General features: G+C 45.1%; 4 protein-coding genes across 7 annotated transcripts; 3 read left to right on the forward strand and 1 right to left on the reverse strand.

Moving 5' to 3' along the window:
• On the forward strand, positions 256–10,818 carry PDCD5 (programmed cell death 5). Its single transcript, XM_018062258.1, has 6 exons — positions 256–429; positions 1,379–1,416; positions 7,196–7,257; positions 9,259–9,350; positions 10,259–10,330; positions 10,628–10,818. Exons 1-6 carry the CDS (start codon positions 364–366, stop codon positions 10,673–10,675), a joined length of 378 nt encoding a protein of 125 aa, XP_017917747.1. The 5' UTR covers positions 256–363; the 3' UTR covers positions 10,676–10,818.
• ANKRD27 (ankyrin repeat domain 27) lies at positions 13,577–73,471 on the reverse strand. Of its 4 annotated transcripts, none has more exons than XM_018062261.1 (29): positions 73,329–73,471; positions 62,457–62,588; positions 54,068–54,178; positions 52,024–52,180; positions 51,154–51,308; positions 50,606–50,665; positions 49,632–49,685; positions 49,465–49,530; positions 49,301–49,377; positions 48,346–48,467; positions 47,195–47,273; positions 46,436–46,565; positions 41,910–42,002; positions 40,365–40,492; positions 39,782–39,864; positions 38,751–38,866; positions 37,327–37,419; positions 35,341–35,538; positions 33,435–33,494; positions 33,231–33,350; positions 32,087–32,131; positions 29,541–29,663; positions 21,286–21,483; positions 20,487–20,606; positions 19,417–19,578; positions 17,804–17,915; positions 16,462–16,540; positions 16,202–16,274; positions 13,577–14,901 (listed from the first exon to the last, which is right to left on the reverse strand). In XM_018062261.1, the coding sequence occupies exons 2-29, from the start codon at positions 62,556–62,558 to the stop codon at positions 14,710–14,712; spliced, it is 3,108 nt and encodes a 1,035-aa protein (XP_017917750.1). In that variant the 5' UTR covers positions 62,559–62,588; positions 73,329–73,471; the 3' UTR covers positions 13,577–14,709. The 4 variants fall into 4 exon arrangements, with proteins under 4 accessions (XP_017917750.1, XP_017917749.1, XP_017917748.1 ...); XM_018062260.1 differs by having other exon boundaries at positions 13,577–14,905; XM_018062259.1 differs by lacking the exon at positions 73,329–73,471 and adding an exon at positions 73,017–73,299 and having other exon boundaries at positions 13,577–14,905.
• On the forward strand, positions 73,714–76,172 carry RGS9BP (regulator of G-protein signaling 9 binding protein). The gene has a single exon (XM_018062262.1). The coding sequence runs from the start codon at positions 74,483–74,485 to the stop codon at positions 75,194–75,196; it is 714 nt and encodes a 237-aa protein (XP_017917751.1). The 5' UTR covers positions 73,714–74,482; the 3' UTR covers positions 75,197–76,172.
• On the forward strand, positions 87,694–99,215 carry NUDT19 (nudix hydrolase 19). The gene is made up of 3 exons (XM_013971291.2): positions 87,694–88,586; positions 93,606–93,813; positions 94,707–99,215. Exons 1-3 carry the CDS (start codon positions 87,873–87,875, stop codon positions 94,928–94,930), a joined length of 1,146 nt encoding a protein of 381 aa, XP_013826745.2. The 5' UTR covers positions 87,694–87,872; the 3' UTR covers positions 94,931–99,215.

The raw sequence follows: 122,179 nt of genomic DNA on the forward strand, positions 1-122,179 counted from the left end.
CTGATAATTGTTGATGGTAGCCTGTTTCTAGGTTATTATCTTTCCCCACACACAGCCGGATCCTAACCCTGCGGGCGCCCACGCCCGCTGAGCACAGGTTTGCACCTGGGAACAAGGACCGAGCTCGGGAAGGCTGGGCGCAGCAGCTCTGCCCTACGTCCCACCGCCTGCAATCGCGGATTCGGGCGTCTCCCCAGGCCCTGAGCTGGGGCGGGCGGCGCGGCTCTAGGCTAGATTGGTGATGCCTGGGCGCTACGGGCGCCTGCGCAGTGCGGAGGGCGGTGCGCGCGCAGAGGGACTGGCGGCGTTCCCTTGGAGTGAGTCGCAGCGTGTTCGCTGCTGCTCGCCCTGGACGGCCGCAGCATGGCGGAGCAGGAGCTAGAGGCGCTGAGGAAGCAGAGGCTGGCCGAGCTACAGGCGAAGCACGGGGTGAGCGAGCCCAACACCCGCCCAGCCCGATCCCTGCTGGGCTCCGCCCTCACCCGAGGTAGAGGGCGCGGCCCCCCGGCGCAGGCTCCAGGCGTCTCTGCCCCGGGGCCGAGGACCCCGCCTCCGCCCGCGGCGGCCGTCTGGTAGCCTCCAAGCCGTCTCAGCTCCTCTGTCAGTCGCGTGGGGGCTCGGGCGGCCAGCGAACCACGTGCTGCCCCGGGCTGGTCGGGCACGGGCCGGTCGGCGGCCGGGGGTCGGTCTCTCACCCGGCCGGCCGTCTTGGGTCCCGAGCGGAATGCTCAACTTCTTCGGTCTCTTGGTGCCCCTAGCTAATGGACCTAGCCTACTTGACTACTGTTCCAGCCGAATGTTGTTTAGAATACAGATGGTTCGACCCGAAGGGTCGACAGATATCTTCTGAGGGGTCTTCCTTGTGCCAGGTGCTGAGGGTACGGCGGGGAACATCGCCTGGCGGAGTTGACAGTCCTGAGGAGAGCCAGGCACTGAACACCAACCCCGTAGATGAAACGCCCAAGTAATGCCTCTGCTGTCAGGAAACCCGGAGTGAAGCGTTAGGGATGGAGCGGGATAGCCTGGAAGGGAGCGTTGTTTGATCATCAGCGTCCCCAACACCGTAGCACATTTTCTTTTCCAGAAATTATTCTTTACACGTTAAATACGGTTTCGTAAGAGGGGGCTCTTCTTCTTAATACCTGTTTGTATTCTAAAACATTCTATGAGATTGAGACTTTAGACGTTCATCAAAACGTTGTAGTAAGTGGAAACTTACCTTTTTACTTCAGTGAGGCCCAGCTTTTAGTTACTTTGTAAGCCCATCTCTACCACTGCAGGAGCCTGTTAGGTACCAGAATCAAAATAAAATAGTTCCTTTTTTTTTTTTTCCCCCCTCCCCTGTGAAATTTCTAAAAGATAAAATTGTTTTTTTCAGGATCCTGGCGATGCAGCACAACAGGAAGCAAAGCACAGGTACCTGCTGGAACTCTGAATGTAAAGGATCCCCCCTTTTTAAATTAAGAAATAATTGACTTAACATTAGTTTCCGTTTACAGCATGCTGATTCCATATTTGTTTATATTGTGAAGTGACCACCACAGTAAGTCTGGTTAACAACCATCACCACACATAATTACAAATTTTTTTTCTTGCGATAAGAACTTTTGAGATTTAACTCTCAGCAACTTTCAATACTATTAACTATATACAATTTAATACTCTTTAAGGATAGTCACCACCCACTCTATACGTTACATATTACATCCCCATGGCTTATTTATAACTGGAAGTTTGTACTTTTGACAGCCTTCACCCATTTTGCCCTCCTCTTGCTCTGTTCTCTATGTCCTTGGGAACTCTGAACTCTTTGAAGGGTGGTTTCACCTTTTTTTTTGTTTTAAGTTTTATTCACAGGTGTGTGAATCGTAAAGTTCTTCCTGGCATAGGGATTTTTCCAGACCCATCGCTATTAGTTTATTAATTAAGTATGTATGGAACCCCACAGTACTTACTACTTTGTATTGTAATTACTGATTCATGTTTCTCTGCTAAACTGTGATTACCTTAAAATAAGCATAATAATAGGACTACCTCATCGGGGTGTTGTGAGGATTGCAGGGGTACAGAGGGCATGCAACCCGCTCCAGGATTCTTGCTTTGAGAATCCCATAGACAGAAGCACCTGGCAGGCTATATAGTCCATAGGGTCACAAAGAGTCGGAGGCCACTGAAGTGACTGAGCACGTACACAAGAAATGTTTTTCCTGTTCTCAGTGTTAGTTTATCTCAGCACGTGGCAGAGCACCTCACACTTGGCAGGCTTATTAGTTACCCCATCATGCTACCTTTTTTTCCCAACTCTGATAAAAAACACAAAAGGTAAAATTAACCTTCTTAACTACTTCTGAGTGTATCATTCAGTTGTATTAACCATATTCTCATTTGCTTTGCAACACACTTCTAGAACTTTTTTATCTTACAAAACTAGAAGTATACCTATTAAACAACTACCTACCCCTCCCTGCCCCCAAGCTACATTTTTATTTTTCGCCTGGCACAGCACACACACAACATGTGGGATTGTAGTTCCCCAGCCAGGGGTGGAACTCATGCCTCCTGCATACTAAGTGCAGAGTCTTAACCACTGGGCTGCTAGGGAAGTCCCCCATGCTGCCTTTTAACTCATTCATTCATCCGTCAAATACTGAGCACCTGCTCTGGGTCAGGCATTGTGCTGTGTCTCTAGAAATATGCAAGATGGAGAAGGTTCCTTCCCTTCTGTACGTAGCTCACATTAGAGGGACAGATAGATAGGTTAGCACCTGGGATAGTGCTAAGAAGAAAATAAATGCACTACGTGAACTTCACTGACTTTGAAGATGGGAATTTTTTTTCACATTTTAACATACCTGAAATTCAGACGTGTCACATAATTGATCACTCTTCTTCTGGATTCTTCCAAAGAGGATTTACCTTTACTTCTGCCATCACTTGGGTCATTTCTAACCTTCAGTTCAGTTGCTCTGTCGTGTCCGACCTGTGACCACATGAATCACAGCACGCCAGGCCTCCCTGTCCATCACCAACTCCCAGAGTTCACTCAGACTCACGTGCATCGAGTCAGTGATGCCATCCAGCCATGTCATCCTCTGTCGTCCCCTTCTTCTCCTGCCCCTAATCCCTCCCAGCATCAGAGTCTTTTCCAATGAGTCAGCTCTTCGCATGAGGTGGCCGATCTCCTTTAGAATGGACTGGTTGGATCTCCTTGCAGTCCAAGGGACTCTCAAGAGTCTTCTCCAACACCACAGTTCAAAAACATCAATTCTTCGGCGCTCAGCCTTCTTCACAGTCCAACTCTCACATCCATACACGACCACAGGAAAAACCATAGCCTTGACTAGACGGACCTTTGTTGGCAAAGTAATATCTCTGCTTTTGAATATGCCATCTAGGTTGGTCATAACTTTCCTTCCAAGCAGTAAGCATCTTTTAATTTCATGGCTGCAATCACCATCTGCAGTGATTTTGGAGTCCCGAAAAGTAAAGTCTGACACTGTTTCCGCTGTTTCCCCATCTGTTTCCCATGAAGTGATAGGACCAGATGCCATGATCTTAGTTCTGAATGTTGAGCGTTAAACGGACTTTTTCACTCTCCTCGTTCACCTTCATCAAGAGGCTTTTTAGTTCCTCTTCATTTTCTGCCATAAGGATGGTGTCATGTGCATATCTGATGTTATTGATATTTCTCCCAGCAATCTTGATTCCAGCTTGTGCTGCTTCTAGCCCAGCGTTTCTCATGATGTACTCTGCATAGAAGTTAAATAAGCAGGGTGACAATATACAGCCTTGACACATTCCTTTTCCTATTTGGAACCAGTCTGTTGTTCCATGTCCATTTCTAACTGTTGCTTCCTGACCTGCATACAGATTTCTCAAGAGGCAGGTCAGGTGGTGTGGTATGCTCATTTCTTTCGGAATTTTTCACAGTTTATTGTGATCCACACAGTCAAAGGCTTTGGCATAGTCATTAAAGCAGAAATAGATGTTTCTCTGGAACTCTCTTTTTTGATGATCCAGTGGATGTTGGCAGTTTGATCTCTGGTTCCTCTGCCTTTTCTAAAACCAGCTTGAACATCTGGAAGTTCACGGTTCACGTATTGCTGAAGCCTGGCTTGGAGAATTTTGAGCATTACTTTACTAGAGTGTGAGATGAGTGCAATTGTGCGGTAGTTTGAGCATTCTTTTGGCATTGCCTTTCTTTGGGACTGGAATGAAAACTGACCTTTTCCAGTCCTGTGGCCACTGCTGAGTTTTCCAGATTTGCTGGCATATCGAGTGCAGCACTTTCACAGCATCATCTTTCAGAATTTGAAATAGCTCAACTGGAATTTCATCACCTCCACTAGCTTTGTTCGTAGTGATGCTTTCTAAGGCCCACTTGACTTCACATTCCAGGATGTCTGGCTCTAGGTGAGTGATTACACCATCTTGGTCGTGAAGATCTTTTTTGTACAGTTCTGTGTATTTTGCCATGTCTTCTTAATATCTTCTGCTTCTGTTAGGTCTGTCCTTTATCGAGCCCATCTTTGCATGAAATGTTCCCTTGGTATCTCTGATTTTCTTGAAGAGATCTCTAGTCTTTCCCATTCTGTTGTTTTCCTCTATTTCTTTGCATTGATCGTTGAGGAAGGCTTTCTTATCTCTCTTTGCTATTCTTTGGAACTCTGCATTCAGATACTTATATCTTTCCTTTTCTCCTTTGCTTTTCGCTTCTCTTCTTTTCACAGCTATTTGTAAGGCCTCCTCAGACAGCCATTTTGCTTTTTGGCATTTCTTTTCCATGGGGATGGTTTTCGAGAAGGAAATGGCAACCACTTCAGGTTTCTTGCCTGGAGAATCTCATGGACAGAGAAGCCTGGTAGGCTACAGTCCATGGGGTTGCAAAGAGTCGGACACGACTGATCCCTGTCTCCTGTACAGTGTTACGAACCTCCGTCCATAGTTCATCAGGCACTCTATCTATCAGATCTAGTCCCTTAAATCTACTTCTCATCTCCACTGTATAATCATAAGGGATTTGATTTAGGTCATACCTAAATGGTCTAGTGGTTTTCCCTGTTTTGATCAATTTAAGTCTGAATTTGGCAATAAGGAGTTCATGATTTGGGCCACAGTCAGCTCCTGGTCTTGTTTTTGCTGACTGTATAAAACTTCTTCATCTTTGGCTGCAAACAGTATAATCAATCTGATTTTGGTATTGACCATCTGGTGATGTCCATGTGTAGAGTCTTCTTTTGTATTGTTGGAAGAGGGTATTTGCTATGACCAGTGCATTCTCTTGGCAAAACTCTATTAGCCTTTGCCCTGCTTCATTCTGTATCCCAAGGCCAAATTTGCCTGTTACTCCAGGTGTTTCTTGAGTTCCTACTTTTGCATTCCAGTCCCCTATAATGAAAAGGACATCTTTTTGGGGTGTTAGTTCTAAAAGGTCTTGTAGGTCTTCATAGAACCGTTCAACTTCAGCTTCTTCAGCATTACTGGTTGGGGCATAGACTTGGATTACTGTGATATTGAATGGTTTGCCTTGGAGACGTACAGAGATCATTCTGTCATTTTTGAGATTGCATCCAAATACTGCATTTCAGACTCTTTTGTTGACCATGATGGCTACTCCATTTCTTCTGAGGGATTCCTGCCTGCAGTAGTATATATAATGGTCATCTGAGTTAAATTCACCCATTCCAGTCCATTTTAGTTTGCTGATTCCTAGAATGTTGACATTCACTCTTGCCATCTCCTGTTTGACCACTTCCAGTTTGCCTTGATTCATGGACCTAACACTCCAGGTTCCTATGCAATATTGCTCTTTACAGCATCAGACCTTGCTTCTATCACCAGCCACATCCACAACTGGGTATTGTTTTTGCTTTGGCTCCATCCCTTCATTCTTTCTGGAGTTATTTGTCCACAGATCTCCAGTAGCATATTGAGCACCTACTGACCTGGGCAGTTCCTCTTTCAGTATCCTATCATTTTCATACTGTTCATGAGGTTCTCAAAGCAAGAATACTGAAGTGGTTTGCTATTCCCTTCTTCAGTGGACCACATTCTGTCAGACCTCTCCACCATGACCCGCCCGTCTTGGGTGGCCCCACATGGCATGGCTTAGTTTCATTGAGTTAGACAAGGCTGTGGCCTGTGTGATCAGATTGACTAGTTTTCTGTGAGTATGGTTTCTCTGATGCCCTCTGGCAACACCTGCCGTCTTACTTGGGTTCCTCTTACCTTGGACGTGGGGTATCTCTTCACGCCTGCCCCAGCAAAGCGCAGCCGCTGCTCCTTACCTTGGATGAGGGGTATCTCCTCACTGCCGCCCCTCCTGACCTTGAACGTGGAGTAGCTCCTCTCAGCCCTGCTGCACCCACACAGCCACTGCTTCTTGGACGGTGACCTCCTTTCTAACCTTAGACCTCTTAAAATTCTCTGCTTGATGTTCTTTCCCTGCCTCCACCCTGCTACCAGAAGGAATTCAGACAGCAAACCTACAAGGCTAAAGCTTGAAGTTAAGAGACACTTTTTTTCTTTCTCCACTCAGGGCTGAAATTGATGAATGCACACTTTCCTTTCTGCATAGTGGTTTATTTCTTGTTTCCTTTGTACAGCAGATTCAGCCTTCTAATTCAGCCAAAGAATCTGTTTTTTTCTGTGTTAAGTTCATATTAAGTTTCTTGAAGGGCTTCATTTGGAAAACAATTTCTGCTTTAAAAAAATTTGAAATCACTGTCCTGTGAATGTGAAATAGTTCCTGCCTGGATAGGTGGGAAGATGCAAGGGTAGAAACGGGTATAATTGTAACTCCCCTCCCAACCCAAAACTAAGACTGAGAATCTTAAAACGTGGAATCTGGTCATACCTTGGCCACAGTTACCTGTGTCTTCTTAACATGGTCTCCATGAACCTCAGCTTCTTTATCTCTAAAAAAATTACACGGATTAATCATTCGTCAGTGTATTTGCCTGAAATCTCACTACAAATTTCTAGCCCTTCTCACACACTGGGTAGTTAATAAATGTTTATAATGGTGATTGAACTGAAACTCTCTTCTGAATTGGGAAACTGTGAAGTTTTACCTTTCAGACTCACAAAATAGAAAACTGGCTTTTGAGTAAGAATGGACTTGTTACATTTTTCTGTGTGCAGTAGGAATGCTGGCAGCTTAGTTCTGATTTTGCTTGACCTGTTTTTCTTGTAGGGAAGCAGAAATGAGAAACAGTATCTTAGCCCAAGTTCTGGATCAGTCAGCCCGGGCCCGGTGTAAGCATCTTCACTTTTCTTTATAAAACTGGTTTGAGTTATTTGAATAGGGAGATGTATATGAAATAATTGCTGTTTCTAGATTAAATACTTGTTTAACCTAAAAGCATGTGAGATGCAGATTAAAAAGTGTTAGCTTTATAAACCTAAAGAAACATACTTAAGTTGTTATTAAAAGTTCCAGCTCCATTCTCTCCTGCTATTGAAATGATCTCCAAGTGCGTGTAGTGAGCCCTTCATTTTTATAGAGTCAGAACCCACAGATACAGAGGGCTGACGGTAGTACACCATTTTATATGAGGGACCTGAGCATCTTCAGATTTTGGCATCTGCAGGGAATCCTAGAACCAGTCCTTTCAGATACCAAGGGACAACTGTATTAGGTAGAATTTATTGGCAATAACTTTTCAGTCAAGTCAGTCACAAAATGCTGCTAGCAGTTGACCTGGGTGATGGGGCTCTAGTTTATTGTCCAGGCAGATCTCGGAGATATTTTGGCTTTGGTTGCAGACCACCACGGTAAGCAAGTCATACAAATTTTTTGGCTTTCCAGTGCATATAAAAGTTTTATAGTCTGTTAAATGCAATAGTATTATGTCTTTAAAAAAAAAAGTATACATCCCTTAATTTAAAAATACCTTATTGCTAAAAATGGAGAAGGCAATGGCACCCCACTCCAATACTCTTGCCTGGAAAATCCCATGGACAGAGGAGCCTGGTAGGCTACAGTCCATGGGGTCGCTAAGAGTCGAACACGACTGAGCGACTTCACTTTCACTTTTCACTTTCATGCATTGGAGAAGGAAATGGCAACCCACTCCAGTGTTCTTGCCTGGAGAATCCCAGGGACAGCAGAGCCTGGTGGGCTGCCGTCTATGGGGTCGCACAGAGTTGGACACGACTGAAGCGACTTAGCAGTAGTAATAGTAGTGCTAAAAAATGCTAATCATCACCTGAGTCTTCAACAAGTCATGATTTTTGTTTTTCAATAATAACATCAAAGATCATTGATTACAGATCACCATAATATATATAAGAATAACAATAGAAAATTTGAAATGTGAAAATTACCAAAATGTGACATAAAGACATGAAGTAATTACACACTGTCAGGAAATCCATGCCAGCAGACTTGCTCAAAGCAGGGGTGTAGGATGCCACAGACCTCCATTTGTGGAAACTGCTGTATCTGTGAAGCTCAGTAAAATGAGGTAGACCTGTATTCTCCATTTGTGTTGTGTTTTTCATCACAAAAAATAAAAAGAAAACCATAAAAAAAATTAAATGAGCCAATCAGAATGAAACATTATCTTCTGTATTATAACTTGAAGCCCAGCTTAGAAGATGCAGCCCTGAATGGATCACGATGATTGTATATGCATAGTAATACAGAAATTCGCAAGGATGGGTTGCTTTTTGAGGGCTTCCCTGGTGGCTCAAGCGGTAAAGAATCCGCCTGCAATGCAGGAGCCACAGGAAATGCAGGCTCGATCCCTGGGTCAGGAAAATCCCCTGGAGGAGGAAATGGCAGCCCACTTCAATACTCTTGTCTGGAGAATCCCATGGATAGGGGAGCCTGGTGAGCTACAGTCCATGGGGTCGCAGAGCTGGACATGACTGAAGCGACTTAGCATGCATGCATGTAATATAGAAATTGCTCTTCATGGAACAGTCATGCTTTTGCTTTGTTTTTAAAGGATGGAGCTTAGAATATAAGCCCCCAAGTTTAATCTTGGTTCACCACTACCTCTCTGTGGTCTTGACTGAGGTTGACAAAGCTGAACTATAGTTTCCTCATTTTTAAGAGGAGTAACAATAGCATCTGCCTTATCTACCTTGCTGGTCTCAAGACATAAATAAGTCAAGTGCTTTAGAAATGTTAGTACTTAGTTTCAAGGAATAAGTGCATTTAGTCAAGTGATTTAGTTCTGACTTCTTTTTGTGCATGTTTGTCTGTGTGTGTTTATATATATATATTTTTTTTTTTTCCTTCCTTTTTAGTAAGTAACTTAGCACTTGTAAAGCCTGAGAAAACTAAAGCAGTAGAGAATTACCTTATACAGATGGCACGGTATGGACAACTAAGTGGGAAGGTAAGCTGGACCTGCCTTGAGGCAGTTTTAATGTCTTGTTACCTACTTTACCAAAATGTATCCTCAGAAGGTCAATTTCATCTCTTTCTGGTTACAGAATTATTGAAGCAGTTTTTAAAGGAGAGAATAGTTGTGTCTACCGTAAATCCTAAAAGATAACTCTCTTCTAAAATCCTCTGCTGCTTTCCTTTTATGACATTGCTCTGGAACCAGTGACTGTTAGGGTCAGATAGCCTAAATTGCTTCTACAATGGAAACAAGGTTTGTCAGCAATACTAATTAAAATTGGGAAAGTTATGCTTGTTTTGCAAATGAAGAAGAGCTAAATTTCCTGGTTATTCTGTGCATTGCTATACTGCCATGAAGGATATGTTCTGGCAACCCTGATTTTCCTTCAAGATCCAGACGAGCCCCACCGGCACTGGGGAGCCCTCTGCCGCCACCACAGGCCTGCAGAGATCAACCTGCCCTGAACCCTTTACACTGAGAACGTGTGTGGAGGGGTGACAGTGGCTTCATCTTTTTTGAGTGACTCGTCTCCTGCTTTTAAGCTTCTCAAGGTCTTGGTGCAGAGGTGGAATATCTCTGTCCATTTCACTTAACACAGTGGTGTAGGTGGTTGTCATTGTCTGCTAGTGGTGATGAAGGGGTGCTTAAATACCTGTTAACCTTGGATTTTTCGAGGAAGCTAACTGATGGATACTTTTCCTCCCTCAAATGAAGACCAGCAGAGCAGATTTTAAGTGCAACTTAAACCAAGAGTTATAGCCAGTGGTTTCAGCCAGCTGTCCCATTCTCCTTCCTTCTTGACCTCTACTTCCACACCCTGGAAGGATTGAAACAATTCGGTCGGCTAAGGTCAATTCTTTGTTTTAAAAAAGCACTGTTTTTCTCTTTGATTATCCTAGGTATCAGAACAAGGTTTAATAGAAATCCTCGAAAAAGTAAGCCAGCAAACAGAAAAGAAAACAACAGTTAAAGTAAGTTTCCCCCAAAGCACACGACAAAAGAAAGATTGATATTTTAAATAAGTGTTACATCTGCATGTAGTGTGTCAAACATTTTAGCCCATAGACAGTTTTGTTTTACAACACTTCGAAGTTTGTGGAGAAAGTTGCATTGAGGGTCTAATTTTCAAGGCTCTTCTGTTGGTCTGAAACACTTAAGTTATATTAAACCAGACAGAAATGTCTTTCTGTAGTAGGTAGGAATTTGTTTTCTCAGAAAATCTGAGTTATGTTTTATGAAACATGATACTCGTTTAATTTTCCCCCCAGTTCAACAGAAGAAAAGTAATGGACTCTGATGAAGATGACGATTATTGAATTTGTCTAGAGACTGGAACTGAACGAAGTTCCAGTATTATCTAGGACAGATAATACTTGGCAGAAGTTAAGATCTGGTGGTGTGTTTACTTTGTTTATTGTCTATATACCTTTTAAAAATAAACTTGTTATGCAAAATAGAACAATTTGGACAAAGTTGTTTTTCTACCATAGAGAAATGAGCAGAAGATCTGCATTTTCAAATTTTTGTCCTTTCCTGTCAGAAGCTTCTGAACATGTGTAGCAGCACGAATATATCCTTCATACTTGTGACATTAGTGTTAAATGGGGACATGACCTTAGCAGAAATAGGAGCTGCTCCAGCATCTTAAGTGAGAAGAAAATAGCAGCGTCTATAACATCATAGGTGTTGAGATTCATGGATTAAGCTGAGTCAGTTTTAGTATTTCCAAGACATAGGTTCTGAAAGCAGATAAGACCTTTTTCTTCCTGGAGATAGTCCTTACATTTAATGTAGGAAAATTCCTAACTTTGGTTTCATTTATAATCTGCTTTTCAAAGCATTAACTCATCTAACAAATAATTACCTGTACCACCTCTGTAACTGGAGGATACGTCAATTAGAAAAAAATTGGCAAAATAACTGAGACATACTGGTAATAATATTTAAACACTAGTAAACATGTTTTTAAGAGAAATGATTTCTAATGATTCAAGTCCAGTTGAGACAGTTTAGCAGTTCACCATTGTGGTAGAAATGTTCTGGGTCTTCACTGATAGGGTTGCAGGTAACTTAAAGCGAGTGTCATCTTTTGTCCTTTATTCCCACCAGGTTATGAAAAACTGTGCTCGAAACTTTGAATCATAAGCTTAACTCTCAAGTGAGCTGTTTGGTGTAACTTTTGTCTTAGTCCTGGGGGACCCAGCTCCAGAGGAAGTGCATAACATTTAATGAGCTCAGTAGGATTAATAGCAGGAAAGGTGATGGAAAATGTGATTTATCATTCCAGTCTCTAGCTAGAGATATATACACTGCTGATATATTTCTAAATTATACTTGAGATTTTACTCTATTTCAGACTTAAAATTTAGTGACGTTGAGTGTTAGAATACATGTCTAGTATTCCTGAGTAAACAAATAAATGAGTAGAGCCATTAAGGACATCAAGAAGAGTTCAGAGGAACAGTAAATCACCAAAATAAAATTGATCAAGGATTTTGAAAAAATAATCCCAGTTAACAGGTAAATCTTACATAGAGACACTGGAAGGAGACTAGACAGCTCTGAGCAAGTTTGCTACACGCTTTGTCTTACAAAATAACCACTGTTACGGCAGCTGTTGAGGTGAATGTGTTGAGGGACCAAACTTCCCCTAATTCAGAGACACTCGAGAATGGAAAGTGACTGAGGACAGAAATTCTTCATGACGTTGGCGGCGGTGGGGGGGGTGGAATGTGTTTCCATCTAGGGGGTGGGGGCTGGTTATTCTCACCTGTCTGATTTAACTGACGATACTCTGAATTCAAAACATTCTCATACAAAATAGGAATTTTGGCATTACCAATTTCTAAATTGTCAAATTTAGTTTTGAGAAAGTACTTAGAAACACACGTGTTTTTTAAAATACTTGAGGTAATCACTTCAGATTGCTCACCCTGCTGATTACCAGAATAGCTCAAGAGGAAACTTCTCCCCCAGGATTGAGAGTCCCATTCATGGTATTTCTATCTCCAGGTGAAGGGTGCACCCAGCTGGAAGCAGGTGACACGGCCTTGACCCCAGCTCTGACCGTGCAAGCAAATTGGCCCCCTTATTTCCGTAAACCTCCTCACTTGACATTCCTACCAGCCAGGGCAGTTGTTAGAATTAGGGAGGGTATACGTGAAAGTGTGGCTTTTTCAATATTTCTTTTGTTTGTTTTTAATCACAGTATGGTTGCTTTACAGTGTTGTGTTAGTTTCTGCTATACAACACAGTGGATCAGCTGCATGTAGACACACACCTCTTCCCCATGAGGCGCTCTCGAGGCCATCGCAGAGCACTGCGCTGAGCTCTGTGTGCTACCGCAGCTCCCCACTCGACGCGGACATTTTACACACGGCGGTGCGTATGCCAGCACTGCTCAGTTAGTGCCACCCTGGCCTTTTGGCTAAGATCAAGTGGTGGCTCAGACGGAAAGCGTCTGTCTGCAATGTGCGAGACCTGGGTTCGATCCCTGGGCCGGGAAGTTCCCTGGAGAAGGAAACAGCAACCCACTCCAGTACTCTTGCCTAGAAAGTCCCATGGACGGAGGAGCCTGGTGTCCATGGGGTCGCAAAGAGTTGGACATGACTGAGCAACTTCACTTCTCACTGCCCCATGTCAGGTACACGAGTCCATTCTTTTACACCTGCGTCCCTATTCCTGCCCTGCAGATAGGTTCATGGTAGGTTTTCAAAACTGTTGTACCACCCCCAAAATTAGGTGTTTCCAATGTATGTGCTTGCATCTTGGACAGGACTGTGCTAATAAACTGCAGAGTGTCAGTCTTTTATCGGGATGCTAGAAAATCACAGGAGCTTAGCCCAATAGGGTGGTTTTGTTTAAAAGTGGGGGAGAGGAGGAAAAATAGAACAAACTTCCAAAGCAGCTGTGCTTATTTGCTGTTTGGGCTACGTAGCTGTATTATATTCAGTTTGTTCTGATGCTAAAAGAAATGAAAATACCTTTGCGGGGGCACTAGGCACTGTGCTTACTGGACTAGGTCAGCAGCCCTGGATAATCTGCTCCAAATGAGCCAGTTCACACGTTTCAGTCACACTTCTGTCTCTAGCTGAAAAATAACATGTGTATCCAGTGGGAGAAGATGATTTCCACACACCAAGCACATGTTGATAGCAGAAAGGCTGAGAAACATATCACCACAGGAGAACAAACTGAAAAAAGTGTACTACGACACATTCAAGAATCATAAAGTTTACTGTTTCTTTCCCATCATTTGGCACATATCCAAGGCACATTAGAAAATTAAAAATCATAAATTACTTCATAGAAAAATAATCAGCCCCTCCCTTCTGTACATACACAAGTATTTCCAAGAACGTGCACAAAACCATTTCCCTATTACAAAGTTATTTGAAAATGTACTCAGGACAAACCCGTGTTTGCAGCTTTAGACTAATTAGTAACATAAAAAAATAAGAAGTATAATCTATAGAAATTTATAAAAAGGAATAAATGGCAATAAATCCTAACGTAAAGTTACTTTGACCTGGTTTGTGCTGTAAGTTTTGAATCGGAATCAAAAGACTAAGAGAAGATGTGCCAAGTCTACTCTCTTCAGTACCCATCCACCCGGTGGGACGTTCAGGGGGCTCTTAACAGGAAGGGATGTCTCTAGAGACGCTGCTATCGGTGTATAAGTGCAGTGCTCAATCATCTGTACTTTGTTGGAAGAAAAAAGGATACCCAGCTTTCCCCATATACATAGTGTAGAACATGTCATATGTGTCCTTTAAACTAAAATGAGCAATCAAAATGGCATTTAGGCATCTTTGGGTTCAAGTGTTGCTTAAAAGGGACATTTTTCAGCTCTGTTTTCTTTATTCAAATGCCATATTTCTGCCCAGCCTCCACAGTACAGTGAAACCTAAATTGCTTTTCTTCGGCTTATCCCAGAGGGAGGAGTTCTTTTAGACTGTGGTTTGCTAGTTCATACACATCACAGAGGTTTAGCACCTTTCAGTAGAAGGAGGTCAGAATCTGGTGATGAAACCTCTCACTGTAACCCAGGAACCCAAATACTTAGGAAGTGTCTTAAAGATCTGGACACCACTGGAATTTTGTCCATCCCTTTTCAAGTGTATCCATTACCTCTGAAGAGGAAAGAGCTAGTGATGACCTTCTGTTGTATTCTTTCTGTCAGCCACAGAAAAGCTTTCAGGACCTTTCTGCTTTTCTCTCAAGCCAAACAAATTTAGTGCGAAGCTGTATTCATGCGCAGCATCTTCTTGTTGAGGACTTGCTTCTTGGCAGTAGATAATTCCTCCTTATTACTGTTAAGACTGGGAAATGCTAGCCTCTTGGGGAGTGGTCAGGTTGCCAGCAGTCTCTGGGCCCTTGGGTACAACTGTATCGTCGACTGTGTGTCTACGGAGCATCCTCCTGTTTCTGGGAGCAGTTTGCCTTGGTCCAGGCCTCTCCAGCTGATCGTTTCCTTTGTCAGCAGCCTCAGACCTGCCCTGGTCTGGCAGGTTATTGTGCTTCCGTGTGACTCTTTGTCTCCCTGGCTAAAGAAAAGATATGATTCAAACACTTCACATTTGCACTGTACTTGAAAACAACTGCCAGAGTAACAGCTACCCTCGAGCGCTTCTTGAGGTGTCATCAATGTGCTAAGTACTTTGCAGGCATAATTTCAACTCTTAACATCCCTGCAGTGAAAGTGTGACCTGTGCGTACTCCACATGTCGGGCACAGTGTAAACACGTTCACGTGTTTTCACATTTAGTCTTGGCAACTCTAACTAATGTGTACTGTGGTCATCCCCACTGCGCATACAGCTGAGGAAATAGGATCGGCAAAGGTAGGCGATCTGCCTGAAGTCCCCCAGCTAGCAAGGGAAAGCTAGCACTTGAACCCAGGCATATCTCAAAGTCTGCAGGTTTTCCACCCAGAAGCAGGCCTATTAACAAAGCCAGGGAAGATTAACTATGAAATCAAGATCAGGCATATTAACAAAAATCACTTTAATTTGCTAAAAGATTTAGAATGGTAGTATATTTGTTCCAGCAAGCCTATGCCAGACATACTATAAATTCTATTTCTCAAATAAGGCACGTATGATATTGATGAGCACCAATAAGGAAAGCCATGTTTCAGTAATGCCCTACTGTATAGCACAGGGAAATATATTCAGTATCCTGTAATAAACTACAATGGAAAAGAATCTGAAAAAGAATATATAGATATTATATGTATATATGAAAAACTGAATCACTTTGCTGTATACTAGAAACTAACACAACAATGTAAATCAATTATAATTTAATAAGAAAAGAAAAGCCATGTTTTCTGAGAAGAGCCACCTAATAGCACCACAGAAAGGAAAGCAGGCTTCTTTTATAATGAGTATTAAATAGTGCTGTAGGAAGATGGCCACAAACAAAACTGACTATATCAGCAACATTATACCATACTCGCAAGGTTTTTAACTATCTATATACAGATGTGTTTTCTTCCTTCCATTAGTGATTAACATGTTAGTGAATTAGCTCACACAGTAAAATCTCAGATAGTTCACCTAGTATGCATGTTATGAACTGCGGGATCTTTTCCATGTGTCTCAACCGTCTGCCACTTTTCCCTCACTTTCCTTTCTCAGCTCAGAAATGCATTATTAAAAATAACAATATTTAATCTTGCCACCAAACTCATTTTGTTTGTAACTCTTTACCAGTGACAGGACTACTGAAATAAGAGATGTGTTTTCCAAGGATTAGTTTTGAAAAATCTAGGATTTAAAAAATAATGGTATAAGCCAGGATTTAAAAATTAATGGTATAAGCCAGTGTCTAATAACTCACCTCATGCAAAGTATCTTTAGTAAGATTAGGGACACTTCTGTCTCGTGCCATAATCTCCTTTGGAGTCCTTGCCCTGAAACCCAAAACAAACTAAAGTAAGTGTTTGGGATAGTGGTGCAAAATATTCTGGTTGGCCACGAGGTGGCAGCATTTGATGGGTGAAGATTTATTTATATTCATTAAAGCTGCAAATAACGTGCTTGAGTTGAAAGTAAAATTAAGGTCAAAAGCACAGAAATCAACTTGAATTTTATACTCACTTAAATGGACCAACTGAGTGGACAAAGTAAAACTGTCTTGTAAAAGGTTCATCTGGTAGATCATACATTTTTGAATTCCCTGTAGATAAAAGGATAACATCTGAAAACTTTCAAGGGTAGTTTAACAATTGTTTAACAATTGTATAGCACAGACGCAAACTTTCAACATTTCCTTAAGTTTAACAACATTTAGGAAATTAAGGATTTAATTTGCTTACAGAAACATGTTAGTAGATACCTATGTATTACTGTGTGACCCCGCATGAAACAAAAATAAACCCTTAATACACTGATACTCCCCAGGCACAACCAATTACGGTGAGACAGCCTCAGGATTATCCAGATATGTGAATAGATTTATTCACATTATTATACTTCAAACTACAACAATACGTTTTTAAAAAGTTGAACAAGGACCCCATCTATAACAACTTTTTTATTAAAATAAGAAAATACTTCAGCCCCACCCTTGTTTGGCAGCTGTTGTTCTAATTACTATTAACCTCTATACACCTGCAAATTAAAAAAGAAATCTTTTCTTAACATTTAAACTTTTTATTTTATATTTGTGTGTAGCCGATTAACAGCGTTGTGGTAGTTTCAGGTGAACAGCCAAGGGACTCAGCTATGTATATAGATGTATCCATTCTCCCCCAAACTCCCCTCCCACCCAAGCTGCTGTGTAACACTGAGCAGAGTTCTCTATGCTATACCGTAGGTCCTTGTTGGTTATCCATTTTAAACACACCAGTGTGAACCTGTCCATCCCTTCCTCCCATCCGTCCCCTCTGCCAGCAACCGTAAGTTCCTTCTCTGAGTCTCTTTCTGTTTTGCAAGTTCATTTGTATCCTTTCTGTTTAGATTCCGCATATAAGGGATGTCATACGACATTTCTCCTGACTCAGGATGACAATCTCTAGGTCTATCCATGTTGCTGCAAATAGCACTACTTCATTTTTTTAAAAAATATTTAAAGGTAACATTTATCCCAGATGTCCAGGAAATGCTTAGAAAAAGGCTTTGATTTAGACCTTGAAATATGAACGGACCTACCAGAGGCAGGGCCTCCTCCAAAGCTGGCAAGGAGGGGCCTGACCTTCAGGGTAAGGCATACAGGCATCTTCCTCACCTCCTTAGGAAGCGCTGCCATTGACCAGAAAGCCAGTATCCAAAAAAGTCGATGAAACAGGCTATAACATACATTTCTTTGGTGTCTATAATCCCACCCCTAGTCATGATTATAATTACGTTTTACATTTATAGTTAGGTGAAAATTGGCAACCACTCATGAATTTCCAAATAAACCCAAGCTGAGAATTCCAGAAAGAATGTGAGTTCTTACATTTTTTCCTGATCTTAACAGTGATGTAGTCGCTGTGGTCTGTTTCACCAGTGTCGTCTAATGAGGCCACACAGCTAGGTACAACTTGAAGCAGTTCCATTATTTTTGAATTCTATAAGTTGAAAAGGAAAAGGTAACAGTGACGGGTTTTTAAAAAATTCTTTCTTAGGAGGTTATTGCCTGTTTTTAATCTAAGTGTCAATGCTGGCGTGGCTGGGCAGAAAAGCTAAGAAAGAAGCCACTACAGATGAAACTTGGAGGCCACAAAGTGGTGGAGAACAGCCCTGCATCTGGAGGCTGGCTCTGCCCGTGTTTCACTGCTCTGTGCAGCTGGGTTGATGAGAACAGGATCTATTACTGGAGAGTTACTGTGAGGTTACTGAGCGCCCAACACATGGAAGTACTCAATGAGAGATACTCCTCATCATTTGAGGAAGTGCTAAACTGAATGTTTAAAACATGTCAATTCTGTTATGAAATACAACTGAAAATTAGAAATGAATATACTGCAGACTACACTGAATATACTAAATACATATACTCAGCCTATACTTTAGCAACGTGATGCACAGACAACTCATGGAAAAGACCCTGATGCTGGGAAAGGCTGAATGCAAAGAGGGCAGCAGAGGATGAGATGGTTCGATGGCATCACCGATTCAAAGGACATGGACTTGGGTGAATTCTGGGAGATGGTGAGTTGACGCTGGGACTGCAGCAGGCCCGGCATGCTGTAGTCCGTGGGGTCGCAGAGAGTCGGACACGACTTAGCGAATGAACAACAACATGAGTAGGTTGGGTTATGGTGACTTAAAAGTGTCAGTGGTGCAGTTCAATAGCCTACCGGTTGTCTACCTGAGTAGGAAACTGTATAAGGATTCAACGTGAACAGAGGAGCAGTGAGGAGGTGCCCCTTCCCCAGGAGGAGCAGACTGTTCCCTCACCATTTCCCACAGTGCACGTCCGCCCCTCACAGAACTCAAGGTGTGCTCACGGACTGCACACACTTTCTCCCTTGCCCTGCTAAGACCGTGATGGGTTCCCGGGGCAGGAAGGGCGAGACCAGCACACTCATCCTGTCTCATCCTGCTTCTTCCCCGCAAGCACCTGAAAGCTGGACTAAGGGCCAGGCCAGGGCACCAAGGCCTGCAGTGGGTGAGAGGCACCTCTACTCGGACCTTTGAAAACTACCCCTGGGGACTTCCCTGGCTGTCCAGTGGTTAAGACTTTATGCTTCCAAGCAGGAGGCATGGGGTTGATCCCTGGTTGAGGAACCCCTGAGGAGTTCCCTGGCTGTCCAGTGGTTAAGACTTTGTGCTTCCAATGCAAGAGGCATGGGGTTGATCCCTAGTTGAGGAACTGAGATCCCACATGTGGCATGCAGCATGGCAAAAAAAAAAAACTACCGCTGGCTCCGCAGCAGGCCACCTCTGACCAGATGACCAAAGGACCAGGGGTGTAGCCACACTGGCAGACTCTGGTATGCTAACTCAGCCCAGCTCGGTGAGTCAGAGGTCTGGCTACTGTTCTCTCAGATCTGGCTTCAAAGTGGGGGATCCACGAGAGCTGTAAGGGAGCTTGGGATGCCCTCAGCAAGGAAGTGCTCCACCTACCTGTTCAGCACAGTCGATCGCTGTGCACTGCCTCTTATTCAGGACCTGAACCGATGCTCCGTGAAGCAGTAGCAGCTCCACCACGAAGACGTGCCTTTCTATCACAGCCTCATGCAGCGCTGTGTTGCCCTTGTTGTTGGAAGCGTTGATGGAGGCTCCATGCTAGAAAGAAAAACAGTACAGTCGAGAGCAATGCTAAAAATGACACATGCTGAATTGATGTGGTAGCCATATGCATGTACACTATAACCTTCCTTCAACTTTTCTCTATGTCTGAGATTTGTCTTAAAATGTTAGGGGTAAAAGTAATACTGAGGAAAAAAGATTTATGTACAAAGATGCTCATGACAGCATTTATCACTCAATAGCAGGTGAAAAAATAGAAGTCATCTAAATGTATTAAGCAGAAAGAGTTTAAAAAAAACTACAGTACATCCATAATTATGCAACCATTAAAAAAATTCAGATTTTTAATAAACGATTTTCTATGTTAAACAAGATAGAGGACCTCCCTGGTAGTCCAGGGATTAAGACTGTGCTTCTGCTGCAGGGGCTCAGGTTTGATCCCTGGTCCAGGAAGTTCCACATGTCACACAGTGCAATAAAAAAAAAACCAAGATAGAAAACAGTACTGATCTAAACTATGCACATTTTCAAAAAGTCACCCAAAATAGTTACCCTTGAGTAACAGGGTTATGGAAAAGCTGGGTTTTCCCCTACTTTTAAAAATTCTTCCTTCTACAGTCAACACATACAACCTTCATCAAGAGAGGGAAAAAAAGCAGCAGTGAAAAAAAGGACATTCAGCTCACATTTCAGGTAATGATTCAACTGACCTGGTAAGTGAGGCAAGACCCCAACCTCCAGGAAAAGCAGTGTCTCAGTCCTTAACCCTGCATCTCTGATGCAGCACTGACTCCAAAGCCCCTGATTCCAGAGCTCCTCTCCCAGGGCCTGCTTACATCATGAGCCCTGCCGCCTCCCCAGGGTGCTGCCAGGGGCTCCCTGCATGCCGACCCATGTCAGCAGCTCCTGGGCCGGGGTGGGGGCAGGGGTGGCGGGTGCCTTACCTGCAGCAGCAGTGCCGCGACTTCATGGTGGCCTCTGGAACAGGCATGAATGAGGGGTGTGTTTCCACTTATGTCCTTTTTATTGGGTTTTGCATTCGACTCTAATAGACACTTCACCACCTAGCCCAGAGAAGAAAAATTTAACATTTGCAGGGAGAGATCCTCTAACTTGATATTCTTTTGGCTTTTCTGTAGGTTCATCCAGGGAGCTCTTTAGACACATGTCTGACCCTCAGGAGAAAGCAGACCAGCTCAAGCACGAAGGGGTTAACCTGGGCTGAGGGTCTCCTGCAGGCCAGGCATGTGCCAGGCACCAGTGCTTGTCGCTGATTCACTGTATGTCCTCTGGAGAGCTGCAATAACTACTCTAGTTTTACATGTTAGGAAGCTGATGCTAGGCATTACCTGAAACATGATCCCTGTCTTTAATAAGCTTACAGTAGAACTAATAAGGGAAGATGAAAAATATAGATATTAAACTGTCTGGCACAAGACAGGAGCTGTGGGAACACAGAGGTAGTCAGACACACTTCAGCCCTCGACCAAAGCCCAACAATAAGAGAGAGGCAGTTCCCAGCGGGGGTGAGAATCAGGACCGGCTCTGGTTGGCTCCACCCCCAAAAGCACCAGGGCTGTGTGTTCTGTTACTGAGCGGCCCTGCCCTGTGCGTCTCAGAATCTCAGGGCTGGGAGGAAGGACACAGGCCCGTCCTTTCAAACAGCCACCTTCCCCCTCTGCTGTATCTTCATGAGGTGAGGTTCTAACCCTGTCCACGCTGCCCGAGAGTCAGCACCGATACCTGGAAGTGGCCCTGCTGGCAGGCCAGGTGGAGTGGGACAGCCTGGCTGGCGTCTCGGGCCCCCACGCTGGCACCGTGCTTCACAAGGAGGAGGATGAGGTCCGCCCGACCGTGCAGGGCAGCAACGTGCAGTGGGGAGGAGCCGTCCTGGTTGGTCACATTCACACCAAGCCCACTGGCAGGAATCTTTGCCAGCTTCTAGTTAAGTGCAGAGGTGGAAACAACTGTCGTTAGTTTTTAAGAAAACTGGCTAAAGGAATTGAAGCCACCTGTCCCAGCAGCCCCTCTGTAAAATCTGGAATCACAGCAGGATCTGGAATCGGGTTGCCTGTAAGTGAATTAATACTTTAGAAAGGTCTGACATATCAAAGTGTAACTTCCATTTTCAAGAAAGCAAGCCCCCTACAATGATACCATATTATGCCATGGCAGTTCAATGGGGAAAGCAAATCCTGTCTTGACAGATGGTGCTGGAACAAGTGGATATCCATATAGGCAGAAACTGCCCATCAACCCTAACCTCACACGCAACACACACACTAAAGTACATCTCAGACCTAAATGTAAAAGCTACAGCTATTAAACTTGAAGTGAACACAAAGGAAAATCTCTGCTACACTGGGATGGGCAAAGAATAGCTAAGACATAAAAAGCAAAAGAAAAGTTTGATAAACTGGACGATAAAAATATTTAATACTTGCTGTTTGCATAAGGCAAGTAAGAAAATGAAAAGGCAGGTCACAGACGGGGAAAAAATGTTTGCAATATGTATATCTGACAAAGGACTTGTACCAACCAGAAATTCAAAACAGAACAAGCTTGCTTACAACTCAGCAAGAGTACTGGAGTGAGGTGCCACTGCCTTCTCCTCAGTAAGACAATCCAGCTTTAAAAAAAAATAAGTACAAGATTTACAAAAGGCTTCACAAAAGACAGTTGAGCTTGGTCTGGGAGCACCTAAGGGGCTCCCCTGCTGGTCCAGTAGCTGGGACTCCATGCTCCCGATGCAGCGGACCCAGGTTCGGTACCTGGTAGGGGAACGAGATCCCACATGCCCCAACTAAGAGGTCACACGCCGCAACTAAGACCCAGCACAGCCAAATAAATAGTAAAAAATGAGCACATAAAAGAACATCTTTAGTTATCAGGGAAATGCAAATCAAACCAGGAATCACAAAACTAAAGGGTCACAAAACACATGAGTGACAGGAGAGGGAACATGTGATCCAGCCAACTTCAAAGGGGCAGGAGGGAATATCTGGGGTGATAGAGACAGTCTATCATCTTGCCTGTGCTGGTGGTTAAGCATTCGTTTGTCAAACCTCAGAAAGCTGTTGGCTATTTATCTCTCAAGCTGAAGCTCCCCTTCATGTCTATCATGGAACTTCTTTATTATTCACAATAGTTTTAAAACCAATCATGCAGATACAAGGAAAATCAATCACTAAATTAATAGGGCAAACAAAACAAACCAATAGAACTAAAAACAAACATTAAATTGTGATGCTGAATCAAGTATTTGATGGTGGAATGAATATGTCAATGGTTTCTGTGACTGATCACGGATTAAAACTTGGGTTATCTAGTTCACTTCTTGATGATGAAAAATATTATCTCTTTAAAAAACTATGCTGTACTTAAAGGGTGAATTTTACCGTATGTAAGTTATACTTCAAAAATCACAAACAAACAAGTGAAGAAGTAGAATGGGAAAAACATGATGAAACACCACTGCACACTTATCAGAAGCGCAAAGTTAAAAACTCAAAATACCAAGTGTTGACCAGGATTTAGGTCAACTAGAACTCTCACACCTACTGGTGGGGAATGAAAACTGCTATAATCACTCTGGAAAACTGGCCATTTCTTGTGAAATTAACATATACCTCCTGTGTCAGCTCAGTACAGTCGCTCAGTCGTGTCCGACTCTTTGCGACCCCATCAATCGCAGCACGCCAGGGCCCGCTGTCCATCACCAACTCCCGGAGTCCACCCAAACCCATGTCCATTGAGTCGGAGATGCCATCCAACCATCTCATCCTGTCATCCCCTTCTCCTCCTGCCTTCAGTCTTTCCCAGCATCAGAGTCTTTTCAAATGAGTCAGCTCTCCACATCATGTGGCCAGAGTATTGGAGTTTGAGCTTCAACATCAGTCCCTCCAGTGAACACCCAGGACTGATCTCCTTTAGGATGGACTGGTTGGATCTCCTTGCAAGAGTCTTCTCCACAGTGTGCTTTTCACCACAGTTCAAAAGCATCAATTCTTCTGTGCTCAGCTTTCTTTATAGTCCAACTCTCACATCCATACATGACTACTGGAAACACCATAGCCTTGACTTGACTGACCTTTGTTGACTAAGTAATTTCTCTGCTTTTTAATGTGCTGTCTAGGTTGGTCATAATTTTCCTTCGAAGGAGCAAGTGTCTTTTAATTTTCTGGTTGCAATCACCATCCGCAGTGATTTTGGAGCCCAGAAAAATAAAGTCTGACACTGTTTCAACATCTATTTGCCATGAAGTGATGGGACCAGATGCCATGATCTTTGTTTTCTGAATGTTAAGCTTTAAGCCAACTTTTTCACGCTCTTTTACTTTCATCAAGAGGCTTTTTAGTTCCTCTTCACTTTCTGCCATAAGGGTGGTGTCATCTGCATATCTGAGGTTATTGATATTTCTCCCAGCAATCTTGATTCCAGCTTGTGCTTCTTCCAGCCCAGTGTTTCTCATGATGTACTCTGCATAGACGTTAAATAAGCAGGGTGACAATATACAGCCTTGATGTACTCCTTTTCCTATTTGGAACCAGTCTGTTCCATGTCCAGTTCTAACGGTTGCTTCCTGACCTGTATACAGGTTTCTCAAGAGGCAGGTCAGGTGGTCTGGTATTCTCATTCTTTCAGAATTTTCCAGTTTATTGTGATCCACACAGTCAAAAGCTTTGGCCTAGTCAATAAAGCAGAAATAGATGTTTTTCTGGAACGCTCTTGCTTTTTCCATGATCCAGCGGATGTTGGCAATTTGATCTCTGGTTCCTCTGCCTTTTCTAAAACCAGTTTGAACGTCTGGAAATTCACAGTTCATATATTGCTGAAGCCTGGCTTGGAGAATTTTAAGCATTACTTTACTATCATGTGAAATGAGTGCAACCGTGTGGTAGTTTGAGCATTCTTTGGCATTACCTTTCTTTGGGATTGGAATGAAAACTGACCTTTTCCAGTCCTGTGTAACACATCAATTATACTCATGGGTAATTACGCAAGTAGACATATGTTTACACAAAGACCTGTACACACAAATGTTCTCCGTTGGTTTATTCACAAAGCCCAAAGCAGGAGACAACTAAATGCCCTGATCCCAGGTTTCGAGTAATCAACAGTTTATTCTCTACCACGGAGCAGGCCCCTGATGCACTTCGTTTAGCCAGTTAATCTATTAAAGGACACATGGGTTGTTTCTGGTTTGGGGATATGGCAAATAAAGTTGCTGATGAACCTATTAGCAGAAATAAAGACACAGACGTAGAGAACAAAGGTATGGAACACCAAGAGGGCAAGGCGAGGGACGAATTGGGAGACTGGGATTGACATATATGCAGGATTGAGACTATGGATAACACCGATAACTAGTGAGAAACGGCTGTGTAGCACGGGGAACTGGACTCAGTGGTGACCTAAATGGGAAGGAAATGCAGAAGAGGGGGTACAGTATACATAGAGCTGACTCACTTTGTACAGGAGAAAGTAACACAACATTGTAAGGCAGCTATACTCCAATAAAAAAGTTTTTTTAAGTTGCTATGTACATTTGTTTACAGGTTTTTGTGAGAACATGTTCCCACTCGACTAAGATCAATTGCCATTAGTGGATCTTCCATTCCACTAAGATCAATAAGGAAAGCAACTGCTGAATCATATTGTAATTACAGGGTAATTCTATGGTTAGTTTTATGCGGAACAACAAGACACATGCTTTTCCAAAGTGGCTTTTACATTCCCAGCAGCAATGGATGAGTAAACCAATTTCCCCTGCATCCTCACCGACATTTGGTGTTGTCACTTTTCACTAATTTTTATTTTAGCCATTCTGATAGGTGTGTAGCGCTATCTCATGGTGGTTATAATTTGCATTTCCCTGAAGGGTGAGGACCTTTAACATCCTTTCACATGCTTATTTGCCATCTTTAAAGGTTCTTCGGTAAAATGTACGTTCATTTTCTATGCCCATTTTCTTACTGGATTGTTTTTACTACTGAGTTTTGGAAGTTCTTTATGTAGTCTAGATTCTGGCCCTTTGTCAGATACGTGGTTTGCAGACATTTTCTTTTAAGTCAGTAATTTGCCTGTAGATTCTTTGCATGGGTTTCCACAGGGCAAGTTTCTAAATGAGAAGTCCAACTATACTACAAAGCCACAGTCATCAAGACAGTATGGTACTGGCACAAAGACAGAAATATAGATCAATGGAACAAAATAGAAAGCCCAGAGATAAATCCACGCACCTATGGACACCTTATCTTTGACAAAGGAGGCAAGAATATACAATGGAGAAAAGATAATCTCTTTAACAAGTGGTACTGGGAAAACTGGTCAACCACTTGTAAAAGAATGAAACTAGAACACTTTCTAACACCATACACAAAAATAAACTCAAAATGGATTAAAGATCTAAATGTAAGACCAGAAACTATAAAACACCTAGAGGAAAGCATAGGCAAAACACTCTCTGACGTAAATCACAGCAGGATCTGCTATGACCCACCTCCCAGAGTAATGGAAATAAAGCAAAAATAAAGAAATGGAACCTAATTAAACTTTGCACAATGAAGGAAACTATAAGCAAGGTGAAAAGACAGCCTTCAGAATGGGAGAAAATAATAGCAAATGAAGCAACTGACAATTAATCTAAAAAATATACAAGCAGCTCCTGCAGCTCAATTCCAGAAAAATAAATGACCCAATCAAAAAATGGGCCAAAGAACTAAACAAACATTTCTCCAAAGAAGACATATAGATGGTTGCTGCTGCTGCTGCTAAGTCGCTTTGCTCGTGTCCGACTCTGTGCGACCCCATAGATGGCAGCCCACCAGGCTTCCCTGTCCCTGGCTAACAAACACATGAAAAGATGCTCAACATCACTCATTACCAGAGAAATGCAAATCAAAACCACAATGAGGTACCATCTCACGCTGGTCAGAATGGCTGCGATCCAAAAGTCTACAAACAATAAATGCTGGAGAGGGTGTGGAGAAAAGGGAACCCTCTTACACTGTTGGTGGGAATGCAAACTAGTACAGCTGCTATGAAGAACAGTGTGGAGATTCCTTAAAAAACTGGAAATAGAACTGCCATATGACCCAGCAATCCCATTGCTGGGCATACACACCAAGGAAACCAGAATTGAAAGAGACACATGTACCCCAATGTTCATCACAGCACTATTTATAATAGCCAGGACATGGAAGCAACCTAAATGTCCATCAGCAGACGAATGGATAAGAAAGCTTTGGTATATATACACAATGGAGTATTACTCAGCCATTAAAAAGAATACATTTGAATCAGTTCTAATGAGGTGGATGAAACTGGAGCCTGTTATACAGAGTGAAGTAAGTCAGAAAGAAAAACACCAATACAGTATATTAATGCATATATATGGCATTTAGAAAGATAGTAATGATGACCCTATATGCGAGACAGCAAAAGAGACACAGAAGTAAAGAACAGTCTTCTGGACTCTGTGGGAGAAGGCGAGGGTGGGATGATTTGAGAGAATTGCATTGAAACATGTATATTATCATATGTGAAATAGATCACCAGTCCAGGTTCGATGCATGAGACAGGGTGCTCAGGGCTGGTGCACTGGGATGACCCTGAGGGATGGGGTGGGGAGGGAGGTAGGAGGGGGGTTCAAGATGGGGAACACATGTGCACCCATGGCTGATTCATGTCAATGTATGGCAAAAACCACTACAATATTGTAACTAGCCTCCAATTAAATAAATTAATTTAAAAAATAAATGAGAAGTCCAATTTATCCATTTGTCCTTTATGGATCATGCTGTGGGTGTCCAGTCTAAGAACTCTCTACTTAAATGCTGGATTCCAAAGATTTCCTCCTGTTTTTTTTTTTTTTTTTCTAAAAGTTTTATAATTTTCATTTTACGGTTAAGTCTGTGATCCACTTTGCATCAGTTTTTGTACAGGGTGTGAGTTTAGGTTGAGATTCTTTTTTTCTTTCTGAACACATCCATTTGCTCCAGCACCGTTTGTTGAAGAGGCTGTCCTGTCCCCACCAACTTCCTGTTGGACCTCCGCAGCTCTATGTGTGTGGGTCTGTTTCTGAGCGCTTTGATCTGTCTGATCTGTGCGTCTGTCCCTCAGCAGGGCCACACTGTTTTGATTACTGTATCTACACAGTCAGCCTTAATATTGGGTAGAGTGATCCTAATTTCTTCTTCTTTGCCAGGATTGTTGTTAAGTATTCTGGGACCTGCACCTTTCCATATAAATTTTAAAATTAGCTTGTCTATGTCTACAAAAGCTTTGTTAGGATTTTGATAGGAACTGCATTAAAACTGTAGATCAATCTGGGGAGAAATAACTTCTTTCCTATGCTGAGGCTTCATGAGTCTGTTTATCTCTCTAAGTATTTAGGCATTCTTTGATTGATTTTTTTCATCAACATTTTGTGATTTCCAGCATACAGAACCTATCCATGTCCTGTTAAATGTTTACCTAAGTAGTTCATTGTTTTTGAGCAGCTGTAAATGATGCTGTATATATAGTATGTGCTCACGTGCTAGCTGTCTAACGCAAGGTCCCATGTTAAGAAAATTAATTTGACTTTACAAAACAGATACAGAACAAGATAATACTACCTTATTAAAAAAAAAAGCTTCACCATGGGTGTCTCTAACCTAAGAAACTTTGCAGGAGGGTGCACACTGGGATGTGTGACTTTTATTCTATCCCCATGCTGCTGGATATTCAAGTCCAAAAAACTGAAAACTGACCTCTCCTACGTGGGCTGCTTAAAAATCAAAGGGATTAAAAACGGCAGGTGCTGTTTCAAAGGATGTAAAGTAGCACCTGGGGCCCAGCCGACGACTGTGTGGCTGGAGGCAGTCACCATATCTTTGCTGTTCTTCTTGTCGTTTACTCTGTTTTTTCCACCTCACAGTTCATTAATTGTAAAAAGGAACTGAACTACACATCACAGTGTCTGCTGAATTTGTCAGATAAACTTACGTTCCTGCTCACTTAAAACCTACTATCTTTTTCTCCTTTGTAATTTCTCAAAAAGACACAAAAGGAAATTGCTTCATGCTGTGATTAAATTAACCCCTCACCCTCTTCCAGCCCAGTGGTGTGTTACAGCTTGCTCAGTAATAAAGAACAAAGTGCTGATGACACGCAACAACCTGGAATTAGGCTGAGTGAGCAAAGCTAGTCCCCAAAGGTTCCATGCTGTATTGATGACATTTATATAACATTTTTGAAATGACAAAAATATTAGAACTGGGGAACAGATTAGTGGTGACCAGGGGCCAGGGATGGTGGGGTTGGGTGAGGAGGTGTGGTTATTAGAGGCAACATGAGTGATTTTTCTTGTGATGTGAAAACTGATTTGCACTGTGACTGTGGTGGTGGCTGCACAAACCTTCACGTGTGATACAATGAGGCAGAACTAAATATATATACATGCACGCAAGCACAAGTAGAACTGGGGAGATCTAAGACGGATGGATTGTATCCATGGCGATACCCCGGTCAGGATATGTACTGTGCTTCTGCAAGCTGTTACCACTGGGGGAAGTGGGGGGTGGAGAGGGAACAGGGGTCTCTCTGTGCTAGGAGGGGGCCCTCCCACAGAGGGTGCACCAACATGAGCAAAGGCAGAGGGCAGCGGATGTTGCCTGCAGCCTCCCCAGGGGACCACGGCCACACGGACACAGCCCCTTGGTGTGTGTCTGTTCATAAGCTCCTGCCTTGTGACTCAGGGGCCCTGAGAACCCCTGGAACACTAAACCCTCGTGCGTGGCCCTGTGCCCTGACCTGCGCATTCAGAAAGCAGGCAGCCCAAGCTGATCCTGCACGCATGTCCACTTTCCTCTACCTTGAGCTGGGTCTCAAGGGACACCTGCAGCCAGCCGCTCGGCCGTTAGCTGGCTGGGAAGGGGACGACTTTCCTAAAGGGAAAAGGAGGAACTGGCCGCCTACACCCACCCCACCTTCCAACAGAAGTGACACCAAACCTTTTGAGCTGGAGCACATTTGGGGCACTGGCACAAGGGGTGGCAGAACTCAAGATCCACCACCCCAGCAGCATCCTCTGCTTCCTCCAGGTCCTCCTCCGTCCACTCCAACAGATAACGCACCTGGTGTCAGGCAGTGAGGAGAAGCGCAGACTTAGAACCCATCCTCAGCTCCTGTTAGACTTAGAACCCATCCTCAGCTCCTGTACAAGCTATGGTGTGCTATGTGCACAGACACACACATTAGTGTCACACACACACACACACACACACACACACACACACACACACACACACACACACACACACACACAGTTCCCATTTCAGGACCTACGTCTCCACCACCACCAAAGTAACTTACACATGATGGTGCTCTTTCCTGAGGACTCCAGGGTCTCCTATGCTCAGGCCTTCCTAAATCCTTTTAGTGGTGACAGACAGATGGAGCTACCATTTCTGCAGCTTACATTAGACTCTTCTCTTCTGTCTTAGAAAGGGGCAGCGTGGTGCTGCTTCAGGGTGACAGCTTTAAAGCCCTGGTCCTAGAGCATCTCGCGAGCACCTCCTCTCATGTTATCTAATTGTCCTCCTTTGACAAGCAGTCTGTCTCATCTTATCAGGGAGCAGACTCACTCCAAGGGGCCAACAACTTGTTCAAGACCACGTGACAAGGAAGTGGTGGCCAGAACCTAAACACAGGCTCTCTGACTTCGCAAGCATCCCTTCCACGTTAATGCTCTAGCTCACAGGCGAAAGCGCTGGAAAGACCCCTAACAGGTCAAATTTATGTTCCAGTAAAGGCCAGTTTCTAGGATATTAAATATGAGAAAACACAAATACATTTCCAGGCGTGGTTCTGAGCCCTGGGGAAGTCAGCAAATGCCTGTAAGGAGTGACAGAGGGCCCCAGGAAGATCCTATGCACCTCCAAACATCGCCCCTCCAGGGCCCCTCCACATTGCTGACAGCGAATATTCCATCCAGGCCGAAGGCCTCACCTGACCCCAGGGCCTCACCTCCCAGGCTGGCTGGGACAGACTGGACTCAGGGCGATTCCTCTTGGCGGTGGTTAGGAGACATACGATGGGGGCAGGGGCTGAGGGCAGTGGTCTCGGGCTGTGGGATGGGGGCTCTGTCGTGTGTGTGGGTGGGTATGGGTGGTGACCACCGGGCACCGGGCAGCCTGCCTCTGCTCGGCTCCTCCATGAGCAGCCCCACCCACTAGCCCGCCCACAGGACGAAAGCAGAGTGTCGTGACAAAGAAGGGTCGGTCTCCTCTATACTCGTAGGAGCCTGAGAAACTCCTCCTTGGCTTCCCTAAAGAACGCTGACCTCCCCGGGGCTGGTCTCAAGAGGGGAGCAGCTGGCACCGGCCAGATCCACACCCCGGATCCCCCCATGAGAGGAGCTGTGAGTCAGGCTGCGGGTTCACAGGGGGCTCTGGGCAGAGGCTAAGACACTGACAACTATGTTCTGACTCCATATACCCCCGGAGACTGTGCTACTCAGATCCCAGGAACTTCTGTCCACCACCCCAAACTCCATCATCCTTGAGAAGCACTCTTGAAACATGACTCTTGAAAGCGCTCTTGTAAACCCAATCCACTCAAGGCTCCAAATCTGATAAGGGCTAATCTACTCCTCCTTTTAAAGTGCAAGACAGGGAACTTCCCTGGTGGTCCAGTGGCTCAGACTCCTTCCTCCCAACGCAGGGGGCCTCGGTTTAATTCCTGGTCAGGGAACTAGATCCCACAGGCCACAACTAAAGATCCCACCTGCTGCATCTAAGACCCGCTGTAGCCGAATAAATTTAAAAAAAAAAAAAAATTTTTTTTTAATTAAAAACAAATAAAGTGGAAGACAGAACAAATTCCTTTCAGGAAGCCTAAGATAAGCCAGGGGGACTGCCCCTGAGTGTCTCCAGTGATCTCATCATAGCTGTTCCCCGTCGCCTGACCGGCAGGGTTAGGACGCACACCTTAGCGCCGTCTCATCTGGACACTTGCTTGTTGGGGTCCTTTCAGCTCCGAGCCTGGGACTCAGCCTCCTGACCAGGATGCCACATCGCCCACAGCTCCTTGCAAGGCCACACCAACGCCCTCTGTGCTCTGTCCTCCCCTTCGCCACCTCTACCCATCCCCTACCCAGTCTGTTCACCTTGCTCCCGGCTAGCGGGGTCCGGCCCTCTCGCCAGCGTCGCCACCCTCCTGGAATATGAATGTCTAAAAGGCGGGGTTGGCTCCCTCTGAGGCTTTATCCCACCTGCCTCGTTGGGGGTACATCCCATCCCATCACCATCACTCTTGAAATGCACCCCTTCTGCGCGAACGTGAACAAAGACCCCCACAGCTCCTAACTCACCTGGAGACAAAACACACAGGCACAGCTGCCTCAGCTGAAATTCACTTCTAAAAACTCACCATTTTTTTGGAGGTTGTATGTGTTTGGAGATAGGATATGGGAACTCTGTCTGTACTTCCTGCTCAATTTTGCTGTGAACCTAAATCTTTCTAAAAAATAAACTATTAATTAATAAACAAAACTCACCATTTCCAGGTCTCCATCAGCAACAGCTCTTAAAAGTTTTTCTACCTTAATAAAAGGAAAAAGAATGTAAGGGAAAATATAATAATATGGTAAGAACAGAAACAATAAAAATGACATTCTGGGCATTCCCTAGTGGTCCAGTGGTTAGAACTCAGTGTTTCCACTGCTGGGGGCCTGGATTCAATTCCTGATCTGGAAATTAAGCTCCCACAAGCCTCATGGTCAAAAATAATAAAGGTAAAAGTCACCTTATCATTAGAAAAACAAACAAAAAAAGAGCATTCTGAAGACCTAGTAGCTTTCCTGTCTCCTGATTCCATTCAGTATCTTTCAAACACATCCCCTAAGTTGTTCATACAGGGCACCCTCCATATAAGGCCTCTAAGATGACCTGCCACTCATGTGGCACAGGGGGCCACCAGCCACCTGGAGCCCAAGTGCTTCCTAAGAGGGCAACCACCCGTCAGACCTGCATCTATTCAGCTCTCGTTATCCACCAGCTAGGATACCATGAGGTTAAAGCTCATGGATCCACTCCCGGCCTGTGTTAGACCCTGGAGCATGTCTCCAGGCTTTTCTTTGCTGTGGTTCTGCATTGAGCTAGGGGTGGCAGGGGTGGAGGGGCCCCGGGGTGGGGTCAGTGAGGGCTCCCCAACCACAGGGGAGGAACTGGGGCACATCCATGCCATGGTCTGCTCTGTGGGCTGACTCTGCAAAAGCTCTAAGGTAAGTTAGACAGGAAAAAAAAAAAACTAACAAACAGGGTATAAGTCAGCTTTTATAAAACATAGTGCGAGAGGACGTGTAACTATCTCCATAACCTCTGCAGGAAGTCGGGAACGACACACCAAGTTAATAAGTGTGCTGACGGCGCGGGAGGGAAGGGCCGAGAACGTGCTTTGTAAAATAATCTTAAAGCAGTGGGCCTACACGTGTCTCTACCTGGAGGCTTCTTAGAATACCCCCTCCCATCACACACATCCACTCCCACACACACACACAGACACTTGAGCACATGTGTCCATGAAGAGCAAGGAGGAGGAGGCTGGGCTTCCCCCAAGGGTGCGGCATGGCCCCCGTCAGGCCGGGGCTCACTGGCCCCCAGCACACAGGCCCCCTCCACCCTGCCGTCTGGGGGCCTCACCTCTCTGTAGTCCTTCTTGGGCTCGTCTTGCCTGGAGCTCAGCGACACGGAGGAGAAGCTGGAGGTGGACGAGCCCTGGCTGATGGAGTCCATGGAGCACTGAGGGGCCTGCACAGACACCTACAGCCCAGCGAGATGGGGGGGTGAGGGCCAGACAGAGGCTGGTCGCGAACGGGGCCGATGAGTGCAGCCCTGCCGTCTTACCTCTGAAGACTTCTGCCTCCTCTCGAAGGACAGATGGTGGGCTTCCATGATGGACAGAATCTAGGACGAAGGGGACGCGGATGAGTCCTGAGATGAGTCACCAAAGTCTCATCACCTGTATGGTGCCCCCCACCTCCTTGGGAGGGCACACAGCCCAGCCAGGCCACAGCAGGCGAAAACCTACTCAGGTTCACACTAAGTTCAACAGGAAGAGCTGGTCTCCCACCAATGGGCTCGGGGGACAAGGCTACCCAGGCACAGAGGAGCCTCAGAGGCTGCCTGGTCCAGCCTGGGCTGGTTGTGCACAGGCCTAAAACACGGCCTTTCCACTGGCGCCCAGGGGCCGCAAGTGAGAGCAGCTCAGAGCCGAGCAGGATGGCATCTGCTTCTTCTGTCTGCAGATCTCCCTCTGGAAGGGCCTTGGGGAGAAGCTCCAGGACAGAGGTGCCCTCAGCCCCTCATGGGCATCTCCAGCCAAGGGTGGCCTCACGCAGTCCCCCAGTTCTGGCTGCTGCAAAGCTGAGAACCCGTGAGGGCATGGGCAGCTGAGCCTGCTCCCCTCCCCCGGGCCAGAAGCAGGGATTTAAACCTCTGAAAACTTGGATCCGAAAACTCCGAAAACTAGGTCTTACACTGTGCCCTTATCACACACACACACAATAATAATAGTAAACAAAGAGGGCAGAGGGGTGGAAACATCTGGAGGTGATGCATCTGTTCACAGCATAGACTGTGGTGCTGGTCTCATGGGTGTGGACTTACCTCCAAACCCATCAAGTTGCATATGCTAAATGTGTACAGCTTTCTATATGGCATGCATACCTCAATGAAATTGAAAGTGAAGTCACTCAGTCGTGTCCAACTCTTTGTGACCCTATGGACTATAGCCCACCAGGCTCCTCCATCCATGGGATTTTCCAGGCAAGAACACTGGAGTGGGTTGCCACTTCCTTCTCCAGGGGATCTTCCTGATCCAGGGATCTAACTCAGGTCTCCCGCATTGCAGGCAGACTTTTTACCGTCTTGAGGAGCTTTCTGTATGTCACTCATACCTCAATAAAGTGGTTTAAAAACAAAAACTGGTACTCCTAGAAGACAGGAAGGAACTAAAAGAACTCCCTAGATGAGGGCTGGGAATGATCCAGAGGCGAAAGTAGGGCCTGTGCAAAGAGAGACATCCGGAGACCTGCATGGAAACAGAATCACCTGCGCGAGCCACCAGCCAGGCTGGTCTGGACATCAGGACCACGGATGGCCAGGGCAGGTGGCCCTCTGCTCCCCCGGCTTGTTGGTCAAATGCTTCTCTGTGGGCATCCCTTCAACAGGGTTGCTGCCACAAGGCATACAGGCCTGGCCTCTGGAAGGACCCCCGCATCCCCCACCCACTTGCAAGTGAGCACTGCATGACATGTGGCCCCAAACTACGTGTGTCCAGAAGTTACTGGCAGGAAAGGGTAGTAGTTCGCTGACAAATCATTTATGGAGGAAACCATACCCAATGACGTTCAGAGCTGGCCGACTCAGAACAAGGTTTCAGGCGCTGAGGGTGCAGGAATGGGGAACAGAGCTGATGCTGCCGTCCCCATGCCCTGCCCCTGCTCTCCCTGGCCAGAGCCACCGCCCCATCTCCTCTCACTCTATCTGCTCACAAGCCAACAGCCCTCAGAGGCAAACTCTGCAGGAGCAGCTCTTGGTAGGACACTAAGAAAAACTCCTACTAAGATGGAAAATAATGTGACTGCATGAACCTCATTAACCACCAGATGTGGTGCGCAGCACAGCGGGTATGCGTGAGTGCTAGCCTTGGGGACCAACGCACAGTTTGGACAGCACAGCAGAGACCTGATCTGCGGATGGTGATAGATTTTTTTAAGTCATACTGCCGCTCTGAGAGGAAAAACGCTACCTTTGAGTTTAACGCACACTTGAGGGGCGTTTCCTTCAGCCTGTTCTGGATCTCCGTGGACGCCCCGTTCTGCAACAAGGTCTCGATGATGCCCTGGTAACCCCAGCGGGCAGCGATGTGCAGGGGGGTGTCTCCTTTCTCGTTACCAATGTCCAGTCTGCAGGTCTGCACGTCAAAGTAGACCAGAGCCTTCACGCACTGCGAACAGAATGGGAGAGGACCCCGTGAGCTCACATGCCAGGCCCCCGGCAGATCTGCGCACCCTGCAGCCTCAGCCCGAATCCCGACTTGATCCAGGTGCCATCTGCCAAGCAAACATTCAGTAATAGAACATTACACCTCCAGGGTTCCAGGTAACCTGATCAGGACACATCATTTTTATTTTTTAAGAACCCAACTGCCAATCAACTAGAATGGCTGAATAAACTGTCGCATATCATGTGTAGCAAGGAGTTCCCAGAGTAGGCCCGACCATCATCCCTTGAGAGGCCAGCCTGTAAGTCTGGCCCTAGACTGGCCAAGTTCCTTGGGAGCTTGGATATGAGGACCGTTCTCACAGTGCCCTGACTGATAGATACGATGGACTCATTAGGCCTAAACTGTTTGTCCAACAGTGGTTTATGCTGAACACCTGCTGCTCTTCTGGGAGTCTGGAATTTGAAACATGCTAGGCAGAGGCGGTTCACACTACCAGCCTCCAACCAAAATCTTGAGCACTGAGTCCCTGATGAGCTTCTGGTGGAGAACACCGTGCACGTGTTGTTACGCTGCCGGACGAATAAGTGTGTCCTGAGCGACTCCACAGGGAGCGACTCTTGGAAGCCTGTACCTGCTTTCCTCCAGGCTTCATCCTTGGACCTTCCCCTTGGCTGGTTTTGCTCTGTGTCCTTCCACTACAACAAATCAGAGCTGTGAAGCGACTGGATGCTGAGTCCTGTGAGCCTTCCTAGTGAGTCACCGAGCTGCGGAGTGGCCTCAGGGACCCTGACACAATACACGTGACAGATTATTGTGTAACAATTACAGAATGGGCTAGATCTACATTGATTGACCTATAAGATGTCCACAATGTAGTGAGTTAGGAAAATAAGCTGCATAAAAATATGTCAGGGGGACTTCCCTGGTGGTCTAGTGGTTAAGAGTCTGCCTTCCTATGCAGGGGATGCAGGTTCGATCCCTGGTCAGGGAACTAAGATCCCACATCGTATGTATGTCTGTGCTGAGTTGCTCAGTCATGTCTGACTCTTTGCAACCCCATGGACTGTAGCCCACCAGGCTTCTCTCTCCATGGGGTTTCCCAGGCACGAATACTGGAGCGGATTGCCATTTCCTTCTCCAGGGGATCTTTCCCACCCAGGGATCGAATCCATGTCTTCTGTGTCTCCTGCATTCCAGGCAGATTCTTTACTTGCTGAGCCATCCTACATGCCGCAGGGCAACTAAGCCCTCGAACTGCAACAAGAGACCCCGTACATCACAAAGACCTGATGCAGCCAAATAAGAATAAAATTTTTTTTTAACATGTGTAGAGTATGACTTCATTTTCACTCCTCAACCACTTAGCCCTTTGTCTGTATAAATCTACCTGTATATCACCGTGGAGAGAAGCAAGGGAGAGAGTGGTTAGGAAAAAAAACAAACACACAGTTAAATATTAAGCAAAAATAGAAATGGTAAAATTCCTTGATATTACCACTAAAATATAAAATGTAAAGACTGAGTGTGAACAAAGGCAAGAAGCAGATGGCAGCAGGGATGATGCACAAGATTTCAGGAGAAGACAATGGGCAGTTATGTTTTAGATTTCTGTTATTTCAATATAGCATCTATAATATGCTTTTAAATTTTTTAATTAAAAAAATAATACACCAAATGTTCCAATAATTGTCAACATAAAATATAACATGCAACAAATGTGAAATTCACATTTCTCCTCCAGTGAGAAAGGGTAAGGCACCCTCCCCGGGGACAGCAAGGACCACTTACGTCTTCGTGGCCGTAGGTGCAGGCCAGGTGCAAGGGGGTGTTACCATTGTTGTCTTGCACTTCGGCACTGGCTTTGTAGTGCATCAGCAACAGCTTCCAAGGAAGAGGAGAGAGCAGTGAGCGCCAGTGAGCAGGACAGGGCAGGTCTGGAGCCCTCCGGGAGCACGGCCTAGGGTCTTACAGGGGGTTGTTGCCCAGTCTCCTTTTTCAACCTTATCTACTTACATTACAATTAAAATTATATCAGCCCTATAATGGAAACCAATCTGAAAAAGAATATATACTATAGGGATTTCCCTGGTGGTCCAGTGGTTGCTGCTACTGCTGCTAAGTTGTGTCAGTCATGACACAAAATCACTGGTTTAGTAGCTGCTTCTGCTAAGTCACTTCAGTCGTGTCCGACTCTGTGCGACCCCATAGACGGCAGCCCACCAGGCTCCCCCATCCCTGGGATTCTCCAGGCAAGAACACTGGAGTGGGTTGCCATTTCCTTCTCCAATGCATAAAAGTGAAAAGTGGTTAGGACAACACATTTCCGCTGAAAGGGGCCTGGGTTCAATCCCTGGTCAAGGAACTAAGATCCTGCATGCCGCAGCCAGAAAATAAAGAAAAAATTACACACACAAAAAAAGTACCTGGCCCTGGGCCTGGTGCTTAATAAGTCAGTGAAGGTTAGCTCCCCACAACCCCAGGGCACTGAGTCTTGTGTGCAATGTCAGACATATACTGGCCTAAAAAAATTAAAATTAAAAAGGTAAAAAGAAGATTGTACACTATAAATACACTACATACACACACATATATATATAACTGAATCACTTTGCTGTACACCTGCAACGTATGCATTGTAAATCAACTATACTTCAATTACACAAAAAAATTGAAAAAATTGAAAAAATAAAAGCAAAAAAAGTATCACTCATCTTTCCTGTGAAAAAGTTTAGAGATCATTAAAACAAAAAAGAGTGGATATATGTATATGTATAACTGATTCACTTTGCTGAAACTAACACAACATTGTAAATCAACTATACTCCAATAAAAACTCTAAAAAGAAAAACAACCCCCATCAATCACTAGCAGGAACTCAGGAATGGAGGCACTTTACGTACCAAACAACTTCAGTTGAAATCGAAACATCACTGACTGGGTTTTGCTTTCCAGTTTCTGGACTGTCTTCTCACCGTAGGTATTAAGTCTAAGGGAAAATCCATGTTGGGGCTCTATCTAAAATATTTCTATTATCTGGGGGGGGGGGGTGCCCTTCTTACCGCGGATTACCGTGACGTTTCTAATCTACACCTAACAGTTTTGGCCCAGCAGACTCTGGGGGAGGCGCCTGAGACCCCAGGCTCGCCGAGATCCCACATGGCACAGAGGAGAGGCCAGCCCTGCAAGGCCTTGAGCAGAGCGCAGCTGCTCACCGTCACACTCTGATAGCCCTTCTGACACGCAAGGTGGAGGGGGGTGGAGCCGTGGTAGTCCGTGGCGTTTACCACTGCGCCCTTGGAAACCAGGAGGTCGATGAGGGACGCCTGCCCTGCAGAACAGAAGGGAAAAGCGTGGGCTTTCTGAAACCAGTGAGCAAAGCCACGGCTTTCTTTCACCCTCTCATCTGCTGGCACGGGTCGTGCCAGGAGGTATCTTTCTGCGTCGGGGGAACCAGAGCTAACGTCAAGTCACACGCTGCAGACTCTGGACACCCTGGGGTAATGCTTCCCCTCTGGAGGGAGCTCGGCCCCACCCCCACCTAACACCCCTGCCGCAGCCACAGAAGGTAGGAGAAAGGAGCCTTAGATGTCCACAGAAGAGTCCATGGTGCATCACTTCACAGGATGGAATATTGCGCAACCATGAAAAGAAAATACTGACATGGAGAAATGTTCTTACATATCACCTAGTGAAAAAAAGCACCCCACAGTGTGAGCCCCACAATATCATATCTTTTCTATACACACACACTCAAGCATGGTGACGTTTCAGTCATGGATCAAAACAATCTTTAGACGACTGCAGGGTCGCAAGAGTATACAGATGCTGTGTTTTCTACCTTGAATGTGCAGTTTTATTTGACTGTGCACTTTAAAAGACAGAGAACTAAATTCAGTATCCTATGATAAATCATGATGGAGAAGAATATAGAATAAAAAATAAATTAAAGATAGTAATTTTTTTTTTAACAGGAATATAAGAACCTTAATTCTGAGGTCAGTCTCATAGTCCAGATTCAAGCCTTCCCTGGCTGGACCACCAGCCCAGAGCAGTGTCAGGCATCCACACAGCCCAGACACATGCTCTTCCAGCCCGGGGACAGCACATGAAGGTCCTGGGGTTGGGGGCCTGTGATACAATCCCTTCCACCACCCCACATCACCTCCCCCAGCAGCTACACTCTGCTGGGGCACCCTCGGCCCCCATCCCTCTGCCTTGAGAGCACAGAGGCCAGACCACATACCACAGAGGGCAGCCACATGAAGCGGTGTGTGACCCCTGTCATCTCTGGAGAATGGAGTGACAACTGAGGGGTCATTCAGCCTCCTAAAAGGGAAAGAGAATACAGAGAAATAGACTGAGGCATGGACATGCTGGGGTCCTGGGACCAGAAGACAGACCTCTGGTGTGATCCAAGCTGGGTCTCCTCTACAGCGTCCTGGAGAGCACCAACCACGGCTTCCGCCGGGACCCTCCGCACACCCAGCCCTCCAGGCTTTGACACCCAGCCAAAGAGCCCGATAAAGATAAGGGAAAACGGAAAAGGTTGTGGGGAGGAGCTGATAGTCCTCCCTGCGAAAACCTACTTTCCGAGGTTGGGGCAGGCCCTCTGCCCGCCTCCCTAGGTTAAGCAGCCCAACAGGATGCTAAGTATTTTTATTTCATCTGATTCTCCAAAGAGGTGGCGGTTACCATCTCCACTTTACAGCGGAAGCAGCAGAGTGCAGCAAGGATAAGTTCCTTATTCCAAATTGCACAGTGAACGAGGGGGAAAGTTCCGCCCAGGCCCGAGTCTCCCCCTTCCTGGCGCAAAGGGGCCCTCTTACCCAGAGACAAGTTTCTCACAGTCATCACAGAAACACAGAGGGTGGCACATCGTTTGGACGGCATCTTTATCTTGGTCTTCCTGACTCAGCAGTCTCTCCACTTCCTTCTGGTTACCTGATGCAATATGCTAAAAAGCAACATCAACAACACTGTTGATTTGAAGGAACGATTCCTTCTCTAAACTGTGAATTTTTGAAGCATCCTTACAGAAACATGTATCTATGTGTGTGCACTTAGTAGCTCACTTGTGTCTGACTCTGCGACCCCAGGGACTGTAGCCCGCCAGGCTCCTCTGTCCATGGGGATTCTCCAGGCAAGAATACTGGAGTGGGTTGCCAGGCCCTCCTCCAGGGGATCTGCCCACCCCAGGGACTGAGCCCAGATCTCCTGCATCGCAGACAGATTCCTTACCATCTGAGCCCCCAGGGAAGCCCATCAATGTGTGGATGGATGCAATGACTTGTTCTCTGGGACTTGTTTCAAAATGATTTGGATGGATGGCGAAAGTGGGGCCAGGGGATAGAAATGAAACACGATTAGGGAGATGGCTACACGGAGGTTCGTTCATCATACTACTCTCTCTTAGTTTTGCAAATGTTAGGATTTTTCCCTAACTAAAATAACGACAGTCTCACAAAAGTTGCAGAGCAACAGGCATAGGGGGGACAATCCACCCTGAGGGTCAGCGTAGATTCTGACCCTTCTTTTAGGTTACAATTGTCTTACAATCTAATAGAGCCTTGGCTTTCAGAAGAGCTGCCATTAGTAGGAGACTCCTGCTAACTGCAGGGCTCACCTCTGTGACTCCCGGATGCTTCCTATATGGAATGAGACTTTTGGGGGCGCAGAGCTCATGGAACCCACTCTGGCTGGTGGCCTCCTGATGACTGCCCTCCCAGGGCACCTCGCCAGCCTCCCCGTGGTAGATCAGATCTGAAGAGGGAGCCTCCTGCACTGCCTGGGGGTCAAGCCACCAGCAGGTGCTGTGTTCCCAGCCCAGCGCGGTCACACAGGTGTCTATAATGCAGGTTCCTGGAGCTGAGAAGAGGCACTGATTCTGGCAGAGCTGCCAGTGAGGTGCCACTGAGCAGATGGTGAAGAACAGGCCATGTTTTGCTGAATGGAGAGAGGAGGACAGCCGGGCAGAGGGTTCCACTCACAGGGGCCCAGTCCAGCAGGGCTGCAGCACAGCTCACATCAGAGAAGACGGGCAGCAAACTGATCCCATGAGACCCCAGCATCCCTACCGCCTCCTTGAGCACAAAATGGACTTCGGTGTTGAACTATGCAAACCACCCTGATGGCTTCTACAGAGACTCAAGAGGCGAGGAAAGATGGAGAGCTCCTGGGACTTCCCTGGTGGCCCAGTGGCTAAGACTCCCAATGCAGGGGGCCCGGGTCTGATCCCTGGTCAGGGAACTAGATCTCACATGCTGAAACTAAGACCCAGCAGCAGCCAAATAAACAAAAATAAATAGATATTAAGAAATAGAAGACGGAGCACCCCTCGCACATCTGCACCCCCAGGACCTCCCGTATCTTACCTGAAACAGGCAGTCGATGGGCGTGGAGGTCAGCTGAGACAGTAAGCTCATTCTCTGCTTCAGGAACAGTCTGTCACCAAATCCCTCCGACTCCTGCAGGAAAAGCCGATAAGCCATGTTATCACACAGCATGAGCTGCAGTGCAGGTCCTTGAAAACAGAGGACCCAGGACGATCAGTGCCATCTCCCACAGAACGGGCCCGGCGGCGCCTCTCCCCGCCCCCACTGAGCTGCACAGCAGACCCTCATCAGGCTGGGAGAGGGGCTCCCCATTTACCTCTCTGGGAAGCGGGGCTCTGACAATGAATACCCAGCAGGGATGTGGGAGGTGGACAGTGTACTGGCTGTGAGTGTGTGTGTGTGAGTGTATGTGAGTGTGTGTGAGTTTGTGAGTGTGTGTGTTTGAGTGTGTTTGTGTGTGTGTGTGTGTGCATGTGTAGAATGTAGCATCTCTAAGTGTGGAATGTGGCATGCACACAGCACTATCGTCCCCAAGGCAACCTAGGTTGTCCTGGCCTCCCCCGCCTCTCACAATATCTGTCCTAATGCCTGCAGAGCTCTGTCCCTGCGTTTTATCTGGGCCCACAGACAGGAGACCCAGAGGAGGAAATGGCAACTCATTCCAGTATCCTTGCCTGGAGAATCCCATGGACAGAGGAGTCTGGCAGGTTATAGTCCATGGGGTCACAAAGAGTCGGACACAACTGAGCGACTGAGCTCACACAGACAAGAGAACCATTTGACAGGCTGGTCTGCGCATCTCAGCAACAGAGAGAAGGGCTGTGCTTCTTGAACAAACATATTGAAACATCAGACAACACGGCCCCTTGGCCCAAATTCCAACAAACCCCTGGGTCCACCCCAATGAATAAACTTCATCGTGCAGATTAATTTTCACCTAGATACAAAAATCCAAACAAATATTCTTACTTTATGAAGTCATTTCTAGAGAGACACTCAATGCTCACTTAAGCACCTGTGACTACATTTTCTGGTGACAAATGAACTTCCTTGGAAAGAATGCTGGCGGAAGGTGGACAGAGTTGTTCCCAGCCAGCTGCTGCCAGAACTCACCAAACCCTGACAAAATAATGGGATCAGCTCTCTGTGGCCCTCTAAGTTCTGACGTAGGTGGTCCCGTTAAAAATAAAGCTGCCAACACTTCTGGGGTCCACCACCAATCAGGGCCCCTCACACCAGCCACCCTCACAGGGTTGTGTTGGCAAACAACAACCCCTCAGTATTACAGCCGCCTTTGCTCCCGTTGGTATCTGCTGCATAAAGCTCTATCGACTGTTTCATTTAGTGATTTACAGCTGAGCAGCTTAGGGTCAGAGAAACATCAAAGACCTTCTTGCTCAGGGAAACCTGGGGCTCTTTCCTCCACTTGGGGTGACTGTTTACAGGCCAGTGATGAAAACAGACAGATCTTCTAAGATCGAATCTTCAGGGAAGAAGGACCAGAAGAGATAGCACATCAGCTAAGACCAATTTGGGAAAAGGGTGAACCCTATTTATTGGAAGCCCAGTAAAGCAGGGGTGAGCCAAAGCCTGCAGAGCTGGAGCAGAGAAGGCTGGAAACACTACTTGGGTTCTGCCCTGTTTTTTTCTGTCCACAAAGGTAAAAGTCACTCCAGTAATGGTTATTTTCCAAAAGTTCAAGCCTTTGCTAATGAACATACTTAAAGAATGTTTATAGTCATTTCAACAAGGATTATGTCTTGGGGAGAAAATTTCCATGAAACTACATTAAAGTATATATAGTCAATAGGAAAACATTATTTGATTTAGAAACACTTAATGCTTTTCAGAGACCTCACCTGCTGTTTAGAGATACACTTGGGCTCTTTCCCCAGGAAATACCACCACTGAGCAGCTGTGACCTCATACACTTCTAGATGGAGCTGCACTGAGGCAGAGGCAACGCCACAGACGAAATCCCAACGCTGACATCACACATGACAAGTAAGCCTCAACGCCTGCTCTGTCCATACAGGCGAAGGCAGGCAGCTCTCGGGTCTGATCCCCTCAAGACCCAAGGGCCGGGCTCCACCGCTGGCCATGAAGATGATGTAACCTTGTCCCAAGTCCGGGGTATCGACCAGCCTTCGCCTGGGAAGGCAGGACCAGCTGGTCTGACAGCCCAGACCAGAGGGGCACACTGGGCTGTGTACCCACCTTGCCCATCCAAGTTAACAGCCAGCCTTGGGGCGATCCATACAGAATATACCAGAGAATCAGGAAACGGGGACATCCAGATGAGGAGTGTTGCAAGAGCAAGGAAGTGCATCAGTTATCACTTCATAAGCTGAAAAGGCACTTTCAAATATCCCATTTAAGGACCTCTCTGCTGGTTAAGTGGCTAAGACTCAGAGCAATGAAGACTGAAGGTCCGGCATGCCACAACTAAGACCCAACCCAACCAAACTAAAATAAATATTTAAAAATATATATACATCTCATTTGCTCCTCACAACCATCCTGCAGGGGTGAAATATACAACATGCTCCGAGCGTAGACAGGAGAATGGACAGAGGCTCAGAGAGACAGACTCGTTCAAGGACTAGTTTCCAACACACACCAGCACGTGAGGTCCCCCATCACATACTCCCCTGATCCCACTTGGAACATTTTCTGAAGGCAAAGCAGGTGTGAGAAGCTGAGCGATGGTGTCCGGTCAACCACCTCTTTATTCTCTGGCCAAAGGCCTTCAAGGGCTGGCCATCCGGCCTACACGCCACGGGAAGCGAGACAGCAGGATGGCTACAGGATAGGAAGGGGCCAGCAAGGGGACAGGAGCACCTTCAAGAAGCGGGTGCCTCCCTCCAGGTGACAAGGCCCCATCGAGGAGTACGAGGCGAGGCCTCTGCAGGGCAGTGGGTCCAGGAGAGGAAAGCAATCAGAGGGAAAGGACCAGAAGGGCAGGGCCGTGATGGAAAACCTCCCCAGGCAGGCACCATGGGAACAACGTTCCTGGAACCTCACACCAGACAATTCAACCTAAGACATCTCACGGCCCAGCTCTGGAAGTGAGTGGCATTTCTGACTCTGTGGACACATGTGTATACAGAGGCACCCATGTATACCACATGGACATTCTGAATGTCAATGGTTTCTCCTGAATTAGAAGCAACTTCTCTTGAGAGTCGCACAAGACCCACGGGAGATGAGATGCATGCATGCTAAGTTGCTTCAGTTATGTCTAACTCTTGCACAGCCTCTAATTTTACCTGTGTGTGTGTGTGCTTATATTCATGCACGCCTGCTTAGTCGTGTCCAACTCTTTGTGACCCTATGGACTGTAGCTCACCAGACTCCTCTGTCTATGGGATTTCCCAGGCAAGAATACTTGAGTGGGTTACCATTTTCTCCTCCAGGGGATATTCTTGACCTAGGAATCAAACCTGTGTCTCCTGCATTGGCAGGGCGATTCTTTACCACTAAGCCACCTGGAAAGCTCCTATGTATATGTATGGGTGATCAAATCAAACCCAGACAAGAGCAGAACTTAATTCTTCAGCAAGTACCAGGATAGTCGGGCTATGTGCCAACAGTGCAGCAGAAACTCAAATTTTGGTTAAAAATATAATTGTGTAAGCACAGAAAAAGACATCTACTAAAATGTTAATAAAAGTCATTCGCAGCTAATGTGCTTATGGGGGCTTTTGCTGTCTTCACTGCAACTTTTTATATATCAAATATTACTTATAAGCAAATATTAGTCTTCTAATCAGAAAAAAAAGAAAACTATCCTTTCTGGAGAAAGACACAGTATGCAGTGTTATCTACAATATCATTTCAATTGTGTAAGATATACATGGCAAAGAAAAAGACTGGAAAATACATAAACGTGTTAACAATGAATGAATTCACGGAACTGCTTGCACCCGAGTGTCCCCATTTGAACAGCCCTATGTTCTTTTTCAGATGTTTCAACTTGTCATTACTTTGGGGAGCTTTCAACATCAGGGGTACATTAACATTGAGTGTGAATGTTCAATCCTTGGGGCTCTGGGTTTTTAATACAGAAATCTCTCTATTCGATTGATTTCAACTTTGCAATTTCTGTGAGTACTGTCACGTTTTGGTGGTGGGTATAATGCGAAGTAAATCAGCAGTGCAATCTTGGCTTAAGCCTCTCACAGTTCTCGTGGGAATATAATCGCCTCTGCCAGTCTAAGTTCATCAACGAATCAAGGAAATGACAATAGGGTCGCTGAGTCCTTAAAACTGCAGACGTTACTAATCTCATCTCTTGCCCAGCATGATCAGGGTACCCCAGTTCACCACTTCTGGTGCCCCCTTCTGCCCATGTGCATTCGAGGATGACCAGGATTCATGAAGCAGGAGATCACTGAAGTGAGAGCCAAGGATGACCTGCCACCTTCACAGCCTACCGGCTGCTACGTGTTCAGTCTTCTCTTGGGAGAGCATCTCCGATCCTCCTCCTCCACACCACCCTGAGAACCCCGCTGCACACACCACGGCACCCACAGAGGAAGGGCAGGACAGGAGGGAGCTCTTACTGGCTTAACAGAGAGGCTTCCCTGCCGAATATATTCGATTGCAGCCTCGATCGAGGTCAGGCAGTATCCCAGTTCATCTTTGGCTGAGCTGCTAAATCTGAAGTTTTTGATGTAACTCAAGTTTGCCATCCTAATAAAAAGAAGAAAACAGTTTAATTTCTATATACCCCCATTAACACTTCGGTAGAAATGATGCTACTGGCTTGGTCACAAAGTTGGTCAGCTCTGGGGAGCTAAGGCTGCTTGCCCTGGGATCTTTATTTAGAGGAAGTGCAATTAGGGAAATAATTGGGACTTCCCTGGCAGTCCAGTGGCCAAGACCCTTTGCTCCAATGGAGGTAGCCAGTGTTCCATCGCTGGGCAGGGAACTAACCTAGATCCCACATGCTGCAACCAAGACCCACTATAGCAAAATAAATATTTTTTTAAAAAATGCAAAAGAAGTAAAGCCACTTGTTACTTTCCTGCAATGAGCTAATTTTTAGGAAGCTGATTTTTCCTATGGTGAATTTGGGTTTCTATGAGAAAAGGATGGGCTTTGGAGCCAGACAGAACTGGAGCTCACTTGCCTCTCAGCTGCTGACTAGCTACATGTTCCAGAGAGAAACATAAGATCTCTGGGCCTGTTTCCCCACCTGCAGGTGGAATGACAGACCTAGCTCATACGGGGCACTCAGCTTCCTAGAGTGACACCAGAACCACCCCAGTGCAGTGCTGCCATTTTGAAAAAAGTTATTTTAACAAAAAAAAATATATTACCAATTAGGGATCTCTGTTTTCACAAGCAAATACAACAGGACTGAGAGCAGATCATCAGCACACATGGTCTCCAAGTTAACTGCAAGCGGGAAACACACATTCAGGGCCATCCTGGGACACAAATGGACTGACAGGCATTATCAACCCCCCACCACCGTCCAACCCACAAAACCACAGTCCAGGAAGATGACACATGGGGGGGAAATCCAATCGCACAATTTCCTTTCTAGTGTCCTGAACAGATGTCAGACTCCAGGAGGACACGAATGCTTCCTGAGAACATGTGCAGAAAACAGCCAGCTCTAAGCAGACCCCTCCCCCCCTTGCTACCTGTCCCCTGCAATCCCAGGACAGGGAAAGAGCCCAGGGAAGTCGGTGATGGTGGATACGACTCGAAGGTGTGCCAGGATTACTGCCAGAAGCCTCTTTCCTCCTGAGGTCATTTCCACTTTATACACTGCAGCGTCCAGGGCTGATGGGCAATTTCTCATTGAAATTTTGTTTAAGTAATCCAGTCACACATTTTAAAATTCCAAACGGTGCAAAAGAGCAGACCATGCATGGCTCTCCCATCCGTGCCACCCAGACTTCTTCCCCAGAAGCCACTTCTGTTGCTTCCCATGTATCATTCCAAGAGAGGCTATGATCACCCCACTGTGTCTGTATGTGTACATAGACATATATATATATGGGTATAGAGCCACCTGCTTTGTGCAGTATCCTGGAAGTATACTGTACACACTCCTGTTCATTTTATTTAATACACTTCGAAAAGCATCCCTACTGGCCCACAAAGATTTGCCTTCTCATTAATTTTTTCATAGCTTATTCTGTTTTTACTTTTAATAATGGAAAATTTTAAATATATATACAATTAGAACAACCTAACAGTTGAACTCCCCTATACCCATCACCAGCTTAGCTTGTTTTTGAGGCCACTGCTTCTCCATCAGCATTTACTTACCTAAAGATGCCTAACCTACCCCCCTACCCCCTACCCCCATTACTAGGCACCCACTCTGCAGAACAGGCTCCGGGGTGCTCACACGGGAATACTCCACTACACATCAGCCCATCTCTATGGCCCTTTAAGATGGCACTGCTCCTCAACAGATGTTTGCATCTGGACTTTTGCAGCCCTGAGCACACACCTCTCTGGCTGGGAGACTGGGTGATCAGCTGCACCACCTTCCGCAAACAAGCCAGCTTCTGCTGCGGGGACGTGCACCTGTTCAGCTGAGCCAGCTCCCTCTTCGCTCGAGGTATATTGAAGCTGCAAAGTGATTTGGGAAGTGACCATGTAAGACCACAGCGTGAAGGCCCTCCTTCTTGGTAATCACAAACCTCAGATTTACATTTCTCACGGCAAACCATAAGTAACGGCAAACAGAAATAGACACTCAGAAGTAATCTGAGACAGCAGTAAAACCCAGCAGCTTTCAAGGTCTCAAGCACTGTCAGGTGATGTAGCTGCACCAGAAAATTGGGGGGGGGGGGGGGGGGGGGCGGGAATCAACAATCCTTAGCTTCAGAGTGAAATAGGCCAAAGAGGGGGAAAGAAAAATTAGACCAAGAGATTAGACATTTTTGTATCCTGATGAAACAACTCAAAAGGAGGGGCTCCAGAGAATTTTCTGGCAGTCCAGGGCATGGGACTCCACGCTTCCACCGCAGGGTGGGGTGAGGGTACAATCCCTGATCGGGGAACTGGAATTCTGCAAGCCTCAAGCTGCAGCCAAAAAAAAAAGAAATAAAATCAAAAGCCGGTGCCCCTAAGGCAGGGGGCCCTCAGACCAGCAGGTGACGAGAGATGTCAGTGTGCAAGGCCCACCTGGGTGAGCTGCATGCCCACCCAGAGACCAGCTGTGCACGACCCACCTCCTCTGGCTCCCACCCATCGGCATGCTGGCAGCTGAGTGCAGGAATGTGCCAGCTCTGAAACACCCATCTACCAACTTTAAGCCTTTATCTTTGGTCACAAATAAATGCCCTGCTCCACAGTCTGAACCACGTCAACTAGAGACGACATTGCTCCTGAGGGCCCGCTTCTAGGGGACACAGTGGCCCAGCCCCCGAGGACACCAACGCTGCAGTGTAAACCCTTACCTGAACTCAGGTTTCACACCGATATCCTTCTGCTGAAGATCTTGAAGGCTCCTCGTGATTTTGTTAAAGGCAGCATCCTAACGAGAGATTTTAACGAAGCTTCAAATGTCTGAAAAGGCTTAGAACAGGGCTTCCGTTCTGCATGGTGATGATGGAGAACCTACCTCTGCTGCCTCCATGGTCCCCACGTACTTGAATATCAGGTCGTAAATGTCATGCTGGACGTACATCTGTGAGGTCAACAGGTTCAAGAGTGTGTGTGTGGGAAAGTGGGCAGCATAGGAGGCCCCGGCACTGGCCCTCCTCGCCCCTCACTTCCCGGGCCCCTTACCTCTACTGCCTGCTTCATCAGGTTCATCTGGGCCTCCTGCTTGGCGAGCACCTTCTGGAGGACAAGGAGAGGGCAGTTACAGAGCGTGGACTGGCCTGGGCCAAAGCACAAATCTGTTTTGGTTTTGGTTTTGTTGTTTTAATTGAAGTACAGTTGATTTACAGTATTAATTTCTGCTGGACAGCAAAGTGATTCAGTTATACATATACATACATACATATGTATACACACACATTCTTTTTTCTATATTCTTTTCCATTATGAGAAGATTTTTTTCTATATTCTTTTTCTTTTCTATATTCTTTTCCATTATATACCATTCTTTCCCATGATATTTTTTCATTATGGTTCATCAAAGGATTTTTCTTTAATATGTATTTATTTATTTGGCTGCGCAGGGTCTTAGTTGAGGTACTTGGGATCTTTAATTGTGGCACGTAAACTCTTAACTGTAGCGTGTGGGATCTAGTTCCCTGATCAGGGATCAAACCCAGGCCCTCTGCATTGGGAGCATGGAGTCTTAGCTACTGGACCACTAGGGAAGTCTGTCATAGAATACGGAATGTAGTTCTTTGTGCTATACAGTAGGACTTTGTTGCTTATCCTTTCTATATGTAGTAGCTTACAACTACTAACCCAACCTCTCCCTCCATCCCTCTCCCAACCTCCCCCAGCCTCCCCCTCCATCTCCTCCCCATCCTCCCCCTCCATGCCTCCCCCAACCTCCCCCAGACTCCCCCTCCATCTCCTCCCCATCCTCCCCCTCCATCTCCTCCCCATCCTCCCCCTCCATCCCTCCCCCAACCCTCTCCTCCCTGGCAACCACAAATCTGTCCTCTGTGTCTGCGAGTCTGTTTCTGTTTCGTAGATAAGTTCGTTCATATCATATTTCAGATTCCACGTACAAGTGACATTGCATGGTATTTGTCTTTCTCTTTCTGGCAAGTCTCTCTTTTGCAGGCCATGCTGCTTACCAGGTGGGAGTCCCTCAGCAGCTGCTGGAGGCATTTGGTGTAGAGAGCGTTCACAGAGTCCTGCGGAATACAGAGCAGAGAGAGGCCATCCTCGGAATCTGAGGCCACGACACTGAACCCAGGATGGAGCCAAGAGAATATCTCACAAAATGGATTTCCTGGGCAAAAAGCTCTAAGTCCAAATGCAAGCTTATCAAACTAAGTGTGTGTGTTTTTTTTTTTTTAATTAAGTATGTGATTTTTTTTTTCCAATTTTTTTTTGGGTGTCTATGCATTAAGAGTAGGAAAAAAAATTCCCTTTAGGGTTAACCCAGATGATAACAATATTCATTCTGATACTTCTCTGTAATTTTTCAGGTTTTCTACTGTGCTTATTACTTTTTTAGGTAACAAGAAACATTTAAACAGAATCCAACATTTTGTTGGACGTTTAAATGCTCACTTCAGATATGAAAACATTGGCAACAGAGGCGGCAGCAAAGTGGCAGAGTGATCCTGGCACTCTGAGCCAGGGCATGCCCATGGCGAAGCAGGACTCAGCTACTGACTATGTGATGACGGAGGCTCTTTCGTTCACACTCTCTGAACGTTCGCTGGAAAGAGGCGATGTTCCTGTCAAATCTCTCCGCGTGTCTTCCCAAAAATTCTCTCACATCTTCAATGGTTTTCAGGGGAAAAGAATCTGAGGATGTCGAAGGCTCTTCTGAAAAAAAAAAAGAGACAAGTGGGTCAGGCTGGCTGAAGCCATCACTGTTTCCTGAAGAAAAGAAGTCCCACAACCCTTGGCCCTGCTCCGCCAGCATCTGGGTCACCATCTCCCACAGGAGGAGAGGGATAAGCTTATTTCAAGATCTCACCCAACAGCGGCCCAGGTGGGGGTCCAGGGAGCCTGGCCCTCTTGAAGCCCTTTCCTGGGACAAAAACCTGAATTCTCCGGGATCACAGGCATGGCCTGGGAGGCTCTGGTGACGGAGCCCTGATTCCTGACAATAAGACCTTGGACAGCACTTGGTACATCATTCTCTCAATTTTCCTGGAGCACCGAAGAATTATTATCTGTTGAAAATAATGAGATCTCAGAGAAGCAAGGCAGTGGGGCTCCGAGACTAATAATGCCGTAAGACAGAGTCCTAAAGCTGAGGCCCAGGGACAAAGCCAGGGCCGCCGTTTTGCACAGCTCCAGGGGGTGGCACTCCCACTGAGGTCACATGTAGCCGCACGTGACGTGGCCTCACCCACGTCACGCTGGCTCAAGATGACTTTCCGATCTACGTTCCGGGGGAGTTCCTGTAAGCAGTTATGCAGGTTTCTAGTGGGCTCCTGAATATTTTATGAGATGTTCATAACCACTGTGTCAGGAGGAAGTTTGACAAGCAGGTTTCTCCCAGTCAGGAGAAAGGGGTTTTCTCCCAGAATACCTGAACTCTCTCTCTTTTCCAAAGGATGGGCTATGCACAGTATGCTGAAACTTTCTTCTTTCTCATTGTAGAAAGTTTCTTCAAAAAGAATGGGCACTGAGAGAAGACAGGCGAAACCAGCTCCTAGTTTAATCCTGTTTCCTTGGATAAAGACATCCTAGAACAAGAGACAGGTCACTGCACCAGCAGCCGCTGTGACCACCGACCCCTCTCAGCCTGGCCACCATCAGGCGCTTCACCCTGCCCGCCCACCCACCTCTTCCCCAGTGTGGTTTTCAGGAGGGAACCAATACTTTGATCTTCTTCTTTCCTCCTTGTTCACCGTGTTATGGTGGCTACATAATACCCTGACCAATTTCATATGTCACAACAGAAAAGCATTAAGCCGTTCCCTAGAGAAGAAGAAAGCCTGTATTCTCTGGAAAAAGAAGGTTCTCCTCTCTGAGTAAGAGATCAGAATGACCCAGATGCTGTAACCCAGAGAGGTCGGAGGATGCTCCCAGCACCCCTCCTTGACTCATCACTCTGGCCGTGACTGGGGTGCCCGGGGAAGACCAGCCACAGTGAGCCTGGTGCTTCTGTTCTCCTGGTAGATTTGGGTCCCAGGAAGTGAACAAGTAAACGGATGCACAGCTGTGGTGAGCAGAACCCTGCAGGAAAACAGCAGCCTGCTCAGGGGCCACAGGACTGCACACTCCCCTCTTCCAGGCTGGCACTCTGCACTCAGCTCCTGTCCCACCCCAAGCACCCAAAAGCCCTGGCTAAACCAGTGTGGGCCCCCACTGCTGACTATGGGGAGGCTGGGGACCACAGCCATTCCTGACCAGGGACGGAACTTACCCCTCTCAGAAACTATCTGCTTCCACTTAAAAAAACACACACACACACAAGAAAATGCCTACCCCAAAGTTAACATCAACCATGAGACAGACAGATGTCACATACCTCCTGACCCAAAGTACTGAGATAAAACACCCGCCAGTAGGCATTCTAACTGAAAATGCTTAACTGTGATCTAACCAAGGCAAACATCAAAGAAACCCACACTGAGGGAGAGTTTACAAAGGAAGACAAAAATGTCAATGTCATTAAAGACAGACCGAGAACTGTTCCAAAAGAAAGAAACTAAAAAGACAAAAACTGAATATGCTGCATGATCCCAGACATGAGCCTGGATCTTAAAAAAAGATCTTTTTTCGCTCTAAAAGGGTATTACAATTAGCACAGTTTATTTAAGGACAGTATGTTGGAGAAGAGTATTCTGCCAATGTGAAATCTTCTGAGTATGATCACTGTGCTGCATTACATAAGAGATACACTTTGTTTTGAAGCCAAAGGACACAGTGTCTGCAACTCTTTTCTGAAAAAGGTTCAGAAAAAAGTAACAATATGTGTGTGTGTTAACAGATGGATAGATAGATGGGGGTGGGGAGATGAAACAGATGTGGCCAAAATGCAAACAGCTGACCAGTCTGGAGAGAAAGCTATGTGAATGCTCTCTGTGCATTACTAGAACTTTCTATAGGTTAAAACTTCCTATGTCATTGTTGTTGTTCAGTCCCTAAGTCGTGTCCGACTCTGCGACCCCATGAACTGCAGCTCACCAGGCTTCCCTGTCCTTCACTATCTCCTGGAGTTTGTTCAAACTCATGTCCATTGAGTCGGTGATGCCATCTGACCATCTCATCCTATAGGTTTCTTAAAAAATTAGAAATTCATCTCTGATCCCAAGGGCACAGGGATAAACAGCTTGCTCTGACAGGGCCTCTCTGAGGAGGTATCCCAGCAACTCCCCAGTTCCCTGGCAGAAGCTCCATGGGCTAAGGGAGATGTAACCAGCACCACCTCCAACTCCAGGCCACAGCCAGGACCCTGCTCTCCACGGCCAGCTCCTCTTCACTCAAAGGCAGCAGGGATGTTGTGGTGTCAAAGCCACCAGGTAACACGGACAAGAGAGGGTGAGCAGCAGGATTTCCCCCCCCTTCCCCAACTCTCAGATGCTGAGTGAGTGGTCCTAGGTGACCCATAGGAAATGAAAGAATACCTTTCCATCTAAGGTCTGAAAGTGTTCTTCCACTGGAATCAAAATATAGGACTCAAAATGACAAGAAGACTGAATTCTGGTTGACAGGCTTCCTTTGCAGGGTACTAACACCTGGAAAAAAAAGATTAAGGTGAATACTAAACAGATGTGTTGTTTACAACTTCAGCAGAACAGGATGTATCCAAAGATGCTCCAGCTGGAACTGCAGTGGGGACCTGCAGGCAGACAACCCCCGGGGCTACTTGTCAAAGCAGCAGCAGCTAATCTCTTGTTGCCGTGATGGAAGCCAAGGCCCACCCTGGCGAGGGAGTGGGACACGTCTCATCCATCCAGGATCTCGGGTCCCACCCCGCTGGGCCCCTCCCCACAGCTACCCCAGGTGCCTGCTTTGCCCTCAGCAGGCTCAGAAACAGTGAAGAAAGGTTTGCAGGGTACAGAAAAGTGAAACTAAAAGATGACACGTAATCCATGGCCCACTGAAGACAGTTTCCTTCCCACCTTTTTTCTATGCTTTTTTTAAGCCCAATTGTGACCACAGTTGGTTGTCCCAGCCACAGAAATACAGTCTCCTAGCTCAGGCTGCCACCTCCACCAGGGATATTTCGGGTACCAGACTCTGTCTTTGGAGCAGGTTCAACCTGAAACGCGAATTTTGGTCCCCCCGTGGCCACCACGTTGACCTGATACCAGCCTCCCTGCTCGGCCCAGCGAAGGAAGGCGCCCTGGCATCCACAAGGATCTGTGCGTGGCCCGGGGACTCATTTAAGAGGAGGCTCTCAAGTGCACCTGGAAGGAGATGACCAAGGTGGTTGACCAGGTGGGCCCCTGACCAGGGCCCCAGCTCCTGAAGCAGCTGGAACAAGGCAAGGGGCTTCTGCACTGGCCCCATTGTACAGACAAGGAATCTAAGGCTCAAGGGAGTTCAGCAACTTGTCCTAGGGTACAGAGAAAGTGGGAGAGATGTGCCTTAAACTCCTGCCTCCCACACCCATCACTGCCCTGTCCTGAGGCCTCCTGGAGGCCAGTGCTGGGAACACCACCCAGTCCCTGCTGGAGTTCCCTCTGCAAAGACATCATGAAACTCTGGGGCCTCTGAGAGCAGCTGTCATCAGGAGCTTCCCTAGTAGGTCAGAAAGAGCAGCACAGCCTCTATCCCCACGAGGGACAGGGGCACACCAAGTCCTCAGAGCAGGAAAGGGAGGCCCTCGCTGATCAAAGATCCCACTGTGTATGAAGTGGCCTTGCCCCTCCGCAAAAAATCAAGACTGAATCAGACCCAGAGCTAGACTTAGCTACCAAGCTCAGGAAATACAGAGACCAGAGGACTTTGGTAAACACCAACACAGGACTGCAACTGGCAAAAGCCAGAAGGTAGGAAAGCCTACAGGATAACTGACCTGGATACATGAATTTCAAGGAAAGAAGGAAAATGAGGAAAGAAAGGGATATAGCTAAAAAGAAACGTAAGGGACTTCTCTGGTGGTCTAATGGTTAAGAATCTGCCTTACCGATGCAGGGGACGTGGGTTCAATCCCTGGTCAGGGAACTAAAGCTCCACATGCCATGGGGCAACTAAGCCCTCTCGTGCCACAACTAATGAGCCTGCGTGCTCCAGAGCCCCTGCTCTTGCAAACTACACCTAGGGAAAGCGTGTGCACTGCAACAGAAACCCAGTGCAGCTGAAAAAGCACCAAGAGTTATTACTTGAATTGAGTTTTTTAAATTAAAAACACAGTAAGACGACACTTATGACTGCGGTGATGGCCTCACAAGCCTGTAGATGGGTCCATATGGATCAACTTTACACACTAAGTAGGTACAGTTTAATTATTCTAAAAGTTTAGCTCAATAACATTAGGAGAAAACAGAATGACTTAAAAGGCATACCCAGCAGCAAAGATCTACTGTACAGCCCAAGGAACTATCTTCAGTACCCTGTAATAACCTGTAATGAGGAAGAATCTGAAAAAGAACTAGACCACTGCGTCACTGCTGCATACCCGAAACTCACACGATACTGGAAGTCAGCTATAACGCAGAGCTGACTCATTTGGAAAGACCCCAATGCTGGGAAAGGTTGAGGGCAGGAGGAGAAGGGGATGACCGAGGACGATGAGATGGCTGGATGGCATCACCGACTCGATGGCTGTGAGGCTGAGTGAACTCCGGGAGTTGGTGATGGATAGGGAGGCCTGGCCTGCTGCGATTCATGGGGTCACAACGAGTCGGACACGACTGAGCGACTGAACTGAACTGAACTATAACTTCAGCTGAAAAAAACAAAGGCCTATCAAATTTAGAATAATGTGTGGATCTCCTGTGGATTCTGATTTAAACAAACCAACTGGAAAACAAACAAAAAATTATGACATGATGTGGGAGATTTGCACAGTGAACGACAACACTGAAGAGTCACTGAGGAACTTTTGAGCTATGATAACGGCATGAGGTTGTGGGTTTTTTTAAGTCCGTATCACTTAAAACTACATTCCTAAAGATTTACAGATGAAATCATATGACTGCTGCTGCTACTAAGTCACTTCAGTCGTGTCCGACTCTGTGCGACCCACCTGGGATTCTGCAGGCAAGAACACTGGAGTGAGTTGCCATTTCCTCCTCCGACGCATGAAAGTGAAAAGTCAAAGTGAAGTCGCCCAGTCGTATCCAACTGTTTGCGACCCCATGGACCGCAGCCTTCCAGGCTCCTCCGTACATGGGATTCTCCAGGCAAGAGTACTGGAGTGGGGTACCAGTATGACTACCTTATATAATTTTCTGGAATTTGTTTCCAAATGATCCTCTGGCCGAGGGGAGAGGGCAGCAGGGCTCAAAGTGAGAAGTGCTGGCATCTGAGCCCAGCGCTGTGGAAGCTGAGAGATAGGAGCAGGGGCACATGGTAGGATTCTTTTCACCTGTTCGTGTTTGAAATTAAACACAATAACTTTTTTTTTTTTTTAATTTTCAGGTAGCCAACTTTATTCAAGTAAGTATTAAAATTTGAGTTTGGTTTTCCTGGTTTTTTTCTCCATTCAATATTCATGACACTGGGCACTGTTGGAGATATGGTGAATTGTCCTCATGGACATTATATTCTAAGTGGGGGTTCTGTATTCTGTATTCTACAGATTTTTTCTAACAATATAACAGATTCCATATATCAGTAAGCTTTACGCAGACAATAAAGCAGGGCATCAAGCCAGAGAATGCCTGGAGTGGGGCAAAGGTTAGCTAACTCAGGTCAAGTTGTTGAGGGGGAGGGCTCTCTGAGAAAGCCTCATTTGAGCAAGGAATAGAGAGAGAGAAGGACCCACCAAGATCTAAGGGAAGAACTTCTTCTGGAGGGGGCACGCTACACAGCGTGCAGGATCCTAGTTCCCAGACCAGGGATCACACCCAGGTCACCTGCAGTGGAAGCTCAGAGTCTTCACACTGCACCACCAAGCAAGTCCAGGGAAGAACGCTTCTGTCAGAAGAAAGCATGTGCAAAGGCCCTGAGATGAGCTTGGTGGTACCAGATGAAGAGAGAGAGCAAAAGGGGAGACAATCAAAATAATTTTAAAATGTTAACAAAAGTGCAGCTTAAAAAAACAAAAGGCCCTCCGGTATGAGAATCAAGAAACAGCCTCAAGGCTCCTAGATGGCCTCACTGCAACCTGAACACAAAAAGAAGATCTTGGAGATGAGAGGGTTGGCCCCAGGCAAGAGGACAGCATGACCCAGGCCTAAGGGATTTAGGTGGCCAAAGGCAGGCCAAGGGATTGCCCCGCTCCAGCTCAGTGGATGCAGGCGTCACACAGTCCCATACGAGGCGGGGCCTCTGAGCAGCCAGGAGCTTCCGAGGTGCTTCAGAGATACACACCGCTCACCCCACCACCACTGTGACCACATCCTCTACGCATCCTCACTATGTACACACACCTTCTCTGCCTCCTTAGATAAGCGTGACCAGCTCCCGAGGCACCGAATCCCCCTCACCAAGCCCATGGCTCACCATACCGTAGATACCAATCAGTGCTTGCTGAGTGAACAGGGAAGCCTCCAATGTCAAGGACTCTCCCAAAGTTTTCAGGCAGGCAAGGCTGCCTGGTACATTTCAATGCAAGCAGAAGCCAGCGGCTGGCTCTCTGTGGCTCCATGCATCCACCAGGTTCCTGCTGAGACAGGTGTGAGAAGCATCAGCGGTGGGTGGCTATGAAGCCGCCCACGGGAGGCAGGCACAGGTGTCAAGGGCCCTCACAGCAGGGAGGTTCAGACTATTTCTGGAACAGAGGTTGTGGAGCTGTAGCAGCTGGTATAGAAGACGCAAAGCTCAGAGTTGCCGAGAAGACCATGAGTTAGGGACTCAGTTCAGAGCTTAATGATAAAACTTTTTATTATAACCCCTTTGTAAAGAATTTTTTTAAAAAATAATAGTCATTAAAGAAAAGAAAGCATAAAAGCAAGAATTAGCATTAGTCATACCTACTCAGGTAGGGCTTCCCTGGTGGGTCAGACGGTAAAGCGTCTGTCTACAATGTGGGAGACCCGGGTTTCATCCCTGGGTTGGGAAGATCCCCTGGAAACAGAAATGGCAACCCACTCCAGTACTCTTGCCTGGAAAATCCCATGGACAGAGGAGCCTGGTAGGCTACAGTCCATGGGGTCACAAAGAGTTAGAAATGACTGAACGACTTCACTTTCACTTTCACTCCAGGGTACCCTCCTGACTTCCCCCTGCCTGGTCAGCTACTCCACAGGAGCACATGACGACTTCTGTCCTAATACTCAACCCTCTGGCCTACATATGACCTGTTTGTGGAAATCCCTGAAGGCATGTCGTGTCCCCCATTCCTCCATGTAACCCTGCAAACCCAGTGTGGTGTCTGAGAGTACAGGAGATACTCGGTGTTTGTCAGATGAAGTTCTACTAAGCAAATTCCAAGAACTGGAATATGAACTTCAGCGCCCTTAGCTGGGCTGTATAAGCATGTTCTTGAAAGTCAGTTCCCTGGAACTTAGAAGTCACGATGCTAGGTTCCCAGGTGAGCCCTCAGAAGTCTGCATACCCCATAATTAGACCCATAATTATAGGGCCATGATCAAAGGACCACATATCATCTCCTTTCGCCATTGTTGTTTTTCCTACAGGCAAATGGACCCACCCACCCGGGCCACCAGGGAAATCTGGAGAACTTTTGCTCAATGCCCCAAGAACAACAGCCCCGGGGTGCACGAGGTCTACGCAGCTGCTCTGAAGAAAACTCATCGCATAACAACTGGACAGTTACAAGAACAAGGTGACTGTGAGAGAGTGTGTGGGCGTCACAAGTCTCTGGAATCAGAATGGGAAGGAACTTTAGGAGATGGGGTTCCACTGTCCAGTCAAAGAGCAAATGGTGGCAGGGGGTCCGTTCCTGGACACGGGGCAGCCCCATCAAAGGAAGGTTCGGGAATGAAGTCAAACTTGAGGAGGGGCTGGGACAGGTGAGGGGAACAGCCAGCCTGCACCCTCAGCTGTCGTGTGAGGGGGCCTGCTGGCTCCATTTGCAGAAGGGGAGGTAAAGGGCATTTAACCCTGGGGAGACACATGTTCAAAAGTGGTGACTTCAGGACTTTCCTGAGGGCCAGCGGTTAAGAGTCCACCTTGCAATGCAGGAGACATGGGTTTGATCCCTGGTTAGGGAACTAAGACCCCATATGCTATGGAGAACACCCAATGTAGCCAAATAAAAAAGTAAATAAAAAGTGGTGACTTCACATTTTTAGAGCCCAGTAAAGGACCCTAATCCCCAGGGCAGATTCAGGGGCCACCAAACTCAGTCCAGGCTTCCCAGGTCGGGTGCGAGTGGTAAAGAACTCACCTGCCAATGCAGGAGACTTAAGGGATGTGGGTTCGATTCCTGGGTCAGGAAGATGCCCTGGAGGAGGGCATAGCAACCCACTCCAGTGTTCTTGCCTGGAGAGTCCCATGAACAGAGGAGCCTGGCAGGCTACAGTCCACAGGGCAGCAAAGAGTTGGACAGGACTAACGTGACTTAGCACAAACTCAGCCCAGTGGCCAAGCCCATGGAAGGAAACATAGCATTCACCTGCTGAGGCCATGTGGGTCCCTCAGAGATGGCAGAAAGGATGAGTGCTCTTCTAGAGGTCATTGGGATATTCTACTTTTTACACTCAACCAACAGACCCAGAAAGAGCAATAGGACAGGTTAGATGAGCCGGGACTCCATCACATGGCCAACAGGTGGCAGGAGCTGGTTATCAACACCTGGCCTGGCTGAACAGGACAGCAGCAGCCGGCTCTTTCTCACAGTTGCCCTTTCCTGAGGAGCTGAGTCTCAAGTCTACTGAATGTGGGCCCCACACAGGCCCTTGTGGATCTCAGCGGAGCTGGAGTAAGAAGCCTAGGGCACCCTTGGGATCTCGGGATGGCAGCTTAAGAAGTATCTCCCGGGACTTTCCTGGTGGGCCAGTGGTTGAGACTCCATGTTCCCAATGCAGGGGACATGAATTTGATCCCTGGCCAAGGAACTAAGATCTCACATGCACACCTCGCAGCCTAAAAAACAAAATTAAAAAGAAGAAGCAGCATGTCCTATTCCTCGATGTACCGGAGACGACGGTGACCGAGATGCTAAAGTTCTTATTCCAAATTCCCCTTTTGCTAAAGTGAGCTTGAGTGGGATTTTGAGCTGGCAGCTGCAAAAGCACCTCCTGGGTGACAGGGAGTCTGGGTGACAGTGACGAGCGAGACAGGTCCCCCATCTCAGGCTTCCTGAGAGATTAACAGCAGTCTGCAGTACGGCGCTTTTAAAAAGAGAAAGTTACCTGTGATAATACACTCTTATCTAGACAGTATTTCTTTTTAAAATACCATAGAACAAAGATGGGAAGGAAATATTTCCCCAGTTGGGTCAGGCCCTCTCAGGTAACATGATGTCTGGGCCTTTTCTCTGTGACACTTAACCATAATTAGTTAAATATTAACCCACAGTGCAACCGTCTGTCCCACTAGAATTTCGGGTAGAGATCCATAAGGGTAAAGATCATGATGGCTGCTCATATTTTTGGCTGAATCTCCCACATCAAACCTAATGTCTTACACATAGCAGCATTTAAGGTGCTGGGAAATGAACGGATGACAGGGAACACCTGTGGTGAGCTTTATGAGATTTTTATTTTCTTCTTTGGAAATAACTATATTCTCTTAACTTTTTTTTTTTAAAATAATGAAGTTTATGACTTCTAAAATCCAAAGTAAAAAAAAATTCTGGGAAAGAGATATTAATCACAAAACCAATCATAAAAACCAGAAGGGACTTGGGGTTTAAAAAAAAAAAAAAAACAAACCAGGCTTCTGATGGCAGAGGGGTGGGCTAAGCATGGGAAAGTCAGTTCTAAGGCTGCAGAGAAACCTGAGCTAACTCATTTCTCCTTTGGTTCAAACCCTCGGCCACCCGACTCACCTAAGACCCCATCTCTGGGTAAGAGAAGCAGGAACAAAAGTATGAGAAGAAAAGAGGACAAGCAGGAAGGGAAGAGGCCCACGTGCAGCAAGTACTGAAGCCCGCGTGCCCTAGCGCCTGTGCTGTGCAACAGGAGAAGCCCCCGCCATGCGATGCCCGAGCACCGCAACAGCAGCCCCCACTCGCTGCAACGAGAGAAAAGCCCTCGCGGCAGCAAAGACCCAGCGCAGCCAAAAATAAATAGATAAACACAAATTATTTTGAAAAAAAAAAAAAAGAGGCCCTGCCATAGGCAAGTGGCACAAAGGCGCCCAGCTAACTCTCTGTATCCCATGGTGGGTAAGTAAGATGTCAGCCAAGTTCAGCAACCTCGGAAAGAAGAAAGGCCTGCAGTGCGGGCCCTTCCTCCCTCCAGGCAGCAGACACCCCGCCAGCAGACCACGGTTTCTCTCTTCTCTGGCTCCTGTCACCTGGCTGCCCCTGTAGGCTTCTCAGAGACCACTGAGGTTGTGGTCTCTACTACGAAAGTTCTCTCGGCTCCTCCTCTTCAGGAAATGCCTTTGAAGGTGACATACCCGTACATTCACACGCTCCCCTACTCTGCGGGAGTGAGCACCTGTCTCACAGACAAGGAAGGATATGGTTTCTGCCCTGGAGAAGCCCTCCTGGTCAGCATGGAAACAGGAGAAACAGAGGTGACTACCATGAGACCAGTGATAATGGGGGCTGAGAGTTCAGAGAAAAGATTACGCCCGGGCTGGAGCAGTCTCAGGAGGCTGCATAGAGGAAGCTGCTCAGGGCAGTTCCTCTCTGCTCGTCCACATGCCGAGCATGGTCTGGGGCTTGCTGCGCTGAGTTCTATACCTGACTCCTGCTAAATTTAACTGAAGTCTACCGTATTTTGCCCAGCAGAGAAGGACCACCCTCGGGATCGATGCACTTACAATGCCATGAGCTTGGGCCACCTTGTTGCACAAGTCAGGACGCCACTTTTGAAGAGCCAGGTAGAAGGGATTTTTCAGGAGGTCCTCATCATACAGAGCCATATGGACTTCAGGTGGGGCAGAGCGAGTCTCCTGGGACGAGAGAGGAAACAGCAGTAAATGACCACCTTCAGACTGGTGTGGCACATCTGATTAGCAGTGTCCAAAAAGCGTCCCTGACGTGCATTTCTCTCCAGACCTGACACACTGTCAGGAAAAATCAAAGAGAACCCACAAGTTCCAAGATGACTTTTCTTACTGGTTAAACGTATAAATCAGGTTCAGAAAATCTTGTTAGCATCAAGTCATTACAAAAGTAACAACGGCTATTTTTAGAACATCCTACATGACCCAAATTATGATATTTTAAAGATATGCAGGCTTTTAATGAAATATTTTAACCATACCAGAAAAGTAGAGTAATATCGCTAACCTACCACTCAAGATAGATCAGTCGGTAAAGAATCCGCCTGCAATGCAGGAGACCAGGGTCTGATTCCTGGACTGGGAAGATCCCCTGGAGGAGGAAATGGCAGCCCACTCCAGCATTCTTACCTGGAGAATCCCACTGACAGAGGAGCCTGGTGGGCTACAGCCCATGGGGTCACAAGGGTCAGACATGACTTAGCGACTAAACCACCGCCACCACCAGGATTACCAAATCTTACCACATTGCCATATTTGCCTCAGATTTCCTTTTCAGAAATAAAGTATATCAGAGTAGACTGGTTCCCCTATCTGCCCCCTCCCTCCCATTCTCTCCTCCCTATTCAGAGACAACCACTATCTTAAAGCTGTTTCTATATCCTTCTTGCTGACATTTCTACTCCTTTAAAACTCATGTATTCATAAATGATATAAAATCTCGCTTTATGGGCTTCAAAATCTACATAAATGGTATCACACTGTAAGTAGTCTGGAGCACATACTTTTCCATCTTTTCCATCAACATTATGCTTCCAAGTTCTGTCAGCGCTGATCCATACAGCTCCTATTAATTTACTAATTTCTGCTGTACTGTATGAAGTGGACATGACACAATTCATCTAATATCCTACACTTAACGTTGGTTCCACACTTTCAGCGTTACAAATAATGCTGACACAAACACTCTTACACTCTCATGTGTTCCAGGAATGTCACTAGGCGAGGCACTGCCTACGCCTACACCCTCAGCACGCGCTGACAACATTGGACCGCTTGCGACCTCCCTGCAAAGTCCGTGAGCACTCCCCTTCCTCCTATCACACCCTAGCCAGTGCTTCTTGGAGTTGGCAGGCCAGCTCATTTATGCCAGTCTGGGTATAAAATAGCTATTTTGCTGTTTCTAATTTTCATTTCTTTAATGAAGTTGATTATCACTTCTTTACATGCTATAAATCACCATGTTTTTTGGCCACTCTTCTAATGGGTTGTTTGCCCTTTTCTTTACAATTGGTAGCTCTCTCGACATCTGGACACTAAAAGATGTTGCAAATATCTTCTCCTGATCTGTGACTTGTCTCTTCATTTTTCCAAATGAGTGTTTTCAGAAATAAAAGTGTTTGATTTTTTAATGTAGTTGAACTTGTCCATCTTTGCCTTACTGGTCAGTGGTCTTGGGAGGTAAGGGAATCTTATCATCTTGGCATGCCCCCTTGTAAATTTCACCATTCCCCCTATGAGAAGGTGGAGTCTATTTCCCCATCTCTCAAATTTGAGCCATCCCTGTGGTTTGCTTTAGCCAGCCACACACAGAGAATTGATGTTCTGTGATTCTGAGTGTCAGCCTCAAGAGACCTTGCAGGTTTCACTTTCATTCATTTGGCACCACGTGATCACCATGCAATAGAGAAGCCCATGGGATGGAAGCCCATGGAGGGAGAGAGACGTGTGAGCATAGCTGGCCCACTGGCTGGGTGCAACCACACAAGTGAGCCCCGGTGAGACTAGCGAAGACCCACCTTGCCGGCCCACAGAAGTGTAAGGAACAATAAACTGTAGCAGTTGTAAGTCACGAATCTGGGGGCCGGCTGGTTATGCAGCAAAGGCTACCTGAAACCACATCCTTTCCAACTCCAAGGCCACAAAAATAGTCCCTGTAATTTCCAAGACTCTTAAAGGTTTTCATTTTCTGGATTTCATCTTTACTTTTATATATGCTATAAATTGGGCATCTAATTTTTTTCTGAAGGTAATCTCAGTTTGGTCAGGGTCTTATAACAAAATACAATAGACTGAGGGGGCTTAAAGAACAAACATTTTATTCCTCACAGTTCTGGAGGCTGCGGGTCAAAAATCAAGGTGCTAGTATAGTAGATCTGGTTCTTGGTGAGGGTCCACGTCTTGGATTGTATGGGTTGGCCACCTTCTCACTATATCCTCACATGGTAGAGAAAGAGTTCCCCTGTCACTTCAGCCTTTTATAAGGCCACTAATCCCATCATGAGGGCCCCACCTTCATGGCCTAACCTAACCCCAATTAGATCTCAAAGCTCCATCTCCAAATACCATCACATTTAGGATTAAGGATTCAACATATGAATTTGGGCTGGTTCGGGGTGCGGGGAGGGTGTGGAACAGTGAGAGACAAACATTCAGTCCACAGCATAAGCCAACTGTTCCATCATTGCCTTTTATATATTGTATCCCTTTCACACCAGCTGATAATGCTCCCTTTGTCAAATTCCGACTTCCCATGTATGTTTGCCCTATTTCTGGGGTTTACTCTGTTTCAGTGGTCTTGACCAGTGCCATCCAACAGATTTATGTGAGAAATGTAACTGTATATACATTATGCATAATTACATATATTATTTAAAATTTTCTAGTAGTCATATTTTTTAAAGTGAAATTACTTTTAATATAGGCACAATATATTTCCAACATGTGAACAATGCTTTAAAATTGTTGACATATTTTACATTCTTTTTATGCCTATGGAGTCTTCAAAATCTGATGTGTATTCTGCTCAGTTCATACTAGCCTCATTTCAAATACTTAATATCCACATGTAAAAAGTAAAAATGTCGCTCAGTCGTGTCCAACTCTTTGCAACCCCATGGACTGTAGCCTTCCTGCATCCGTGGGATTTTCCAAGCAAGAATACTGGAGTGGGTTGCCATTTCCTTCTCCAGGAGATCTTCCCAACCCAGGGATCGAACCCAGGTCTCCCGCATTGTAGACAGATGCTTTACTGTCTGAGCCACCGGGGAAGTCCACATGTAGCTAGTGGCAATCACTTCAGGAAAGGATCAGACCACATTAATTTGCATAACTATGCCTTCATCATAAGCCTTGACATCTCACAGAGGAAGACTTCTCTCCCTGTTCTCCAAAGTTGTTTGGTTATACCTAATTCTTTACAATATCACATGAACTAGAGTCAGTCTATCAATTCCATGAGATTTCTATTGGGATTTTTATTGTAACCACTAAATTTATAGACTAGAGAGTCAACATCTTTATAATAATGAATCATTCTCCATGAGCATGGTATGTCTTTCTATTTTGGTCCTCTTTTATGTCTGCCAATTAAATTTTCTCCATTTGATCACAGATCATGGACATCCCTGGTGGTCCACTGGTTAGGAATCCACCTGCAGAGGATGTGGATTTGATATCTGGTCCAGGAGGATTCCACACGCCACAGGGCAACTAAGCCCGAGCACCACAGCTACTGAGCCTGTGCTCTAGAGCTCACAAGCAGCAACTACCGAGCCTGTGTGCCACCAGTACTGAAGTCTGCACACTCTAGGGCCTGTGCGCTGCGACAAGAGAAGCCACCACAGTGGGAAGCCCATGCCCCACAATGAAAGAGTAGCCCCCACTCACTGCAACTCGAGAGAGCCTGTGCACAGCAATGAAGACACAGAGCTGCCAAGATTTAGTTTTTTTAAAAGATCGTAGATCATGTATAACTTCTATTAAGACAGTATTTATATATTCTGTATAGACTTGCTCCTATTGTGAATGGGGCTTCTAATACGCCTGGTCTACTCGCCTTACCATATATCAGTGAGGTTTTTAACTGAAGTATGAGACAGGAATATGAAAAATGGGCACAGAAAAGGGTTTTAGCCATGTCATTTCACCTCTCTGAGCCTCCACCTCAGGTTGAACAATGGAGAAAATGAATACTTGTCTTATGGGATTTCCATTTACATGTTCCCGTCACTATTTTTGCCACTCTACACACCAGTGTACTGTCACTTTCTGTTAGCCCACATGGTGCTTTCGTGAGGATTACAAAAAGGCACCCCATCTTCCCCGTAGGTACAGCCCTGTGTCAGAGCACATGGCTTAGTAAGCAGCTCATAGGCTACACACCAGCCTAGTTGGCCAACAGCTCTTCTCCCCCAGGGCAGGACACTTGTGCAATATATAACCTGCACAGTTGTACATAACGGCTCTATTATTAATGTTTGACATTTTCCTTTAAACATCTGCTGCTGCTGCTGCTAAGCCGCTTCAGTCGTGTCCGTTTCTTGGCGACCCCAGAGACGGCAGCCCACCAGGCTCCCCCGTCCCTGGGATTCTCCAGGCAAGAACACTGGAGTGGGTTGCCATTTCCTTCTCCAATGCATGAAAGGGAAAAGTGAAAGTGAGGTCGCTCAGTCGTGTCCAACTCCCAGCAACCCCATGGACTGCAGCCTACCAGGCTCCTCCGTCCATGGGATTTGCCAGGCAAGACTACTCCCATTTAAAATTTATTTTTAAAAGAACCCTTATCACTACTTTAAATGGAAAACCAGCATGACTTCCCATTCAGATAATCTTGTAATTAAAAATGATAAAGCCAATTGACATTATTTAAAACCTGGCTAGATACCACTGCCTGCCAAAGGTTCTTTGAGCCTCTTCTTTTCATTAAAAAGAAAAAATTAGCAACAGTAAAGGGTGTCAAGTAATTTTATCCTTGATACAATTAGATGAATGAAATATAAGTGAAAAACTGAATTACTTTCTCATTATGTAACAGTATTCCAAAATGCCTCTTTGGGGGAAACACGAGAACACTATGCCTAAGTGCATTATGAATTCTATCCCTAAAGTCTAATGCTAAAAACAGCCACCATTTATTTGAAAGCATCCTTGGTCTAGACACTGTGATAACTTCTACACATTCTCATCCCATTTGAATGCTCACAATAACTATAGGTAACTAAATACAACTAATGCTCACAATAACCACAGTATCATTTGCCCCATGTCGCAGATGAAGAAACTGAGGGTCAGTTGTCCAACTCGAGGTTAGAGGGATGTCAGAACTTATTCTAACACTCATCCCTTTGACCACTGCATTCATCATGTAAAAATAGTTATGCCTAGGGGTTATAGCACACAAGCCACGGAGGCACAGACTCCACAATGCATTTCCCTTATAGAAGTCCCCGTGACAGACAGCCAAACAGGCTCCGCATCAGGTCCCCTCGGTCTGGTCCAGCCTGGGCTGTCTTGGCTGCAGGCCCTCCTGAGGACTGCCTGAAGAAGTCCCCTGAGCTCCCTGCAAATCCTCTTAGGGAGAAGAGCCTAGCATGAAAATGGCTACATATAATCCCTTCGCAGGCACCAGCTCTGCAACCATTTAGGTATTTGAATCATTGAAGGCAACCATTACTGGAGCCCCAATAATCCTTTTATGAGTCTCTACCAGGACAACTGGATAATGTAATTTGGCTGGGGCACAGTCACAAGAAAACAAAGTTCTGTGCTGGTTCCGGACACAGCTGGTTCTACACGGCGGAGCACAAAAGTAAAGGTGCCTTAGATATAAACCCCATGAGAAACAGGATGAGACAAGGTCAGAATAAAACTGAGAAGGGACACTGACATCCCGACATCCAGACAGGATGCTGGCAGAGCACCAACAGCCGCGCCTAGGAGACAGACCTGACAAGCGTGGGCTCTGACGGAGGACGAACCACCTCACTGGGAAGCAAGAAGACTTAGAGACAGGACAGTGCCAGGAAAGGTAAGGAGAAAGGAGTACCGGGGATTGGGCTGGGCTGGGGCGTGTGGGAGGCATCCTTGGCAGGGACTACGGAGGGGCCAAAGCCATCAGGAGGCAGGAACATGTTCCTGGGGAGCACAGGAATAAACTCAGGGATAAACTCTGCTTGACTAGCTGTGAAAATGAGCTCTGAGAAATAATAAGAATCCAGACAGGGCAGGTCAGAGAGGGGCAGCAAGGGAAGGGAAGGGCCCTGAATGTCACACCAAAATTCTGGGTTCAAATGGATGGACTGAAAACACAAAAGACTCTCAGCACCCACTGCTGGTGAACAGGATGGAGCTAGCTGTTTTTCAGTCCAAGTCATATGCCTGCTCTTGGACATCAGTCTCCTGGTTGCCAATGACTGAATCCTGTCCAGCAGCAGGGACACAGAGAGCTCTGTCCAGCTCTGTCCTTGACCTTTCTGTCCCAGTGTTAAAAATATGTAATAATCAGAGACTTCCCTGGCAGTCTGGTGGCTAAGGCTCTGCACTCTCAATGCAGGGGGCCCAGGTTAGATCCCTGGTCAGGGAACTATTAATAGCTCCCACACAACACAACTAAAAACTCCTGCATGCCACAACAAAGACAGAAGATCCCGTATGCCACAACTTAGACTTGGCACAGCCAAATAAATAAATAAAAATACTACTATGTAATAATGCTTAGTGCCAGAGCTTAATTCTTATACAGGGGTATGTGCTTTAAAATAATCTGACAAGTTTACTTGCAAGAATTGGTTTTATATTTTAAAATCACATGTGAGGGAAAGAGGTTTGAAACCTCATATAAAACTCCTTAAAAAAACACACACACAAAATTCTACCCTTTCTTAAGTGCAAATGATGAAAAGATTTACAGAAAATCCAGTGAAGTTAGTCAGAGGTACCAAATACCCTTTGCACATGAATTATTTCAGGTTATTTTGGAAAGGAGAGTCAAGCGAGGCCTCAGACCAGTGCTGGGCATTTTAGGAGGTGGTGTGCACACCCGTGGTTTTGTGGTCTTCAACCGTCCTGCTGGCCCGGATGAGTCTGTGTTGTCGGGGACCATCTGATGATAGTGTGCAGCCTGGCTCGGCAGAAGCCAGCCCAGGAAAGTCTGCACCTTCCAGAGATGCACTCCCTGCCGAAATCTCACTGCTGTGGTTGCTCCTGCCCCGCCAAGGCCCTGACCATAGACCCTGACCAGGCGTATCTTCCAACTGATGAGCAATATTCTCCAGCAGGCTTAATGTGTGACTCAGAGGGAAAAGGCAGAGAGGGAAAACTTCCTATGCATCTCTGCTTAACACCAAATGGAAGCAATTTGATGATGTAACGTGCGGTATTACAGCCGCCTGTGTCCTTCTGTAATGTCTACGCTCCTGTCCATATGCTTCTCAAAGCACTCTGAAGCCTGGCTGCCTGGCTCCCTGCAGATGTGCAGTAACTGCTGGTCTACTTGAACAAAATGACAGCGAGGTGTTAGAGGAAGATCAAGCTCCCAGGGAGGGATTATCTCTCCCAGGAACTGGAAATCCACCACCCACATGCAGGGGAGGATGAGGGGCTGGTCCTGCAAGTGTCGGCAAAAAGCCAAAACCAAATGTGCTCAGAGCAGGCTAAGCACAGAGCTGGCTGGAATATGGGGCCTCACAGTAGGAGAGAAGGCCTCAGGGCTGGAAGCAGGGAAGTTTGGAGGAACACAACTACCCCTCAGAAAGCCACTCCACCCCCTGTCCCTGGAAATGCAGGGGAGCCACCAGGACCAAACTCCCTCGGGCAGGAGGGCAGGAGCACCACAGACCACTTCTCAGCACTCTCGGACATGGAAGCAGGCTCAGGGCAAACCATGTCTGACTCTTCGGGTCTAAACCCTTTCTAGATCTGGTATCTAGCATCACATGGTCACATTCCCCTGCTCCTCTAGAGAAGGAGGAAATTACTGGACACCAGCCTAACCCTGGCCCTTCATAAACAGAAGGAGAGCCCTGGAGAGCCCTGACTCAAACACTAACAGTGGTATCCCCTGGTGATCCAGTGGCTAAGACATTGCCTTCCAATGCAGGGGGTGCAGGTCCGATCCCTGGCCGAGGAGCGAAGATACCACATGCCTCAGGGCCAAAAAGAATAAAAAACACAAAACAGAAGCAATATTGTAACAAATTCAATAAAGACTTTAAAAACTGAAGAGGAGACAGATGGGCTCCAGGCTAAGTATTTACAACTGGCCTCCTATTCACACCTCCTAGGGTGGGAAGAAGATGAGCTCCACGCCTGACATTCATCACCAGCCCCCTGTTTATATTTCCTGAAGCAAGAGACAAACGGGCTCCAGGATGACATATTTATGACCAGACTCCTGTCTATATTGCGAGATCTACACCTCGATATAAAAACCAGCAACAGGAATCGGGTAAATAACCAGACATCGGGCATGTTTATGGCAGGGGCAGAGTGAGACTAAATCCTGTTAAAAGATCAGGTATTTCCCATTCTTGGGCCAAGGGAGACATTTCACATGTGCAGAAAGGCTCCTTGGGGGTCAAAAAGGAGGGGGCACCACCCCAAAACATGTGATGTTAAGGGCATCCCACAGACCTCTGGGCCAGAATCCATCCTGGAAAAAAGTTCTGCACACATGCTGGGGAGGGTCCTAGGGCAGGTCAGGTGTGGAAAAAGAAACCAGATAATTGGCTAAAGGTAAACAAAGACCCTGAAGAACTGTCCTGTGCTCGCTTCAGCAACACAGATACTACAGATACTAAAATCTAAAATCGGAAGAACCATCCTATATAAATGACAATTGCCTCTGTTCTGTGCCCTTCCTCATGAGGGGGGACGTGCACACCCTTCCTCTCTGGGTGTGCATCTCCGTCTCGCTTCTGTCTTAACTAAACAGTTTCTCTGTGCTTTTTCCCACTTGTTGTTATGCTTTGTCTCTAGTAGTAAACTTTGCACCTCCATTTACATTTTTGGCTCCTCGAGAAATGAATTTTTCACTGGGGGCAGAGGTCCAGGGGACAACAGCTTCCAACATCTAGTGCTTGCTGTTCTGGTGGCTAGGATTCCTGGTTTTCATCCAGGCTACCCAGGTTTGATTCCTGGCTAGGAAATCAAGATCTCATTTCGTGCCACCGCTTACTGCTGCCTGGCCACGATCAGGTCCACATTGGAAAAAGAAAAGACACTAACAGGCCAACATGTGTAGAACAAAACCCCAGCACCTGCCCTCATGAGAGCAACAGAGTCCAAGAGGCACAGGACGCACAATGAGGAACCTGGAGCCCAGGCCCTAGGCAAACACTACTGCTGCCCTCCCAGCGGTGCTGCCGGGAGGGATTATCGCAGATGACAAGACCGGGTGAGAAGAACTCACCGCGGACGTGCACTCAGCTTCAGGGCCCCGTATGCTTTTCCGCCACCAGGACTTGTGAGACCTATCTGTTTCTGCTCCTATCTTGCATTTCCCCCGCAGGCCTTCAGGCCTTGACCTTTGATCTACCACAAACCTGTCCACCTGAAAGATCCAGTGTTGGATTTTTCCAACACTGAGACCTGGGTGGGACTACTCCACTCCCTATCAGATGCACTCTCAACTTCTCTGCTTGGCATGGAGGCCCTCTTATTCCTGGCCTCCTGCCCACCTCTGCAGCTTCATCTCCTGCTGTCCACAAAGCTCCCAGAAGAGATGGGTTCTCCTCCCTTCTACCCATTTTATCCTAGAAACTACTCTTTCTCTGTCAAGGCCCCATTTGGCCCATAGGTGGCTGAGACGGCCAAGGGCCACAGTATCACCACTGAAACAACCAATTAAAGGGCAGACTTCTGCAACAGAGATCCCCGAACCCAGCGCTCTGGACGGGGTTGCAGGCGTGGCCGGCTACCTCAATGCCAAACCTGGCAAGGGGCCTGGAAATGTAAATATCCTGCTAACATCTGCTGCTCCTCTCTAGAGCTGGTGGAAGGGTGCATTACTTAATCAAAATAGGGGTCTCTCTTCCGGAAACCCACAAAACTTGGAAAATTCCAGCCCCAAGGCAAACTAGGAGTCCCCTACAGTTTCTTCTGCGCCTCATTTCCTGAATGTCCTAAATCCTCAAAGAAGACGCGCCACTTGCTCCCCGTGGCCCTGCACGATCGCAAGCGCCCACGTCCCCAGCACCTCCAGGGGCGGCCAGAGCCGCATGGCCTTGCTCACGCGCCAATGGGCAGTCCATATTCAACGAAAAGAACTGAACAGACTCAGAATCCAGAACACCGCTTGGTGCTTCATAGTTTTCCCGGGGTAATCTTAACCCAGCTGGAAGAGGAGACCCCCACCCCATGAGAGGCAGGCTAGCAGGGATTCCCTCCTCTCCCCCCAGCGCCTCCATCACCACGGGGACCACGACAGCCCGGCTCGAGGATCCGCACCCCTATCCACAGCCTCCCATCCACAGCCCCACCCCCCTCCACCCGCCCCGCCAGGCCTCCTTTAAACCGCAGAAGCCACCCAGCCCGTGAGCGACGGCCCTGACTATTATTGCCCCCAAGTCTGAGCTCCTGGGATCCCAGACTGCTAACCTGTACAGATGCCGCGGGGGTCAGAGGGCGCACTCTTCGCCAACCCCACCCCTGGACCCGCAAACACACACGAGGGGCAGAGCGAGCCAGGCTGCGGACTGGAGCTGGAGAGCGCGGGCGCGGCAGTCCACTCCGCGATGGGCCCAGGCCTCGGGGGCCTCCTGGGGACAGCCGGCCCAGCTTGGGGCGCCGGCCGACGAAAGAGCCCCTCCCCCTTCTCCTCTCTGAGGCCCCGCCCGGCCTCTGAGCCCAGAGGCGCCGCCGTCCCGAGGGAAGGGAGGCGCGGGAGGAGACAGGAGGGAAGACACTTACTTAAAAGGCTACATAGTTTCACTCCCCGCCCTTCCTGGAGTGGCGCCGAAACCTCCCGGCCCCTCGGTAGAGACCTCAGGGCCCACCACCCCGATGCGGCAGAACTGCTGCACCGCCCACCCTCGTTGGGCGGAGTCGCACCCCCAGGACTCTGGTCAGTCCAATGAGAAGCTGTCTTTATTCAGAGTGACGCGTGCGCAGAGCAATCATTGAGCCCGCCCAGCCAGGGGTGGGGCTCAGGAGGCAAGCAACACTTCCTATTCAGTCTGGACCTGCCCAGAGCCATCGACTGCGCCTGCCTGGAACGGGAGGGGGCGGGGCCGAAAAACACATCTGACACAAGGGGTGGGGTCCAAGCTCTGTTGCTGGAAAGCGGGCTGGACTAGGATGGGGAGATACGGCAGCCTTCCCGCCCCGCAGATTGCCCTTTACTACTCGGTTTGGAGGACAGGGGTGTCCAGTCCTACGAAGCATACTACTTCCGTCGCTGGCTGGGTCTAAGAGTCAGAGCCGCTGGGTTGTAGCCCCATCACTTACATGCACGTGGCGTGAGCTTGATCCTCCTCCTCCCTTTTAAATCTGAGCCTCAGTTTCCCCTTCTCAAAAACAGAGGAGGGTTGGGTCTGCTGAGCGTTAATATTCCAGACTGTAATAGGGTGCAGAGGAGGGGTAGAGGGGGGGACCTGCACGTGACCTCCCCGCGCAGGGCCCCGCCTATCCCTTGTCCAAGGGATGGGAGCGCCCAGCGAGGAAGGGCGGGGGTGGGCGGATCCTAAGAAACCCGACACCGCTGCCCTTAAGGCGCCTGGAGCGAGCTGCTCAGCGGCCCGCTAGCCCTGGCGACGGCAAGGGAGGAGGATGGGGACTTCAACACGGGCTTCGCAGGTGCTACCGTGGAGGCAAGGGCTGCGCAGAGATTCGGCGTGTGACTAGGAGCGCACCTGGGGTGGATGGATGAGGGAATGGCAAACCCGGTCAGCGGAAGCGCCTGTCGTGGACCCTGAGCAGCGGCAGCGCCAAGCTCCTCTCGGGCCATGAGGAGTGCTCGGGCCGTCCGGCCGAGGAACGCCGTCGAGGCTGGCTGCATACTGCTGCGCTGAGTGGGTGAAGGTGAGAGGGGCGCAGGCGGCCGGGCTGCGCGGGAGAGCAGCGCCATGGCGAAGGAGGAGTGCAAAGCGCTACTGGACGCGCTTAATAAGGCGACCGCATGCTACCACCACCTGGTGCTGACCATCGGAGGCTCCGCAGACTCCCAGAACCTGCGAGAGGAGCTGCAGAAGACGCGCCAGAAGGCGCAGGAGCTGGCGGTGGCCATCCGCGTCGGGCTGACAGCCCCGTTGCGCGACCGGAGCCTGGGCGCCGAGGAGCGCGCCGAATTCGAGCGCCTCTGGGTGGCCTTCTCCGGCTGCCTGGACCTGTTGGAAGCCGACATGCGGCGTGCACTGGCCCTGAGCACTGAGTTTCCGCTGCAGGCGCCGCGCCGGCCGCTGGTGCGCACAGGGGTGGAAGGCGGCGCGACCGGCGTAGCGGCGCGCGCCCTGAGCGCCCGCAGCCTGCGGCACGAGGCGCATCGCGACTTCGACGTGGAAGACCTGCACCAGCTGGAGCGGGAGATCCTTCAGGTGGGCGAAATGATCCAGGATATGGAGATGAAGGTCAACGTGCCCCGCTGGACGGTGCAGGCCCGGCAGGCGGCAGGTGCCGAGCTCCTGTCCAGCGCCAGTGCCGGCGTCTCCTCGGTGGGCGGCGTGTCGGTAGAACAGCGCACTGGGCCCTGCGACCTGAGCAAGGCCAAGGTGGCCACCATCTTCAGCGCAGTGCTGCTGGCGGCTGTGGCCTTGGCTGTGTGCGTGGCAAAGCTGAGCTGACCCGTACCCGACGGGCCCCCGCCTCCACCAACCCCTCTCCGGAGACACCCCTGGAGAACGTCTGCAACCCCCTGGACTAGGGATGGGAATGGGTCTGGCATGTTTAAGGGGAGCGGTTCTAAAGCACAGTGTGTGTAACGGGTATGTTTGTACGCGTGTTTCAAGCACACATCTGCCTGGGCAGAACGTGGCTTACCTCTTGCTGGCCCGGGAGGAGTTAATTTTGCGCGGGCCACCAGGGCATTATCGCTAATGTATGCAAGAGCTTTATCCCCTATTAATAGAAAACCGTTCTCAGTGACCTGAGATTCTTCCCAGTTAATACGTTACCGCCTGTGCTGCTGGGGCGTGTTTACGCTGAGGCTGAGCTTGGTGCCCCCACCCCTGCGGGTGATTCCCATTCTCGAAGAGAGACAGTTTGGAAAGAGGATGGGGTGAAATGAAGTGTGAGGTGAGGGCGCTGTTTTGTGTTTGTGTGTGTTGCTTTTGTTTCCTGGAACAAGAAAGCAAATGGTAATAAGATGTGAGCAGTTTTTATTACCTTCATCCTTTGGGGCCTAAGCTTAGGAGAATGTGTGTTCTTATAGGACAGGATTACACACTTCTGCACCTACTTGCCTACTGAAAATGACTCCCTGGGTGGGACACAAGCTTTGGGAAGGGACGCAGTCTATCCATACAAGCACTTTCTCCTTGACTGGGGCTTATTTTTGTTCCAGAACTAGACCAGAGTTTTTGATCCTCCTTTGGGGGAGGGCTGGGGAATCCTCTTTGGAGCCCTTAATCCTAACTATCCCTTGGAATTTGCTTGCTAGCCAGTAGGAGAGCTGGCTTTGGAGGGAGCTGCACAACTCCCTGACCTGGACACCCCCTGAGAGGGTCAAATGACATCACTGGGCTCAGAGGTTTTGAGCCAATCAGCCCTGAGACTAGGTTAGAACGTAACAGCTTTAACTTCAAAATTTAGGAGATTTTTTAAAAAAAAATCTTATGTTTAAAAAAATCATATAACCACATTGTGTACTATCAAAGCTGATTTTTTGTAAAAGACATTTGGCCACGAGTTCATACAGTTGCCAATGAATCATTACATGATGTCTTTACTTAAATACTTAGATTGCTAAACAAACATCTCATTTATTTTGAAAATCTGTCTTCTTAAGGCAGGAGATCATAGCATAAACTATTGGAACCACAGGTGTAGATGACAGAAGTTAAGTGGCCCTAGCTTCTTTGTGGCAATAAATAAGGAAATGTGAAAAACACCCTAGGTCCCAGGCTGGAATTTGCCTGAGCAGTACCACCAACTCCCCACCTGTGGTTCAGAGAGAGCATTTCTGGGGAAGAAAGGCTGAGAAAACAGATGCATTTAACTCTATAGATAATTTGGAATAAAACCCAGAGATTGATTTGGCTGAAAAGTGAAAAGAATTTTTTTTTCTCTTTTTTACCCCAGAAGGGAGAAAGGGGACCGGGAGGAGGGAATGGGTAGTGTTTCACAGGGCAGTTTGAAGGGCCAAGGGTCAAAAGTAAATATCAGTCCCAAGAGCTCAGTCCTACAGACCACCCTCCCAGCCTCGCTAACCCAGTCCCACTCCTCAACACACAGATAGTTAAACCATAGGACCTGTTTGTGTGTTTCTGTGAAAATGGTTTTAAAAGATCCACAAAATCATAAGCTGATTAAGAGTTCTGCAACAATAACTAATAAAAGGAACTCCTCCTGCTTCATCCAGTCTGGGTGAATCTGAATTGGGCCATGTCAATTTCTTTTTACACCTGCCTTCCCAGGATACCTTCAAAAATGACATAGGAAGTTTTCTAACTCCCCTCTTTCTCATCCACCTGGGATATAGCATGGACTCTGTCACCTCACGTCTCTCAGGCTGGGGCATATTGTGACCCACTGTTGGAAAATATCCCTAAAAACCAAGCCCTAAATATATTCTTTGATCTATAAAATTGTGACTCTTTGTTCTTTTAAGGTGTTTTGGTTCATGATTCATCAGAATCTGTTATAGAAACAACCCGTTAGAAGCTGTGTAGTCATCACTTCTCAGCCTTTTGGCTAAGATCAAGTGTAGAAGTTGTGTAATCCATAGAGGGCAATTGGAACAAGCGAATGTCTTTATTTTCACTCTTTCCATCCACTTGACAGATCCTTGAGTATTTACTTACACGTGCAATCAGATGTGTACCTGGTTCTGAGAATCCACTGCTCACTGAAATCAGTGATAAAGTACTGTACACACACCAAAAAAGCTGAATTAGAATGAAGGTATTTATCCTGTGGCTCTGTTAACCTAAACACCTCTTTGTTAAATATTCATAATATTTGGCATTATTTGGGGTTATAACATTGCCTAATAGAACTTTTTGCTCTGTGATGCAAGCACCTTCTGCTTGAGCAATAGGCTGCCCTATAACAATATCTCCCTGATCTCATTTCTCTGTATAATTCAAGAGGTTGTTTTCTGGTAGAAGCCTGATTCAATTTAGAGGTTGGATATCAAAGTCATTAATTTTCTTAAAACATTTGGTATGATCTTATACTATGATACAAGTGATTAAAAAATTACAAATATTTAATAGAGGGTATATAGGGTATGGTCAGTGTTAGAGTCAACTTTCCTAAATTAAAGATACAAGTGAAAGGATAGGTCTTCACCTCAAAAATTAAGTGCTATTATATTGATAAATCTATCATATGTTAAATACCTGTAAGAGAAAATATACCTGGCATCTCTTTTGGGAAAATAGCACAGCTTTATCTGATACTGGTATGACAAGAATTCATAATGTCAACACACTTATCATGGGAACTTTCAACTCTTCCTATTAGAAAAAAAGAACAGAACAATGTTTATAGAAGAAGAAATGCCCAGCAAATTGTTTTTTATGTACTCTAAGAATGTATGCTTTTAAATGCCACAAGAGAAAATATTTTTGGCAAGTCAAATTAGAACATAAAATTCATGATTTGCCTAAGGTTTACAGTAAGCTACATAAGAGATGCATGATGTCGAATGACTGAAAAGCAGTTTGGGTTGAAAGAGAGTTCTGGGTTGCATGAGAACCCTGATCATGCTGCATTTTTTTCAACATGCACGTTCATACATTTTTTTTTTTTTTTTTTAGCTAGACAGTTGATTTTTAGGATGCAGTTCTCTGTTCTGTAATGAGTGTTTGTTAAGGGTGCAAGCCCCAAAGTGTGAGCCTGTAAGGCAGGAGTATAGGACTGACCTGTATTCCTTCGGGGAGTGCCTCCTCCTACCAGGCCATACCAGTTGCAGCGGGCAGGGCTCTGCCTTTCTCTCCAAGTACCTCAGACAGGTCACTGACGTCCCTGTGTCTCCCTTCCCTCATCTGTGAAATCAGAGGGTCCTGACTGGTGAACCCCAAAACATTTAACAGAATGTAGTTAGACAGGGAAGATTTATTTGGGGCTTTTTTTGGGGGAGGGGTGGGGTGGCGAGGGGTTGTTATTGTTGGTTTTGGTGCATATTGAAATGGAATCTTACAGTTTGTCTAAACTTAGTCTGGTGGTAAACTTTCATATGAATTTTAAAAATCAGAATGAACTAAGCTTACTGTGATGTTCGTCTATCACAAGTGTGTAAAAATGCTACTTATTTATAGTATTTAGATTAGAATTTTAAATTCAGACTCTAAATCCAAGAAGGCCTAGTGTTTATTAAACATTTGGTTTTACCCAGCAACCTAAACTGATTCTGGTAAATTATAGATGTGAAATCCCATAGTTTGTCATGGAGTCTTGGAGAATCCTTTTCTGTAACTGCCCTGTACCCTCTGAACCGTAATGGCATTGCCTACCTGACGCTGGGAAACTAGCACACCATGGGCTGTTTTGTATGTGGCATCACTAGTTGGAAGTAAAAGGCTTTGTATCTACTGTTTGAATGATGCTTCTAACTAAAATGGTTATTAATAATTTAAAGGTGCTTCCCTTGTGGCTCAGCTGGTAAAGAATCCACCTGTAATGCAGGAAGATAACATGCAGCATTCAGAACTTTGCTGAAAAAGGCACCCTCCAATGATTCAGCTATCAACTATTATGATATTTTAAGTTATTCTTAATCTTCTTCATGTACATTTAAATTGAAGTGAATTTCCTGGTCAACATATTTATACTTCACAGATTTCATTACATAAAGAGATGTTCAGAAGGATGTCAGGATTATAAATCTCCAGGTGTTTTTCTACAATACAGTCATACTCTTCTTTTCATGGAAGATGGAATCCAGGAAGAACAGTAGACCTGCATATGAACACTATTTGGCTGTGGTCAACACAGATCAGAGTCACGTTCAAATACTGTTCCTTTAGCTCTTAGGAACTGACCAAAGGTGCAGGAACTGACTACACGCCCTGCATCCATGAGCACTGGGTAGATTTATGTAAAAGCATTCCTCTCTTTAATTTACTTATTTTCATTTCCAAAGAGGATTTACTTATTTTCATTTCATTTACTTTCCTACTCCAAAGAGGATTCTGGGTGTTTTCATTGCAGTACTTTGAGATCTTCAGCATCCTCCTTCTGTGGTGTTTGAATTTAGAATTTTATAACCTTAAGGCTTATATGACAAATGTTAATAAGACACATGAAAACTCCTGTTGACAAAATAATTTTTAAGAGTCCTTTTAACATGCTGTTGTCAGGAAAGCAATTTTTAAAATACTTATTTATTTGGTTGTGCTGGGTCTTGGTTGTGGCATTCAGGATGTGGCATGCAGGATCTTTAATTGCAGCACGCAAACTCTTAATTGCAGTATGTTGGATCTAGTTCCCTGACCAGGGATGGAACTTAGGCCTCCTGCACTGGGAGCATGGACTGGACCAAGTCCCCAGAAAGCAAATTTGAATGTCTTTTGTTTGTAGGTATGTGTCAGGCACATAGAGAAGATCTATGAAGAAATATACATAAATGAAAATGTTTGTTAATGTTTGGTGGGATTATAAATGGTATTTTTTCAATATATTTGTATTTAATATTGTTATATTGTTTTTACAATAAAGTTTGAATGCTCCTATGGTTAGTTATTAAAATATAAATTTTAACAGTTAGGGTCTCAATTTTAATGAGAAATGATTTCAGAACACACACCCCTACCCCACCAGGAACCACAAACAGGCAAAGCAGAACTTTCAGAATCTTACCCACAGGGAATCAGAAGCATGTTTTTTCTTGAATTAATTAATTTTAATTGGAGGATAATTACTTTACAATATTGTGGTGGTTTTTGCCATACATGAGTCAGCTTCGGGTGCACACAGAAAATGTATTATCAAGACAATAGCATCGAGGTTAGGAACACTGACTACAGAATCTGGGGTACCCCTGAATTCTGATCCATTCTTATTGAAGGTGTTCATTAATCTCCCTGACCTCAATTTCCATATCCTTACAATGGGAGTAATAATTGGGTATACTTCATAGGGTGGGATTCCCAGGTGACTCAGTGGTGAATCCATCTGCCAATGCAGGAGATACAGGCTCAGTCCCTGGGTAGGGAAGATCCCCTTGAAGGAGGAGATGGCAACCTACTCCAGTATTATTGCTGGGAAAATCCCATGAACAGAGGAGCCTGGTGGGCTACATTCCATGGGGTCGCAAAAGAGTCGGAGGCAACTGAGTTCGATGATGATGATGACTTCATGGGGTATTGACTGTGTTAGTGGGTATTGACAATGCTAAGTCTTTGTTGCTGCACGGGCTTTCTCCAGTTGCCCCCGAGCACGGGCTACGCTTCTTCAGGGGGTGGGCTTCTCACTGCAGGGACTTCTCTTGTGGAACACCGGCTCTAGGTGCATGCGCTTCAGTACTTGCAGCACTCAGGCTCAGCAGCTGTGGCACAAGGCCTTAGTTGCTCCGAGGCATGTGGGGTCTTCCTGGACCAGGGATCAAACCAGTGTTCCCTGCATTGGCAGGCAGATCCATAACCAGTAGACCACCAGGGAAGGCCCATAGTCATATTGAGGTAAGATTTTTTTTTCTGGCACTAGGCTCAATAAATATTGGCTGCCTAAAATGGAATGACTGGGCAGAAGAATCAATACATATGAAAATACTAACTTCCTATAATTTAGGTGAAATCTGCTACAAACCAATCTGAAATTTAAAACTTGATAAGCATGTCAAATGAGAGAAGGTATGTAATAAAACGGTCAAGTTTATAGAAGGAAATTTAGGTTATCTAGAAGTTTGAATCTGTACATTTTTAAAGTGAAACTTATTAAGATAATTTTAATAGAGTAACACTCACCCTTCTGAGGTGTGCAGTTTTCTGAGTTCTGACAAATATATACAACCATGTAATCACCACTGCAACCAAGATATAGAATGTTTTCATTACCACCCTAAAGTCCCCTCCTGTCTTCTGCAGGCAATCCTTGCCTCTCACCCTCAAATCTGGCAACCACTGATCAGATTTCTGTCCCACAGTGTTGCCTTTTCCAGACTGTCGCCTTAATGGAATTGATGCATTTTTGAGAAAACATGAACCTTTTAAAAACTCTTCTCAAAAAGCATTCCGAGAAATCATTTTTATGTGGTGATTCTTGGTGCACTGGATGGTGCCGATCACTCACAGGTGAATCTCATTTAATCACAATGACGGCTTCATTTCCGGGCAGGCTGAACACACTCTCCTGCCTCCGGTTGATTCTCCAAGCTGAAGTCATCTCTCCATGGCTAGCCACGCATAGGCTCTTCCTTTCTTTTCCCATGGAAAAACCTGATAAATAACAAACAACAGAAGTGAATTCAGGCTCACTGAAGTAGATAGCTATGGGTAACAAACAGCATGACATGTTTGGGAAGTCTTTTTTTTTTTCTTTCAGGATCAGGTCTGTCATGATAAATCAAATGAGGTCATGTATTATCATAAAGATAGCTGGGAAGGATCAGACAAGTGAAACATAAGAACCGAGAGTCAAGTGTCCTCTAAAGTAAGCAACCATTGTCATAAACAAAGTGACTCATCTTTTGTGATCACGTGGCACATGGGAACTGCCAACTCTAATAGCGAATGGCTGTGTACCCCTGAATTCTGATCCATTCTTATTGAAGGTGTTCATTAATCTCCCTGACCTCAATTTCCATATCCTCAATTTCCAATTCACCTAGATTTGTCAGGCCTGGGGTAGAACACTATGCTCTTGGCAGAACGGCGCCAACTCTAATAGGGGATGACTGTGTACACTTCCTGGAAAGTGTAGGAAAGTAGGAAGTGTGTTTTCAGTAAAAAAAGGTATGAAAAATATTCAAAAGAGTTATACATGATCCGGATTTTCTAAAATTGGATTACAATTAGTTAGATAAATTGATTTTGTTAGGAATGACACAGCCATAAGAAAAAACTGGTTAGAGCCAACTAGGTCCAAGATGGCGGAGCTGACTTTCACTAGACCTCGAGCCTTGGTATTTACTCCCATTGTGACATATCAACAAGCTAAATGATACACCCAGCAACTAAATCTGATCAAAGTTCTAAACCCTTTTGATTGATCTTTTTGATAAAACTTCCTAAATAGAATTCTTTTGAAGTTCTTTTGACCTCTAGCTAACTTTGGGGTGCTTCAGAGGGCCCCTGGAACATCCCAAAGAGAGATATTAAACTGTGTTTATTTGGTTGGTTAAATTGCATGAAAAAGACTACCACATGAGTAATAAATCCACTCATGTTATAATATATGGTAAAATTACTAATACAGATATCCTAGAAATTATATGGAGTTCTTAACATTCTAATATGTCCTGGTATTCTAATGGAAAACTTGATGACTTCACAAACGTTAACAAAAGGACTGAATGAACCAGCAAATATGCTTATAACTTTCATGGTTTCTATCTGAAAAATTACAGGTTTGAATCTTATGTTTTCAGGGAGTAAGGGAAAACCTTCCTCTCAAGCTAATTATGGCAATACTTTGGTAAAATTAAACGTTATAAACAAAACAATTATATTTTCTATCTGACTCCTCCAAAAATTGGAAATTCTTAGGTTTCCAGTAAGTTTATCAGATGAGTTAGGAAGGTTATCTCACGGGTTCAAAAATCTCAAGAAATTTTTGAGAACTTAAAAAGGGAAGAATTCACCTAGATTTGTTAGGCAAAATCTGTGATAAGCCTTTGGTGTGAGTTTCCCAGCCCTGTTTTATTTTAAAAGGTCAGCCTGAGACTCTATAAATGTTTCAGCAAAATAAAAAGTCTACAATCAACTATGGTTATATAAATCATCAGACCAAAATTAGTGAGAACAGACTTATTTTGCGAACAAACTAGCCTTAATTTGGTTATATTTGATAAAAATGAGGGTAACTCTAGGGAGAAAAAGATATTTCAAAAAATGTTAAATCCTAGTTTGTTAATGGAGGTCTGCATCTAGTAAGACTCATCTCTTAGATAGTTCTTTGCTGTTATGTGATATTAATGTAAAATTTAATTGAATTCTTAAAGAACACCCTAAGTTTATTTCTGAAGCTCATCTCAGTAATCTATCTTTGGATGAATATCAGATATCTCATGACCTGCAACCAGGATTAGTAAAAGACATAATTTAAGGGACTGTCTTCAACCTGGATGGAAGGACTTTTTTATCAGGAGAAACTACACTACACCAGGATGAGAAGACGATGACATCAGAGGTAGACAGCTTCCCCAAGATGCTGGACCTGATTCGTATGATCATTTATGTTTTCTTGACTTCTTAGACCTTAGCATATAAATCAAATGCTTTTCTATCATGGGCCTGATCCTATGCTAGTTTTAGAAATTAATTCAGTTGTTGGGTCTGTGGCCAATTACCTGTGTCCAGTTCGTGGTTACCTTGGTAAATTTCTCTACTACAAGACTCTAACTGGTTGGCCCTGAGAAAATTTACTTTTAAAAAAAAATTATAGGCATATTCAGGTCACTGTGATATTACTGGAGAAGGCAATGGCACCCCACTCCAGTACTCTTGCCTGGAAAATCCCATGGACAGAGGAGCCTGGAAGGCTGCAGCCCATGGGGTCGCTGAGGGTTGGACACAACTGAGCGACTTCACTTTCGCTTTTCACTTTCATACATTGGAGGAGGAAATGGCAACCCACTCCAGCGTTCTTGCCTTGAGAATCCCAGGGACGGGGAAGTCTGGTGGGCTGCCGTCTATGGGGTCGCACAGAGTCGGACACGACTGAAGTGACTTAGTAGTAGTAGTGTACACTTACTGTCAGGCCTGGGGTAGAACACTATGCTCCTGGCAGAACAGCGCCAGGCCGGGCACCCGGAGGATGTGCCGATAGGCCTGGAGACATTCTAACACCTGCTGCATGTGTGACCTTAAACCTACAGATCACAGTGAACTGTCTTTCCATATCTCTTGCCCACTACACAATTGGAGGTTTTTCCTTTCTTAATATTTACTTTTTCGGCGGCTTTCAGTCTTAGTTGCAGCACACAGGCTTCTCTCTAGGTATAGCTCGAGGGCTTAGTTGCTCCGTGGTATGTAGGGTGTTAGTTTCCTGGACCAGGCACTGAACGTGAGTCCATTGCCTTGGAAGGCGCACCACTCGGTGGTCTCAACCACTGGAGCAGTAGGGAAGTCCCATGAGGTTTTTTTTCTTCTCCATTTTTTCTCTCAATCCTTTGTGAAACGCAATAATTTTCTCAGTTTATTGCATCGTGGACTTACTTATGGTATCTGTTGTCATAATAAAGTTATAAATATGCATCATGTGTCAAATTGATCAATCTTTTCCCTTATGCTTCTAGATTTTGATTCAAAGACTATAGAGGAATTTACCTTTTTTCTCCTAATGCTTAGATGGTTTTTTATCCACTGTTGTAGCTGTTACAACCTCACCAGAGCCATGACAGGTTCAGAGAGGTGCACTAAGCCAGAAACAATTCCTGAGTCATGCTTCCCGGGCTTCCGGGGGATGGTAACTCTGGCCAATCAGAGAGATGGTAACTCTGGCCAATCAGAGAGATGATAACTCTGGCCAATCTGGGCATAACAGTAGCTAGCCTCCAAGATGACCACCAATGATCCCTACCTCCTGGTGTTTTTATGCGGTCCCCTTCCATACAGAATCGAGCTGACCAGTGTCACAGTAGGGTACTGTGGAAGTGGTGGAGTGTGACTTCTGTAGCTAAGGAACTTCTTACTTCTTCCCTCCTCTCTTCTGAATCATTGATAACCAAGTAAGTCTTGAAGACATCCAGGCAGCCCTGTGGAGAGGCCAATGTGGTGAGGAACTGAGGCCTCTAGACAACAGTCATATGAGCGAGCCATTGTAGAAATGGATCCCCCAGCCCCTAGTCAAATCCTGGTTGACACGCTGACCACAGTCTCATGGGAGATACTGAGACAGAAGCACCCAGCGAAGATGCTCTTGATCCACAGAAACTGTGAGATAGTAAATGCTTACTGTTTGAAGCTGCTGAGTTTCCAATCTCCCACGATAAACCTTTAATTCCCTCCTCTCCCTTGCTCTGCATATTCAACAGTTCTACCTCCTAAATACTCTCTAATAAATCATTCCCTCTTGCCACCTCTCCCCCTCTTCACAGCCACTCTCCTAGTTCAGACCCTCATCATTGCTTCCCCAGCACATTCCATGGGGTTCCAGAACAGTCCATCCAATTGAGTCATCATGCTGTTGTCAGCGTGACCTTTGAAGATACAAACTTAATCATGTCACCACTGTTTATGGCTTCCTATGGCTCAAAGCACTGAAATGACCTGGATGGTTGGAGATTGGTAAAAACATAGGCTCCAGGGTACCACCCTGATCTCTACAATAGATTGTGAAATGATTGTCTCAGAGCAGACAGCCAAATGTAGTGGGAAAGCAGAGAAGGGAAAGGTCCCCAACTGTGGACTATGAAGAGACTTGAGATGGATGAAATTTGGCAGGCTCCACCTCCCCAAACCCCAATCTGCCAGTATATGTGTGCTCCCCGCCCTCTGTGTGCTTTTCTAAACATGTGGTCCTGTCTCTGGGATGTGGTCAGTATACATGTATTTGCATCTTTAGATGGAGAAGGCGATGGCACTCCACTCCAGTACTCTTGCCTGGAAAATCCCATGGATGGAGGAGCCTGGTGGGCTACAGTCCATGGGGTCACTGAGTCGGACACAACTGAGCGACTTCACTTTCACTTTGACGCATTGGAGAAGGAAATGGCAACCCACTCCAGTGTTCTTGCCTGGAGAATCACAGGGATGGGGGAGCCTGGTGGGCTGCCATCTTATGGGGTCACACAGAGCCGGACACAACTGAATCGACTTAGCAGCAGCAGCAGCATCTTTAGAAAATGATGATAACAAAAAAATCAGCCTAAATACAGCTGGTGCCATCTCTGGATTCTCTCCCAGGAAACATCCCATGTTAGAATGATAGTTTAAAAATGAGGCTCAATGAGTATGGTCTGTAAGTGTTCTGCACTAAGTCACTTCAACTGTGTATGGCGCTATACAACCCTATGGACTAGCCTGTTAGAATCCTCTGTCTGTGGGATTCTCCAGGCAAGAATACTGGAGTGGGTTGCCATGCCCTCTTCCAGGGGATCTTTCTGACCCGGGATCAAACCCATGTCTCTTATGCCTTCTGCACTGGCAGACAGGTTCTTTACCAGTAGTGCCACCTGGGAATCCCATGGTCTGTATACTCATCCAAAAACGTAACAAATGTGTGATCAACTATAACAGCAATTGTAGGAGAAACCGTTCCCCAGTGGCTCAGTGGTAAAGAAACTGCCTGCATTAGGGGAGACCTGGGTTCCATACCTGGGTGGGGAAGATCCCCTGGAGAAGCAAATGGCAACCCACTCCAGTATCCTTGCCTGAAAAATTCCATGGACGGAAGAGCTATAGTCCATGTAGGCTATAGTAGGCTACAGTCCATGGGGTCACAAAGAAACTGAGTGACTAACACTTTCACTTTTCATGAAAGAGTAAATTATCAAATGGCCTAAAATGCTTAAGGTGGTCCCAGGTGCCTTTGACAATAAAAGATGTCCCAGATCACAAGGCAGGAGCTTGTCCTGGGATTCAAGGAGCACTTTTTACACTCTGTGCAGTGTGAAATTTGTATTTTGGTATCTGGTTCATCCGTCAGTTTTTCATTGCTGGGGTTCATGTCAGTTTGCAAAGCTGCGACACCTACCTCCTGGATTCCCCTTCACCGCCTCCCGCCCCCAGCCAAAGGAAACATATCCTCTCCTCGATTCCTGGTTTAATCGAGAACGTCCTAGTCCTCAGGTTTTGTTTGAGGAGGTTTGTGTCGCCAGGCCTAGGTTTGCATCGCACTTTTACCTCGACAGTCATTGTGCAACCCTAAGCATTCCTGCTGTAGGCCATGTGTCCTGCCTGGGTGAGGAAGATGAGGCCCTCCTAGCACGTGGCTGTGACAGCCTTTGTCCCGCTAGAGGGACCTGGCTGGGAACACGGGCATTCGAGGCGGAGCTTCTCTCCGACCTCACCACACCCTCCTTACGGGCAGGCGCCAGCTCGGCCAAACAACCCGGGTTCACCGATTGCCCCGTGCGCGCCTCGCTGGCAGAGGCGGGAGTTCACTTAGCAAGACGCCAGCTTCCGTGCTCACTTCCCGGGAGAGCTCCAGTCGCACCAGAACCCCGAGCCCGTAAGCCGCGCGCCGCCGCCCGCCATGAGTGTCCCGGTGCGAGCGGGCCCAAGCAACTGGAGGCGGGCAGCCACCTTAGTGCTGGCGGCGGGCTGGACGCGCCCGGTCCCCGCCGCCCCATCGAGGCCCCAGCCACCCGCCGAGGGATTCCGGGTGCTGCTGCTGCAGCGCTCCGCTAGCCAAGGCTTCTTGCCCGGGGCGCACGTCTTCCCGGGCGGGGTGCTGGAGGCGGCAGACCGTTCGACCGATTGGCTGCGCCTCTTCGCGCCGCACCACTGGCCCCCCCGCTTTGGCCTGGGTCCCGCGCCGCCCCAGCGCGCCGCCTTCCCGGTGCTGCCCAACGTCCGGCCGGGAGCCGTGGACGAGGACGCGGCGGCGCTACCGGATGACATCGCCTTCCGCATCTGCGCCATCCGCGAGGCATTCGAGGAGGCGGGCGTGCTGCTGCTGCGGCCCAGGGGCCCCCGGCCCCCTGATCAGGCGCCAGGCTGCGCCCTCGCGCCGCCGCCCGCCCTGGCCGACTGGCGCGCGCGCGTCCGCCGGGACCCGCGGCACTTCCTGAGCCTGTGCGCGGAGCTCGACTGCACTCCCGACATCTGGGCGCTGCGCGACTGGAGCGGCTGGATCACGCCCTTCTCACGCCCCGGCGGCCGCCGCTTCGAGACCACCTTCTTCCTGTGCTGCCTGAACGAGCCGCCGCCGGTCTTCCCCGACTTAGTGGAGGTGGTGGACTGCCAGGTAGGGCGTCCTCCCGGCCCGGAGTGGGGACCCACAGGAGCTAGAGAGTGAGGACCCCGGCAGGCGGCCCAGGCGCCCCCGGACCCTCCAGTAGGCCGCCTCAGGGCCGTAATAGCCAGTTAGCTACGGAGCGGGCCTGGGACCCACGCGGTCCGGACCCCTGCCCAGCAGGCCAAAGCTGTGACACTGGTGAGCTGTTTTCTGCTTTTTCCCGCTTCACAGCCCCAGGGCCTCGAAGATGTCTCCCCACGCAGTTTCTCCGGCGGGTGGCCGGCGGAGATCCCAGGAGTTCTAGCGCTCCTTCGAGCAGTTGCCACGCTTTCACTTATTTCGTCCCCGCAGCCGTTTGTTTCTTCGTAGTTCAGTCTTTTAGAATTTATCTGAAACGTTTTCATTTGAGACTTGTTGGGGAAAGGCTGCCCACTCGAGTATTCTGGCCTGGAGCATTCCGTGGACTGTATAGTCCGTGGGGTCGCAAAGGGTGGCACACGACTGAGCGACTTTCACTTTCGGCTACCGATATGGCCTACCTTGGTGAATGATTCCTCTGCACCTGAAAAAGAATGTGTTTTCTGCTGTATTCGTTGGAGTGTTTTTTAAAATGTCAATTAGGTTAAGTTAGTTGATAGTGTCTTTTTAGGTCTTCCATATCGTTTACCTGTTCCATCAATTTCTGAGAAAAGGTTGTTGAAATCGGTGACGAACAATTGCGGCTTTGTCTTATTCTCAGTTCTGTCGGGTTTTCCTTCGGGTATTTGGAAGCTCCTTTAAAAGGTGTTAGCTTCCCTTGTGGCTCAGACAGTAAAGCGTCTGCCTACAATGCGGGAGACCTAGGTTCTAGCCCTGGGTCGGGAAGTTCCCCTGGAGAACGAAATGGCAATCCACTCCAGTATTCTTGCCTGGAAAATCCCATAGACGGAGGAGCCCAGTAGGCTAACAGTCCACGGGGTCGCAAAGAGGCGGACACGACTGAGCGACTTCACTTCACTTTGTAAGGTGTTGCAGAAGACTGTTCAAGCTTGTTGGAACTAGTCTTTGATTATGATGAACTAGCCTTCTTTATCCCTGACAATGTTCCTTATTATGAAATCTGAAGTTTATTATCAGATAGTGATATAGCTGCTCAGTCTTCCATTTAATTAGCAATAGCAGAGTATATCCTCCTCCCTTTTTTACTTTTAACCTGTGTCTTTATAGTTAAAGTATGTTTATTGTAGGCAACATATAGTCTTACTTTTCATCCATTATGATAGTTTCTGCATTTCAGTTGGAGTGTTTAGATCATTTACATTGTGTTATTCTCAAATCTATCTTGCTGTTAGTTTTTTTTAATCTGTCCCTTCTATTCTTTGCACTGTCTTTTTTTTCTTGACTTCTTTTGGGTTATTTGAGTATTTTTTGGACTCTTTTTATCTCCATTATTGCCTAATTCACTGTACTTTTTAATTGCTTTAGGATTTGCAGTACATCTCTCACTTCTGTGTAGTATTAGAACCATAAAGTAATATATTTCTGTTTCTCCCCTCCTGTCATGTATGCTTTTGTAGTCATACACTTGACTTTTATTTCTACTATAAACTCTACAATACAGTGATTATTTTTGCTTTAAGCAGTTACTCTGTCGTAAACTGCAAATGAGGGGGAAATGTTTTCTATGTTTACCTGCATATGTGTTCTTTGCACCCTTTGTTCGTTTGTGTAGATTTATCTACATCTGTATCTTTCTGCCTAAAGAACTTCCTCTAATGTGTCTTGAATTTCAGTTTTTCTGACAGTGAATCTTCTAAATTTTGTTTGTCTGAAAATATTTTGCTTTTATTTTTTGAAAGCTATTTCGTGTGGGTGTAGAATTCTGTATAGATTGACAGTATGAGTTTTTGTTTCTTTTTTCTGCCAGTACTTAGAGATGTTACTTCATTAGTTTCCAGTTTGCATGATCTTCTGGTGAGAAATCTGCCTTTTTGTCCTCCAGTTTTATTGAGATATAATTGACACACAGCTGGTGGCACTAGCGGTAAAGGACCCACCTGCCAGTGCTGGAGACACAAGGGACAAAGATTCGATCCTTGTGTTGGGAAGATGGGAAGATCCCCTGGAGGAGGGCACGGCAACCCACTCCAGTATTCTTGCCTGGAGAATCCCCATGGACAGAGGAACCTGGCAGGCTGTGGCCCATAGGGTTGCAAAGAGTTGGACATGACTGAAGCGACTTAGCACAGCACATGGTGTAAGTTTAAGGTGACAGCATGATGGCTTGACCTACATACACCACAACATAATTACCACAATAAATTTAGTGCATGTTCATCATCTTTTAGAAAAGTTTGATTTTAACTCTGTTCCTCTGTGCGTAATGTGTTTGTATTTTTGGTTTTGATATGTATGCCTACTTTAAGTATTTTCTCTTTAATTACTGGTATTCAGTATTTGATTATGATATGCATAGTTTTCTTTTTGTTTTGTTAATAATTACTTGTTTCCTCAAATATTTTTCACCTCCCTCTATTTTCTGGGACTCCAATTACATGTATGTTAGACCACCTGATAATTTTTTGTGGGTCCCTGATGCCTTGTTCATTTTTTTTTTTAAACTTTTCTCCTCTGTGCTTTATTCTGAGTAAATTTATTGCTGCATTTTCAAATTTTCTCTGTTTATATGTAGTATCAAAATTGCTGTAAATATCATTCAGTATAATTTTCATCTCTAGAACTTCCATTTATTTTTTTAAAAAACATTTCCTATTTCTCTCATATTTTCCTTTACATCTTTGAGCCAATGGAACATACTTGTAACAGTGATTTTTAATGTCCTTTTCTGCCAGTTCCATCATCTCTATAATTTCTGGGTCTGTTTCTGTTGCCTGATTTTTCTTCTGGTTATGGGTCACATTTTTCTGCTGAGGTCTTGTAGTTTTTTATTGTCGTTGTTGTTCAGTCGCTTAGTCTTGTCTGACTTCCTTGCAACCCCATGGACTGTAGCCCCCTAGGCTCCCCTGTTCATGGGATTTCCCAGGCAAGAACACTGAAGTGGGTTGCCATTTCCGTCTCTAAGCAATTTTCCCAGGTCAGGGTTTGAACCCAAGTCTCCTGCGTTGGTAGGTAGATTCTTCACCACTGAGCCATCACAGGAAGCCCAGTTTTTGATGGAATGTTGAATGTGATTTTCAGTTGAGTACTGGATTTTGTCTTTTTTTTTTTTTTTTAAAGGTGTAGGACTTTTCCTGTCAGGAAGTTCGGTTCAGGCGCTCAGTCGTGTCTGACTCTTTGTGACCCCATGGACTATAGCACGGCAGGCTTCTCTTTCCATCACCAACTCCTAGAGCTTACTCAGACTCATGTCCATCAAGTTGGTGATGCCATCCAACCATCTCATCCTCTGACATCCCCTTCTCCTCCTGCCTTAAATCTTTCCTAGCATCAGGGTCTTTTCCAGTAAGTCAGTTCTTTGCATAAGTTGGCCAAAGTATTGGAGTTTCAGCTTCAGCATCAGTCCTTCCAGTGAATATTCAGGGCTGATTTCCTTTAAAATGGACTGGTTGGATCTCCTTGCTGTCCAAGGGACTCTCAAGGGTCTTCTCCAACACCACAGTTCAAAAGCATCAATTCTTCAGCTCTCAGATTTCTTTATAGTCCAACTCTCACATCCATACATGACTACTGGAAAAACTATAGCTTTGACTAGATGGACCTTTGTTGAAAAGTAATGCTTTTGCTTTTTAATATGCTCTCTGGGTTGGTCATAGCTTTTCTTCTAAGGAGCAAACATCTTTTAATTTCATGGCCGCAGTCACCATCTGCAGTGATTAAGGATTGGAAAGTATGTGAAGTATCTTGGGCAGTGTTCTACTAGTAACCAATAAACAATAAGTTAATTAAGATTATTTTAGCCTATGGTCTGGACTGACCTGAACAGGTTGAATTGAGTTAATGCCTGTTGTTTAACCCTTTATCGTCATTGTTACCATTGAACTGGCATGGAACTGACAAAGCATACCTTAGAGATTGGGTAGTCCTTTAAGACCAAAGCTTTGTTTTTCAAAACGTAGCCTTGGCCAACTTTAGAAGAATCTAGGATGCTTATTAAATGTAGATTGCCGGGCTCCATACGGTGAAGATTTAACAAGTTGCTCAGGTTTCTCATACAAGCTTATAAATTGTTGGCCTATAATTATTCAAGGCAATCAATTTCAACTCCCTGGTTTTGGATGTGAGGGTCAATTTCCCCAGTGTATGTGGATATTTAGCAGTAAAGCAGTTAAAGAAAGAAAGACCTTTTGGAGTTCTTTCATATTAATTGAATCATCTCTTTTTATCTAAATGTGGAAGGAAGGCAGGCTTGGGAAAGAGGGCATAGCAGTGAGGTCACTTACTTTAAGTGCTGACTGGTTGATATAATGCAGTTATTTCACTCCTGGGACAATAGACTGAGTCATGCCTCTTGACCTTTCTGAAAGCTTCTCTTGCTCCTGGCTCTTTACCTTCATTGTTAACACACTACATGTACCATGCTACATTTTGTTTGTTGAAGGCCCTACTAGGCCTGAGAGAGCTTTGTCTTGTCCACCAGCATGTCCTTATTGCCTAACCAAGGTAGGCAAGAATGAGAGAACCTTGAGAGTCCCTCCCATTTATGGGAGGAATGAACGGGCACTAAGTTCTCAATCTGCTGCCATGAATTTATACTTCAGTCTTCCTTTGAAAGTGATCAGAACCTCCTTGCCTTCTTAGCATCTCCTGCCTTTTACGCTGAACAACTCTCCCAGTGCAACCCGGTGTGATCTATCCTGGCTTATTTACTAGTTCTCAGGATCCATGTCCTAATGATCAACCTCTGAAGGGGACCAACCCAGCTTTCTTCACTGAATCTTTCCTTGTTGTCTCAGAGGAATCTAGCAAGATACATCAATGAATCAATTTTTACATTTTTTTCAGTTAGATCTTAAGTACTGAGTCAAGGATCTCAAATCTTGCACTGTCTATGGGGGAAACCTTAGGAGGCTCTACCTTTATCTTCCACAGTGGTCGTCTCCATCAGAGGCAATTGAAAGCCTCATATCCAAGGAAGTTTTGCTTGCACCCCCACAGTTCTACGAAATACGTAGACTAGGAAACTTTGCCTCTCTCTCTGACTTGCACAAATTTTCTTTGGATCGTGAATCAGAAGGAACGGAAAGATGGATGCCAATCATATTGTTCACTGCTGATGGGACGATCCATCTTTTACCAGGTAAGTATGTGTTTACCAATGTTCTTGTTGATATTCCCATTTAATGCTCTGGGCTGTATGGCAGTATTCTCCCACACAGACACATGAATTACAATCTATGTTTTATACGCTACAGTGAAACTAATTAGATAAGCTCAAGTTCTATAAGATATTCATAGTTTTTATTATAACCAGAAATTCTGGATATATTGCTTTATATACACTTATGTAAATATATTTCCTAGACATTGGCAAGAGTTCTTTCTTGAATATTATCTCACTTTTTTACCTTTTAATTTTGAATTATGAAGACTTGTAAATTATCCTTATTTGATTGAAAGAGAGTTTTGTTGGTGGTCAGTTATTGTTGAGTTAGTACAGGACAGAAGTTTTGTAGCACCTTACAGTGGAGTTTTCTGATCTCTCTTACTTACCAGCCGCTTGTCTCACTTCTCAGAATTGTGATAATACTCGTTACTCGTCCTGCAGTGGGACAGCTTAGCAGTTTTGATGTATAAATGATAATTTCTCTAATTTAACCTTAAGACGATTGGAGCAGCCCACATTGAAACACCAAAATTATATGGATATCAAGGTGAACGTTATAGTGAATGAAATAAAGAGAGTCTTGAATTAGTATAAAAAATTATAGTTCAGGATGAAAAAGTACCAGTTACAAATATTTATAACTTTGGGCATATAGTTTATGCCCAAAGACAATTCTTGGCTAGAAAATGGAGAACTGGGGAGGTTAGGTGGGATATTAAAAACACAAATATACTGAAGTAAACTCGAAAAGTTCTGATTATTTAACAGCTATATCAGTTCCAAACACATGAAATGAATAAAAATAAATACTAATATATTGGAAGGTTTTATAAAATAACACTAAAGTTAAACCATTATTTTTTCAGGAGATGAGATGTACTCAGAAGATTCAAACTTTTTGGAAAACTGTATGTCCACTGGAAAAAAGACTGAAGAGATCATGAACGAAGGCAAGACATTTCACCGAATAGTGCTGTATAATTCCCACAATTATGGAGATTATACAGGTTATAGCATCCATGTGACAGTTCTGCCAAAGTATAAACATGTTTATCCTAAGAGCTTTGTAATGGGTAAGAGCCGTCTGTAGAGAACAGCTTCTTTATAAACTGGCCCACTTGTAGTTGTTCGAGTCAAAACTGAGGGTTGATTACATGTGCCTGGAACCTAAGGAACTTTATTCCTGTAAGTTCTAGGACAGTCTCTCCTATCTCAAGCGTATTGTGTAGCTCTGTTATTCTTTAAACCTTATAGTATCACACTAGTATAAGGTATTAATGTTTTGTTACCAAAAAGAGAAAACAAATTCACAGAGATTTCCACTTCTGTGTTGTTCTGTTATCGAAAGTTTAAATAGGATATTTCTCCTGTATTGTCTTTTAACTGTACTAGGATACTACTTTATATGCTAGGAGTTTGATCCATTAATTCCTTAGACTTTCTGCTGGAATTGATTTAAGGGGGTCTGATTAGACACATGGTGATCAGAAGAGTGAGATGACCTTCAAGTGACAGTGTCATTACTTTCTTATGAATTTAGCTTGATTAAGATGTAATTCCGTTAAAACTAAACGGCATAAGTTATTAGTTTACCAAATTGGAAGTTACTTTAGTGATTGCTGTAAAGAAATATGAAGCCATAAGAGAAGTCATAACTTTTATTTTGGAGTGCTACTTGACAGAATACAAAGAGGTTATTAGAGAGACGCAGAACTATTCATCATCAGTCGTGCTTATTAATGGTTATTTATTGTCAGTGTTTTTCATATGGGTAATTTTTTTTACCTCCTCTTAAGAGGAATAATCTTTATTGATTACAGATGGGAAATGGTTAAGAAGAAACCAGTTCTATTTCAGATCTTTGACTATCTTGTGCATTGTATCGATACATTTAATTTCACTTTTCATGAAAAGTATTGATAAATGAAGACTTCCCTGTAGCTCAAATGGTAAAGAGTCTGCCTGCAATGCAGGAGACCAGGATTCAATCCCTGGTTTGGGAAGTTCCTCTAGAGAAGGGAATGGCAATCCACTCCAGTACTCTTGCCTGGAGAATTCCATGGACAGAGAAGCCTGGGGGACGCTCGTGGGGTCACAAAGAGTCACACAGGACTAGGCGGCTAACACACACACAGAGGAAGACATCCAGACCAGTGGTTCTCAGCCCCAGGCACTATTGCCCTTTAGGGGCATCTGGCAGTGTCTGGGAATGTTTTTGGGTTGTCACAACTGAGAGTGAGATGCTACTACCATCTAGTGGAGAGAGGCCAGGGATACAGTTAAATATCCTGGAACGCACAGGACAGCCACCCACAGTGAAGAATTATCTGGTCACGGTTGAGAAACTCTGATCTAGAGTAAAATCTACTGTCTTCAGTAAATGATTCCAACATGTAAATTTTGAGAGCAACAAATAGTGTTTGCATTCTATCTGGCGTCTAAATCTATAGCAGTTCTCCTTACTGATGTTTAGCCTCGGGCGTCCTATTCTTTCATTCTCTTTGAAAACAGAATGTTACAGCTGAGAGAGACCTCAGTCAACACCGTGATTTTGCCGATGAGAAAACTGAGAAGCAGATTCACCCAGCTGGTTAGCACCACAGCCAAGAGTAGAACGTGATTCTACTACTAGCAGGTGGTATCTGTCGCCTGGCAGTAGAGGCCTGATCATGTCTGCCCGCCACATCTTGGTACTGTAGTCACCAGGGAAACCACGATAGAGCCCAGCATTGGATGGAACAGTGCTTGACTCATTTACTCAAAGCAGCAAGGCCAGCTTTTGAACGACTTCTAGAAGAATCTAAAATTGGGCTGGTGTCAGTATTTCAGGCTAGCATGTCCTTATCCTCACAGTTCTTTGTCAATATAAAACAAGAGTGTCCTGTAATGTGGGAGAAAAAATAAGGACTTGAATGTAAGGGGACCTATCTCCTGGAGGATAATTTGTCAGAGGAGCCCACATACATGGGCATATGTAGGTCACATCCTTTTAAAAGGAAATTACTTGCCTTCCACTTTCTTTTTTCCCTTCTCACTGGCTGGAAATGGTGGCAACTGGAGCAGCTACTCCAGACCCAGAGACAGAAGCCTGCTACTTGGATTGCTCACCTCTTGCTTGTTATGTGAAGACAGATACACTTCTATTTCATATAAGCCACTGTATTTTAGGATCTCTTTGTTAAAACAGTTTAGCTTGTTCCCTAATCTATACTTTTCCCTCCTAAGCAGGTTCCCTTGGTATAGCCTTCCCTGGAAGTCTAACAGTTATTGAAGCAAAAATCTTGGTCATTTGTGATTCCACCTTTTCCTTCATTCCTATATCCAGGTGACTATCAAGTCCTGCTGATCTGTTATACACAATTATCTTGAAATTCCCATCTTCCCACCTCTGCACTGCTATCACGTTGGTTTGAGCCACAGTTGACTCTTTCTTAACCAACTGTAAGAGCTTCAGAGCCAGTCTCCATTTTCTTTCTTCCCCTCAATGCATTCCTCTTGGAAAAATGAACTTGACATTGAAATGATGTCACTGCCCTCATTAAAGTCCTTCAATGGCTTTCTTCACACTCAAACACTAAATTTGTGGTCTACAAGGCCCCACCTTTTTCTCTGATGCCATCAAGCACCCCTCTCCCTCTGCACCCCCCTCAGAGGATCTTCTTTCTGTTCTTGACTGCTCAGAGTTCTTTCCACCTCAGAAACTTAGTACATACTGTTGCCTTGAGACAAGCCTGGATCTCTGAACTGTTTTTGTTCTTGGGTCTCCTTGTTACTAAAGCTTCAGAAAAACAGATATTAAGAACAGAGGTTGGGGGACTTCCCTGGTGGTCAGGTGACTAAGGTTTCAAGCTTCCAGAGCAGGGAACCAGGTTTGATCCCAGGTCAGGGAACTAGATCCTGCATGCTGCAACTGAAGATCCCTCATGCCACAGTGAAGACTGAATATCCTGCGTTCTGCAACTAAGACCCAGCTCCGCCAAATTAAAAAAGAGGTTGGGCATCCAATATGTGGATTATTGGCATGTCTAGATGAAAGTTCCAGAACAAATAGAAGACAAGCATTATTTATAGAATGACTTTTTCTTGAGCTAAAGGAAAATGTTGATCTTCAGATAAAAAGATCCCACTGTGGTCAAAACAAAAATAACAAAAATTGTTCAATACTCAGATGACATTTTGAATTTTAAAGATAGAGAAATCAGATTTTCAAGGAGAGAAAGAAAAGATTACTTACAAAGGCACAAAATCATCTTAGTGTGTATCACACAGTAATGTGATACACTGGATAGTATATATAATATGCTGAGGAGAAAAGGACATATGTGTTCACTAATTTTATATCAGCCATATGTATGAGCCACAGAAATAATCCTTGTTTATATATGGGCTTTGGAGAGTCCCAAGCTCTGAAGAAGTGATTTGATAGAAATAACTAAAAGATGATTCAAAATAAAAAGTTTTGAATTAGAGCTGCATGGTAGAAGTCCTGATGGTGAATATGGAAATAAAATACAGGAGCAAGTGTAACTATTTAAATATGGCTCAAAAGCACTGCAGATGTTAAAAATAATTAAAGATTTAACCTACTTTATTTTAAAAAGATACCCTTTTCCATAAAAATTTTGTTCAGTAATTCCAGATAGTGTTATCATTAATAGGAAGTGGCTGTGGGAGGAATAAGAAAAACAAAACATGAAAGGAGGGAATCATTAGCTGTAGTTTTGAGATAATACTTGTTTAAATATTTTGGAATGCAAAAATGGCTATTAGAATTTAAAGGTCACTTTTCAAATCAGTCAAAAGCAAGGCACAACCCCTAAGGCAGAGACAGAAAACATGAAAATGGCTATCAAACAAAAGCTTAGAATAAGACAATTCACATAGAAATAAACATCAGCCATGCTGATATGCAAAAATGGGTTAAATGTATTGGATGATAAGGAATCTTATGTTTTTAAATCTAATTATCTAGAAGAACTTGGAAAAGAAAACTAAATAAAGCCCAAATGCAGCAGAAGGAAGAAAATAATAATAGAAATTAGAGCAAAAGTAAATTATGTAGAGATAGGAAAACAATAGAAAAGGCCAACAAAACTAAGAATTGGTTTTATGAAAAGATATTGAATTGAAAGTCACTCAGTCATGTCCGACTCTTTGCAACCCTATGGACTATACAGTCCGTGGAATTCTCCAGGCCAGAATACTGGCGTGGGTAGCCTTTCCCTTCTCCAGGGGATCTTTCCAACCCAGGGATCAAACCCAGGTCTCCCCCATTGCAGGCAGATTCTTTACCAGCTGAGCCACAAGGGAAGCCCATGAAAAGGTAAATAATTGGCCAACCATTAGCTAAACTAACCAAGAAAAAAAAAAAAGAGGCAAATCAATAAAATTATAAATGAAAGAGGAGACAATGCAACTGATACCACAAAAATAGAAAAGATCATAAGAAACTACTATGAACAACTATATGCCAACAAAACTGTGCAACCCAGAAGACATGGATAAAGTCCTAGAAATATGGAACCTACCAAAACTGAATCAGGAAGAGAGAGAAAATCCGAACAGGCCAATAGTGAGTAAGGAGATTGAGTCGAGGGGTGGGGGTTGGGGGGAACGCCCAAAAGAGAAAAGCCCAGGTCCAGATGTCTCCACTGGTGAATTTTACCAAACATTTAAAGAAGGATAAATGCCAGTCCTCAAACTCTTCCAACATTTGAAGAGGAGGGAACACTCCCAAACTCACAAGGCAAGAATTTCCCTGATACCAAAGCCATATAAGGACACTGCAAGAATTGCAGGCCAATATCTCTGATGACTGGAGGTGCAAAAATTCTAAAGAAAATATTAGCAAACTGAATTCAGCACATTAAAAGGATCACACACCATGATCAAGTAGGATTCAGCCCCAGGATGCGAGAATTGTTCAAAATCAAATTGATGGGTATAGAAGAAGCATTTGGCAAAGTTCAACATCCATTCATGATTAAAAACTCAAATTAGAGCTAGAAGGAACATACATAGTAAAAGTTATAAATGACAAACCCACAGCCAGCATCATACTCAGTGGTGAAAGGTTAGAAGCTTTTCCTCTAATACCTGTATCAGGAATAAGACAAGGGTGCCCACTCTTAACCATTCCTATTCAACATGGTATAGAAGCAGTTAGCAAGAAAAAGAAGTAAAAAGCATTAGAATTGGAAAGGAAGAAGTAAAATTGTCTCTATTTTCAGAAGACATCATACTATATATTAAAAATTCTAAAGACTGCACCAAAAACCTGTTAGATCTAATCAGCTAATTTAGTAGAGTTGCATGATACAGAACCAACATATAGAGATCAGTAGAATTTCTATACACTAACAATAAATTATCTGAAAAAGAAACAAAACAATCCTATTTACAGTAACATCAAAAACCAATGAAACACTTAGGACTAAATTTAACCTAAGAGAAGCAGAAGAGATTGAGAAGAGATGGCAAGAATACACAGAAGAACTATACAAAAAAGGTCTTAAAGACCAGGATAACAATGAGGGTGTGGTCACTCACCTTGAGCCAGACATCCTGGAGTGTGAAGTCAAGTGGACCTTAGGAAGCATTACTACAAAGCTGGAGGTGATAGAATTCCAGCTGAGCTATTTAAAATCCTAAAAGATGATTCTGTTAAAGCGCTGCACTCAGTATGTCAGCAAGTTTGGAAAATTCAGCAGTGGACCCAGGACTGGAAAAGGTCAGTTTTCATTCCAATCCCAAAGAAGGGCAGTGCCAAAGAATGTAGAAACCACCGTATAATTGAATTTATTTCACATGATAGTGAGATTATGTTCAAAATTCTTCAAGCTAGGCTTCAGCAGTGTGTGAATTGAGAACTTTCAGATGTAGAAGCTGGGTTTAGAAAAGACAGAGGAACAAAAGATCAAATTGCCAACATTTGTTGGATCATAGAGAAAGCAAGGGAATTCCAGAAAAACATCTGCATCATTGATTCCACAATAGCCTTTGACTGTGTGGATCACAACAAACTGGATGGGAATACCAGACCACCTTACCTGTTCTTCAAGAGATGGGAATACCAGACCACCTTACCTGTCTCCTGAGAAACCTGTATGCGGGGGTGGGTCAAGAAGTAGCAGTTAGAACCAGACATGGAACAACTGACTGGTTCAAAACTGGGAAAGGATTATGTCAAGGCTGTATATAGTCACCCTGCTTATTTAACTTACATGCAGAGTACATCAGGCGAAATGCCAGGCTGGATGAATCATAAGCTGAAATCAAGATTGTTGGGAGAAATATCACCAACTTCAGTTATGCAGATGATATCACTCTAATGGCAGAAAGTAAAGAGGAACTAAAGAGCCTCTTAGTGAAGGTGGAAGAGGAAAGTGAAAAAGCTGGCTTGAAACTGAACATTCAAAAAACTAAGATCATGGCATCCAGTCCCATCACTTCATTTAAAATAGATGGGGAAACAATGGAAACAGTAACCAACTTTATTTTCTTGGGCTCCAAAATCACTGCAGACAATGACTGCAGCCATGAAATTAAAAGACGCTTGCTCCTTGGAAGGAAAGCTATGACAAACCTAGACAGCATGTTAAAAAGTAGAGACATCACTTTGCTGACAAAGGTCTGTATAGTCAAAGATATTATTTTTCCAGTAGTCATGTCTGGATGTTAGAGTTGGGCCATAAAGAAGGCTGAGCACCAAAGAATGATGCTTTTGAATTGTGGTGCTGGAGAAGACTCTTGAGAGTCCCTTGGATTGCAAGGAGATCAATGCAATCAATCCTAAAGGAAATCAACCCTGAAAATTCATTGGAAGGACTGAAGCTGAAGTTCCAAAACTTTGGCCACCTGATGTGAAGACCTGACTCATTGGAAAAGACCTTGATACTGAGGAAAATTGAAGGCAAAAAGAGAATAGGGCAGTAGAGGATGAGATGGTTAGATAGTATCACTGACTCTGTGGATATGAATTTGAGCAAACTGTGGGAGATAGTGAAGGACAGGGAAGGCTGGCACGCTGCAGTCCATGGGGTTGCAAAGAGTTGGACACGACCGAACTACTGAACAACAACACGATTTAACCGAGGAGGTGAAAAATCTCTACTCTGAAAACTGAGCCATTGATCAAGGAAATTGAAGATGCAAAAAATTGGATAGATAGCCCATGTTCATGGATTGGAAAATTTGATATTGTTAAAATGTCCATGCTACTCAAAGCTACTTCACTTAAAGAGCCTCTTGATAAGGGTGAAAGAAGAGAGTGAAAAAGCTGGTTTGAAACTCAACACCCAAAAAACTAAGATCATGGCATTGATCCCATCACTTCATAGCAAATAGATGGGGAAAAAGTGGAAGCAGTGACAGATTTTATTTTCTTGGACACCAAAGTCACTCCAAATTTCATGACTGCAGCCATGGAATTCAAAGACACTTGCTCCTTGGAAGGAAAGTTATGACAAACCTAGACAGCATATTAAAAAGCAGAGACATCCCTTTGCCGACAAATGTTTGTGTCCAACTCTGTGAAACACCATGGACTGCAGAATGCAAGGCTTCCCTGTCCTTCACTCTCTCCCACAAAGGTTTGTATAGTCAAAGCTGTGGATTTTTCCAGTAGTCACGTATGGATGTGAGTGTTGGACCATAAAAAAGGCTGAGCATTGAAGAATGACGCTTTTGAATTGTGGTGCTGGAGAAGACTCTTGAGAGTCCCTTGGACTGCAAGGAGATCAAATCAATCAATCCTAAAGGAAATCAGTCCTGAGTATTCATTGGAAGGACTGTTGCTGAAGCTCCAATACTTTGGCCACTTGATGCGAAGAGCCCACTCACTGGAAAAGACCCTGATGCTAGGGAAGATTGAAGTCAAAAGGAGAAGAAGACAGCAGAGGATGAGATGATTTGTTAGCATCACTGGCTCAGTGGACATGAATTTGAGCAAACTCCAGAAAATCGTGGAGGACAGGGGAGCCTGACATGCTGCAGTCCATGGGGTTGCAAAGAGTAGGACATTACTTAACAACTGAACAACAACAACTGAAAGCCATCTGTAGCTTCAATCAATCCCTATCAAAATTAGTATGTCCCTTTTGTTTTTTAATAGAAATAGAACAAAAAACCCTAAAATTCACGTAGAACCACAAAAGACCTTGAATAGCCAAAGCAATTCTAAGAAAGAAGAACAAAGCTGGAAGCAGCACACTTCCTGACTTCAAGCATTATTTCAAAGCTATCAAAACAGTATATTACTGGCATAAGAACAGACACATAGACCAATGGAATAGAATCAAGAGCCCAAAGAATGAAACTAGACCCCCATCTTACACCACTCACAAAATCAATTCAAAGTGAATTAAAGACTTAAATGTTAAGACCTGAAACCACAAAAATAGGGGAAAATTTATTGACATGGGTCTTGTCAATAACTTTTTAATATGACAACCTAAAGCACATGCAACAAAATTAAAAATAAGTGGGACTCCATCAAACTAAAAACCTTCTGCACAGCAAAATAAATGATCAGCAGAGTGAAAGCGCAACCAGCTGAATAGGAGAAATTATTTGGAAACCACACAGCTGATAAAGGGGTTAATACTCCGTAATATATAAGGAACTTAATAGTAAAAATTCAATCCAGTTTTTAAAAATGGGCTTTTCCGATAAGCGGCCTGAGATGACCTCTAAAAATAGTGCACTATTCACTCCACCCAGAAAACTCCACAAAACCATGCAAATCAAGAGGTTCAAATCTTCGTATTCACTTTAAGAACATTCATGAAACTGCCCAGGCCATAAAGGGTATGCATATCCAAAAAGTCACCAAGTATCTGAAGGGTGTCACTCCGTCGTTACAACGGTGGCATTGGTAGGTGTGCAGGCCAAACAGTGCGGCTGGATGCAGGGTTGGTGGCCCAAAAAGAGTGCTGAATTTTTACTGCACATGCTCAAAAATGAAGAGTGTAATGCCGAATTTAAGGGCTTAGATGTAGATTCTGTGGTCAGTGAGCACATCCAGGTGAACAAAGCCCCCAAGATGTGGCACAGGACTTAACAGAGCTCACGGTTGGACCAACCCCTACATGAGCTCTCCCTGCCACATTGAGATGAGATGAAAAAGAACAGATTATTCCTAAACCAGAAGAGGAGGTTCCGCAGAAGAAAAAGAGATCCCAGAAGAAACTGAAGAAACAAAAACTCATGGCCCAGGAATAAATGCTGCAAAAAATAAATGCAAATAAAAGTTTAAGAAAAAAAGGGCAAAGGGCCTGAATACTTTTCCAAAGAAGGTATTCAGATGGCCAATAAATACATAATAAGGTACTAAACATCACTAATTATTAGAGAAATGCACACCGAAACCACAGTGGGATACCAACAGTTCACACCTATTGGAATGGTTGTCATCAAAGAGACAAGAGATAAGTTTTGGCAAAGTTGTGGAGAAAAGGGAAGCCCTGTGCACTGTTAGTGGGGAATGTAAAACAGTATGGAGGTGCCTCAAAAAGTTAAAAATAGAACTGTCATAATATATATACACACACACATATAGCTGAAAGCATTTATATAATTATCCTGAAGAGATATCAGCATGCCAATGTTATTGCAGCACTATTTACAGTAACCAGGACATGGACAGAACCTGTGTCCATCGACAAGGAATGAATGGATAACAATGGATGAATGGATAGATACATGTTGAATATATATAAATATATGATGGAATACTATGTAGTCATAGAAAGAAGGGAATCCTGGCACTTGTGACAACATGGATGGACTTTTAGGACATTATGTTGAGTGACATGTCAGTGAAAGACAAATGCTACACTATCTCACTTATATGGGGAATCTAAAAAATCTCATAGAAAGTGATCAGATTTGTCGTTACCAAAGGTGGGGAAATGTGAAAGTGGTCAGAGGAACAATCTTCCAGTTACAAGTTCTAGTGCTATAATATACAACATGATGAGTACAGTTAACAATACTGTATTATATATTTCAAAGTTTCTAAAAGTGCAGATGGTGGAATTTCCAAGTGGTCCAGTGGCTAAGAGTCTGCGCTCCCAATGCAGGGGGCCCTGGTTCAATCCCTGCTCAGGGAACGAGATCCCTCATCCTGCAACTAAGAGTTTGCATGCCACAACTAAAGATCCTGCATGCCACAGTGAGAACTGAAGATCCTGAGTGCTGCAACTAAGACCTGGTACTGCAAAATAAATATATATATATTTTTAAAAGAGTGTATGATAACAGATAAAGAGAACAGACTTGTGGTTGTCAAGGGGTCAGGGAGGGAAAGATTGGGACCTTGGGATTAGCAGATGCAAACTATTATATATAGAATAAACAAGGTCCTACTGTATATAGCACAGGGAACTATATTCAATATACTATGATTAAACCATAATGGGAAAGAATATGAAAAAATACCTATTTCTAACTGAATCACTTTGCTGTACAGCAGAAATTAACACATTATAAATCAGATCTACTTCAAAAATTTTTTAGAAGTCAGAAAGCTAAAAATGTTTAAAATTCAAACGTTGAAAAACAAAATACTAATAAAATTAGAATACAAACAATTGAAATAAATCTTTTTAAACTTACAAAAAAAAAAAAAGAGTAGGGATGTCCTTGGTGGTCCAGTGTCCATACTCCCAATGCAAGAGGCGTATGTTCAATCCCTGGTTGTGGTACTAGATCCCACGTGCTATAACTAATGATCCTATACACTGCAAAGAAGATCGAAGATCCTGAGTGTTGCAACTAAGACCTGGTACAGCCAAATAAACATCTTTTTTAAAAGAAAGGAGTAGATAGTAAGTTTTTGTCTCTAGGGGAAAAACTTTTTTTTAACTATGTTATATAACTGATGGATATTAACTAAACATACATGGTAATCATTTTATAATATATACAGATATCAAACCATTATGTTGCACACTTCAAGCTTATATAATGGTATTAGTCAATTACATCTCAATTAAAACTGAAAAAAATTAAACCTAATTATAAGTTGCTTAAAAGCAGTCCTGCATGAGGACTAAAAATAAAAAGAGAAACAAAGCGAGAGCTCAGAGAGTACTAATCAGATGAAATGAAATTCATCAGGAAGCAATAAAATTATTCAGGAAGCAATAAAAGTTAATTTTAGTTTCTGTGTACAGTTAGGAATGGAAATGAGAATCTTTCAGTGAGTAACACAATGTTGAGCTATGGAAAAGCTATATTAGAAACAAGGGTAATCTGACAGATGTATAATATTAGTGGGAACCATGAAGAAGACCTTTTCTGATGGACCGAGCAAGTCCATCAAAGATAAGTGAGGTGTCTGGGGAAAAACCCTGGACAGGTACCAGGCTTCTGCTTTTGGGTTGAATGCCATAACGTCAACGTTCACTTCCTCTCGATTAATGCAAAATAAAAGAATTCTAAAAGTTCCAAATCACGTGACAGAGTAATGAAGCCAGCTTTTAAGGCCAAACTTGTTTCTCATCCCTTTTAAAACAAGAATATTTTAAAACTGGGAAAGTACACACTGCATATGAGAACTGATGATTCAAAGGTAAGATCATTTGAACTACATTTGGTAGGGGAGGGATCTGGCAAGGAGGGGAGGAAAGAATGTCCCCTTCATGCCCATTTTTTTAGAATTATGTCAGTACTGGAAAGCTTAGATCAGCTTCTCCCAATACCTCTCAACCTACCATGAGCACACCGGCAGAAGAGACTGGTCTAGCATGACTACAGGTCCTGCTAACTCAGACTCCCCCCTGCCATTCCTAATGCTTTGTCTTCTCTCCTTTTCTCCCTTCTCTTGGGGCTGGGGAGCAAAAAAGTCTAAGAACAGCTCACTCTCCACGAAGCCCTTTGCAGAACCAGAGTATCATTCCCATGATGGGGAGTCCCATCATCACCCCACGGTGCCTGTGAGAGCCCATCAGTTCATGACACCTTTTGGTTGCTTGCTGGGCCATGAGCTAGCCATGTCTGTGACTGACCAATATTAAACCTTCCAGCATTCCTAATTTTTTTGGAGGGGGCTTAGGTTTTACTGGTAGCATTTTATTGGGATTTCAGTACCTTCATTAGTCTAGAGTTGGGTTATCTTAGTCAGGTTTTGATACCAGAATTTAACCACTTTATAAAAATGCACCGACCTAAAATCTTTTTGTATTCATCTTATCTTTCCATGACTCTAAAAGTGCTTCCCATTAGCTGTAGGAAGGGGAGGCAGGTACAGATACTGACACCTTTCAACCTCCAGAGGCCTGTGTGGCTAAAGCCCCACACAATGAGTTCCCACTGCAGCAGTCTTGATGCTTCAGCCCAGACTGATAAATATTTTTGTTTCTGTGAGCCATACCCCTGAGTATGTGTGAGGCGGTGATCTCGTTTCTTATTTGGGGTCAGGCTAGGGGGTGGCTTAGGTGGTTTGCCCACCTCTCTGTGATGCTCAGTGCAGGTGGCATCGCAGTGGTCTGCTTTTGCTCAGACACCCAGGTTTTTGCTCCTTGCTTTTCAGAAATGACAGTTGGGTTTTTTGGTCTCTGTATCATTTGGGTCCAGAATTTGCTCCAACTGCACACGGTTATTTTTAGTCCCATATAATTTCTTTGTATTTTTTAGCTGGTGGGGAGGTGTGTTCAGATGCAAGCTTTGCAGCACTGCAGCGAAGAGTCCCAGGCCTGTCTCAAAGAGTAAAAAAGCATCAACTGGCAGTACTCTATCCACTTTGGGGATTGAGAACTGCCTCTGGGACTTCCTATTTAAAAACACCCTCTTACACTGTTGGTGGGAATGTAAACTAGTACAGCCACTATGGACCACAGTGTGGAGAGTCCTTAAAAAACTGGAAATAGAACTGCCGTATGACCCAGCAATCCCACTTCTGGGCATACACACCAAGGAAACCAGAATTGAAAGAGACACATGTACCCCAATGTCTATCGCAGCACTGTTTATAGTAGCCAGGACATGGTAGCAACCTAGATGTCCGTCAGCAGACAGATAAGAAAGCTGTGGTACATATACACAATGGAGTATTACTCAGCCATTAAAAATAATACATTTGAATCAGTTCTAATGAGGTGGATGAAACTGGAGCCTATTATACAGAGTGAAGTAAGCCAGAGAGAAAAACACCAATACAGTATATTAATGCATATATATGGAATTTATAAAGATGGTAACGATAACCCTGTATGCAAGACAGCAAAAGAGACACAGATGTATAGAACAGTCTTTTGGACTCTGGGAGAGGGCAAGGGTGGGATGATATGGGAGAATGGTATTGAAACATGTAAATTATCACATGTGAAATGAATCGCCAGTCCAGGTTCGATGCATGAGACAGGGTGCTCAGGGCTGGTGCACTGGGATGACCCAGAGGGATGGGATGGGGAGGGGGGTGGGAAGGGGGTTCAGGATGGGGAACACATGTACACCCATGGCTGGTTCATGTCAATGTATGGCAAAACCAATACAATACTGTAAAGTAAAAAAAAAAATTTTTTTTAAGGAAAAAAGTTAATGTAGAAAAATAAATAAAACAGACCTGGCCATTTCCGGTCTTTTTTTGACAAAGTCTGGAGCTTTCAGGTGCTCTGGTCCTGACAGGCGCCTGATTGGGGGGTGGGGCCTGGTTAGCCCAATTCAGCAACAGGTGAACTTCATGTACTTCCTGTTGTGTTTTCCTCCTGGTCAGCGGCCACAGGCACAGGGCTCCTCTCCAGCTATCCTGCTTGAGGCTTTAAGTGCATCTTTGCTTGACTTGTAAACTCAAGCTTGTATTTAAAACTGGAAGCTTGGGACTTCCCTGGAGGACTTTGCCTTTCAAGGCAAGGGGTGCAGTTTCTAATCCCTCATCAAGGAACTAAGATCCCACATGAATCCAGCCCAAGTCAACCAAAAGCTAAAACAGAGGCAATATTGTAAAAAGTTAAAAAAAAAAAAAAAGACTTTTAAAATGGTCCACGGTAGAATAAATAAACTTGAAAGCTTATTGAGAGTGTTCTGTTTCCCAAATATATAACCCTGTTCTCTCCAAACTGGTGCATCTTTTGCCCTCTTATTGACACGAGCTTAAGAAATTGTGTTTTTTTTCTGCAACTGAAATATTAAAGAATTCACCTGTAAAATCACCTAGGACCCAGCACCCCCTCCCTTTTAAAAAGCTGTCGTTCCTTCGATATTTAAGTAATATTCTTTTCCTTTCCTGTTTGTTGGCTTACTAAAGCCTTGGAGACAGATCCCTGAGATAGTAATAAAAGTTAATCTTCCTTGAGTGCTTCTTGGGTGTCCTTTGTTTCACACAGGGTGAAAGTGAAGTGAAAGTTGCTCAGTCGTGTCCGACTCTTTGACTTCATGGACTATACAGTCGATGGAATACTCCAGGCCAGAATACTGGAGTGGGTAGCCAGTTCCCTTCTCCAGGGGATCTTCCCAACCCAGGGACTGGACCCAGGTCTCCCAAGGGAGGCAGATTCTTTACCAGCTGAGCTATCAGGGAAGCCCCTCACACAGGGTGACTTCATCTGATTCTGAGAACCACGGAATCCCAAGTTTCAAGTGAGAAACCAGAGGTTTCCAAACGTTGAAAACTTAAAAGAACCCTACGGCGCTTCAACGACAAAAAATTACACATCCGGGCCAAAACTGGGTCCATGACACCCCAGTCTGTGATCTGCGGTGATCACGAGTGTCCAAGACACGTGGCGAGGACTTCCAGGTGAGGGTCAGGTGGGAGGAAAGTGGGGACTAGGAGCCATACCAGAAGGTGGAGGTCGGAGAGGATGTGGTCGGGAGACCAGGACGGCGGGAGGCGGGGTGGGGAGGGAATGGGGGTGGGCTGGGGGATTTGGGGCGGGGGTGTGTGCTCAGGGACTCTTCCTAAACCTCTAGGCCATGAGATGGACTCTGGGCAAAGTGGGAGTCGGAGAACAAGGGCTTTCTAGGCGGCCACTCCGCGCCACGCGGACTCGCGCACTTGTGGGGTCTCCGGAAGCTCGCGTGGACCCGGGAACGAGCCACGTGACCCCCGCAGCTCCGCCCCCCGACCCCCCAGCCCCCACTGCCCCCGCCTCCAGGACGCCGTGCGCAGGGCGGCGGCGGTTGTCCGGCCGTTGGCGTCCGTGTGGTTTTTGGAAGTCTCGGGGATTCAGCGGTCTGGGGTTGGGCGGCTCGGGGCGGTGCGGGCGCCGGAGCGCGCCCCCGGCGGCGTCCGGGTGGGAGCGCGGCGTGTCGCCCGCTGTTCGCGGCGGTGCGTGGCCGGAGCTTGGCTCCCGGACTCCGCGGCGCTGACCCGGGAGGAGGCGCGGCCCACCTCGGACCCCAGCCCTGCAGGTTTTCGCTTCCAGAGCCCGTGGCGAGGGAGTAGCGACAAGGAGAGGAGGACTGGGGCGAGGCCGGGGCGGTGCCCGTTTCTCCAGGGCGAGTCCGCCGGGCGGCCGGCGAGGCGCGGGGAAGATGCTCCAGGTCCTGGTGCTTAAGGTGAGCGAGCGCGAAGCCCCGGGCCCGGCCGTTCACCCGCTCCCGTGCAGGGGCCGCCCAGTGGGGACCTTTCCGGATGGGCTCCTCCTAGACACTAAATTTCAGATTAACAACGAGAAATTTTCGTTCAGGTGTGCTCCATGCAATATTTGGGACGTACTTAATAAAGTTATTCGTTGTTTCTCCGAAATTCAGATTGAACTAGGTGTCTTGTATTCAGAACCTCGGGGGGAGGGACGGAGTCTGAAACCTTCTCCCACGCACCCGGTCCGGGATCGGCGCAGGGTAAGCCATCGTCCCCTCTGCCCCGCGTCCGCAGTGTGTAGACCTGTTCCTCTCCCCCTCCGTCGGGCCCCCATCCCCGTTGGACAGGGAACTCTGAAAGCTGCAGGCTGTGACCTCACTAAGGTGATAGAAACAACTCTTCTGCTGGCTGAGTGTATGACTTAAGTACTGTCAGTGAAATCCACAAACAATGTCAAGAGTAGTTTTCCTGCTGGAGCTGCTTACCAGGGGCTTGCTTTGCCCACTGGAGGCTGGATTGAGATTGAAGCAATAGTTGTCAGGGACTTCTCACGACAGCATGACCAAAAGTGGACCAAGTGCCATGTATTCTGGCATTTTTATGATGTTTTAAAATTAACATCTTAATTTTTATAACTGATGTTGAAAAGTGAACTTGACCGAAACATCTGAAGTTATTATGCAACTACTGTATATACTCAGGGGAATTGAACATGAATTGATGATTAATGATGAGTCCAGTTACTGATATTCTAAATTACGCTTAACCCACTCCTGTTACTGAATGTGGGAAAAGACACTCATTACATAGTTACTCAGATAAATGAAGGCAAAGGAAAACGACGGGTAGGAAAGATAAGTTACTATTCCTGAGAAATAATAACACACTTAAATTAAATCATATTAATTTAATGGTGTGAGGTATTTCTCATGCCGGATAGCTAATTCTACTTTTACTTGAGTAAAAGCAAAGTATTCAAGTTTGAATGGTAGAGGTAAGGAGAAGAAAGTGGACCAAAATTTTACATAGATTATATTTTCTGAAGGGCTTCCCTGGTGCCTCAAATGGTAAAGAATATGCCTGCAATGTGGGAGATGTGGGTTCAGTACCTGGGTCAGGATTTACCTAATGGAAATTATGTAGACATGCAAGGGAAAAAAATGTGTAAGGTGATGATTGAGTTTGGGCAGCTTTGCTAATGGCGCTGGCTTGAAGCAGGAGGCCTTGACCTTGGTGTAAGAGGTGGATGGGATGACCCTGAGGGATGGGATGGGGAGGGAGGTGGGAGGGGGGTTCAGGATGGGGAACACATGTAAACCCATGGCTGATTCATGTCAATGTATGGCAAAAACCACTACAATATTATAAAATAATTAGCCTCCAATTGAAATAAATTAATTCATTAAAAAACGAGTTGGGGGTGGGGGGAATTGTGAGCCCAGCCCAGAAAGTAAGCACAGGGAAAAAGTTGCAGTTTGATGCAGTTGTTCTGGCTGGTAAAACTGATCCTTTGTACATTTTTTAGGTTCTAGCAGCAGATTTTTTTTAGTTTATAGTATTTTATTATTTTGCAGATTTTTCGTTAACATTTTTACACATATTTGCACGTTTCTTTATGCATGCTAAGTCACTTCAATTATGTCTGACTCTTTGCGACCCTAGGGACTATAGCCCACCAGCCTCCTCTGTCCATGGGATTCTCCAGGCAAGAATACTGGAGTGGGTTGTCATGTCCTGCTCCAGAGGATCTTTCCCACCCAGGGATCAAGCTCACATCTCCTGTGACTCCTGTTTTGCAGGCTTTACCACTGAGCCAATGGGGAAGCCCATATTTCTTTATTTCATAAAATTGTTGACTTCTTTTGTTGAACCATTTGAGAATTAGTTGTAAACTCTAAATACTTATGCATGTGTTTCTTAAAAACAGAAGACTTTCTCTTACATAACCATAGTATAATTATCACACTTGAGAAATGTAATGTTGATACAACAATACTGCCTAATACAAAGTCCATACTCAAATTTCTCCAGTTGTTCAGGTAATATGTTTTATAACTTGTTTTCTCTGATCCAGGATCCAATAAAAAATTATACATTACATTTAGTTGCCATGACCTTTTAGTCTCCTTTATTTAGGGTTAGTTCTCTGGCTTTTTTGTACCTTTGATGTCATTGAAACTTACAGAGTTACTCCTGCTAGGCTTTGCAAAATATCCTTCAAGTTGAATTTGTCTGTCAGCTTCCTCATGATGGTGTTCAGGCTGGACGTTTTTAGTAAAAAATACTGCATCACATCAGAGGATAAGAAGTTCTTTTTTATCATTAAAAAATCGTTGCTTTTCAGTAAAAATAATCTAAAAATGTAACTTTCATCAGGAAATACTTTAGACATATAAAAAAGCATAGAAACTATTATAAACACCTGGACATCTGCCACCTAGCTTTGCCAAATTTTAACATTTTGCCATGTTTGCCTTGTATCTTTTTTACTCATAAAATGTTTTATTATTTTTAATGTAGAATTCTGTGATATTTTGAAAAGTGCATAGTCATGTAGTCACCGCCATGATCAGCATACATTGCAGGCTCTTCACACGCTGAAATTGTCTTGTGCTCCTTTGTATTGTTCCTTTTCCCCACCTCTCGTCCTTGGCAACCACTGATCTGTCTTCTGTCCTTGTTAATTTTGCCTTTTTCAGAATGTCATAAAAATGAGATTGTGCACATGGAATCACAGTGGTATGTAACCTTTGAGTTCGGCTGCTTTGACTTACCGTAAGACATTAGAGGCTTATCTACATTGTGGCACTTTTTAGGGTTGAGTAGTATTCTATTGTATGGATGTGACTGTTTATATAATCACCAGTTGAAGGTTCCTTGAGTTGTTTCTAAATCAAGTTTCCATGTGCTTGTTTTTCCCATGCATCTGTCTTTTTTTGTCAAGTATCTGTTCAGATCTGCCCATTCTGACATGGCAGTTTGTTTTCTCATTGACTTTGAAGAGTTCTTTACGTATTCTGGATAAAGTTCTTTGGATATGTGACTTGTAAATATTGCCCCAGTTTGTGGCTTATCTCTTTATTCCTCTAACAATGTCTTTCAAAGAGCTTTAAATTTAAAAGAAGGTTTAAATTCGGATTACGTCTAGTTTATCAATTTTTGCTTATACAAATTATACTTTTGGTGTTTTATCTAAGAAATCTTTGCCTAACCCACAGTCACAAAGATTTCACCCCATATATTCCTCAAAAAACTTTTATAGTCTTATGTTTTAAATTTAGATAAATGATCCCTCAGAGTTAATTTTTATATGTTATGAGGAATGGATCAAGGTTCATTTTTTTTGCACATATATCTAATTTTTTCAGCATCATTTGTTGAAAAGAACTATCCTTCTTCCACTGAATTGCCTTTGTGCCATTATTGAAAATCAGTTGAGCACGTATGTGTGATTCTGTTTCTGTTCTGTTGATATATATATTTGTGAATTCTCCAGTACCACACAGTTCTGATTGCTGCAGCTTTATATTAAGCCTCAAAATCAGATAGTGTGAGTGTTCCAACTGTGTTGTTCTTTTTCAGAATTATAGGCGCTGTTCTAGTTCCACTGGCCTTTCAGTAAGAATTTCAGAAATAGTTCATTGATTTCTTAACTCATTTTGAGGGGAAATCAGAATCTTAACATTCCACGAATACAGTATATCTGCATTACAGGCCTTCTTTGATTTATGTCATCAGTGTTTTGTAACTTTCAGCATACAAATTTTGTTAGTTTCTTTCTAGGTAATTCCTGCTTTTTGGTGCTGTTGCAAATGGCACTGTTTTTAATATTTAAATTTCCAATTTTTAATGTAGACCTACAGTTGCATTTATTATATGACCTTGTACCTTGAAACCTTGTTAAAGTCACTTATTAGTTCTAGTATATTTCTTGTAGGCTCCGTAGCATTTTCTCCGTATGTATTCTTATTGTGAATAGAGACACTTGTCTTTCTTCTTTCTGACTTTCCTAACAATGTTTGTTTTGTAATTACTTATTTTTAGCTGTCCTGGGTCTCCACTGCTGCACAGGCTTTGCTCTAGCTGTGGTGAGCAGGGGCTCCTCTAGTTGGGATGCGGTGGCTTCTTTTGTTGAGGACCATGGACTGTAGAGTGCCTGGGCTCAGATGCTGTGGTACATGAGCTTAGTTGCTCCACGGGGTGTGGGATCCTCCCAGATCAGGGATCAAACCCATGTCATCTGCACTGGCAGGTGAATTCTTCACCACTGAGCCACCAGGGAAGCCCACGTCTTTTTCTTGTCTCACTGTATAAGTAGGACTTCCAGCACAGTGTTACTGAGTAGGCATGGTAAACACATCACTAATACATTTTTGTTTTGTTTGAATTTTCAGTTCTAAAATTGCTGTTTTCCAAAGGTTTCTTTAATTTTTTTTTAAAGTTTTCTTTTGTGAGATTCTTCTTTAAATTAAAAAAAAACCCTCTCTACAGCAGTCTTGTCTTTTAAGTCTTTGAACATGGTATTATAGTAGCTGCTTTTAAGTCCTTGCCTATATAATTCAGGGGCTTCCTAGGTGGCACTAATGGTAAAGAACCAACCTACCAAAGCAGGAGATGTAAGAGACGTGGGTTCGATCTCTGGGCTGGAAAGATCCTCTAGAGGAGGGCATGGCAATCAACTTCAGTATTCTTGCCTGGAGAATCCCATGGACAGAGGAGCCTAGAGGGCCACAGTCCATAGGGTGCAGAGAGTCAGACACGACTGAAGAGACTTAGCACACATGTATGCTGTTCACTTTGCCATCTGGGCAGTCTTGGGTTCAGTTTCTGTTGGCTGCTGTTTGCTTGGCCTTGCAGCACATGCTCATTTCTTTGCTTGTCTAATGTTGTTCTTGCCACACTGGGGGTTGTGATAGGGAGCCGCTGTATAATCAGTCTTCACTTTGAGAGGCTTGGCTTATAGTACTTTGGAGACCTCTTAAGATGAGCTTAAGATGGCGGAGTAGAAGGACATGCTCTCACCTCCTCTTGTGAGAACTCCAAAATTGGAACTCACTGCTGAACAACCATCAACAGGAGGATGTTGGATCCCACCAAAAAAAGATACCCACTTTCAAGGGCAAAGGATGAGGCCCAACAAGACTTTCAGTTCAGTTCAGTCGCTCAGTCGCGTCCAACTCCTTGTGACCCCATGAATCACAGCACACCAGGCCTCCCTGTCCTTCACCAACTCCCAGAGTTCACCCAAGCTCATGGCCATCGAGCCAGTGATGCCATCCAGCCATCTCATCCTCTGTGGTCCCCTTCTCCTCCTGCCTCCCTCCCTCCCAACATCAGGGTCTTTTCTAGTGAGTCAACTCTTCGTATCAGGTGGCCAAAGTATTGGAGTTTCAGCCTCAGCATTAGTCCTTCCAATGAACACCCAGGACTGGTCTCCTTTAGAATGGACTGATTGGATCTCCTTGCAGTTCTAGGAACTCTCAAGAGTCTTCTCCAGCATCACAGTTCAAAAGCATCAATTCTTCGGCGCTCAGCTTTCTTCACAGTCCAATTCTCATATCCATACACGACCACTGGAAAAACCATACCCTTGGCTAGACGGACCTTTGTTGGCAAAGTAATGTCTCTGCTTTTGAATCTGCTATCTAGGTTGGTCATAACTTTCCTTCCAAGGAGTAAGCATCTTTTAATTTCATGCCTGCAGTCACCATGTGCAGTGATTTTGGAGCCCAAACAAATAAAGCATGACACTGTTTCCATTGTTTCTCCATCTATTTCCCATGAAGTGATGGGACCAGATGCCATGATCTTACTTTTCTGAATGTTGGATTTTAAGCCAACTTTTTCACTCTCACTTTCATTGAAAGGCTCTTTAGTTCTTCTTTGCTTTCTGCCATAAATGTGGTACCATCTGCATATCTGAGGTTATTGATATTTCTCCTGGCAATCTTGATTCCAGCTTGTGCTTCATCCACCCCAGCATTTCTCATGATGTACTCTGCGTATAAGTTAAATAAGCAGGGTGACAATATATATCCTTGACAGACCCATTCCCAATATGGAACCAGTCTGTTGTTCCATGTCCAGTTCTAACTGTTGCTTCCTAACCTGTGTATAGATTTCTCAGTAGGCAGGTCAGGTGGTCTGGTATTCCATCTGTTGAAGGCAGCTGGGGCTTAGTGGGTCCCCCTCCATCCGGGAAGACTTTGTCCCCTCCCAGATATGCTAGACTGGAAGTTCAGGTCGCTCTGGGCAACCTTTCTGTCTCTCCAAGGCTTTGCCATCAGCAGTAAAGACTCCTCAGGTGTCTTCTATCCGAATAGGAAACTCCTCCTGGACCCCACGTTCTCCCGTCTCATGGACAGGGCTGCCCTGACGCTCTGCCCCACTCCAGCACAGGCACTGCTTCAGCTGCTGGAGCCCCCCATCCAGCCCCACACGCCCTGGCAGCTCCCGGCGGGCACCACCACCGTCCGTGGCCTCAGGGATGTGCCGGGGTCCAGCCCCGGTGGATCCAGGGAACTCGAAGGGTGGACGGCGTTGGCGTGGAAAGACTTGTTTATTAATGTAAGATTAGATTAGGAAACTATAGTGTAGTAAGAAGGTTAAGTGGAGGAAGAGGGCTGAATAGCTTGGTTTACGCGGAAGGCCAATAAAATTCCAGACAAGGAATTTGCACCATCTACGTTGGGCCACCGGCGCCCGCTTGAATATCTAAGGGTGCCTCGCCTTAAGCTCCCTTTCGTGCGGGTCTTAACAGCCGGGGCAAGTAAGTAGACCTGGCGAGCCTCCGCGCCCCAGATGGAGATTCAGCCTGAAGTTAAAGTAAAGAGCAGAGAGAGGAAAGGGGAGAGAAGAGGAAGAGAGAGAACATGGGGGGAGCCAGAGTCCCAAGAAACCAGGCCGAGAGACTAGTTCGAGAAACTGGTCCGAGAAACTGGCCCCCGGCCCCTGGCCCCCCCTTTATTGTTCAGAAGGCCTTTTATACTTTTGATAAAACCTGGAGATCAATGGGTAATTCAGAATTATGTAGCGTTCGCAGCCCAGACTCTTTCTATACATTATTTTGTATACAAAAGGTCTCAGGTGATTTACATTATCTTCTGGCCAAGAAGCTTGTTAACACTTTTTATCTCTCTTCCTTAATGAATGTTGATTTTGTTTCCCCTGAAGTGTTTTTCTTTAATTTGCATCTCCTTAAAGCATTAAAGTTACATCTCTATAGAACAAAGGTGCAGTGGGATATAACAAAGAAGGTACTTAACTCGAAGATCTAATGTTGCTAATACCAGGTCTACTACTTGTTTTTCTATATACCAACTATATCTAAAAATAAAGGATATGAAAATTTGGCAGCAAGCATTGACTCAACAAATGAAACTTTAATCAGTCCTATTCTAAAGATTTTGACTCTTTCGGAAGCCCCTACATTCCTAGGATGTTTTAAGCTTCCTGTGCCTCCTGCGGTCAGGAGGCCTCAAACAATCACACTCGCAGAGTCCTGCAGGCAGGCTAGAAAGCCATCGGAGGGGTTTTGGATTGAAACACTCTTTCAAATGCAAAAGACTAAAGCCCTGAATTGAGTTTTTCCAGAAATGTCAGAAGAGTGGAAAAGCAGAGCACAAAAGCCGGCAGATTTTTGTTGGGGTACGTGCTTAGGAATTTCCAGAGGGGTCCCTGAAGTCTGAGCACGCCTTGCGTATGTCAGCTTCCTTCCTCATGACCTTGTCACGGGCGGGATTCCTCACACTGGCTCCCGGCATCTCACCCTTTTTAATTTTAAATAATTAATTATTTATGTTTAAAATCAGGTGCAGTTCGGTCGCGAGATTCCGAATGCTCTGGCCGAAGAATCTAGACATACAGGGAAGAATGATTACGAGGAGCAAGATTATAAAGAGTAGACAGAATAGTCTTTCCAGAAATGAAGTTAGAGAAAGTGTGGAGAAAGTCATTGCTTTTCCTGCGGTGGTAAAATCTAATCGGGCAGTGTTCCAAGGTCTGAATCTGGGTTATGCAGTTTCCCTAAGTCTAAACTGAATATCTGAGGCTGTTCCAAACACACTTAAAACTTGATTTTTTAACATATTGGGCATTTACACTTGTTGAGTCAATGATTGCTGTTCGTAGTAAGCAATAACAGTGTGTAACACAGCAAGAAAACATAATTATATATATCAATAAGTTGTTACAGTTCACAGGACATCTTTAAAACACAAAAAGAGCAGACATTACTTTGAGGAGTTAAACAAGATGAAAACATCCATGTTCACAAGTCGCTACATTAGGTACGTTAAGTTTTCTGGAATCATTGGTGAAAAGAAGAGCATAAGGAGAGGATAGACAAGCCAAAATAGAGTAAATAGAGTCATTTTCTGGTTGGAGTTTGCGCTGCAGCAGCTGTTAGTCCCGCCGGGATCTTGATGTTTCTTTTGCCTCTTCTGCCGGTGGAGCAGCGGCCTCACCCCGCCCTCTGACACTGGCGCTGTTCGGGGCTGCGAGTGCGAGTGGCACTGGGTTCCGTCAGTCAGGCTGGCCCCGCCCGCAGCTTTTGGTGCACGGCTGTTTCCCGCGGCGGTGCGGCAGAGAGAAGTTCCCTTTTCTTTTGTGCGAATCAGTCTGTCCGGGATCTAAATTGACGAATCTGCACCCTGTGGAAAATATAAAACTTCCTCGACCCCGCAGTAAATTTTGGGTCGGGATCTTTTTGTTATCTGGAGGAGATCTTTTTGCTTTACTAATGGCTTTTATTATTACTGTTTCAAACGACATCAGCATTCAACTTATTACAAAGAGAACATTTGTAAAATCTGATGGGGAAAAACTATACTTAATTTCTCCTTTTTAATTTTTGAATTAACAAAGCATGTGAGGGTAAGATGATGCAAGATCTGATCAAAGAATTTCCGTATAGCAATCTGCCAATCATCAAACATTTGAAAAGACATCAAGTTGTTCTCTGTTATATGGAATTACAATTTTTGATGGCTCTTTACTAACAATGTAATAAATCAGTATACTTGAATTAATCTTTTTAATTAATATGTCAGTAATTTTCCTTAGGCAGAGGCCACTGTTCCACCCACACGGATCTTGAGATTTTCAATGTAATGGGGTAGGCAGCAAAAACAATGGCCTCCATTATAAATTTGGATATCCCAATCCAGTACATAGCTTGCGAGGAGTTGGGCAAATTGGCTCAATTATTCTTGTCTGTTGTTTACCCATATCCTTTTGATGGATCATAGCGATCTGCAGCATCTGAGAGGTCACTTTATCATCAGGGCTAAAAAGTAACACTCCCATTTGAGATAGCATTCCCTCCCCCACAGGGTAAGGGGAGCGAAGGAACGACATAAGGTTAGAAAGTTCCACAGGTATCCTCAAATTTGCCAATCTAAAATTTTTGGCACTTTTACTACTGTGGGGCTGAGGAAATAAAACAAAATCTGACTCCTGAAATCTATCAGAGCAACTTGCCAAATCATCACTATTTTTGTAAAAGAATTGCAGTTGATCTTTATTGAATGGAATTACTATAATTGTTACTTATTTTCGAAAAGTTCTACACTTTTCTTTTTTTTTTAAATTTAATTGTTCCACAAGTTGGGATAAGATAAAACTATTTTTTTGGGGGTCATTGGTAGATGGAACCAATGGGCCTTCTTGTCACAAGTCATCCTGTAGGTATACATTTTGTGGCAAGAATAATTTAATCTCCTCTTTTGGCAATATTAATCTTAATTACTGATCATTTAAAGCCTCATTCACTTTAAACAAAGCCAACTCTGTCTCACTAGTCAACCTTTTTTTTAGAACTGGATTAGGATTGTGTTTTTTTTTTTTTTAAGCAATCAAACACAAAGGCTTTAAATCTACAGAGTCAGTTTTAAATGTGGGCATATCCAATTAATATCACCTAATAATTTTTGGAAATCATTTAAAGTTAGTAAACAATTCTCTCAGCAGCCTTAAAGGGACATTATCAGTTTTAAAACTTTTTGGCAGACCTAATATAAGAAGCCAAGAAAAGAGGTGTTACACAATATCTTTATAAGCTTTTCTAATGATCTTTTTATAACCAAAATCTGGTCTATAGCCTTTTTAGATGACAAGTAACCATTTAATCTTTGCTTGAATACTTCCAGCAAAGGGGAGCTCACTATTCACACAGGAGTTTTAAACTCTCTCTCACCTCATTACTCTATAGGCATTTGCATCCTGCATACCACTTTTTCTAATCCCACCAACTCTTTTTCACTAGTATGTGTTGCCAGGAGGCTGGCGCTAGTCTCTCAGCAATGTAAGAAACGTCTTGTCTATTGTCTAACAGCCATGACATTTTTATATCTTTAAAAATCTTTTTAAAGGCCTTAGAAGCTGCAATTTTTTGGCACCCAAAAGCTAGATCTAGATCCTCTGGCGGCTTTTTTTGTCTGCGTTTTTCTGTTTGGTAATAAGGTAAAAGCAAAAGCTGTGTTTTTTTTTTTTTAAATTTTTATTAATTGCACAGTTTTAGGCAGGTGGCGAATCAAAACTTCAATTTTTTCAGTATAATCAGAATTTTACTACACAAGACACTACCGAAATTTTTTGAAAAGAAAGCAAGCTATGCCCGCAGCACAAGTCTCTACATGTCCTCAGGCAGGGGACTAGCCACTGGAATCTGAGTCAGGAGTTATTATTATTAAGGGTGTGGAACTGAGCGTCCAGGCCTGAGCTACCTGGGTTGTTTTGGTAGCGGCTTGTTATCTCTGTTTAGCAGGACATTTTGGCAAAAAAATGTTCTACTTTGGCCTCAAGAGAAACATTTTGCATTTGTAAAGTCCTTTTTATTATGAATATTTTTCTTTCTTTTTTCTGTTTTTCTTCCTTTTTTTTTTTTCTTTTTTTTTTTTTTTTTTTTTTGGGTGAGGCCCTCCTGAGGGGATTTTATGCAAGGAGCAAGCTCTGTTTTAAAAGCTCTTTTGCTTCAAAAATATTGCACTATCGGTTTCAACTTAAGCAATGTTCTGGGAGCTTGGATATAAAGTGGGGAGTTCTTAAGCCCTGGGGAGGTGCAAGCAGAGGTTGCAGTGGTCGCCTTAAATAAGATAACTTTTTAAAGGTTTGGTTTGTGAGAGGGGGAGGCTCTCCAGGGCGCTCGGGCCGCTGCCGTCCTGTAAGCACCCTCCTTCTTCGGGAGGAAGAGTAGTTCTCTCTCCTTTTGTTTGCCAATGGCAGAAAATACGATCTGCATAGAAGGTGGAGACCCACTAACCATTTACCGCTATAGCCTCTCCATAGGCGATCTAACAGCCTACATGACAGGGTCCAAACATTTGTAATCCATATTTTACAGAGCAGAAGCATTTACAGGCCCATGCAAAGTATAGTAAGATTTTTAGCTTGTTTTGTTAGCTTCAGAGCCAAGTATCCATAAATCCCTTTTTTGGACCAAGGACATCTTAGCTCTCATAACTAGTAGCCTTTTAATCTTTCAATTTGTCTTTTTTGTTTAACAGTTTACAAAATTACTTGTATAAAGAGGTGTCTTGTTTGAGGTCATTGTTACTGCACATTGGTCAGAAAATTAAAGAGTTATAGAAAAGTCTGCTTGACAAATAAGTTTTACCTTACGCCAGGGGGTTTGTTTTAAACCCTAGATAGCAGGTTCTTTTTTCGAACCTCTAGAGCACCAGCGTTTGCTCTTAAACCCTTGACAACTTCCACTCGTCCTCACCTGTCTATCGTACAGGGGGGTCCGCCAGACACGCGCATGTGAAACCCTGAGTGGGTGGTCCTAAAGCCGTCCGCGAAACACTAACTACTGGG

Source organism: Capra hircus, chromosome 18, assembly GCF_001704415.2.
Source record: "Capra hircus breed San Clemente chromosome 18, ASM170441v1, whole genome shotgun sequence".
Taxonomy (NCBI): Eukaryota; Metazoa; Chordata; class Mammalia; order Artiodactyla; family Bovidae; genus Capra; species Capra hircus.

Coding starts and splice junctions, on each gene's coding strand:
- NUDT19 (XM_013971291.2), top strand. CDS start 87,873: ATGAGTGTCCCGGTGCGAGCGGGCCCAAGCAACTGGAGGCGGGCAGCC. Junction 88,587..93,605: donor TGGAGGTGGTGGACTGCCAG/GTAGGGCGTCCT, acceptor TATCTTCCACAG/TGGTCGTCTCCATCAGAGGC. Junction 93,814..94,706: donor GACGATCCATCTTTTACCAG/GTAAGTATGTGT, acceptor TTATTTTTTCAG/GAGATGAGATGTACTCAGAA.
- ANKRD27 (XM_018062260.1), bottom strand. CDS start 62,558: ATGGCTCTGTATGATGAGGACCTCCTGAAAAATCCCTTCTACCTGGCT. Junction 49,378..49,464: donor GGACCATGGAGGCAGCAGAG/GTAGGTTCTCCA, acceptor ATCTCTCGTTAG/GATGCTGCCTTTAACAAAAT. Junction 38,867..39,781: donor TCATGTGGCTGCCCTCTGTG/GTATGTGGTCTG, acceptor TCTGTTCTGCAG/GGCAGGCGTCCCTCATCGAC.
- PDCD5 (XM_018062258.1), top strand. CDS start 364: ATGGCGGAGCAGGAGCTAGAGGCGCTGAGGAAGCAGAGGCTGGCCGAG. Junction 7,258..9,258: donor TCAGTCAGCCCGGGCCCGGT/GTAAGCATCTTC, acceptor CTTCCTTTTTAG/TAAGTAACTTAGCACTTGTA. Junction 10,331..10,627: donor AAAAGAAAACAACAGTTAAA/GTAAGTTTCCCC, acceptor TTTTCCCCCCAG/TTCAACAGAAGAAAAGTAAT.
- RGS9BP (XM_018062262.1), top strand. CDS start 74,483: ATGGCGAAGGAGGAGTGCAAAGCGCTACTGGACGCGCTTAATAAGGCG.